The sequence below is a fragment of the Oncorhynchus keta genome, chromosome 34, assembly GCF_023373465.1.
Source record: "Oncorhynchus keta strain PuntledgeMale-10-30-2019 chromosome 34, Oket_V2, whole genome shotgun sequence".
Taxonomy (NCBI): Eukaryota; Metazoa; Chordata; class Actinopteri; order Salmoniformes; family Salmonidae; genus Oncorhynchus; species Oncorhynchus keta.
This window is the reverse complement of record NC_068454.1, coordinates 47414285-47538516: the sequence shown is the minus strand read 5'-3', so window position 1 is coordinate 47538516 and position 124232 is coordinate 47414285. Positions and strand designations below refer to the sequence as shown.

At 41.9% G+C, this 124232-nt stretch overlaps 4 protein-coding genes across 16 annotated transcripts; all 4 read left to right on the top strand.

Moving 5' to 3' along the window:
- The first annotated feature begins 27884 nt into the window (after positions 1 to 27884).
- On the top strand, positions 27885 to 31073 carry LOC118367209 (sperm axonemal maintenance protein CFAP97D1-like). Of its 2 annotated transcripts, none has more exons than XM_035750374.2 (5): positions 27885 to 28296; positions 28512 to 28592; positions 28819 to 28931; positions 29976 to 30149; positions 30693 to 31073. In XM_035750374.2, the coding sequence occupies exons 1-5, from the start codon at positions 28201 to 28203 to the stop codon at positions 30808 to 30810; spliced, it is 582 nt and encodes a 193-aa protein (XP_035606267.1). In that variant the 5' UTR covers positions 27885 to 28200; the 3' UTR covers positions 30811 to 31073. The 2 variants fall into 2 exon arrangements, with proteins under 2 accessions (XP_035606267.1, XP_035606266.1); XM_035750373.2 differs by having other exon boundaries at positions 27886 to 28296; positions 28813 to 28931.
- Positions 31074 to 40043: 8970 nt separating this feature from the next.
- cdc16 (cell division cycle 16 homolog (S. cerevisiae)) lies at positions 40044 to 67691 on the top strand. 8 transcript variants are annotated; one of them, XM_052493965.1, is made up of 20 exons: positions 40072 to 40228; positions 40898 to 41019; positions 41094 to 41132; positions 42805 to 42859; positions 42981 to 43078; positions 44673 to 44711; positions 46227 to 46361; positions 46771 to 46930; positions 50914 to 51008; positions 51425 to 51558; positions 53649 to 53728; positions 53829 to 53878; positions 54059 to 54132; positions 54352 to 54477; positions 54739 to 54891; positions 55928 to 55991; positions 56162 to 56223; positions 65285 to 65420; positions 65567 to 65675; positions 66832 to 67691. In XM_052493965.1, exons 3-20 carry the CDS (start codon positions 41130 to 41132, stop codon positions 67089 to 67091), a joined length of 1833 nt encoding a protein of 610 aa, XP_052349925.1. In that variant the 5' UTR covers positions 40072 to 40228; positions 40898 to 41019; positions 41094 to 41129; the 3' UTR covers positions 67092 to 67691. The 8 variants fall into 8 exon arrangements, with proteins under 8 accessions (XP_052349922.1, XP_052349925.1, XP_052349927.1 ...); XM_052493967.1 differs by having other exon boundaries at positions 41094 to 41190; XM_052493962.1 differs by lacking the exons at positions 40898 to 41019; positions 41094 to 41132 and having other exon boundaries at positions 40044 to 40228.
- Positions 67692 to 74790: 7099 nt separating this feature from the next.
- Positions 74791 to 102438, top strand: upf3a (UPF3A regulator of nonsense mediated mRNA decay). 5 transcript variants are annotated; one of them, XM_035750363.2, is made up of 11 exons: positions 74791 to 75018; positions 78881 to 78987; positions 79381 to 79463; positions 82160 to 82258; positions 82723 to 82833; positions 82912 to 82967; positions 85370 to 85528; positions 87839 to 87972; positions 91566 to 91863; positions 97631 to 97723; positions 100702 to 102438. In XM_035750363.2, the coding sequence occupies exons 1-11, from the start codon at positions 74878 to 74880 to the stop codon at positions 100867 to 100869; spliced, it is 1449 nt and encodes a 482-aa protein (XP_035606256.1). In that variant the 5' UTR covers positions 74791 to 74877; the 3' UTR covers positions 100870 to 102438. The 5 variants fall into 5 exon arrangements, with proteins under 5 accessions (XP_035606256.1, XP_035606259.1, XP_035606257.1 ...); XM_035750366.2 differs by having other exon boundaries at positions 74792 to 75018; positions 79357 to 79463; positions 91566 to 91791; positions 97646 to 97723; XM_035750364.2 differs by having other exon boundaries at positions 74792 to 75018; positions 79357 to 79463; positions 91566 to 91851; positions 97646 to 97723.
- A 394-nt stretch (positions 102439 to 102832) lies between these two features.
- asmtl (acetylserotonin O-methyltransferase-like) lies at positions 102833 to 115340 on the top strand. Its single transcript, XM_035750360.2, has 15 exons — positions 102833 to 102952; positions 104044 to 104152; positions 104400 to 104531; positions 104662 to 104709; positions 104803 to 104867; positions 104963 to 105027; positions 105196 to 105304; positions 105873 to 106173; positions 106355 to 106594; positions 107367 to 107535; positions 107696 to 107877; positions 108727 to 108859; positions 109080 to 109220; positions 112951 to 113073; positions 113934 to 115340. The coding sequence occupies exons 1-15, from the start codon at positions 102888 to 102890 to the stop codon at positions 114137 to 114139; spliced, it is 2088 nt and encodes a 695-aa protein (XP_035606253.1). The 5' UTR covers positions 102833 to 102887; the 3' UTR covers positions 114140 to 115340.
- The last annotated feature ends 8892 nt before the right edge of the window (positions 115341 to 124232 follow it).

Sequence of the window (124232 nt, the reverse complement as noted above, 5' to 3'; positions counted from 1 at the left end):
GACTTGTTAATTGTTTACTCCATGTATAACTCTGGGTTGTTGTCTGTTCACACTGCTATGCTTTATCTTGGCCAGGTCGCAGTTGCAAATGAGAACTTGTTCTCTACTAGCCTACCTGGTTAAATAAAGGTGAAATAAAAAATAAAAATAGGTATGGTGTTCTTTGGATGCAACTCAGCATTATTTGTCTTCCAAACACGACGAGTTGAGTTTTTACCAAAACGTTATATTTTGGTTTCATCTGACCATATGACATTCTCCCGATCTTCTTCTGGATCATCCAAATGCTCTCTAGCAAACTTCAGACGGGCCTGGACATGTACTGGCCTAAGCAGGGGTACACGTCTGACACTGCAGGATTTGAGTCCCTGGCGGCGTAGTGTGTTACTGATGGTAGGCTTTGTTACTTTGGTCCCAGTTCTCTGCAGGTCATTCACTAGGTCCCCCCGTGTGGTTCTGGGATTTTTGCTCACCGTTCTTGTGATAATTTTGACCCCACGGGGTGAGATCTTGCATGGAGCCCCAGATCAAGGGAGATTATCAGTGGTCTTGTATGTCTTCCATTTCCTAATTGCTCCCACAGTTGATTTCTTCAAACCAAGCTGCTTACCTATTGCAGATTCAGTCTTCCCAGCCTGGTACAGGTCTACAATTTTGTTTCTGGTGTCCTTTGACAGTTCTTTGGTCTTGGCCATAGTGGAGATTTGAGTGTGAATGTTTGAGGTTGTGGACAGGTGTCTTTTATACTGATAACAAGTTCAAACAGGTGCCATTAATACAGGTAACGAGTGGAGAAGAAGAAGTTACAGGTCTGTGAGAGCCAGAAATCTTGCTTGTTTGTAGGTGACCAAATACTTATTTTGCACCATCATTTGCAAATAAATTAATAAAAAATCCTACAATGTGATTTTCTGGATTTTTTTTTCTCATTTTGTCTGTTATAGTTGAAGTGTACCTATGATGAAAATTGCAGGCCTCTCTCATCTTTTTAAGTGGGAGAACTTGCAGAATTGGTGGCTGACTAAATACTTTTTTGCCCCACTGTATATATATGCACATTATCGAACAAAACACACAATACATGTATAACATGATGTCCTATGAGTGTCATCTGATGGAGATAATCAAAGGTTAGTGATTCATTTTATCTATATTTATGCTTTTGTGACTGTGAAAAATCACTGTGTTTGTTTTTGAATTTGGTGGTCATCTAACAGAAATATATGTTGCGTTTTCACTGTAAAACATTTAAAACAATCGGACACGATGGGTAGATTAATTAACAAGATGTTTATCTTTCATTTGCTGTATTGGACTTGTTATTGTGTGAAAGTTAAATATTTCTAAAGAAGATTTTTTTCCAGCTGAATGGGAGGGGGTGTTCCCTTTAGGGAACTCCTTGTGCCCCCTAGCCCCAACAGGTTTTAAAGCAAGGTGTAATTACTTTGATTCAATGGACATGGGTGGGGGAATATTTGTGTGACGACCTAAAATGTCGTCCAACCACCCCTGAATGTCAGACTCTATTGAAGCACATACAGTGGTGTAAAGTACTTAAGTAAAAATACTTTAAAGTACTACTTAAGTAGTTTTGGGGGGTATCTGTACTTTACTATGTTTAGTTTTGACCACTTTTACTTTACTACATTTCTAAGGAAAATAATGCACTTATTACCACATACATTTTCCCTGACACCCAAATGTAATCGTTACATTTTGAATGGCTAGCAGGACAGGAAAATTGTCGGTTGGATATACTGCCAAATTCACTAAAAATACGTTGGAGACGACTTATGGTAGAGAAATGAACATTCAAAATCAATATATTAGATACATACTATTTATCAGCATATTGACAGATTATTGCTATCAACTGCTGGTTGCAAGTTAAATTACCCTGTTTGTATCTTTTGGAACAATGGCAATTAAGTTGATTAAAATGATGTAGAATAGATAGATGGGCTACCACTGGTGTCACAGGCATCCACAGGTCTTGACCACCATGTTGCGATGCTTCTTTAGGATCACGTTGTTGTTGTCACCGTAGAAGAGTACAGAGATGGGACCGAGCTTGGTGGGTGCGCAGCACGCTTTGGGAACCTCATCCGGCTTCAGAAGGTGAACCTGCCATTGAAAACGGTAAATCAGACTCATTCATACATGCACTTTCATATAGTCAATGATAATATCCTGTTATAAAAGAGATATGGGTTATTTAAGCAATAAGGCCCAAGGAGGGCTGGTATATTGGCCATATACCACAAACCTCAGAGGTGCCGTATTGCTATTAGAACACCTACTCATTCAATGGTTTTTCTTTATTTTTACTATTTTCTACATTGTTGAATAATAGTGAAGACATCAAAACTATGAAACAACACAAATGGAATCATCTAGTAACCAAAAAAACATATAATATATTTGAGATTCTTCAAATAGCCACCCTTTGCCTTGATGACAGCTTTGCACACTTTTGGAATTCTCTCAACCAACTTCCCCTGGAATGATTTTCCAACAGTCTTGAAGGAGTTCCCACATATACTGAGCACTTGTTGGCTGTTTTTCCTTTACTCTGCTGTCCTAATCATCTCAAAACATCCCAATTTGGTTGAGGTCAGGGGATTGTGGAGGCCAGGTCATCTGATGCAGCACTTCATCACTCTCCTTCTTGGTAAAATAGCCCTTACACAGCCTGGAGGTGTGATGGGTCATTGTCCTGTTGAAAAACAAATTAATTCTCCTGAGTGGCACAGTGGTATAAGGCAAGCTGTGCAGTTAGAGATCCTGGTTGGAGTCCAGGCTCTGTCGCAGCCGGCTGCGCTCGGGAGACCCATGATGCGGCACACAATTGGCCTAGCACCGTCCGGGTGAGGGGAGGGTTTGGGCTGCAGGGACGTTCTTGTCCCATCGCGCTCAAGCGCCACCTGTGGCGGGCCGGGCGCAATGCACGTTGTCAGGGTTGCCAGGTGTATGGTGTTTCCTCCGACACATTGGTGCGGCTGGCTTCCGGGTTAAGCAGGCATTGTGTCAAGAAGCAGTATGGCTTGGTGTCACGTTCTGACCTTAGTTCCTTTGTTTTGTCTTAGTTTTAGTATGGTCAGGGCGTGAGTTTGGGTGGGTAGTCTATGTTCTTTTTTCTATGATTTGGGATTTCTGTGTTTGGCCTGGTATGGTTCCCAATCAGAGTCAGCTGTCAATCGTTGTCCCTGATTGAGAACCATACTTAGGTAACCTGTTTTCACCCTTGAGTTGTGGGTGATTATTTTCTGTTCTGTGTTTTGTGTCTGCGCCAGACAGAACTGTTTCGGTTGTTCTTTTGTTTACTTTGTGTTTCAGTGTTCAGTTATAGAATAAATCTAACATGGACACTTACCACGCTGCATCTTGGTCCTCTCCTTCCAACAACCGTTACACTTGGCTGGGTTGTGTTTTGGAGGACACACGGCTCTCGACCTTCGCCTCTCCTGAGTCCATACGGGAGTTGCAGCGCTGAGACAAGACTGTAACTACCAATTGGATACCACAAAAAAGGTGTAAAAGTAACAAACAATTGTTTTTATTTTTTTATCAAAACAAATGATAGTCCCACTAAGCCCAAACCAGATGGGATGACGTATAGCTGCAGAATCATGTTGTAGCCATGCTGGTTAAGTGTGAATTCTAAATAAATCACAGACTGTGTCAACAGCAAAGCACCCCCACACCATAACACCTCCTCCTCCATGCTTTATGGTAGGAAATACACATGCAGAGATCATCTGTTTATCCACACCGTATTCACAAAGACATGGCAGTTGGAACCAAAAATCTCAAATTTGGACTCCAGACCAAAGGACAAATTCATCATGTTTCTTGGCCCAAGTAAGTCTCTTCTTATTATTGGTGTCCTTTAATAGTGGTTTCTTTGCAGCAATTCAACCATGATGGCCTGATTCACAAAGTTTCCTCTGAACAGTTGATGTTGTGATGTGTCAGTTACTGGAACTCTGTGAAGCATTTATTTAGGCAGCAATATCTGAGGCTGTTAACTCTAATGAACTTATCCTTTCTCCTTCTCTCTCTCTTTTGAAGGAATTGAGGACTTGAAGTGCTTTGTTGAACCCTGATTAGTTAACACCCATTAATTTAATGTATTCTCTTGTTTTCTCTCCCCACAGGATTCTTATGACACTTTGCCACCCAAGAGGGATCTAGACACCAATGCACTACATTACATGTCAATTAAAAATGTGGTTATTGTGTTATCCTGTTGTGCGCCTTGAGTGTCAGTCCCCTTAAGCACATTATTCCAATATGTCTGAGCTCTGAATTGACACAATGAACACTTTTGCAAAGATGTTCAGTTAAAAATAAGAGTATGAATGACAATAAACGTATGACTTGGATTGTATGCATAAGTGTAGTAAACAATATCGCTCAGCGTGGGGACTTTTGGTGTTAGGAAAGTATCCGTTATAAGTCTCCATGGCACGTATCACTTCATTGTCTTGTTGGTAATAGTGAAAATGCATGACAGTCTGCATTGTAATGGTCTAACAGATGTTCTTCATTTTGTTTCTCACATTAAACAGACATTTGAGAACGGAATTGCTTACAGTTGTACCTATGACGCACAGACACACTAAAGCTGTACAGTGAGTTATAAAGTCAGTTTCAATTATACATATATATATATATACAATCTCGGCTATTTGCATATGTATGACCGTCCAAACTTGACCCCACACACATACACACACATTAATGCTAATCTCTCACACACAAGACACTGAATGAGCATTTTATTCCAAGGGAGTTTGAATTAAGACCCAAAGAATGAAATCAATGTGTGGATGTTGATTGGACAATGTATATGTGCTTTGCAGAAACCATTTTTTTGCATTCCCTGTAGCGTGTATTTTACTGGAGTATGATCAGATTGCATTGTTTATAACAGAATGAAGTTTTGGACTGAGAAACTATGCCGATTATGGCTTCTTTAAAAAAAAAAATGTTTTAATAAGGCAATGTTTATATGACCCCCTTTCAAGGAGTCGCTCATTTATCACTTTCTTGCAGATATACAATGCCTTCAGAATGTACCCCTTAACTTATTCCTCATTTTGTTTTCTTACAGCCTGAATTCCAAATGGGTTAAATTATGGTTTCGTCATCTCACCCAGCTACAGACAATACCTCATAATGACAAAGTGAAAATACGTTTTTAAATTGTTTCTCAAATTTATTGAAAATGAAATACAGAAACATCTAATTTACATAATACAATTAAAGCTATGAGTCTTTCTGGGTAAGTCTCCAAGAGCTTTGCACCCCTGGATTGTACCATATTTGCAATATTACAATATATACAGTACCAGTCAAAAGTCTGGATACACCTACTCATTTATAGGTTTTTCTTTATTTTACAATTTTTTTACATTTTAGAATAATAGTGAAGAGATCAAAACTATGAAATAGCACAATTGGAATCATGTCGTAAGCAAAAAAGTGTCAAAATATATTTGACATTCTTTGAAGTTACCATCCTTTTCCTTGATGACCGCTTTGCACACTCTTTCTCTCAAACCTTTTCATTAGGTAGTCACCTGGAATGCATTTCAATTAATAACCTCTTTGGGATAGGCGGGATGCAAATGTCTCAACTGGCCAATTGCCAGGGAAAATGCAGAGCGCCAGATTCAAATAAAATACTATAAAATTCAAACTTTCATTAAATCACACATGTAAGATACTCAAAGTTACACTCGTTGTGAATCCAGCCAACATATCAGATAGCACCAGCAGTAAACAAAGGGGTTAGCATATTTCAACCCTGCAGGCGCTACACAAAACACTCAAATAAAATATAAAACATGCATTACCTTTGACGAGCTTCTTTTGTTGGCACTCCAATATGTCCCATAAACATCACAATTGGTCCTTTAGTTCGATTAATTCCGTCCATATATATCCAAAATGTCCATTTATAAAGCGCGTTTGATCCAGAAAAAAATAGCTTACAAAGAACGCAACGTCACTACAAAATATTTCAAAAGTTGCCTATAACTTTGCCATTTTCCACCCAAGGAGAGGTGTCACAAAAGTCAGAAATAGCGTTAAAATTAATCACTTACCTTTGATGATCTTCATCTGATGGCACTCCCAGGTCTCCATGTTAGACAATAAATGTTTGTTTTGTTCGATAAAGTTCATTTTTATGTCCAAAAACCTCCTTTTTGTTCGCGCGTTTAGTCCAGTAATCCAAATGCAAAAAAAGTTCAATTTGAAAATAATCATGGTCTCTAAACCCTCAAGCTGCATACTGGACCCTACAACTAAACTACTGAAAGAGCTGCTTCCTGTGCTTGCCCCTCCTATGTTGAACATAATAAATGGCTCTCTATCCACCGGATGTGTACCAAACTCACTAAAAGTGGCAGTAATAAAGCCTCTCTTGAAAAAGCCAAACCTTGACCCAGAAAATATGTTAAAAACTATCGGCCTATATCTAATGACATTTTACATACATTTAAGTCATTTAGCAGACGCTCTTATCCAGAGCGACTTACAAATTGGTGCATTCACCTTATGACATCCAGTGGAACAGCCACTTTACAATAGTGCATCTAAATCTTTTAAGGGGGGGGGTGAGAAAGATTACTTTATCCTATCTTAGGTATTCCTTAAAGAGGTGGGGTTTCAGGTGTCTCCGGAAGGTGGTGATTGACTCCGCTGTCCTGGCGTCGTGAGGGAGTTTGTTCCACCATTGGGGAGCCAGAGCAGCGAACAGTTTTGACTGGGCTGAGCGGGAACTGTACTTCCTCAGTGGTAGGGAGGCGAGCAGGCCAGAGGTGGATGAACGCAGTGCCCTTGTTTGGGTGTAGGGCCTGATCAGAGCCTGGAGGTACTGAGGTGCCGTTCCCCTCACAGCTCCGTAGGCAAGCACCATGGTCTTGTAGCGGATGCGAGCTTCAACTGGAAGCCAGTGGAGAGAGCGGAGGAGCGGGGTGACGTGAGAGAACTTGGGAAGGTTGAACACCAGACGGGCTGCGGCGTTCTGGATGAGTTGTAGGGGTTTAATGGCACAGGCAGGGAGCCCAGCCAACAGCGAGTTGCAGTAATCCAGACGGGAGATGACAAGTGCCTGGATTAGGACCTGCGCCGCTTCCTGTGTGAGGCAGGGTCGTACTCTGCGGATGTTGTAGAGCATGAACCTACAGGAACGGGCCACCGCCTTGATGTTAGTTGAGAACGACAGGGTGTTGTCCAGGATCACGCCAAGGTTCTTAGCGCTCTGGGAGGAGGACACAATGGAGTTGTCAACCGTGATGGCGAGATCATGGAACGGGCAGTCCTTCCCCGGGAGGAAGAGCAGCTCCGTCTTGCCGAAGTTCAGCTTGAGGTGGTGATCCGTCATCCACACTGATATGTCTGCCAGACATGCAGAGATGCGATTCGCCACCTGGTCATCAGAAGGGGGAAAGGAGAAGATTAATTGTGTGTCGTCTGCATAGCAATGATAGGAGAGACCATGTGAGGTTATGACAGAGCCAAGTGACTTGGCTAATCTAATCTAATCTCCCGTTCCTCACAACATTTTTTATAAAAAGTTGTTGCGCTGCAACTCACTGTCTTCCTGAAGACAAACAATGTATACGAAATGATTCAGTCTGGTTTTAGACCCCATCATAGCACTGAGACTGCACTTGTGAAGGTGGTAAAATGAACTTTTAATGGCGTCAGACCGAGGCTCTGCATCTGTCCTCGTGCTCCTTGAGCTTAGTGCTGCTTTTGATACCATCGATCACCACATTCTTTTGGAGAGATTGGAAACCCAAATAGGTCTACACTGACACGTTCTGGCCTGGTTTAGATGGTATCTGTCGGAAAGATATGGTTTGTCCTCTGACAAATCAACTGTACATTTCGGTGTTTCTCAAGGTTCCGTTTTAGGACCACTATTGTTTTCACTATATATTTTACCTCTTGGGAATGTCATTACAAAACATAATGTTAACTTTCACTGCTATGCAGATGACACACAGCTGTACATTTCAAGGAAACATGGTGAAGCCCCAAAATTGCCCTCGCTGGAAGCCTGTGTTACAGACAGAAGGAAGTGGATGGCTGTAAACTTTCTACTTTTAAACTTGGACAAAACAGAGTTGCTTGTTCAAGGTCCCAAGAAACAAATCTTCTGTTGAATCTGACAATTAATCTTGATGGTTGTACAGTCGTCTCAAATAAAACTGTGAAGGAACACAACGTGATCACATTTTCACGTGTAGTTTAATGTAATCACATGTTGCTTTAAATGTTATCACATAATCTTCACATAAGATTACATGAAAACATGTTTTTGGAACACTTCCCGTGTTCACGTGAAATGTATCTGTTTTTTGCATATCTGACTGGATAGGATGGGTGATTCAGCAGAGGACAGAGCGAAGCTGACAGGCCAACAGGAGATGTGTGTCCCTGACAAGCAGGCCACCAAACACCCCTGCAGTTCAACACTCAAGGATCTTAATAATGCTTTAAAATGCACATGTACGATTGTGCATGTGTAATGGGTTGAAAACAATGTCACTTAAAATGGACATGTATGTATTTGTCTTAATGAATCTAAATGGTATTTTCTACATACTTTCACGTTAGCAGTCCATCAGGCCAATAGATGGCGCTGTTGCACTGTTGTAGCAGGAGAAACATTTCTGGTCAAGCGCTCTGGTGAGAATCAGAATCAGGACCAGAACTTTACAGAGGTGAACTGTGTCTGTTCTTTTTACTATTACAGGTATGTAACAGAACTTCCAAACGTTCAAATATATACACAATATGTAATAACATGCTATTTAACAACTTTGTCCAGATATTATCACGTTAGGAAAGGTTTTGTGTTGGCTTTGTGTCGAACTGAGTGAGAGAAGAACGCGATTTACATTGAGTGAGAGTATATGTTAGCTTGATGCTAGCTGAGGTTAAAAAAAAAAGTATGAGTCACAAAGACTATGTTTACTGAGTAGCTTACTTGTACTGGATTTTGTCTAGGAGATTTTTTTTGTAAAGAATCCATTTGTTAGAGATTTCTGAGTTGGTTTTACATGTTATTGGTTGTTTTGTGTAAAATTGTGCTCATTAGCTGGTAAACTGGCCGAGCACACTCATAATGATGGTCCAAGATGGCGTAGCAGGAAGTCGTCCTGTCGTTTCGTCTCTCTGTATATATCGTCGCTTTTTCGTTTTAGATATTTTTCTTCGCATACCTTTAAAAACATTTTGCTAAACCTAAGCTTCCAAATACTCTCCTGCAACCCGTCTCACCCAATGTAGCTACTTTTCCTAAAGTATTTATATTTACTTCGGTACCGGAACCCCTCAACTGAAGCTAGCCAGCTAACCACCAGCTATGCTAGCGGTCTTCAGCTAACCGGTCATCAGCTGACCTTTAGCTCAGAAAGCTCTCGCCAGTTCGAACAACGCGACGCTAACCAGAGCATAACGGACCTATTAATTTTTTCATCCCCGGATTCCCACCGCAAACGGAACATTTTTCAGTTGGATCTTCACAACTAGCTATCGAGCTAAACCGCAACCCTGGTTGATTACTCCTGGCTAGCGTTTCTACCCACGTAGCTTGAAGCTAGCCCGGCCAGAGCTCCTGTGCTGCCACCGTAGCATACTCCTGGGCTACAATACCCGGACCCACGACCGGTCTATCGATGCCACCGCATGAAGAGGAATAAACAGACTCACCCCATCGCGACGTCCCCCAAAGGCTAACTCTCTAGCCCTCGCTATCTCCTTGCTTGCTAATTCGGCATGCTAACTGCTAGCTTGTTTAGCCCAGGTCCGCTAACTACTACCTTGTTCACCCCGGCCTGCTAATCTGTTAGCTTGTTAGCACAGCCCTGCTAACCGTCTGCATCGCCGCGTCCCAAACACACAGTGGCCCATATGTACTTTCTGTCTCTTCACGATTAATTTTTTTTTGTTTGTTTATACCTTCCGAAAACCTGCCTCACCCAATGTGATACAGAATCGCTATTATTTTTAGTTTTTTAGAACACACTCAAGAACCTCCAGAAGCTAACCAGCTAACTAGCTACAAGCTATTTAGTCATTGTTAGTTTTTATAACCTGGATAACACTCGCCAGTCCAGCCCCCCTGCCCCATCCACCGCTGCCTGGACTCTGATCACTTGGCTACATAGCTGATGCACGCTGGACTGTCCATTAATCACGGTACTCCATTCTGCTTGTTTGTTTTATCTGTCGGCCCCGTTGCCTAGTCAATGCCATTTTACCTGCTGTTGTTGTGCCAGCTGATTAGCTGTTGTCTCACCCACTGCTTTAGCTAGCTTTCCCAATTCAACACCTGTGATTACTGTATGCCTCGCTGTATGTCTCTCTCAAATGTCAATATGCCTTGTATACTGTTGCTCAGGTAAGTCATCATTGTTTTAGTTCACAATGGAGCCCCTAGTCCCACTCCTCATACCCCTGATACCTCCTTTGTCCCACCTCCCACATATGCGGTGACCTCACCCATTACAACCAGCATGTCCAGAGATAAAACCTCTCTCATCATCACCCAGTGCCTGGGCTTACCTCCGCCGTACCCGCACCCCACCATACCCCTGTCTGCGCATTATGCCCTGAATATATTCTACCATGCCCAGAAACCTGCTCCTCTTATTCTCTGTCCCCAACGCTCTCGGCGACCAGTTTTGATAGCCTTTAGCCGCACCCTCATACTACTCCTTCTCTGTTCCGCGGGTGATGTGGAGGTAAACCCAGGCCCTGCATGTCCCCAGGCACCCTCATTTGTTGACTTCTGTGATCGAAAAAGCCTTGGTTTCATGCATGTCAACATCAGAAGCCTCCTCCCTAAGTTTGTTTTACTCACTGCTTTAGCACACTCTGCTAACCCTGATGTCCTTGCCGTGTCTGAATCCTGGCTCAGGAAGGCCACCAAAAATTCAGAGATTTCCATACCCAACTATAACATCTTCCGTCAAGATAGAACTGCCAAAGGGGGAGGAGTTGCAGTCTACTGCAGAGATAGCCTGCAAAGTAATGTCATACTTTCCAGGTCCATACCCAAACAGTTCGAACGACTAATTCTGAAAATTACTCTCTCCAGAAATAAGTCTCTCACTGTTGCCGCCTGCTACCGACCCCCCCTCAGCTCCCAGCTGTGCCCTGGACACCATTTGTGAATTGATTGCCCCCCCATCTAGCTTCAGAGTTTGTTCTGTTAGGTGACCTAAACTGGGATATGCTTAACACCCCGGCAGTCCTACAATCTAAGCTAGATGCCCTCAATCTCACACAAATCATCAAGGAACCCACCAGGTACAACCCTAACTCTGTAAGCAAGGGCACCCTCATAGACGTCATCCTGACCAACTGGCCCTCCAAATACACCTCCGCTGTCTTCAACCAGGATCTCAGCGACCACTGCCTCATTGCCTGTATCCGCTACGGTGCCGCAGTCAAACGACCACCCCTCATCACTGTCAAACGCTCCCTAAAACACTTCTGTGAGCAGGCCTTTCTAATCGACCTGGCCCGGGTATCCTGGAAGGACATTGACCTCATCCCGTCAGTTGAGGATGCCTGGTCATTCTATAATATATATATCCTGTTAAGGAAGCTGCGAATTTTCTTGGTCAAACGAAGAAGAGACAGACCTTTTCTTCAGGTATCCGACCGGATATTTTGGTTGAGATTTACCCGGACATTATATCCAGACGGACACCAATAGAATATACATCGCCTCGTGATCAATTTTATCGCTTATTAACGTGTACTAATACCTAAAGTTGCATTACAAAAGTATTTCGAAGTGTTTTGTGAAAGTTTATCGTCGACTTTTTTAATTTTAAAAAATGACGTTACGTTAGAAAACACTATTTTTTTCGTTGTTCACACAGTCATCATAGATCGATATCTAGGCTATATATGGACCGATTTAATCGAAAAAAGACCCAAAATTATGTTTATGGGACATCTAGGAGTGCCAAGAAAGAAGCTCATCAAAGGTAATGAATGTTTTATATTTTATTTCTGCGTTTTGGTTAGGACCGGCTATCGCAAAATCTGTCGTTAGGTGACGTTGCAGTATTTTGGGGGATACATGCTATCAGATAATAGCTTCTCATGCTTTCGCCGAAAAGCATTTTACAAATCTGACTTGGTGGATAGATTCACAACGAGTGTAGCTTTAATTCAGTACATTGTATGTGCATTTTAATGAAAGTTTGAGTTTTATCAAAAACTATACGTGGCGCACTTGAAATTTCCGCTGATTGATGTTCCCACAGCAGGAGCACTTCTCTATCAAGTTTTAAGAGTAACTTCCTCACCATTTTAGATAAGCATGCTCCGTTCAAAAAATGCAGAACTAAGAACAGATACAGCCCTTGGTTCACTCCAGACCTGACTGCCCTCGACCAGCACAAAAACATCCTGTGGCGGACTGCAATAGCATTGAACAGTCCCCGCGATATGCAACTGTTCAGGGAAGTCAGGAACTAATACACGCAGTCAGTCAGGAAAGCTGAGGCCAGCTTCTTCAGGCAGAAGTTTGCATCCTGTAGCTCCAACTCCAAAAAATTCTGGGACACTGTGAAGTCCATGGAGAACAAGAGCACCTCCTCCCAGCTGCCCACTGCACTGAGGCTAGGGAACACGGTCACCACCGACAAATCCATGATTATCGAAAACTTCAACAAGCATTTCTCAACGGCTGGCCATGCCTTCCGCCTGGCTACTCCTACCTCGGCCAACAGCTCTGCCCCCCCCGCAGCTCCTCGCCCAAGCCTCTCCAGGTTCTCCTTTACCCAAATCCAGATAGCAGATGTTCTGAAAGAGCTGCAAAACCTGGACCCGTATAAATCAGCTGGGCTTGACAATCTGGACCCTCTATTTCTGAAACTATCCGCCGCCATTGTCACAACCCCTATTACCAGCCTGTTCAACCTCTCTTTCATATCATCTGAGATCCCCAAGGATTGAAAAGCTGCCGCAGTCATCCCCCTCTTCAAAGGGGGAGACACCCTGGACCCAAACTGTTACAGACCTATATCCATTCTGCCCTGCCTATCTAAGGTCTTCGAAAGCCAAGTCAACAAACAGGTCACTGACCATCTCGAATCCCACCGTACCTTCTCCGCTATGCAATCTGGTTTCCGAGCCGGTCACGGGTGCACCTCAGCCACACTCAAGGTACTAAACGACATCATAACCGCCATTGATAAAAGACAGTACTGTGCAGCCGTCTTCATCGACCTTGCCAAGGCTTTCGACTCTGTCAATCACCATATTCTTATCGGCAGACTCAGTAGCCTCGGTTTTTCGGATGACTGCCTTGCCTGGTTCACCAATTACTTTGCAGACAGAGTTCAGTGTATCAAATCGGAGGTCATGCTGTCCGGTCCTCTGGCAGTCTCTATGGGGGTGCCACAGGGTTCAATTCTCCACCTTTACGCAGACGACACCATTCTATATACTTTCGGCCCGTCATTGGACACTGTGCTATCTAACCTCCAAACGAGCTTCAATGCCATACAACACTCCTTCCGTGGCCTCCAACTGCTCTTAAATGCTAGTAAAACCAAATGCATGCTTTTCAACCGATCGCTGCCTGCACCCGCATGCCCGACTAGCATCACCACACTGGATGGTTCCGACCTTGAATATGTGGACACCTATAAGTACCTAGGTGTCTGGCTAGACTGCAAACTCTCCTTCCAGACCCATATCAAACATCTCCAATCGAAAATAAAATCAAGAGTCGGCTTTCTATTCCGCAACAAAGCCTCCTTTACTCACACCGCCAAACCCTAGTAAAACTGACTATCCTACCGATCCTCGACTTCGGCGATGTCATCTACAAAATTGCTTCCAACACTCTACTCAGCAAATTGGATGCAGTTTATCACAGTGCCATCCGGTTTGTCACTAAAGCACCTTATACTACCCACCACTGCGACTTGATACAATGGTCTAGTCGGCTGGCCCTCGCTACATATTCGTCGCCAGACCCACTGGCTCCAGGTCATCTACAAGGCCATGCTAGGTAAAGCTCCGCCTCATCTCAGTTCACTGGTCACGATGGCAACACCCATCCGTAGCACGCGCTCCAGCAGGTGTATTGTTCAACCTTCCCAAGTTCTCTCACGTCACCCCGCTCCTCCGCTCTCTCCACTGGCTTCCAGTTGAAGCTCGCATCCGCTACAAGACCATGGTGCTTGCCTACGGAGCTGTGAGGGGAACGGCACCTCAGTACCTCCAGGCTCTGATCAGGCCCTACACCCAAACAAGGGCACTGCGTTCATCCACCTCTGGCCTGCTCGCCTCCCTACCACTGAGGAAGTACAGTTCCCGCTCAGCCCAGTCAAAACTGTTCGCTGCTCTGGCTCCCCAATGGTGGAACAAACTCCCTCACGACGCCAGGACAGCGGAGTCAATCACCACCTTCCGGAGACACCTGAAACCCCACCTCTTTAAGGAATACCTAGGATAGGATAAAGTAATCTTTCTCACCCCCCCCCCCCCTTAAAAGATTTAGATGCACTATTGTAAAGTGGCTGTTCCACTGGATGTCATAAGGTGAATGCACCAATTTGTAAGTCGCTCTGGATAAGAGCGTCTGCTAAATGACTTAAATGTAAATGTAAATGTGTATCTCACTGATCATCCCTAAAGCCAACACCTCATTCGGTCGCCTTTAGTTCCAGTACTCTGCTGCCTGTGACTGGAACGAATTGCAAAAATCGCTGAAGTTGGAGACTTTTATCTACCTCACCAACTTCAAACATCAGCTATCTGAGCAGCTAACCGATCGCTGCAGCTGTACATAATCTATTGGAAAATAGCCCACCCATTTTCACCTACCTCATCCCCACAGTTTTTATTTATTTACTTTTCTGCTCTTTTGCACACCAATATCTCTACCTGTACATGATCATCTGATCATTTATCACTCCAGTGTTAATCTGCAATACTGTAATTAATCGCCTATCTCCTCATGCCTTTTGCACACATTGTATATAGACTCCCCTTTTTTTTCTTTTTTTTCCTACTGTGTTATTGACTTGTTAATTGTTTACTCCATGTGTAACTCTGTGGTGTCTGTTCACACTGCTATGCTTTATCTTGGCCAGGTCGCAGTTGCAAATGAGAACTTGTTCTCAACTAGCCTACCTGATTAAATAAAGGTGAAATTAAAAAATAAATAAAAGTCTGGTGGACTTTTAGTGCATACAGTGAGAGAGAGACAATTTTCTGGAGGTGCCACTATCTTAAAGCTGAATGTAATTGTTGTCACTTTTCTATAGAGGTAGCGGTATATAGAAAAACATTCAGCTATTTATCTTTTCATATATAGGTGTTTCTATTGTATGAATGTGAAATACATTGTGGTTTTCACATGTGAAACCATACACTAAGACAGGGTTTTTTGTGGAACATTTTTTAATTCTGCTTAGGTAAAGTGCATTTATGTTGTGTAATTTAAAGTGTACATTTGTTTGATGTGAACGATTTTAAAAGTACTAACAAGAAAATAGACAATTTTCAAAAAGACATTTTTTGGAGGGCCGCACAGCCCTCCATGTGCTCGCCAGAGGTAGCCTGACTGCCATTAGGTACCGAGATGAGATTCTCAGACCCCTTGTGAGACCATATGCTGGTGCGGTTGGCCCTGGGTTCCTCCTAATGCAAGACAATGCTTGACCTCATGTGGCTGGAGTGTGTCAGCAGTTCCTGCAAGAGGAAGGCATTGATGCTATGGACTGGCACGCCCGTTCCCCAGACCTGAATCCAATTAAGCACATCTGGGACATCATGTTTCGCTCCATCCACCAACGCCACGTTGCACCACAGACTGTCCAGGAGTTGGCGGATGCTTTAGTCCAGCTCTGGGAGGAGATCTCTCAGGAGACCATCCGCCACCTTATCAGGAGCATGCCCAGGCTTTGTAGGGAGGTCAAACAGGCACGTGGAGGCCACACACACTATTGAGCCTCATTTAGACTTGTTTTAAGGACATTACATGAAAGTTGGATCAGCCTGTAGTGTGGTTTTCCACTTTAATTTTGAGTGTGACTCCAAATCCAGACCTCCATGGGTTGATAAATTTGATTTCCATTGATAATTTTACTGTGATTTTGTTGTCAGCACATTCAACTATGTAAAGAAAAAAGTATTTAATAAAAATTTCATTCATTCAGATCTAGGATGTGCATTCGCAAAAAAAGGACTCGTTGCTTCAAACGTGTACCTAACCATAAACATCAATGCCTTTCTTAAAATCAATACACAATTATATATTTTTAAACCTGCATATTTAGTTAGTATTGCCTTCTAACATTAATTTCTTTTAACTAGGTAAATTGCGTCACTTCTCTTGCAACAGAGTCAGGGTATATGCAGCAGTTTGGGCCACCTGGCTCGTTGCGAACTGTGTGAAGACTATTTCTTCCTAACAAAGACAGCCAACTTCGCCAAATGGGGGATGATTTAACAAAGCGCATTTGCAAAAAAATCACAATCGTTGCATGAATGTACCTAACCATAAACGTCAATGCCTTTCTTAAAATCAATACACAGAAGTACATATTTTTAAACCTGCATATTTAGCTAAAAGAAATCCAGGTTAGCAGGCAATATTAACCAGGTGAAATTGTGTCACTTCTCTTGCGTTGCACGTAGAGTCAGGGTATGTGCAACAGTTTGGGCCGCCTGGCTTGTTGCCAGCATTCTTTGCCAGAATTTTACGTAATTATGACATAACATTGAAGGTTGTGCAATGTAACAGCAATATTTAGACTAAGGGATGCCTCCCGTTAGATAAAATACGGAATGGTTCCGCATTTCACTGAAAGAATAAATGTTTTGTTTTCGAAATGATAGTTTCCGGATTCGACCATGTTAATGACCAAAGGCTCGTATTTCGGTGTGTTATTATGTCATAATTAAGTTTATGATTGGATATTTGATAGAGCAGTCTGACTAAGCGATGGTAGGCAGCAGCAGGCACGTAAGCATTCATTTAAACAGCACTTTTGTGCATTTTGCCAGCAGCTCTTCGCAATGCTTCAAGCATTGAGCTGTGTATGACTTCAAGCCTATCCACTCCTGAGATTAGGCTGGTGTAACGGATGTGAAATGGCTAGCTAGTTTGCGGGGTGCGCGCTAATAGGGTTTCAAACATCACTCGCTCTGAGACTTGGAGTAGCTGTTCCCCTTGCTCTGCAAGGGCCATGGCTTTTGTGGAGCGATGGGTAACGATGCTTCGAGGGTGGCTGTTGTCAATGTGTTCCTGGTTCGATCCCAGGTAGGGGCGAGGAGAGGGACGGAAGCTATACTGTTACTCTGGCAATAGTAAAGTGCCTATAAGAACATCCAATAGTCAAAGGTATATGCAATACAAATGGTAGAGAGAGAAATAGTCCTATAATAACTTCAACCTAAAACGTCTTACCTGGGAATATTTTGACGACTTGTGTTAAAAGGAACCACCAGCTTTCATATGTTCTCATGTTCTGAGCAAGGAACTTAAACGTTAGCTTTTTTACATGGCACATATTGCACTTTTACTTTCTTCTCCAACACTTTGCTTTTGCATTATTTAAACCAAATTGAACATGTTTCATTATTTATTTGAGGCTAAATGGATTTTATTGATGTATTATATTAAGTTAAAATAAAAGTGTTAATTCAGTATTGTTGTAATTGTCATTTTTACAAATAGATAAAAAATTAAAAAATAAGTAAATCGGCCGATTCATCGGTATCGGCTTTTTTTGGTCCTGCAATAATCGGTATCTGCGTTGAAAAATCATAATCGTTCGACCTCGACAAGATGCCATTGAACAACACAAACCTCTTGCTTTTTGACTGAACTAAACTCCATCTTCTCCCTGTATGAAGAGTATTTTGTATAGTCACCACCAGGGCTGGGGTCAATTCAGTGAATGATTTACTTAAAATCTGCCATCATTTATTCTGAAGACTTTTCATTTTACTGAACTAACTGAATTAAAGTCAACCCTGATCACCATAACAGCTGTACAGTGGTAATTTGACAGGATTGTGAGAGAAAGCAAAACATACATGTAAGTTAGATAGTAACAACAATAAATCCAGTACTGTATAGCTATTGCTGTATAAAAACTAAATCTATGCCTTATAGATCCCAATGTTGTGCAACTGACTGGCTGTGGAAACGTTGCAAAAATATTTTTACATTGTTTCCACCTTTCTCAGGTAATTAACCTACCCGTTCTACCTCCAATGTTTTGACAGTGTATCTCCAATAGTTTTCCTTTCGATTTTTCAGCTCAACTCAGCTTCCTTGCATGACATCATGATACACGATGGAATCTCTTCAAACAATATCCCGTTTGCTTTAGAGATCACATTCACTTTAATTTTAAAGTGCTGTACACGGAATCCCTCATTGTATTCATGCTATTCCATATCATAACGCTCGGCCCATTCTCATTACAAGCCATGCCAGGCAGTGTTGCCCTCTCGTGATTGTTTGGAGATACAGCATGTATTATTTTATCATTAGTCATCATGGGTTGTGGTTAATTCCATTTCAATGCCAGTCAATTCAGAAACTAAACCAGATTCAAATTACACATATTCCTCATTGAAAAACATTTTAAATAATTTTCCTAATAAAAATATAATTCATGTGTGAGTACGTGTGTATATACAATATATATAATTCACTGAACAAAAATATAAACGCAACATGCAACCATTTCTAAGATTTTACTGAGTTACAGTTTATATGAGAAAACCAGTCAATTGAAATAAATTCCTTAGGCCCTAATCTATGGATTTCACATGACTGGGAATACAGATATGCATCTGTTGGTCACAGATACTTTCAAAAGGGTATAGGCATGGATCAGGACACCAGTCAGTATCTGGTGTGACCACCATTTTCCTCATGCAGTGCGACACATCTCCTTCACATAGAGTTAATCAGGCGGTCGATTGTGGAATGTTGTCCCACCCTCTTCAATGGTTGCGTGAAGTTGCTGGATATTGCCAGGAACTGGAATGCGCTGTCGTTAATGTCAATCCAGAGCATCCCTAACATGCTCAATGGGTAACATGTTTGGTTAGTATGCAGGCCATGGAAGAACTGGGACATTTTCAGCTTCTAGGAATTGTGTACAGATCCGATAACATGGGGCCATGCATCACATCATGCTGAAACATGAGGTGATGGCGGTGGATGAATGGCACAACAATGGGCCTCAGGGTCTCGTCACGGTATCTCTGTGCATTCAAATTGCCAAAGATAAAATGCAATTGTATTTGTTGTCTGTAGCTTATGCCTGCCCATACCATAACCCCACCGCCACCATGGGGCACTTGCTGTTTACAGCGGTGACATCACCAAACCGCTCGCTGTCTGCCATCTGCCCAGTACAGTTGAAACCGGGATTCATCCGTGAAGAGCAAACTTCTCCAGTGTGCCAGCGGCCATCGAAGGTGAGCATTTTCCCACTGAAGTCGGTTACGACCCAAAATGCAGTCAGGTCAAGACCATGGTGAGGATGGCGAGTTTGCAGATGAGCTTCCTTGAGATGGTTTCTGACAGTTTGTGCAGAAATTCTTCAGTTGTGCAAATCCACACTATCATCAGCTGTCTGGGTGGCTGGTCTCAGATGATCCCGCTGCTGAAGAAACTGGATGTCGAGGTCCTGGGCTGGCGTGGTTACACGTGGTCTGCGGTTGTGAGGCTTATTGGACATACTGCCAAATTCTCTAAAACAACGTTGGAGGCGGTTTATGGTGGAGAAATTAACATTATATTCTCTGGCAACAGCTTTGGTAGACACTATATATAAACTCAGCAAAAGAAGAAATGTCCTCTCATTGTCAACTGCGTTTATTTTCAGCAAACTTAACATGTGTAAATATTTGTATGAACATAACAAGATTCAACAACTGAGACATAACCTGAACCAGTTCCACAGAAATTTGACTAACAGAAGTGGAATAATCAAAATCAATAGTCAAAATCAAAAGTAACAGTCAGTATCTGGTGTGGCCACCAATTGCATTAAGTACTGCAGTGCATCTCCTCCTCATGGACTGTACCAGATGTGCTAGTTCTTGCTGTGAGATGTTACCCCACTCTTCCACCAAGGCACCTGCAAGTTCCCAGACATTTCTGGGGGGAATGGCCCTAACTCTCACCCTCCGATTCAACAGGTCCCAGATGTGCTCAATGGGATTGCGATCCGGGCTCTTCGCTGACCATGGCAGAACACTGACATTCCTGTCTTGCAGGAAATCACGCATAGAACGAGCAGTATGGCTGGTGGCATTGTCATGCTGGAGGGTCATGTCAGGATGAGTCTGCAGGAAGGGTACCACATGAGGGAGGAGAATGTCTTCCCTGTAACGCACAGCATTGAGATTGCCTGCAATGACAACAAGCTCAGTCCGATTGTGCTGTGACACACCGCCCAGACCATGAAGGACCCTCCACCTCCAAATTGATCCCGCTCCAGAGTACAGGACTCGGTGTAATGCTCATTCCTTTGACAATGAACGTGAATCTGACCATTACCCCCGGTGAGACAATTCCGCGACTCGTCAGTGAATAGCACTTTTTGCCAGTCCTGTCTGGTCCGGCGACGGTGGGTTAGAGCCCATAGGCGACATTGTTGCCGGTGATGTCTGGTGAGAACAGGCCCTCAGTCCAGCCTCTCTCAGCCTATTGCGGTCAGTTTGAGGGATTGTGTGTTCTTGGTGTAACTCGGGCAGTTGTTGTTGACATCCTGTACCTGTCCCGCAGGTGTGATGTTCGGATGTACCGATCCTGTGCAGGTGTTGTTACATGTGGTCTACCACTGCGAGGACAATCAGCTGTCCGTTTTGTCTCCTTGTAGTACTGTCTTAGGCATCTCACAGTATGGACATGGCAATTTATTGCCCTGGCCACATCTGCAGTCCTCATGCCTCCTTGCAGCATGCCTAAAGCATGTTCACGCAGATGAGCAGGGACCCTGGGCATGTTTCTTTTGGTGTTTTCAGAGTCAGTAGAAAGCCCTCTTTTAGTGTCATCTAAGTTTTCATAACTGTGACCGTAATTTTTTTTATTTTACCGTTATTTTACCAGGTAAGTTGACTGAGAACACATTCTCATTTACAGCAACTTCCTGGGGAATAGCTTCAGGGGAAAGGAGGGGGATGAATGAGCCAATTGTAAGCTTGCCTACCGTCTGTAAGCTGTTAGTGTCTTAATGACTGTTCCACAGGTGCATGTTCATTAATTGTTAATGGTTCATTGAACAAGCATGGGAAACCGTGTATAAACCCTTTACAATGAAGATCTGTGAAGATATTTGGATTTTTACGAAGAATCTTAGAAAAACAGGGTCCTGAAAAAGGGACGTTTATTTTTTTGCTGAGTTTTCATTTCTCCGAACGTCAAATTTTGAAGTGCTTTTTAAATCTCTGGGTTGACTTCTCCAAAAGTAACATTTTGATGTTAATGGTTAAGGTTTTGGATAGGGTTAAAACATTACGTTTCTGCATTCAGTCTGAATGGTTAAATTAAGGGTTAAGATTTAGGATAACAGTTTAAACCAAAAAAGAAAAACTGGGTGTCTACAACTAAGATTGAACATTGGACATTCACATCTGGAGTCATGGGATTACACCTATCTGCCACCCCAATCCACAGTGTTTTTTAACAAAACCCAAGTCTACATGATGGTAATAGAGCTCACTGTTACCACTAGTGGCTGGTTTTGAAGGCATTTCCCATCATCCTCAGGACATGGACATGAAAACATGCAAAATAATCAAACTAATTACTTTATCTAACCTCTTATACAAAGACTCAATTTGTGTAAGAAAAACATACGGTTTCAATAAGTAACCAGGCTGACATGACAATCAGATTCTAGCTGCTTGTCTTAAGGACCTGTATACCTAATACTGTAGATGGCTGTCTGGGTGTAATCATATTTAACTGCTGTGTTGTTAAGTTGCTATGGAGAAGAATCTCTGTGTCGGGGCCAAGAAAACAAACAACTGCTGTGTGATTTGTGCTGCTGATGGAAATATCTTCATCAAAGAGCACATAGAACTCTACTGTGTATAATAGGTCTTTAAAGAAATAATGAGAGGGAAGGACAGAGCAAGATAAAGAGGGAGACCCACAAACAGATAACTGCCCACCTGTATTATACAAGGTTGTGAATTGGCTTTTCATGGTCTGGAATATGTTGACTTATTGTGCAGAGGTTACTGGACTTTGTGTCCCACGTTGGGAAGAAAGAGACAGAACCCACTCTGTTGTGGTGCAGAAACGCATGTCTCCCCTTACACAACTAAGCAACAAATTAGATGGGAAACATTTTACTGCGCATAATTCATTCATGAGGGGTCCTTCAGCAGTGTAATGCTGCGTGGGGGGGTAATTAATTGGCCCTGGTGGGTGTCCTAGACTTCTAATAAGAAATGTAAATGTTCGCTTCCTGTTGTAAAAATGTTCCTTGGCGTGCCCAAATGTTTAGCTGTGGAGGAGAATCTCAAGGGATATCCCTCATCTTTTTGATATGTTCACTGAGCATCTACAAAGTGACCTGGTGAAACTTCTGACATGACAATGTCATATCACTAGTATTTTATGGTCCTTCTGTGGCTCAGTTGGTAGAGCATGGCGCTTGTAACGCCAGGGTAGTGGGTTCGATTCCCGGGACCACCCATACGTAGAATGTATGCACACATGACTGTAAGTCGCTTTGGATAAAAGCGTCAGCTAAATGGCATATATTATTATATTATTATACATCCACTATTTAAATTATACATCTGATACACACTTGTGGTTGACTTTTATATTTCTAATGCTCAAGTATATTTTCACTTTCATGATATTTTAAAATAACTTTTATGCCATGCCAGTGAACTGAAGTTGTTTTAAACAGCCATATGGAAAAGCCAATTTATACTTCCAGCGCCGACAGAGATGGCGCCTCGCTTCGCGTTCCTAGGAAACTATGCAGTTTTTTGTTTTTTTACGTGTTATTTCTTACATTAGTACCCCAGGTCATCTTAGGTTTCATTACATACAGTCGAGAAGAACTACTGAATATAAGATCAGCGTCAACTCACCATCAGTACGACAAAGAATATGTTTTTCGCGACGCGGATCCTGTGTTTTGTCTTGCAAACAGGACAACGGAATGGATCCCATGCAGCGACCCAAAAAAACGACTCCGAAAAAGAGGGAAACGAGGCGGTCTTCTGGTCAGACTCCGGAGACGGGCACACCGTGCACCACTCCCTAGCATTCTTCTTGCCAATGTCCAGTCTCTTGACAACAAGGTTGATGAAATCCGAGCAAGGGTAGCATTCCAGAGGGACATCAGAGACTGTAACTTTCTTTGCTTCACGGAAACATGGCTCACTGGAGAGACGCTATCCGAGGCGGTGCAGCCAACGGGTTTCTCCACGCATCGCGCCGACAGAAAAAACATATTTCTGGTAAGAAGAGGGGCGGGGGCGTATGCCTTATGGCTAACGAGACATGGTGTGATGAAAGAAACACACAGGAACTCAAATCCTTCTGTTCACCTGATTTAGAATTCCTCACAATCAAATGTAGACCGCATTATCTACCAAGAGAATTCTCTTCGATTATAATCACAGCCGTATATATCATCCCCCAAGCAGACACATCGATGGCTCTGAAAGAACTTTATTTAATTCTTTGCAAACTGGAAACCATTTATCCGGAGGCTGCATTCATTGTATCTGGGGATTTTAACAAGGCTAATCTGAAAACAAGACTCCCTAAATTTTATCAGCATAGCGCAACCAGGGGTGGAAAAACCTTGGATCATTGTTACTCTAATTTCCGCGACGCATATAAGGCCCTGCCCCGCCCCCCTTTCGGAAAAGCTGACCACGACTCCATTTTGTTGATCCCTGCCTACAGACAGAAACTAAAACAAGAGGCTCCCACGCTGAGGTCTGTCCAACGCTGGTCCGACCAAGCTGACTCCACACTCCAAGACTGCTTCCATCACGTGGACTGGGATATGTTTCGTATTGCGTCAGATAACAATATTGACGAATACCCTGATTCGGTGTGCGTGTTCATTAGAACGTGCTTTGAAGATGTCGTTCCCATAGCAACGATTAAAACATTCCCTAACCAGAAACCGTGGATTGATGGCAGCATTCGCGTGAAACTGAAAGCGCGAACCACTGCTTTTAATCAGGGCAAGGTGTCTGGTAACATGACCGAATACAAACAGTGCAGCTATTCCCTCCGCAAGGCTATCAAACAAGCTAAGCGTCAGTACAGAGACAAAGTAGAATCTCAATTCAACGGCTCAGACACAAGAGGCATGTGGCAGGGTCTACAGTCAATCACGGACTACAAGAAGAAATCCACCCCAGTCATGGACCAGGATGTCTTACTCCCAGGCAGACGAAATAACTTTTTTGCCCGCTTTGAGGACAATACAGTGCCACTGACACGGCCTGCAACGAAAACATGTGGTCTCTCCTTCACTGCAGCCGAGGTGAGTAAGACATTTAAACGTGTTAACCCTCGCAAGGCTGCAGGCCCAGACGGCATCCCCAGCCGCGCCGTCAGAGCATGCGCAGACCAGCTGGCCGGTGTGTTTACGGACATATTCAATCAATCCCTATACCAGTCTGCTGTTCCCACATGCTTCAAGAGGGCCACCATTGTTCCTGTTCCCAAGAAAGCTAAGGTAACTGAGCTAAACGACTACCGCCCCGTAGCACTCACTTCCGTCATCATGAAGTGCTTTGAGAGACTAGTCAAGGACCATATCACCTCCACCCTACCTGACACCCTAGACCCACTCCAATATGCTTACCGCCCAAATAGGTCCACAGACGATGCAATCTCAACCACACTGCACACTGCCCTAACCCATCTGGACAAGAGGAATACCTATGTGAGAATGCTGTTCATCGACTACAGCTCGGCATTCAACACCATAGTACCCTCCAAGCTCGTCATCAAGCTCGAGACCCTGGGTCTCGACCCCGCCCTGTGCAACTGGGTACTGGACTTCCTGAAGGGCCGCCCCCAGGTGGTGAGGGTAGGCAACAACATCTCCTCCCCGCTGATCCTCAACACTGGGGCCCCACAAGGGTGCGTTCTGAGCCCTCTCCTGTACTCCCTGTTCACCCACGACTGCATGGCCACGCACGCCTCCAACTCAATCATCAAGTTTGTGGACGACACAACAGTGGTAGGCTTGATTACCAACAACGACGAAACGGCCTACAGGGAGGAGGTGAGGGCCCTCGGAGTGTGGTATCAGGAAAATAACCTCACACTCAACGTCAACAAAACTAAGGAGATGATTGTGGACTTCAGGAAACAGCAGAGGGAACACCCCCCTATCCACATCGATGGAACAGTAGTGGAGAGGGTAGCAAGTTTTAAGTTCCTCGGCATACACATCACAGACAAACTGAATTGGTCCACTCACACAGACAGCATTGTGAAGAAGGCGCAGCAGCGCCTCTTCAACCTCAGGAGGCTGAAGAAATTCGGCTTGTCACCAAAAGCACTCACAAACTTCTACAGATGCACAATCGAGAGCATCCTGGCGGGCTGTATCACCGCCTGGTACGGCAACTGCTCCGCCCTCAACCGTAAGGCTCTCCAGAGGGTAGTGAGGTCTGCACAACGCATCACCGGGGGCAAACTACCTGCCCTCCAGGACACCTACACCACCCGATGTTACAGGAAGGCCATAAAGATCATCAAGGACATCAACCACCTGAGCCACTGCCTGTTCACCCCGCTATCATCTAGAAGGCGAGGTCAGTACAGGTGCATCAAAGCTGGGACCGAGAGACTGAAAAACAGCTTCTATCTCAAGGCCATCAGACTGTTAAACAGCCACCACTAACATTGAGTGGCTCCTGCCAACACACTGACACTGACTCAACTCCAGCCACTTTAATAATGGGAATTGATGGGAAATTATGTAAATATATCACTCGCCACTTTAAACAATGTTACCTTATATAATGTTACTTACCCTACATTATTAATCTCATATGCATACGTATATACTGTGCTCTATATCATCGACTGCATCCTTATTTAATACATGTATCAATAGCCACTTTGTTTACATACTCATCTCATATGTATATACTGTATTCGATACCATCTACTGTATCTTACCTATGCTGCTCTGTACCATCACTCATTCATATATCCTTATGTACATATTCTTTTTCCCCTTACACTGTGTATAAGACAGTAGTTTTGGAATTGTTAGTTTGATTACTTGTTGGTTATTACTGCATTGTCGGAACTAGAAGCACAAGCATTTCGCTACACTCGCATTAACATCTACTAACCATGTGTATATGACAAATAGAATTTGATTTGATTTGAAGTCTGTTGACTTTGTGTTTTGAATGTGTGTATTGTTGTATTCGGCTGAGACAACTCTCTGTATTTTAAATTTGTCAAATAAATAAATGTATTCATATTTGGCTCTGGTTTCACAGATTTTCATCTAATGAACTGTACAAACCCAAGTTCCACGTTTGACAGGCAGGTGGAGGTGCTGTGCTGTAAAAGTCCATTCATGACAGCTCATTTCTGAGCCTTAATGAAAAGTTTTTGCAATGTCAACATTCAGAAATCAGAGCATCAGCCCATTTACCATTTCGGTAAAACTTTCTGAAGCCTATATGCATAATACATTATACATGTACTCATAATGCACTTTGATAGAGTAATAATGCAGTAAAAGCAGAGCTATAAAGATGCACGTAAAGACTTATAATTCTGCATACAAATCATAATCACTTATAATATACAGCAACATAGTGCTTCATAATTTCTGGCATTATGCATATGGCCTTCATAGAAAGGGTTTCCATAAATGCACCACAATTATTTTATTTTAAAATAATGCCATGTGTTTTGGCCGGATATTGCCCCTTAATTAGAAGCCTAAAGCAGTAAAGTTAAGTTTAAAATCAAGATTTGATCTGTGATTTATGACATCAATATCTCCCTGGGAGGCTTTTGTAAATTGGCTTTGTTTACTGGGGAGTGTTGGTGCAATGTTAGTTTCCAGGTAACTGTTACTAAGGGTATTAATTGTTGCTCTTCAGTAGAAAACTACATGAAAACGATGCAGTCTTGTTTTGATTTATAAGAGTGAGTGTAAAAATGGGTCAGTAACAATAACTTCAAAGTGAACATTCTGAAAAGTCAAATTTTGGTGTTGAAAGATGTTATGACCTTAAACTGGTAATATCTTGGCCTTGCTGGCAGTCCACTTGCTGCATACTTGCACGACACAGAAAAGCCAAGCAGAAATTGGTTGAATAATATATATAATATATAGATCTCCAATATTTGAAATACTTGAGTATTAATGCAGTTTTTGCACTATTCCATTGGTTCCATTGTACCTGATAAGCAAAGTCAAGCGCACTTCAAGTATTTCAAACGATAGATATGTTGGCTTTTCGGGTCTGAATCCAAGGTCATAACACTAAAAAGGACCGTCTCTATATTAGGGAGAAATATAGATAGACCACGATGCATTTCTGCCCACAGACAGAGTAGGATTTTTATACTTTCTGTATTATATCATAACCATGTAATAGAAGATTTGCAATTAACATTTTTGTGGAGAATCACTTCTCAAGGCTCAAGAAGACGTTTATATTCTCACTCTTTCAACAGGTTCTCGCCACACCATTTATCTCATCCTCTAATGCCTCGCCCTCCCTTTGTGGAACTTGTTAAGCAAGCAGAGTGTTTGAAGACATTTATTAATCTCCACTCTATGCCGTTGCTGTCATGGAAACCTGGGTATGACTGAAAACAGACTGCAGTCTTTCTGAGCTGTGTATGCAGTGGCTAGACATTAGCAAAGCAGAGAAGGCTGTGTGTGGGGCATCTGGCAGTGCTGTGCTGGAGGTAGGTTACAGTAAGTTGACAGTACTTGGCAGTTGACAGTGGTTCTACTAGCTAACAGAAGTTGTAGGAAACAGACTAAAAACAGACTCCAACTCTCCGAGCGAGCTCCATATGCAGTAGATAGAGAAGGCCACAGGGCAGGGGTAACAGTGTAGGACAATTCTTAGGTTGACTGGAGGTAGACTGGGACCGATAGTGCAAGTACTGCAGCCATGCAACACCTGTTGTACCAGCCACTGCTTCTCAATGGAAACAAATACCTGCAGCAGAAGTGGGACAAGGCCTCCTATGAAATGCATCTGAGAAAGGTAAGCGAAAGCTGCTTTGATGCTAAAATCAAAGGCTATCAACAATGTTGGAGATATCCTTAACATATTGACAATATTAATTTAACATTGTCATTAGCTGTTGTTTTTCAAAGTATTGTCATATTCCTGAGTCATCAATTGTCCTTTTTTGTGCTTCCACAAAACAAGTAAAAATGTCCAGTGTTGTTGACCTTTACTGTCATTTTTTTGTCAAGGTCAAATCAGCGAAACCCACCATCGACACAACTGCACCTAAAACCTATCGTCACCTTGACCTCAAAATGAAGAAACAAAAGGTGATAAAGGATCTCTAAGTCGTGTCATTTCACCATGTATCCATCAAAGAGTCCCTTTTCTGAACTTTTGAGCTGGTAAATGTGTCTTTTGAGAAAGCTTACCAATACGTCTGTCCCAGGCTTTCCTTGAACATCCTTAGTAGTTGTTACCTTGTATTTTGTTGTTGCTGTTTTGGTTGGCTTTACTTGTTTTTGTCTTTCTTAATGTTTCCTCAATAAGTTTCAGGAGCAAAGCATGTCCAAAATTCAGAGGGAAAACAATATGCTGCTTGAGAAAATATCTCACATCATGAGTACTACTGGTCGCATCGACAACAGGAACGACTATGAAAACAAAAGGTATAGTGTTTACCTCCAGTCTCTTCAGGGGTGTGGCTTTAAATCCCACTGCTGACACCAATATTAATTGGTAACAGCTAAACAGTGGTGGAAAAGATAACCAATTGTCATACTTGGGAAAAGTAAAGATGCCGTAATAGAAAATGACTGTAAAAGTGAAAGTCACCCAGTAAAATACTACTTGAGTAAAAATCTAAAGATATTTGGTTTTAAATATACTTAAGTATCGGAAGTAAAAGTATAAATTATTTCAAATTCCTTATGTTAAAGGAAAACTCCACCCAAAAATGATTTTGGTATTTGTTTCATTAGTTTATTGTTGACATAGTCAAAAAATGTTTTGCTAGTCAAAATGCATCATACGGGGATGATATCTGTATTTTGAAAGTAACATATTTAGGAAATATGTTAACAATGGACTAATGAAATGAAACAAATCCCAAAATATTGTTTTGGGGTGGAACTGTCCTTTAAGCAACCCAGATGGCACCATTTTCTTTTTTTTATGTATGGAAAGCTAGGGGTACCCTCCAATAACCAAACATCATTCATAAATGAAGCTTGTGTGTTTAGTGTGTCAGAGAATCAGAGGCAGTAGGGATGACTAGCGATGTTCTCTTGATAAGTGTTTGAATTGGTGATAAGTGCATTTTTCTGTCCTGCTAAGCATTCAAAATGTAACGAGTACATGTGGGTGTCAGGGAAAATGTATGGAGTAAAAAGTACATTATTTTCTTTAGGAATGTAGTCAAGTAAAAGCTGTCATATATAAATAGTAAAGTACAGATACCGCAACAAAAATACATAAGTACAGTACACCACTGCAGCTAAAGCAGGTGTGGACCCACTCAGCTTGCACAGGGCAAGCACATTAATTGTGCCACAATGGTCTAGACCTTTTGGTAGAGGCAGTAGTATGCTTAAATTCAGGGAGGCTTCACCAGGTCCGAAAATGTCCATGTTCATAAACTTACTAGCATCCTATTGTACCTCAACTCAATGGCCTACACACAATAGAAAACCTTTTTTCCCTTGGAATGGTAGTCTCTGCAGAGAGATGCAACAGCAGGAGTTGCTCCGTATCACCAAAGATAACCAGTTGATCCTTCTTCGTCTGACCCAGTGCCAGCCTCACTACAGCATAAAGGACTGGCATGAGGACTGGCTCAAGACAATCAAGCTCATGGAGAGCATTGCACGATATCCACGAAGAGTGAGGTGAGTTCTGTGCATCACATACAGGCGAGTGGCAGATCTTACTCAAAACATAACACATTATTGAAATGTATATTAAAGCCCCAGTGCAGTCAAACATGTGATGTTCCTATGTTTTATATGTAGTTCCACACTATGAGATTGGAATAATACTGTACAATTGTGAAATTATGATAATGCCCTTTTAGTGTAAGAGCTGTTTGAAAAGACTGAAATTTTGGTGGGATGGAGTTTTTGCAGGCCTGGTGGCACAACCAGGCGATACATTTGTAAATAGATCAATAAGAAAGAGTTCCAAACCTCTCTGTCAATAACAGATATTTTTCAGTTTTACCCATCCGCACTCAGACTACGCCCAGACAGTCCTAGCAAAAATCTTGCTTTAGAAATTGCTTTTTGCTAAGAAGCTATTTTGTTTATTTTTGAGAGAAAGAAATATAGAAAAAAGGTACTTAATTGTTACCCATAAATTATTTGATATTCAGATAAAAACGACTGCATTGGACCTTTTTAAAATATGCATATAATTTGATGCCAATCCTATAGGGACAACGCCAGGCCAGTAATGAAGAGCAGCAACACTGAGACTGAAGAAAAGGACAGTCTTCATGCGGAACAGAGCTCACACAGCAGCATCACTCACAATGGCAAAAGGGGAGTGTGAGGAAGAACCTGATCAACAGGAAGAGGATGCGGGCCTGTAGGAAACACCAAACAAAGGTCCCACATCTGAAAGTCCCCCAATACCTGAACCCCCTCACACACCTGACACACCAGTCAAAGACTGAGAATAGGTGTAAGCACAAGGACATTAAGAAGGGGTGAAGTAATTTGTCTATTTGGTAGATTATTTACATTTTCAATGTCTCCAGATGTTCTTTGAAAATATATTACTGGCTTGTAGTATTAAAGGAATTTATAACTTCTCGTCTTGGGATCAGATGCCTTTGCCACCTTTATGCGAAATCAATGCATAATGCATGTTAGCTACACAATAAATAGTTGTCAAAACAAAGGTTCAATCAGAGGAAAGCGTCAGTGATTATATCATAAGACGGTTCGTTGCCTGTGAACGAGCTGGGCTAGAACAAAATTGACCTTTTTTTAAAGACATTAGCCTTCCATAACTTCACATGGCGATTAAATTAGGCTACCACATGTGCACAACTAAAACCACAGTATTTGTTCATCTTTTGGTTTAGGTTTTATGGTCAAGTCAAATGCAGCCTGTTATCACCAGGTAGAATACAAAACATATGTTTCATCGACACCAATGTACAGCTGTATAACAACTTTAATTGTAAACGGTATTAATATGTCAAACTAGCTACTGTTTTAATATCAACACCAATGTATAACAACCTGAAATTGGTTAAGACATTGTCAAAGGGGAACATTTTGGAAATTTGTCAAAGTACCTAAAGCTGTCTCACAGTAAGCACCTCTCTGTGTCATGAGGTTATGCAGCCCCCTGATGATTCTGACAGGTTTTTGGGCACATTCTTACCAAAGTTCTGTGAATAATTTAACATATTTTTACAGTACCATTCCAAAGTTTGGACACACTTACTAATTCTAATTTACTATTTTCTACATTGTAGAATAGTAGTGAAGACATAAACTCTGTAATAACAGATATGGAATCAAGTAGTTAACAAATCAAAATATGTTTTAGATTCTTCAAAGTAGCCACCCTTTGCCTTGTTGACAGCTTTGCACACTTGGCATTCTCTCAACCAACTTCACCTGGAATGCTGAGCACTTGTTGGCTACTTTTCCTTGACTTTGCAGGCCAACTCATTCCAAACTATCTCAATTGGGTTGAGGTTGGGTGATTGTGGAGGCCAGGTCATTTGATGCAGCACTCCATCACTCTCCTTCTTGGTCAAATAGCCCTTAAACCACCTGGAGGTGTGTTGGGTCATTGTCCTGTTGAAAAACAAATGATAGTGGGACTAAGTGCAAACCAGATAGGATGGCGTATCGCTGCAGAATGCTGTGGCAACCATGCTGGTTAAGTGTGCCTTGAATTCTAAATAAATCACTGACAGTCACCAGCAAAACATCATCACACCTTCTCCATGTTTTACGGTGGGACCCACACACACAGAGTTTATCTGTTCACCTACTCTGCGTCTCACTAAGACACGGCAGTTAGAACCAAAAATTGTAAATTAGATCAAAGGACAGATTTCCACTGGTCTAATGTCCATTGCTAGTGTTTCTTCACCCAAACAAGTCTCTTCTTCTTATGGGTGTCCTTTAGTAGTGGTTTCTTTGCAGCAGTTTGACCATGAAGGCCTGATTCACGCAGTCTCCTCTGAACAGTTGATGTTGAGATGTGCCTGTGAAGCATTTATTTGGGCTGCAATCTGAGGTGCAGTTAACTCTAATGAACTTATCCTCTGCAGCAGAGGTAAGTCTGGCTGATTATTTCCTGTGGCGGTCCTCATGAGAGCCAGTTTCAACATAGTGCTTGATGGTTTTTGCACCTGCACCTGAAGAAACTTTCAAAGTTCTTCATATTTTCCGAATTGACAGACCTTCATGTCTTAAAGTAATGATGGACTTTCATTTTTCTTTGCTTATTTGAGCTGTTCTTGCCATAATATGGACTTGGTATTTTACCAAATCTATCTAGCTATCTTCTGTATACCACCCTGACCTCGTCACAACACAACTGATTGGCTCAAACGGATTAAGATGGAAAGAAATTACACAGATTAACTTTTAAACGTGGCACACCTGTTAATTGAATCTCTTGCTGCTGGTGAGTCTCTGATCCACCTCTACGCAGACGACACCATTCTGTATACTTCTGGCCCTTCTTTGGACACTGTGTTAACAACCCTCCAGGCAAGCTTCAATGCCATACAACTCTCCTTCCGTGGCCTCCAATTGCTCTTAAATACCAGTAAAACTAAATGCATGCTCTTCAACCGATCGCTACCTGCACCTGCCCCCCTGTCCAACATCACTACTCTGGACGGCTCTGACTTAGAATACGTGGACAACTACAAATACTTAGGTGTCTGGTTAGACTGTAAACTCTCCTTCCAGACCCATATCAAACATCTCCAATCCAAAGTTAAATCTAGAATTGGCTTCCTATTTCACAACAAAGCATCCTTCACTCATGCTGCCATACATACCCTTGTAAAACTGACCATCCTACCAATCCTCGACTTTGGCGATGTCATTTACAAAATAGCCTCCAATACCCTACTCAACAAATTGGATGCAGTCTATCACAGTGCAATCCGTTTTGTCACCAAAGCCCCATATACTACCCACCATTGCGACCTGTACGCTCTCGTTGGCTGGCCCTCGCTTCATACTCGTCGACAAACCCACTGGCTCCAGGTCATCTACAAGAACCTGCTAGGTTAAGTCCCCCCTTATCTCAGCTCGCTGGTCACCATAGCATCTCCCACCTGTAACACACACTCCAGCAGGTTTATCTCTCTGGTCACCCCCAAAACCAATTCTTTCTTTGGCCGCCTCTCCTTCCAGTTCTCTGCTGCCAATGACTGGAACGAACTACAAAAATCTCTGAAACTGGAAACACTTATCTTCCTCACTAGCTTCAAGCACCAACTGTCAGAGCAGCTCACAGATTACTGCACCTGTACATAGCCCACCTATAATTTAGCCCAAACAACTACCTCTTTCCCTACTGTATTTAATTTATTTATTTATTTTGCTCCTTTGCACCCCATTATTTTTATTTCTACTTTGCACATTCTTCCATTGCAAATCTACCATTCCAGTGTTTTACTTGCTATTTTGTATTTACTTTGCCACCATGGAGTTTTTTTGCCTTTACTTCCCTTATCTCACCTCATTTGCTCACATCGTATATAGACTTGTTTATACTGTATTATTGACTGTATGTTTGTTTTACTCCATGTGTAACTCTGTGTCGTTGTATGTGTCGAACTGCTTTGCTTTATCTTGGCCAGGTCACAATTGTAAATGAGAACTTGTTCTCAACTTGCCTACCTGGTTATATAAAGGTGAAAATTTAAAAAATAAAAATAAATGGGGGTACAACTCCCACCAGCTGCACCCGAAGCGCCATCGTCACCGCTAGCTGCGGGTGACCGCACAGTGCCTCAGGGCATTGTTGAGGTGGCGCTGTCACTCCTTTCTCTCAGGTGGGGTGGAGATGCTGAGGATGTGCTACCAGGAGGTGGTCAGCACAGACGCCTCCCAGATCGGCAGGGGGAGGTGTAACCAAGGGCAGGTCGGCCAGCGGCTGTTGGCTACCCACTTGGAGCGGCAGGCCACATCGATACACTAGAGCTCTGAGCTGTACTGCTGGGCCTGCATCTGAATGGAAGACATGTCCTGGTGAGAATGGACAACACCACAGTGGTGGATTACATCAACCATCAGGGTGGACTGAGTTCCCACCGCCTCTATCTTATGGCACGGGTACTCCTTCTCTGGGCTCAGCGACGTCTAGCCTCTACTCGCAGCACATGCACCTGGCATCCTGAATGTGGCAGCAGATATGCTCTTGAGGGAGGGCCACCACCTTGGGACTGGAGCCTACATCCCCAAGTGGTGCAGCACCTGTGGAACAAGTTCAGGAGGGTGCAGGTGGACCTGTTTGCCTCCCTAGACAATGCACACTGCCCCCTGTGGTACTCCATGTCGAAGCCACCAGGGCCTCTGATCTGCTCTGGATCACGATTGGTCAGTGCTGGAGCTTTATGCATTTCCCCCTTTTCCACGGATCCAGGCTGTGCTGGACAGGACCAGGATGGCAGGGCATCATCTGCTTCTGGTGGCCCCATACTGGCTCCGACAACCCTGGTTCAGCCTTCCCCTGACCCTGTTGTCTGGGACAACTTGGCAACTTTCCCTGAGACCGGACCTGCTGTCTCAGGCCGGGGGAACTCTGTGGCATCCGAGACCGCACCGCCTCAGTCTGTGGGCTTGGCCACTGAACAGCACCAATGGTCCATGTTAGGTCTACACAAGGGTGTAATGAACACCATGCAGAGCGCAAAGGCACCGGCAACAACCGCGGCATAGCAGTTGCGCTGGCGGTTGTTCTGCTCTTGGTGTACTGGTATTGAGGTTGTGCCTGAGTCATGTGGGGTGCAGTATGTCATGCAATACCTGTAGTCTCGCTTGGATGAGGGTTTGATAGCCTCTACACTGAGAGTGTATTTGGCCGCTTTATTTTCCTGCCATATGGGGTGGATGGACAGGCCAGTCGGGTGCCATCCCTTGGTCTCCAGGTTTATGAAGGGGGTTCATCGCCTGCATCCAGCTAGGACCCGCTGAATGGCGAGCTGGGATCTGGATGTGGTCTTGGCAGCTTTGGCAAAACCGCCTTTTGAACCTTTGGAGTCTGCCTCCCATCTCTATGAAGGTAGCTTTCTTGGTAGCAATTACTTCCATGAAGAGGGTGGGTGAGCTCTATGCTCTTTCGCTAAGTTCTGAGTACCACCGGATGGACCCCGGGAGGAGTATATCTCTCCGCCCCAACCCTTCATTCCTCCCCAAGGTTCTGTCAGATAGGCATGTGAACATCCCTTTTATCCTGCCTGCTTACGACCCCCCGGCAGTGGTGGGGGAGTCTGGGCCTCCCTCCGGCATGCTGTTCCCTGTGAGGGCACTGGCTGCCAATGTGGAGTGAACATGGTCAGTGAGAACAACAGACCAGCTCTTTGTCTGCTATGGTGGGAGAGTCCTGGGGACTGGACTATCAAAGCAGAGGCTCTCGAACTGGATCGTGGACATGATTACAACAGTATACTGCCTGGCTGGCAGGCCAGTGCTGGGATCTGTGGTGGCACATTCAACACAAGGTGTGGCTGCGTCCTGGGCTCTACTGAGAGGAGTGCCCCTCACTGATATCTGTGCTGTGGCCAGCTGGGCTTCCTCTTGCACCTTTGCTAGGTACTATCGGGTAAATGTGGCACCTCCCCTTGCTGTTGGTTCAGTGGTCCTGGGCGTCGCCTCCCCTTCCGGGGACTGTGCCGGAATGCCGCCTTTAACATTGACGGTCCCGCACTGGGACTTCACCGTGGCTGGCCAGGTCCCTCTAGCACCGACTAAATCTGGTAGGGTATACCAATATATTGGAGTGATCCAATATAGTGAAACAAAACGAAGGTTACGTATGTAACCACGGTTATGTGAGCTACAGTGCCTTGTGAAAGTATTCGGCCCCCTTGAACTTTGCGACCTTTTGCCACATTTCAGGCTTCAAACATAAAGATATAAAACTGTATTTTTTGGTGAAGAATCAACAACAAGTGGGACACAATCATGAAGTGGAACGACATTTATTGGATATTTCAAACTTTTTTAACAAATCAAAAACTGAAAAATTGGGCGTGCAAAATTATTCAGCCCCCTTAAGTTAATACTTTGTAGCGCCACCTTTTGCTGCGATTACAGCTGTAAGTCGCTTGGGGTATGTCTCTATCAGTTTTGCACATCGAGAGACTGAAATTTTTTCCCATTCCTCCTTGCAAAACAGCTCGAGCTCAGTGAGGTTGGATGGAGAGCATTTGTGAACAGCAGTTTTCAGTTCTTTCCACAGATTCTCGATTGGATTCAGGTCTGGACTTTGACTTGGCCATTCTAACACCTGGATATGTTTATTTTTGAACCATTCCATTGTAGATTTTTCTTTATGTTTTGGATCATTGTCTTGTTGGAAGACAAATCTCCGTCCCAGTCTCAGGTCTTTTACAGACTCCATCAGGTTTTCTTCCAGAATGGTCCTGTATTTGGCTCCATCCATCTTCCCATCAATTTTAACCATCTTCCCCGTCCCTGCTGAAGAAAATCAACGCTAGTTTCTTGTTATTGTTGCTAACTATCTGGCCACACAAAAGTGACATAGTAATCAAACATTGTAAATATATAACATACTAAATAAAGTACAAGAAGCATGCAGATAAAAGAAAACAGATTAAATTCAAATACTACTTTTTTATAGCCTGTAGAGACATTGTTTGCCCATGTGCAAAGTGAGTGCAGTAGCAGCATTGGAATATATGAAAGTATATACACATTAGTAGTGCAGTAAGGTGACAACTATTGGTCTGGTAGACATAAGTCATTTCAGAGTGCAGAACATTAATAAATAGTAAGTGTGTGGTAGGGTACAGTAGTCAGCCCAGGGTTCAGCTTTTGGAACAGTCTTGTGACTTGAAGTTAAGGGCTGGCTTTGAGACAGCTGCTCCGAGTCTGTCGACCCTCACTGAAGCGATCTCTTTCCCCCGTGCGCTGCCAACTCCCGCTTTCACAATCGGAGACCCCTTTCAGGTAACGGGTGATCTAAGTCTGACCAACTCATATACGTGGCATCCCGGGTTGCAGGTTCTTCCGAATGGCTCCTATACACAAAGAAATAACATTCAGATGCATTTGAATCGCACATTTAAAAATATCAAAACTTATTGTGAAGAATGGTCTTCAGAAGCAAGTCCCTGAAACCGGCCTTATACCCTGCCCCAGTCCAAGTTGTGGCGATGGCGAGACGGTTTGACAGAAAGGAAGGTAGCACATCAGCTTTGCACATCTGGTTTTTGGCATTTTATTCCATTCTTTCTTGCAGACTTTCTCAAGCTCTGTTCAGTCTTTCCACAGATTCAAGTGTGGGCTTTGGCTGAGCCACTCAAGGACCTAAACATTCTTGTTCAAAAGCCATTCCAGCATTGCTTTGGCTATATGCTTGGGGTCATTGTCCTATTAAAATGTAAATCTTCACCCCAGTCTAAGGTCTTTTGCACTCTGAAACAAGTTCTCATCAAGGATTTACCTGTATTTTGCTCCATTCATTGTTCCCTCTATCCTTAAGTTTCTCAGTCCCTGCTGCTGAAAAGCATCCCCTTAGCATGATGCTGCCACCACCACTATTCATGGTAGGGATGGTTTTCGACAGGTGATTGACCTGTGCCTATTTTTTTCCTGACATATCGTTTTGCGTTTAGTCCAAAGAGTTTTTTGTCTTATCAGTCAACAGTCTTTCACGTGACTTTTTGCAAACTCCAGTTCTGCTGTCATGTGCCTTTTTCTCAGGAGTGGTGTCCGTCTGGCCACTCTCTGTGCACAATATTTTAGAGAAATACGTTTTTTGTGCATATGGAAAATGTCTTTAATCTTTTATTTCAGCTCACGAAAAATGGGACCAACACTTTACATATTGTATTTATATTTTTGTTCAGTGTTCATAGTGTATTTTGTAGTGTTACAGCCTGAATTAAAAATGAGATGTTGTGTCACTGGCAATATACCCTATAATGTCAGTGGAATTATGTAAAAATATATATATATATTTTTTTTTTTACAAATTTAAAGCTGAAATGTTTTGAATCAATAGGTATTCTACCCCTTTGCTATGGCAAGCCTAAATAAGTTCAGGAGTAAAAATGTGCTTAACAAGTCACATAAGTTGCATAGTCTCATTCTGTGTGCAATAATAGTGTTTAACAGGATTTTTGAATGACTACCTCATCCCTCTACCCCACACATACAATTATCTGTAAGTGCCCTCAGTCGAGCAGTGAATGTTAAACACAGATTCAACCACGAAGACCAGGGAGGTTTTCCAATGCCTCGCAAAGAAGGGCGCCTATTGATCGATGGGTAAAAATAAAAAAACGCTGATTTTGAATATCCCTTTGAGCATGGTGAAGTTCTGCATTACACTTTGTATGGTGTATCAATACACCCAGTCACTACAAAAAGACATGCAGCCTTCCTAACTCAGTTGACGGAGAGGATGGAAACCGCTCAGGGATTCCCCCAATAGTGACTTTAAAACAGTTATGGAGTTTAATGGCTGTGATAGGAAAAAACTGAGGCAGGATCAACAACATTGTAGTTACTCCACAATACTAATCTAAATGACAGAGTGAAAAGAAGGAAGCCTTTACAGAATAAAAATATCCAAAACATACATCCTATTTTTAACAAGGCACTATAGTGAAACTGCAGAAAATGTGGAAAATAAATTAACTTTGTCCTGAATACAAAGCATTATGTTTGGGGCAAATCCAACATTACACATCACTAAGTACAACTCTTCAAATTTAAGCATGGTGGTGGCTGCATCATGTGATGGGTATGCTTGTCATTGGCAAGTACTAGAGAGTATTTTTTAGGATAAAAATAAACTGAATAGACCTAAGCTCTGGCTAAATCTTAGAGCAAACCTGGTTCTGGCTGCTTTCCAATGGACACTGGGAAACAAATTCACCTTTCAGCCAGACAAAAACCCAATGCACAAGACCAAATGTATACACTGGAGTTGCTTACCAAGACGATATTGAATGTTCCTGAGTGGCCTAGTTAACATATTTTATTAAATCGTCTTGAAAATCTATGGTAAGACTTAAATGGCTGTCTAGCAATGATAAACAGCCAACTTGATAGAGCTTGAATAATTTTTTAAAGAATAAATGTGTAAATATTGTACAATCCAGTAGCACTAAGCTCTGTAATCGCTGCTCAAGGTGATTCTAATATGTGTTGACTCAGGGGTGTGAACACTTATGTAAATGAGATATTTCAGTATTTCATTTTCAATACATTTGGAAAATTGAAAACAATTATGTTTTCACTTTGTCATTAAGGGGTATTGTGTGTCGATGGGTGAGATTATTATTATTTTTTTGCACATATCTGCACATGTGACATAGTATGCAATTTTCGTGTACCACTTCTGGTCATGAGTGCTACTTTCAGAAGTACTGCATGGCTAAAAAGTATACAACATTTCCAGAGAATCTCTTTAAACAAAATGGACCCCATTTAATTTTTTTCTCTCAAATCTGGTCACCTTATCAAGGTGTGTCACCACCAAAACCAAAAATGTTTACAATAAAAAAAAAATGTTGCTAAAAATGAGCCCCACCTGTGGGTGTGTGCATTTGCAACATTTTGCCAATCCGGACTCGCGCGTCTAAAGTGCTGAAGGTTGATGTGAGGAGGTTTTTTGCAATTGCAAAAGACTTGGCTCTACTTTTTCGATGATAGCAGTCTTGAACAAATATTTGCTATTTGAAAACAGTACCTGGGAACATCTGCTGAAGGAAACGATCGACTATGTAAGTGCTAACTTTCTATCTTCCTCACTCACAAGTAATCACACGCTAACGTTATTTCTCCCATATCGCGGGAATTCAGTGTTTACAGCGTAACACAATCACATCAAGCAGTTGAAATAACAGCAAACTGCATTCATTTCATTAGTTTACCATTGTTTCTATTGCCAATTCTCAGAATATATCCACTATAATAATGATTCCTGATTAAATTATTTTGCCGGGTTCAGAGAAGCTGTCAGTCTCGTGACGTTCATATCTGCATGGCACTGTGGAGATGACGAACAAAAAACAGCAACGTTTTGCATAGGTTGGATAGGCACACAGCAAGGTTTATATTAACCGCTGCTGTACCAAACCAAATGCTAGGCTGGTAGCATGTGGAAGAAATATTTTCTAGACACCTTTTTTTTTTTCAGGGGATATTAACTTTATACATTGACTGCATGGGCTGTGGGACACTGGCTGCAAATTGATAAACTTAATTTAATTGTTAACAGGCATTACCCACGGAATATATGGGGATTGTGGCGCTATAACTCCCTACTATCAACCAATCAGCATCCAGGACCCAAACAACCATTTAAAAAAACTGTGCTATTGCAGTTATTATAAATTAAGATTAATGTTTGACTTTTATATCTAATGTACCATGTTTTCACATTCTATAAGGTCGATACATGAAACATGAAAACGCGGGCATCCTATCGAAGTTACAGGCATGAAAAGAGAACCGCGACGAACAAGCTGGCAACCAATTTGCCCTAACCATGACTGACCTCTTCAGCTAATGGGTAATTGCCGAACCCTGGAGGGCAAATCGGGAATGGCTTCAATAATCACCAACAAACTTCTTGATTTTGGACAGCATCATCACTGAACGTGGAGCGGAGTGAATTGTTACATGGTGAATTGAGAAACATACCGATTGTCTGGTTAATGCTTGAAGAAGTTAGTTTGAAAAGGTTTACAACTTGAATTCATATTAACAGGTGTTATGCTGAAAAAAAGATTGCACTTATATGTCAGGAAAAAGTTATTTAAAAAAAAAATTTCCTTTACATCCTGAGCACTTTAAATGTAATTTTACTGTATATCTATTTCTCATGTACCTTCGATCGAACATCACTCAGAGATGCACAAAAACAATATAACATTACAAGTGGGTGAACATTTTCTTTACCTGAAGTTATAACACAGATAAAAGGGTTTCGCCTCATTTTCTACAAATATAAATACACTTTAATTGGCTATATCATGTAATTAACTGTATTGTCAAATGTTCTCCGCCGCAATTAAATAAACTATTCATAGCATTTTATTTTCTGTGAAATGACCGGAACCCTTAATCAAAGACCCGAGTTTCCTTGCGGAGTTTAAGTGACACTACTACTGCTGCAGAAGAAGCCGCGTAGCTTGCTACTACTAGGGAGTACATTTTCACATGATAATGATACGCTTTGATTTGTAAAAAGCATTCGGACAATTACAATGAATCTCGACAGACTTCGAAAACGTGTACGACACTACATTGATCAGGTAAGAAATGTAGCTACCTAGACTAGGTCTTGATAAGAATCGAGGTAGCTAACGTTAGATAGCCAAATTAGGTTACCGCTGTCAGATTGGAAAAATGTATTGCTCCTGCTAGCTAAGTAAATGGGCTAGGTACTGTTCAGAATGACAAGTCTACAGGAACGTTATCCAGCTGTGTAAGGTTATATTTGCGATAGCATAATGTAAATAGAACTTCCCAACTTGTTGTCGATAGAAAAAGGAAGAAAAAGTAACCCATTATTTACCTGGGTTTCCAACGGGGGTAAATTGATCATAGCGAGGTCCTACTGGCGCTTTCTAGCATTTATTTGCCTATTTCCGTTATGGACCGCCAAGCGAGAGTGTGCAATAACTCAATTCGCCATAGTACTCCTAAACAACGCAGTTTAAAAATGTTTTTGGTAAAGTCTGCAAAACGTAGTCCACACTCTTTGTAACATTCTAGTTTGGAGAACAGGAAACTGTACTGAGATCAAATGTTTAATCAATGAGAAAATGTGCAGAATGTTGGACAAAATTTATCTCGCTCTATTTTCACCCAACTGCCAGCCACTGGGCTTTCCTGCTATCACCATATTTGGTGGTGAGTGGAAATGCCAACCGGATGCTTCAGATTTATGCGGCTCATTGTTCGATCTGTGTTGTCCTACAAAACGGAAATGAGTAACCTCTGGTTCGTTTGGCTATTCCTATGGGGGTTTGGGATAAATGCTGAAAATAAGGTCTGAGCTTAACACAGGTTTAGGAGATCTAATATGTTTTGTTCTGAGATATCAGTCAATTAACATGACCTTTTTATGAATTAGCTAGTAACTAGTTAACTACCCTGCTTGTGCTTGCTACTAAGTCAGTGGCCTGAGCTAGCTACTATGTACTTGGAGGTTAGCCACATTTATATCAGGGCTAGCTAACGTGTATCAGTGAGTGTTGACAGCCCCTGACTGTGTCAGTTTCATACTTGTAGTAAACACATTCAGAATGTTTGGTTTCATGCTGCCTTTCCTGTCTGTTTTTTTTTGCAGCAACAGTATCAAAGTGCTCTATTTTGGGCAGATAAGATTGCATCCCTGTCACATGGTGAGTGATCTTCCTGATTGATGAGATATAACAAATGTTTTGTGTTCATCTGGCTAGTTAGTATAAAATGGGAGTTGGTAGGGTATCTAACGGAGGTGATGCCTTTTTCCTGTCCTTGCAGAAGACCCCCAGGATATCTACTGGCTAGCACAGTGCCTTTACCTCACCTCTCAGTACCATAGAGCCTCCCATGCCCTCCGCTCACGTAAACTAGATAAGGTAAGACCACCTGGTTGGCTTCCCCCAATTTGCAATGGGGCATGCAGGTAGTTTGGGTGCCTCCCTGTTCTACACATCTCACTGAGGGGCCCTCATGCACTAGCATGCAGAAGGACTAATGACATGTTGGATACTCTGCATATTCTGACTTGTCATTATGAGTCTGTCCAGTCTATACGTTACTCTTCTATGTAGCTTTCATTATTTTGTGCCATCCAGAGTATGCCTCTGATATTTTTGATAGAAGAAGCATTGTACTGGGTGTGTGCTGCATGTCCTTGGTGATCTGAACTAGAGGTCGACCGAATAATCGGAATGGCCGATTAATTAGGGCCAATTTTCAAGTTTTCAATCGGAAATCGGTATTTTTGGGCGCATATATATATTTATTTATTATTATTTTTACTTTATTTTTTTATACCTTTATTTAACTAGTCAAGTCAGTTAAGAACACATTCTTATTTTCAATAACGGCCTCGGAACAGTCGGTTAACTGCCTTGTTCAGTGGCAGAACGACAGATTTTCACCTTGTCAGCTCGGGGGCGCTCCAATCTTGCAACCTTATAGTTAACTAGTCCAACGCAATAACGACATGCCTCTCTCTCGTTGCACTCCACAAGGAGACTGCCTGTTACGCGAATGCAGTAAGCCAAGGTAAGTTGCTAGTTAGCATTAAACTTATCTTATAAAAAACAATCGATCATAATCACTAGTTAACTACACATGGTTGATGATATTACTAGATATTATCTAGCGTGTCCTGCGTTTCATATAATCTGACTGAGCATACAAGTATCTGACTGAGCGGTGGTAGGCAGAAGCAGGCGCGTAAACATTCATTCGAACAGCACTTTAGTGCGTTTTGTCAGCAGCTCTTCGTTGTGCGTCAAGCATTGCGCTGTTTATGACTTCAAGCCTATCAACTCCCGAGATGAGGCTGGTGTAACCGAAGTGAAATGGCTATCTAGTTAGCGCGCGCTAATAGCGTTTCAAACGTCACTCACTCTGAGCCTTCTAGTAGTTGTTCCCCTTGCTCTGCATGGGTAACGCTGCTTCGATGGTGGCTGTTGTCGTTGTGTTGCTGGTTCGGGCCCAGGGAGGAGCGAGGAGAGGGACAGAAGCTATACTGTTACACTGACAATACTAAAGTGCCTATAAGAACATCCAATAGTCAAAGGTTAATGAAATACAAATGGTATAGAGGGAAATAGTCCTATAATTCCTATAATAACTACAACCTAAAACTTGGGAATATTGAAGACTCATGTTAAAAGGAACCACCAGCTTTCATATGTTCTCATGTTCTGAGCAAGTAACGTTTACTTTCTTCTCCAACACTTTGTTTTTGCATTATTTAAACCAAAATGAACATGTTTCATTATTTACTTGAGGCTAAATTTATTTTATTGATGTATTATATTAAGTTAAAATAAGTGTTAATTCAGTATTGTAGCAATTGTCCTTATTTTGAGTTTTTTGGTCCTCCAATAATCAATATCGGTATCGGCGTTGAAAAAAATCACAATCGGTCGACCTCTAATCTGAAAAATTGTTGTCAGTCAGCTTGTTCCTAATATCTATCTTTCATTTCAGTTGTATGGCGCTTGTCAATATCTTGCTGCTAGGTGCCACGTGAGTATTAATCTTAGGCTACTTCTTGTGATGAAATATACCTGTTCAAACTCTCCACGATCCCATGGGTCAATCCACTTAAATTCAATTACTTTTCTACAGTATCCCTTTTGATTTAAACATATCTTTTCAAATATGTTTGCCAATGAAATGAGTGGTCAGAACGTGACTTCTTGGACCTGTATGCCAAAACATTTAGAAGATAAAGGTGTTCAAAGTTGACGCATTTTGCATACCCCACCATATTGTGAGACATGTCTTCATTGCTGAAAAATTTAAAATTTTGACTTTGATATTTGAAACCTTACACACAGTTGTCTAACTATTTTCTAATTTATTAAAAAAGTGTATTTTAACAATTACCGCAAAGGATCTAAAATTGCGTGAACTACGATTTTATTTTTTCATATTCTCATATGTTATAGCTTAGACCCTATTTTACATCTGAGGTTTTTATGTTGTGCCGCCATTGGTTGAGACACAACATGCTCATGTAAACAGTGGATGTTATTTTTATCATAGAAATATAATGAATGGAACTATCCCTTCAGATCAATGCAATTTTACTGAACTTGAATAGAACAAAAATAGGTTGATGCTGGATAGTAAATAATGCCGGAAAAGCCTTTGTGCAAACAAACTTCCAGAAGTAATCAAGGCACTCTCATGTAGTGGCTAAATGAGGACGCCTTTATTGTTTTTACAGCTTATTAAGCATAGCAGGAATAAAAAATAATATACAGCATCAACTTTGTTCTGTAGTATTTCATCCCATGATCAAAGAGCACCTCATGGATTAACTATCAACCAAATGCGCATTCCTTTCCTGTGTCTCTTATTGAAAAATGTACATTTTAAGTGACATTTTAAATTCTGGCCACTGGTCCACTTTCCGTCCAATGTCAACTTAAATGGTTATGTCTATTCTATTATCTATTTCTATGATTTCAATAGGTTTCCAATGAACAGTAATTTAAAACAACAGATTCCTATTCAAGTCAACATTCTCTGTGTGGACCTCCAAGCGTCTTTGTGGTATCGTTTGAAAGTTGAAATGGTTGTACATTTATCAGCCAAAACATGACACCCCACCCTGTATTCAATAGCATGTTATGTTTCAACCGATGGCGACCACCCATACGTAGAATGTATGCACACATGACTGTAAGTCGCTTTGGATAAAAGCGTCTGCTAAATGGCATTTATTATTATTATTATAATCTAAGCTACAACATGCATTGGGGTTTACACATGTTTGGATAATCAAAAATGTATAGAAAAATTCAAGAAAGAAAATGGTTTCACATTCCCTGTTTTGTAAGCTTTTAAATGGTATCAATCTCAACCGTTAATGTCTCATGGTATGCAAAATGGGTGAACTTTAAAGCACTTTTTATCTCTTGAATATTGTTTACATTCAGGTACAAAAACCCACAACCCTAAATTTCCCAACACCATACGCTTAACTGAGCTGCGCCATTGGAAGCACTAACCTATTGTTTGTGGTTTGTACAGTATGCTGCCAAAGAGTTCCAGCAGGCTTTAGACATCCTGGACATGGAGGAGCCAACCAGCAAGAAGCTGCTGGACCGGAGTGTCAAAGAGGAGAACAGGATACAAGAGTCAGACTGGGAGATGACCCCTGCCTCTGTGAGTCTCAGCATTGACATAATAGGGTCCCATGTATTTTTGTGGCCCTGTAATACCACGTTTGTGGTCTTTCAATGGGATTTTCCAGTCTCTTCACATTTATGGTGTTGTGATTACAGGTTAACTAGTTAGATACTGTACTGTATGTGACTGAGGCAGAGATTGAATACCATGTTGCCATGTCAAAGACCCTTTGGCTATAATAATGTCCTTTCGTCATTCTCACCCTCATATTATTAAGGGGGTCCTGTCATTCACCCGGTAGCCACTTCACCTGCCATATTCATAAACTAATGTGTGGGTCTTTTTTTGAATGTCAGAGTCCTCTCGAGTTTTCTGACTGATGGTGCTTTAGTGGTTCTGACCCCTTGTGGTCCCTTTAACGTCTTTCTTTCCCTCTTTTTTTCAGATCAACAGTTCCATCTGCCTGTTGCGGGGGAAGATCTATGATGCCATGGACAACCGGCCTCTGGCCACGTCCAGCTACAAAGAGGCCTTGAAACTGGATGTGTACTGTTTTGAAGCCTTCGACCTTCTAACGTCCCACCACATGCTGACCGCTCAGGAAGGTGAGGCCAGAGCAAGACTTGGAACAGAAACAGACTTAAGGGGACTGTCGAATCAAAAAATAAGAGTAACGTTTTGTGCACGTGTGCATCAGAAGTAATGTACAGGGATGCGAACTTGTCACTTTTTGGAGATATTTGCAGTTTTGATCTCAAAATGTAGGTCCTCCACTGGAATCGTGTAGATCTCTCAGGGGAAAAAACGCTAGCTCGATGGGGTTTAAATCTGGAGACTGTGCTGGCTATTCCATGATTTGAAGCCTACCATCTTGTTATTTTCTTCTAAGGTAGTTCTGACATTGCCTGGAGGTATGTTTTGGTGCATTATCTTGCTGTAGGATGAACCCCTTGACAACTAGGCATACACCAGAGGGTATTGCATGGTGCTGCAAAATGATGTGGTAGCCATTTTGGTTCTATGTGCCACCCACTCTGTGCAAGTCACCGACTCTGGATCCACGCTTCCTCCTCCATGTGGAACCATCCTTTCGCCCACAATATGGCGTACAAAAACCCTGCATGATGAACCAAAGATTTTGATTCATTGTTCCAGAAGACCGTCCAGTCTTCAGTAGTCCACTGGCGGTGCTTCATGGCCCAGGCAAGCCTCTTTTTCTTATTTTGCCATCTTAGCAATGGCTTCCTTACTGCCACTTGACCTGTCAAACTTGCAGCTCGAAGTCTTCTCTTCACAGTTGAGACTAAGACGGCTGCGCCACTCGGGAGCCCTAAGGCACTGCATCTCAGTGCTAGAGGTGTCACTACAGACCCTGGTTCGATGCCAGGCTGTATCAAAACCGGACATGATTGGAGTCCCATAGTGCTTTGCACAATTGGCCCAGCGTAGTTGGGGTTTGGCTGGGGTTGAATTTGTTCTTAAAACTTCTTCGGGATTGGTGTCCCGTCCCAGGGACGGTTGAGCAAATGTAGGCTAATGCGATTAGCATGAAGTTGTAAGTAACAAGAGAATTTCCCAGTGCATAGGCATATCTGATATTGGCAGAAAGCTTAAATTCTACTTAATCTAACTGCACTGTCCAATTTACAGTAGCTATTACAGTGAACGAATACCATGCTATTGTTTGAGGAGAGTGCACAATTTTGAACATGAAAAGTTATTAATAAACAAAGTAGGAACATTTGGGCAGTCTTGAGACACAAATTAACAGAAATGCAATGGTTCATTGGATCAGTCTTAAACGTTACACATACTGCCATCTAGTAGCCAAAATCTAAATTGCACCTGGGCTGGAATAATACATTATGGCCTTTCTCTTGCATTTCAAAGATGATGGTACAAAAAGAAATACAAAATAATGTGGGTTTTTTTCTTATCTTTTGCCAGATCTATTGTTATATTCTCCTACATTCCTTTCACATTTCCACAAACTTCAGTTTTTTCTTTCAAATGGTACCATGAATATGCATATCATTATTTCAGGGCCTTAGCTATAGGCAGTTAGATTTCGGTATGTCATTTTAAGCAAAAAATTGGGGGAAATGGGGCGGATCCTTAAGAGGTTCTGTAACCGACTTGCCTAGTTAAATAAATTTAAATACATTTGCTTACTTCGACCAGTGTTAAGCTGTGCTTGAAGCTGTTGCACTGTGAGCCAGCTATCATGCAAGTTGTTAAATCTCAAACAATACTGTCCAAATAATGCTTAAGAGGGTGTATGTAGTAACTAGAGGTCGACCGATTTAATCGGAATGGCCGATTTTAATTAGGGCCGATTTTCAAGCTTTCATAACAATCGGAAATCAGTATTTTTGGATGCCAATTTTGCATTTTTTTAATTAGATTTTTTACAACTTTATTTAACGACGCAAGTCCGTTAAGAACACATTCTTATTTTCAATGAGGAACGGTGGGTTTAATTGCCTTGTTCAGGGGCAAAACGACAGATTTTTACCTTGTCAGCTCAGGGATTCAATCTTGTAACCTTACAGTTAACTAGTCCAATGCTCGAACCACCTGCCTAACGAGGAGCCTGCCTGTTACTCGAATGTAGTAAGAAGCCAGGGTAAGTTGCCAGCTAGCATTGAACTTAACTTATAAAAAACAATCAATCAATCATAATCACTAGTTATAACTACACATGGTTGATGATATTACTAGTTTATCTAGCGTGTCCTGCGTTGCATATAATCGATGTGGTGTGCATTCGCGAAAAAGGACTGTCGTTGCTCCAATGTGTACCTAACCATAAACATCAATGCCTTTCTTAAAATCAATACACGGAAGTATATATTTTTAAACCTGCATATTTAGCTTAAAGAAAGGTTAGCAGGCAATATTAACCAGGTGAAATTGTCACTTCTCTTGCGTTCATTGCATGCAGAGTCAGGGTATATGCAACCGTTTGGGCTGCCTGGCTCATTGCGAACTAGTTTGCCAGAATTGTACGTAATTATGACATAACATTGAAGGTTGTGCAATGTAACAGCAATATTTAGACTAAGGGATGCCATCCGTTAGATAAAATACGGACCGGTTCTGTATTTCACTGAAAGAATAAACTTTTTGTTTTCGAAATTATAGTTTCCGGATTCGACCCATGTTAATGACCTACGGCTTGTATTTCTGTGTGTTATAATTAAGTATGATTTGATAGAGCAGTCTGACTGAGCGATGGTAGGCACCAGCAAGCTCATAAGCACTCATTCAAACAGCACTTTCGTGCGTTTTGCCAGCAGCTCTTCGCAATGCTTCAAATGTCACTTGCTCTGAGACTTGGAGTAGTTGTTCCCCTCTGCATGGGTAACGCTGCTTCCAGGGTGGCTGTTGTTGATGTGTTCCTGGTTCGAGCCCAGGTAGTGGCGAGGTGAGGGACGGAAGCTATACTGTTACACTTGCAATACTAAAGTGCCTATAAGAACATCCAATATTCAAAGGTTAATGAAATACAAATCGTATAGAGAAATATTCGTATAATAACTACAACCTAAAACTTCTAACCTGGGAATATTGAAGACTCATTTTCAAAGGAACCACCAGCTTTCATATGTTCTCATGTTCTGAGCAAGGAACTTAAACGTTAGCTTTCTTACATGACACATATTACACTTTTACTTTCTTCTCCAACACTATGTTTTTGCATTATTTAAACAAAATTGAACATGTTTCATTATTTATTTGAGGCTAAATAGATTTTTTTGATGTATTATATTAAGTTAAAATAAAAGTTCATTCAGTATTCTTGTAATTTTCATTATTACAAATAAATTAAAAAAAATTGGCAGATTAATCGGCATCTGCTTTTTTGGTCCTCCAATAATCGGTATCGGCGTTGAAAAATCATATTCGGTCGACGACTAGTAGGAACAGAGTCTGTTCCAACACTGCTTTTAAACAGACAGAGGTTTTGTAAGTAGTCAACAAAAGTTGTGACACCGGTAGGAATTGTTAGCATCAACTTTCAAGGCTTAATTTACTTCAATTGCTGCAGAACAGCTGTAATTTGTTCCCTGAAAATGACTTTTTTGTAACTCTGAAATGTACATTGTTTTTCTGTAACCTAAACTTTTTTAATTTTATTAACCTCTGGCAGTTTACTGCTTATCTTTGTACCGTTTCAGGTTATTCATTGGACTTGAGCTGCTTAAATAAAAAAATGGGGGTGTTCTAAAACTTTTGGGCGTTTGTGTGTGTGATTATATATATTTTTTTTCCTTTTTTATTGCCAACTTTTTTTTTTGCTTCTTGGGCCCCCATGGGTCTTGGACTGGTATCACATCATTACTAAAATGTTGGTATTGTGACAACCCCACTCTGATAATATATATATATATATACAGATTTTTTGTGTGTTTCTGTACCCCTTTTTGGGCCCTTACCAGTTTGCATCCCTGAAATATTGGTATGTATGTTGCTTTGTTTTATGCCATTAACGGTTTATAGATGTGTCTGTAGGGGTAAATGTATTACATTTTTTTTCCCCCAAACCCCTTATTTTGAAGACCTTTTGTCATTTTTGTGTTTGTAGAAAAGGACTTCCTGGACTTGCTTCCTTTGAGCCAACAGTGCACAGAGGAAGAAGACAAATTACTTCACTTCCTGTTTGAGAATAAATTGAAGAAGGTACGTCCACTGTTATCCTCCATGTCAGGACATCAGTTGCGTTCAGATTCCCATGTTAAGTTTCAGTATTTTACATTTGTCATATGCAATGTTGATCACTATGTTGTGTTTCTTTGTTGGAATACACAGGTCATCGTGTCACTTTGGATTTTGCCCTATAGTTCAGATTGAACCATATGATTATTTTCTAAATATTACAATCACTCATATTTGGTTAATATTGGTTGTCTACAGTTGCCCCTAACAATAACGATAACAACAACCCAGAAATGTTCTCTCTGATTTTACTAAAGTTAAGTGGTCATTTGTCTCAAATTAGTGTTGATGGTGCTTTTGTTCCAATTCCACATTTGTTTCCCCCTCCCTTTATCCACTTTTTTTTTCTCCATCCATCCTTTCTTCTTTCCTTCCCTCAGTATAACAAACCCAGTGATATGGTGGTCCCAGAGATGGTCAATGGTCTCCAGGACAATTTGGACGTGGTGGTCTCCCTTGCTGAGAGGCATTATTACAACTGTGACTTCAAAATGTGCTACAAACTCACTTCCATGTAAGTTTGGTAACTCAAATCAAATCGAATTTTATTTGTCACATACACATGGTTAGCAGATGTTAGTGCGAGTGTAGCGAAATGCTTGTGCTTCTAGTCCCGACAATGCAGTAATAACCAACGAGTAATCTAGCTAACAATTCCAAAACTACTACCTTATAGACACAAGTGTAAGGGGATAAAGAATATGTACATAAAGATATATGAATGAGTGATGGTACAGAGCGGCATAGGCAAGATACAGTAGATGGTATTGAGTGCAGTATATACATATGAGACGAGTATGTAAACAAAGTGGCATAGTTAAAGTGGCTAGTGATACATGTATTACATAAGGATGCAGTAGATGATATAGAATACAGTATATACATATACATATGAGATGAATAATGTAGGGTATGTAAACATTATATTAGGTAGCACTGTTTAAAGTGGCTAGTGATATATTTTACATTTCCCATTATTAAAGTGGCTGGAGTTGAGTCAGTGTGTTGGCAGCAGCCACTCAATGTTAGTGGTGGCTGTTTAACAGTCTGATGGCCTTGAGATAGAAGCTGATTTTCAGTCTCTCGGCCCCAGCTTTGATGCACCTGTACTGACCTCGCCTTCTGGATGGTAGCGGGGTGAACAGGCAGTGGCTCAGGTGGATGCTGTCCTTGATGATCTTTATGGCCTTCCTGTGACATCGGGTGGTGTAGGTGTCCTGGAGGGCAGGTAGTTTGCCCCCGGTGATGCGTTGTGCAGACCTCACTACCCTCTGGAGAGCCTTACGGTTGAGGGCGGAGCAGTTGCCGTACCAGGCGGTGATACAGCCCGCCAGGATGCTCTCGATTGTGCATCTGTAGAAGTTTGTGAGTGCTTTTGGTGACAAGCCGAATTTCTTCAGCCTCCTGAGGTTGAAGAGGCGCTGCTGCGCCTTCTTCACGATGCTGTCTGTGTGGGTGGACCAATTCAGTTTGTCTGTGATGTGGAACTTAAACTTACTACCCTCTCCACTACTGTTCCATCGATGTGGATAGGGGGGTGTTCCCTCTGCTGTTTCCTAAAGTCCACAATCATCTCCTTAGTTTTGTTGATGTTGAGTGTGAGGTTATTTTCCTGACACCACACTCCAAGGGCCCTCACCTCCTCCCTGTAGGCCGTCTCGTCGTTGTTGGTAATCAAGCCTACCACTGTTGTGTCGTCCGGAAACTTGATGATTGAGTTGGAGGCGTGCGTGGCCATGCAGTCGTGGGTGAACAGGGAGTATAGGAGAGGGCTCAGAACGCACCCTTGTGGGGCCCCAGTGTTGAGGATCAGCGGGGTGGAGATGTTGTTGCCTACCCTCACCACCTGGGGGCGGCCCGTCAGGAAGTCCAGTACCCAGTTGCACAGGGCGGGGTTGAGACCCTGGGTCTCGAGCTTGATGATGAGCTTGGAGGGCACTATGGTGTTAAATGCCGAGCTGTAGTCGATGAACAGCATTCTCACATAGGTATTCCTCCTGTCCAGATGGGTTAGGGCAGTGTGCAGTGTGGTTGAGATTGCATCGTCTGTGGACCTATTTGGGCGGTAAGCAAATTGGAGTGGGTCTAGGGTGTCAGGTAGGGTGGAGGTGATATGGTCCTTGACTAGTCTCTCAAAGCACTTCATGATGACGGAAGTGAGTGCTACGGGGCGGTAGTCGTTTAGCTCAGTTACCTTAGCTTTCTTGGGAACAGGAACAATGGTGGCCCTCTTGAAGCATGTGGGAACAACAGACTGGGATAGGGATTGATTGAATATGTCCGTAAACACACCAGCCAGCTGGTCTGCGCATGCTCTGAGGGCGCGGCTGGGGATGCCGTCTGGGCCTGCAGCCTTGCGAGGGTTGACACCTTAACCTGGCCCACCTTAACCTTTTAACTACAAATTGATGTTTGTTGGCAGTCTGCAAGCGTTAACTGGCCAATCTTAACATTATTATTTTTTTTAATAAGAACTGTTGTGATATTCGTATGGTTTGTTAGTGGAATATTATTCTCGCTCGGCTCAGTTGTGTAAAAAGGATATACATTTCACACATCATTTGGTCCTGTCTGTAAAACCTGAATGTTTTGTGTTTCTTCAAGGGTGATGGTGAAAGACCCATTCCATGCCAACTGTTTACCTGTTCATATAGGAACACTGGTGGAACTCAGCAAAGCAAATGGTAAGACCGTTGAAGCTCTTAAGTTTGGTTATTCATACATGTGAAAGATACATTTAACATCTGAATGTGTACCATGATTCTCCTCTTTTTACTACCACAGAACTGTTTTACCTTTCGCACAGGCTTGTGGACTTGTATCCCAACAACCCAGTAAGTATAGTCCTTGCCCTATATAGCTATATAGTGCAAAGTGTTGCCTGCTCTGCTATGAATACACCCCCCCAAATCTAGCCATTCCACATATCCAAGCTCTGATTGGTACGGTATGTTTTCTTTTGTGTTTTTTATTTTTTGACCACTAGACAAATGGTAAATGTTGTTTTCATCCAGGTCTCTTGGTTTGCTGTGGGATGCTACTATCTAATGGTTGGTCACAAAAATGAACACGCGCGTAGATATCTCAGGTACCAGATATCATGTTCTTCTTATCACCAAGTGTATTTTATATTCAGCAATCAGACATTGATATTCTATATATTGTAAATTCAAATATTTTGATTCACTTGCTGCTGAATCAAATCTACAAATTTCAAAGTATTATAAAAAAAAACATAATTGATTATCATTCACTCAGACTAGAATATCTCTTATTTACACTATGTTCCTTATGCTGTCTCCCACAGCAAGGCGACCACTCTGGAGCGGACGTACGGTCCGGCATGGATCGCCTACGGTCACTCGTTTGCAGTGGAGAGTGAACACGACCAGGCCATGGCTGCCTACTTCACTGCTGCTCAACTGATGAAGGGGTATGTACTGTTATTGTTCCCAGACACAACACCACACATCCACAGAACAGGGCTGTCACGTGCTGAAAAGCAATATTGAACATTAACACATTTGTTAGCGTCTGTTCAAAGATGTATCTTGCTAAAAGCAGGTGTGCCTTAGTCATTGAAAACATGTAATGTACAGTATCATAACAAATATATATATATAATAGCATGTACCTTCACAACCTTGCCCATTAGACTTGACCCCTAACCCATGCTCTCATCTCTCTTGTCCAGATGTCATCTCCCCATGTTGTACATAGGGCTGGAGTACGGTCTTACAAACAACTCTAAACTGGCCGAGCGCTTCTTCAGCCAGGCCCTGAGCATAGCACCAGAAGACCCCTTTGTCATGCATGAGGTGGCCGTTGTGGCCTTTCAGAATGGAGAGTGAGTCACACACACAAATACATACAGAGATAATGTGTATGCAAACGCCCACACATTGGGAAAACGTACATATGTGCATACTCGCACACGTACACCCAAGAGGATATATAGCATACACTGTAATACCCTCACGTGCTCACATACTACACTGAGTGTACAAAGCATTAGGAACACCTCCCTAATATTCAGTTTCTATCCCTGTTACCCTCAGAACAGCCTCAATTTGTTGGGCATGGACTCTACATGGTGTCGAAAGCAGTCCACAGGGATGCTGGCCCTTGTTGACTCCAATGCTTTCCACATTTGTGTCAAGTTGGCTGGATGTCCTTTGGGTGGTGGACCATTCTTGGGACACACAGGAATCTGTTGAGCGTGAAAACACAGCTGTGTTGCAGTTCTTGACACACTCAAACCGGTGCACCTGGGCACCTACTACCATACCGTGTTCAAAGACACCTTAAATATTTTGTCTTGCCCATTCACCCTCTGAAGGGCACACGCACGTAATCCGTGTCTCAATTGTTTCAAGGCTTAAAAATCTGTCTCCTCCCCTTCATCTACACTGATTATGAAGTGGATTTAACAAGTGACATTAAAAGGATCAAAGCTTTCACCTGGTCAGTCTATGTCATGGAAATACACTGAGTGTTTTGTGTTTAACAAACTCTGCAATACCCCCACATGCACACATAAACGCTTGAGGGCTCTCATCATAGCCATTAGCAAATGGGTTAGAAGAGTGTTCTCCTAACGATGGGTTTAAATCCACAGGTAGGGCCACGAATGATTCGGTTTGGGTCATGACGATAAACATGGATTCTGTCTATTTATTGAGGTTTAGCTGCACCTGGCCACGCCTCCATCATAGTTGCTGGAACCGTGCCGGAAAGGACCATTTGTAAAGAAAAAATCTGTGCTGGCACCGTATGGTTCGGGTTGACACGATAGTGTGTGTGAAAGGGTACTTATGCCTTTTTTATTTGTTCATGTGTTGGCTTTGATTGTGCTGAAATGTGCTCAATTCTGCCATTTTCAGCTGGAAAACAGCTGAGAAGTTGTTCCTGGACGCAATGGACAAGATCAAAGCCATTGGGAATGAGGTAGCTGATCATTTGACTCGACGAACTCTAGCCCCACATGTACTGTGTCATATGCCATTCTTACATTTTTTTAAAACTTCTTTAAGAAGAACTGGCAGCCAGTGTAGTAGCTGTGTGTTTATTTTCAATGCAAAAATTCCTCTTTTAGTAAATGTTGTGTTTTCTTCCAGGTAACAGTGGACAAGTGGGAGCCACTCCTGAACAACCTGGGTCACGTATGTCGAAAACTGAAGTGAGTATAAAGATCCTCCGCAAGTATTTACTCATCAGGACACCAGAAGGGTATGTCACGAAGCAGGATGGAGTTGCGAGCTCACTTTGGTTTATTCTGAATTTAACTTGGGATAACTATTGTCACGTAGGGGTCAACTCTTTTTAGCCAGGTAAATTACTAGGGTAACTGTTGGACTCTGGGTTTTCCATGTACGACATGCACACGCAGTTACAAGCCTGGTTTGAATTAGTGGAAGCTGTTGGATAAATATCCACCTTTGTGAGCTAGTTAGCCTAAACTAATCCAGAATATTTCTAGTTGGCTTGTGACACACCCCTTTTGAGGGGATGGAACTGAACAGAATGGAAGTTCTGACTGGCATATGCAGTATCTCTGTATCTCCTATGACATCGTTGTTGTTGTCCTCTCCTTGTTCTCATCTCACTTATAAGTTCAGGATTGGGTAGTTAGACAGGCAGGCATTTCTCTGTTGTCTCCCAGGTACCTGATAAAGCATTGTTAAAGGACAGGGATCCAAACATTTTCCTGAGTGGTATTTCAGGAGGAGAGTCTGAGGTGATGAAAGGGGGAAAAAAAAGAAAGAAGAAATGTGTCTTTGTTGGACATGGAATACTGTAGAATCACCAGGAAATCCTTTCCAACTGATTTTAATTTAAGAAATATTTTCCCATTCATAATGGAGAGAAATGTGATTGTGTACAAATGTAAGCAAGGCTTGAAATTATTGATTTATTCAAACACATCTGTTTAGGCTTCTTACAGTCAATTGGCAGTCTACAAATGATTTGTAATTATGTTATGGCCCCCAGACCACCTGCTGAACATAAAATCGGCCTGCGGCTGAATCCAGTTGATGATCCCTAACCTACTGTATTTCTCTCTTTTTCTTTCTCCTCGCAATATTTTCAAAGACTCATTTGCTCTTCTCCAGTCCTTCTGTATAAGTAGGACTCATTTGAGTATTAATGTACAGATCTGTTAATGAATAATGCATAGTAGCCACTAAGCAGATCTAGAGAGGCTTTGCAGTGCAAGTGGCTGTTTTGAAACTGTTTGGGTACTTCATATCTAAAGGGGCATCTTTGGAAATCCACACCTTGCAGTTAATGCGTGTTTTTATTTTAATGAAGGCTTCTTAACAGGATTGCAGTGTTCACTGATCTATTGAATTAATCAGTTGGTAAAGCCCTGCAAACAACATGCACATGGTTCCGTAATTGATTTGTTCGTTTAAGAGATGATGGGATGTTTTCCTATGTGGTGAATTTGATTATGGTAAACTATTGAGCCATTAATTGAACCTGAGTGGAGTGAGAGGCAGGGTTTGCAGTTTTAGGACTATTCAATTGGTTCCATTGTGCCAATCTCAATCAAGTACTGCTAATAATTGTAATATTAATAATTCATTTCATTTGTAAAATCACTTCTCACACCCAAGGTGCAAATTATTCTTTGTACTTCTGTTCAAAAGTTTGGGGTCACTTAGAAATTTCCAGGTTTTGAAAGAAAAAGAAATTGATCAGAAATACAGTGTAGACATTGTTAATGTCCTAAATGTCTATTGTAGCTGGAAACGGCAGATTTTTTATGGAATATGTGTTGGCTAATCCAAGTTTATCATTTTAAAAGGCTAATTGATCACTAGAAAACCCCTTTGCAATTATATTAGCACAGCTGAAAACTGTTCTGATTTTCAATGATCAATTAGCCTTTTAAAATTATAAACTTGATAAACAGCCTGGAGGTGTGTGTTGGGTCATTTTCCCGTTGATAAACAAATGATAGTCTCACGAAGCGCAAACCAGATGGGATGGTGTATCGCTGCAAAATGCTGTGGTAGCCATGCTGGCTATGCATGCCTTGAATTCTAAATAAATCACTGACTGTGTCACCAGCAAGGCACCATCACACCTCCATGCTTCACGGTGGGAACCACCCGTTCGGAGATCATCTACTCTGCGTCTCACAAAGACATGGCGGTTGGAATCAAAAATCTCAAATTTGGACTCAGATTTTGACCGGTCTAATGTCCATTGACCTTGTTGCTTGGCCTAAGCAAGTCTCTTCTCATTATTGGTGTTATTTTAGTAGTGGGTTCTTTGCAGTCATTTGACCTTGAATGCCTGATTCACACAGTCTACTCTGAACAGTTGTTGAGATGTCTGTTACTTTGTGAAGAATTTATTTGGGCTGCAATTACTGAGGCTGGTAACTCTAATGAACTTATCCTCTGCAGCAGAGGTAACTCTGGGTAATCCTTTCCTGTGGCGGTCCTCATGAGAGCCAGTTTCATCGTAGCGCTTGATGGTTTTTGCGACTGAACTTGGAAGAAACTTGCAATGTTCTGGATTGACTGACCTTCGTGTCTTTTAAATTAAAGACGGGCTGTCATTTATCTTTGCCTATTTGAGCTGTTCTTGCCATAATATGGACTTGGTATTTTACCAAATCTTCTGTATACCCCTACCTTGTCAAAACACAACTGATGGGCTCAACCGCATTAAGAAGGAAAGAAATTCCACAAATGTACTTTTAACAAGGGGCACCTGTTAATTTAATTGCTTTTTTCCACCTTTTATTTAACCAGGTAGGCTAGTTGAGAACAAGTTCTCATTTGCAACTGCGACCTGGCCAAGATAAAGCAAAGCAGTTCGACACACAGCAACACACATGGAATAAACAAACATACAATCAATAATACAGTAGAAAAAAAAGTATATACAGCATGTGCAAATGAGGTAGGATAAGAGCGGTAAAGGCAATAAATAGGCCATGGTGGCGAAGTAATTACAATATAGCAATTAAACACTGGAATGGTAGAATGTGCAAGTAGAGATACTGGGATGCAAAGGAGCAAGTTGAATGATTAAATACAGTATGGGGATGAGGTAGCTTGGATAGCTCATCTCTAAATAGCCTATGTACAGGAGCAGTGATCTGTGAGCTGCTCTGACAGCTTGTGCTTAAAGCTAGTGAGGGACTTAAAGTCTCCAGATTTAGTGTTTTTTTTTTTTTTTTTTTTTTTTTTTTTTGCAGTTTGTTCCAGTCATTGGAAACAGAGGCGGCCAAAGGAAGAATTGGCTTTGGGGGTGACCAGTGAGATATACCCCCTGGAGCGCGAGCTACGGATGGGTGCTGCTATGGTGACTAGTGAGCTGAGATAAGGCGGGGCTTTACCTAGCAGAGACTTGTAGATGACCAGGATCCAGTGGGTTTGGCGACGAGTATGAAGCGAGGGCCAGCCAATGAGAACGTACAGGTCGCAGTGGTGGGTAGTATATGGGGCTTGGGTGATAAAATGGATGGCACTGTGATCGACTGCATCCAATTTGTTGAGTAGAGTGTTGGAGGCTATTTTGGAAATGACATCGCTGAAGTCGAGGATCGGTAGGATGGTATGTTTGGCAGCATGAGTGAAGAATGCTTTGTTGCGAAATAAGAAGCCAATTCTAGATTTAATTTTGGATTGGAGATGTTTAATGTGAGTCTGGAAGGAGAGTTTCCAGTCTAACCAGACACCTAGGTATTTTAAGTTGTCCACATATTCTAAGTCAGAACCGTCCAGAGTAGGTGCGGGCAGCGATCAGTTGCGAAGAGCTTGCGTTTAAGAGCAGTTGGAGGCCACGGAAGGAGTGTTGTCTGGCATTGAAGCTCATCTGGAGGTTAGTTAACAGTGTCCAAATAATGGCCAGATGTATACAGAATGGTGTCGTCTGCGTAGAGGTGGATCAGAGAATCACCAGCAGCAAGAGTAACATCATTGATATATACAGAGAAGAGTCAGCCCGAGATTTGAACCCTGTGGCACCCCCATAGAGACTGCCAGAGGTCCGGACAACAGGCCCTCCAATTTGACACACTGAACTCTGTCAGAGAAGTAGTTGGTGAACCAGGCGAGGCAATCAATTGAGAAACCAAGGCTGTTGAGTCTGCCAATAAGAATGTTGTGATTGACAGTCATGAAGCTGGTTGAGAGAATGCCAGAGTGTGCAAGGCTGTCATCAAGGCGAAGGGTGGCAACTTAAGTCGCTCTGGACAAGAGCGTCTGCTAAATGACTTAAATGTATATAAAATATATTTTTTGGTTACAACGTGATTCCATATGTGCTATTGTATAGTTTTGACATCTTAAATATTATTTTACAATGAGTAAAAAATAAAGAAAAACCCTTGAATGACTTGGTGTGCCAACCTTTGACTGGTACTTATAAACTTGTCCCTTTTTCAGGACCCTGTCTTTAAAAGATAATTCGTAAAAATCCAAATAACTTCACAGATCTTTATTGTAATAAACGGTTTTAACACTGTTTCTCATGCTTGTTCGATAAACAATTAATGAACATGCACCTGTGGAAAGGTTGTTGAGACAGTTATGAAAACTTAGGACACTTTAGAGGCCTTTCTACTGACTGCTCATCTGCGTGAATGTGCCTTAGGCATGCTGCAAAGAGGCAGGAGGACTGCAGATGTGACCAGGGCAATAAATTGCAATGTCCGTACTGTGAGGCGCCTAAGACGGTGCTACAGGGCGTCAGGACGGACAGCTGATCATCCTCTTAGTGGCAGACCATGTGTAACAACACCTGCACGGGATTGGTACATCCGAACATCACAACTGCGGGACAGGTACAGGATGGCAACAACTGCCTGAGTTACACCAGGAATGCACAATCCCTCCATCACTGCTCATACTGCCCGCAATTGGCTGAAAGAGGCTGGACTGAGGGCTTGTAGGCCCGTTGTAAAGGCAGGTCCTCAACCAGACATCACCAGCAAAAACGACATGTTTAGACATGTTTGCAAATGTATTGAAAATGAGAGAGAAATATCTGATTTACATAAGTATTCCCCTGAGCCAATACATGGTAGAATCATCTTTTGCAGCGATTACAGCTGAGAGTCTTTCTGGGTAATTCTCTAATAGCCTTGAACGCCTAGTTTGTACAATATTTGCACTTTCTTAAAAAAAAATCTTCAAGCCATGTCAAGTTGGTTGTTGATCATTGCTAGACAGAAATGTAAGTTTTGCTGTAGATTTTTAAATAAAAACTGTAGCTAGGCCACTCAGGAGCATTCAGTCTTCTTGGTAAGCAACTCCAGTGTATAGTTGGCCTTGTGTTTTAGGTTATTTTGCTGAAAGATGAATTTCTCGCAGTGTCTGTTGGAATGCAGCCTGAACCAGGTTTTCCTCTTTCTTTTTAGCTTATAAAACTCCCTTGCAGATGACAAGCATATCCATAACACGATGCAGCCACAACCATGTTTGAAAATATGAAGAGTGGTACTCGGTGATGTTAGATTTGCCCCAAACATAACACTTTGTATTCAGGAAATTGTTAATTTATTTGACCACATATTTAGCAATTTTATTTTAGTGCCTTATTGCAAACAGAATGCATGTTTTGCAATAAATAAATAAAAATATGTCATTTGGGTTAGTATTGTGGAGTAACTACAATGTTATTGATCCGTCCTCAGTTTCCTCCTGTCACAGCCGTTCAACTCTAACTGTTCTAAAGTCACCATTGGCCTCATGGTGAAATCCCCTGATGGTTTCCTTCCTCTCCTGCAGCTGAGTTAGGAAAGATGCCTGTATCTTTGTAGTGAATGGCTTTAGGATACACTATCCAAAGTGTAATTAATACCATGCTCAAAGTGATATTCAGTGTCTGCTTAAAAAAATTGGAAAACCTCCCTGATCTTTGTGGTTGAGTCTTTGTTAGAAATTCACTGCTCGACTGGGGGACCTTACAGTTATCTGTACGAGGTAGTCATTCAAAAATCATGTTAAACACTTGCACACACCGTGAGTCCATTCAAAATAACTTTATTTAGGCTTGTCATAACAAAGGTGTTGAATACTTGACTCAAAACATTTCAGTTTGACATTTTATAATCATTTGTAAAAATGTCAAAAAAACAATTCCACTTTTACATTATGGGTGCGCCAGTGACACTCAATTTAATAATTGTTTAATTCAGGTTGTAACACAAAATTTTGTAAAAGTCAAAGGAGTATGAATACTTTCTGAAGGCACCATGCTCATTGGGCTGATGCCAAGTCTGTGAGACCGAGACCAAGACCTCTATCAGCAATGATGTCATTCAGTAGTAAGCCTTTGTTTATGGGATCTTCCATTTAAAAGCCCCAGTTGACTTACATTGGAAGTTGCCTGAGACACAGCATGCAGAACTGTCCAGTGTCCTTCATCATCCACCGCCGGTGTGCATGATTTACTTTGTTGTATTGAACTGGACAGTGTATACAATAGACTTACAATAGGTTTGTTCTTTAGTCTACCACCCCATTTTTTTCTGGAGGATTCCGTATAGGCTTTTCTTCAGTTTCCTGCACAGGTTTTCTTTTCAAATGTTCCAAAACATCTGAGGAATCCTTGGGTGTAGTGAACGACAGTTCCAGCCTTTGGTCCCATTTCTGTATCTTTTGGTCCAGCCTTTGGTCCTGTAGATGGGAGACAAGATGATGATAAACCTTTTTTTAAATATATATAATAGCACTCTGGATTTGTGCAGTGAAATGTGTTGTGTTACAAGGTCAGCTATAGTAGTACAGAGCCCCTGGAGCAACAAAAAAAATCCTTGTCAGCATGGATATTTAAAGCTTTCAGTTACTAGCCCAATACTCTAACAGCTAGACTATTTGTCACCCTAGGATCCTAGGAGGATTGGAGCTGATATACATCTTAGCCAAATCCATGTAGAAATTCCCTGTCTTAGGTCAGTTACGATCACCACTTTTATTTTAAGAATGTGAAATGTCAGAATAATAGTAGAGGGAATGGTTTATTTCAGCTTTTATTTCTTACATCACATTCCCAGTGGGTCAGAAGTTTACATACACTCAATTAGTATTTGGTAGCATTGCCTTTAAATAGTTTAACTTGGGTCAAATGTTTCGGGTAGCCTTCCACAAGCTTCCCACAATAAGTTTGGTGAATTTTGGCCCATTCCTCCTGACAGAGCTGGTGTAACTGAGTCAGGTTTGTAGGCCTCCTTGCTCGCACACACTTTTTCGGTTCTTCCCACAAATGTTCTATAGGATTGAGGTCACGGCTTTGGGATGGTCACTCCAATACCTTCAGTCAATCAAATGTATTTATAAAGCCCTTCTTACATCAGCTGATATCTCAAAGTGCTGTACAGAAACTCAGCCTAAAACCCCAAACAAACAAGCAATGCAGGTGTAGAAGCACGGTGGCTAGGAAAAACTCCCTAGGAAGGCCAGAACCTAGAGAGGAACCCGGCTATGAGGGGTGGCCAGTCCTCTTCTGGCTGTGCCGGGTGGAGATTATAACAGAACATGGCCAAGATGTTCAAATGTTCATAGATGACCAACAGGGTCTAATAATAATAATAATAATAATCAGTGGTTGTCGAGGGTGCAACAGGTCAGCACCTCAGGAGTAAATGTCAGTTGGCTTTTCATAGCCGATCATTCTAGAGACAGCAGGAGCGGTAGAGAAAATCTGAGAGTTGAAAACCGCAGGTCTGGGACAGGTAACGCGTCCGGTGAACAGATCAGGTTTCCACAGCCGCAGGCAGAACAGTTGAAACTGAAACAGCAGCACGGCCAGGTGGACTGGGGACAGCAGGGAGTCCAGGCCAGGTAGTCCTGAGGCATGGTCCTTGTGCTCAGGTCCTCCGAGAGCGAGCAAGAAAGAAAGAAAGAAAGAGAGAGAAAGAGAAAGAAAGAAAGAAAGAAAGAAAGAAAGAAAGAAAGAAAGAAAGAAAGAAGAAAGAAAGAAAGAAAGAAAGAAAGAAAGAAAGAAAGAAGAAAGAAAGAAAGAAAGAAAGAAAGAAAAAGAAAGAAAGAAAGAAAGAAAGAAAGAAAGAAAAGAAAGAAAGAAAGAAAGAAAGAAAGAAAGAAAGAAAGAAAAGAAAGAAAGAAAGAAAGAAAGAAAGAAAGAAAGAAAGAAAGAAAGAAAAGAAAGAAAGAAAGAAAGAAAGAAAGAAAGAAAGAAAGAAAGAAAGAAAGAAAGAAAGAAAGAAAGAAAGAAAGAAAGAAAGAAAGAAAGAAAGAAAGAAAGAAAGAAAGAAAGAAAGAAAGAAAGAAAGAAAGAAAGAAAGAAAGAAAGAAAGAAAAAGAAAGAAAGAAAGAAAGAAAGAAAGAAAGAAAGAAAGAAAGAAAGAAAGAAAGAAAGAAAGAAAGAAAGAAAGAAAGAAAGAAAGAAAGAAAGAAAGAAAGAAAGAAAGAAAGAAAGAAAGAAAGAAAGAAAGAAAGAAAGAAAGAGAAAGAAAGAAAGAAAGAAAGAAAGAAAATACTTACATTCACACAGGACACCAGATAAGACAGGAGAAATACTCCAGATATAACAGACTGATCCTAGCACCCCGACACAAACTACTGCAGCATAAATACTGGAGGCTGAGACAGGAGGGCCAAACAGGCAGGATATAACCCCACCCACTTTGCCAAAGCACAGCCCCCACACCACTAGAGGGATATCTTCAACCACCACCTTGACTTTGTTGTCCTTAAGCCATTTTGCCACAACTTTGGAAGTATGCTTGGAGTCATTATCCATTTGGAAGATCAATTTGCTACCAAGCTGTCAGCTGTTGTACCCCATCAGAACCCAAAATACAAGCTTGTTTCACTCCATTGTTTGTGAATAAATGTAAAACTAAACAAGCAACACTATAAAGCCTCAACATGGTTTAAACTATAACTTGTAAAACATTATTGGTCAGTCCTTCCATTATTGGTATCCATCGCTCTGTCTATGAATTTGAGTGCTTACATTTCTCCAGCTCTATCGCTCAGCATATTTATTATTTTGACTTCTAATTGCTGTTCTAAGGATTAAGTTTGCAAGAGTAAATTACCAAGGCTGCCACTAGGCGCCATGGCAACTATGGAACAATATAAAAAATAAAACAAATACTTTTTTTTACCTAGTTCTGATAGGGAAGGTATTGTTTGATTACATCCTTTTTTTCTCTCTCTGAACCCACCCAGCCGAGGCAGAACTCTTTTTATTTGGCTCTGGTCATTAGAGAACTGTCCAAATGGTTGTTTTGTTCTGTCCTCCAATAGGAAGTATGTCCAGGCGTTGGAGTACCACCGTCAGGCCCTGGTTCTCATCCCCCAGCACGCGTCAACCTACTCCGCCATCGGATATGTGCACAGCCTCATGGGAGACTTCGAGAGCGCCATCGACTACTTCCACACGGTACTGTATATTTTTTTTTTTGTCCATTTTATTTACATTTTAAATCCATAGACATAGAACCTGTGTGACACGTTGAATAAATATTGCTGTGCATTTCAATGTTACTACAGCAATTGATGTGAGTTTTTCCCTTGTTTTTCTGACAGGCACTCGGTCTTAAGCGAGATGACACGTTTTCTGTGACAATGCTCGGCCACTGCATTGAGATGTACATTGGCGATACGGATGCCTACATAGGTAAAACTTCCTACATAGGTAAAATGACTTCCTTTGCAACCCACGCTAAAACAGATTTGCGACAATCATTTGTGGATGCATTTGTTATATTTTTGCTTGTAAACATCAATGACTTATAAGACATTTTAAGTACTGTTGATTTTGCGTTTCTTTTTTGCTTTTTCCGAGTCTTGTTGCCAGTGTGTGCCTTGCCGGCGAATTGTGTTAAGAAATAATGTCGCTTTTTCTGAGGGACACTTTTGGATACTATGTGCATTATGTGCTGGGATTGTGACCCGAGCCCCTGTGTCATTTGTTAGAAAGACCCTGCAAGTCAGTGATCCACTGTCAAAGGTTTAATTCTAACAAACAAGAAGAAGAATGAATAGTAGTTGGATGAGTGTATTTTCTATAAAAATGTATCATAAAATATTTGTAATTTTAAAATGAGTCAACACCATAATGACAGATGTACAATGGGAATATGCATAATAATTTCAGTCTGGAAGGTATACGTTGTTTTAATGTTAAACAATATGGGTGGATTGCAGCGAACAGGCAGAACTTAATGTGCACCTGCAGGTTAGCGCTGGATTTCTTATTTCTTAACATGCTCAAAGAACAGCGGAAAACTAGTAGACCACCAGTCCTGATGTTGTTACGGTGTCAAGCCAGTTTGATACTTTTGTGTGTGTGTATATGTCTTGTATGTGGAAACCCCTTCAAATTGGTGGATTCGGCTATTTCAGCCACACCCGTTGCTGATAGGTGTATAAAATCGAGCACAAAGCCTTGCAATTGCCATAGACAAACATTGGCAGTAGAATGGCCTTACTGAAGAGCTCAGTGACTTTCAATGTGGCACTGTCATAGTTGTTGTCATATGCCAACAAATCAGTTTCTGCCCTGCTAGAGCTGCCCCGGTCAACTGTAAGTTATGATATTGTGTAGTGGAAACGTCTAGGAGCAACAACGGCTCAGCCACAAAGATGTAGGCCACACAAGCTCACAGAACGGGACAACCGAGTGCTGAAGTGTGTAGCGCGTACAAACGGGGGGGACCAACTTCATGTTAATGCTCATAATTTTGTAATGAGCAGGTGTCCACATACATACGTGTGTGTGTGTGTGTGTGTGTGTGTGTGTGTGTGTGTGTGTGTGTGTAAAGCATTTTAATGGTGTATGTGTCTTTCAGGAACGGACATAAAAGACAAAGTCCGTGGGACGCTGAGCACCCCGGGGTTGATGACGATGCTGAACACGTCGACGGAACCCAGTAACGCTCGAACCACGGTTCTTCTGGAGGAGAGCGGCATCATGGCCCTGGAGACGCCGCAGTCCAATCAGGACAAGGCCTCGTTGGACACGCCCCTGCGGAGCTCGCTGCCCCTGGAATGCAACATGTACGAGAGTGACATGATGCTCGAGACCTCGATGTCCGACACCAGCGCGTGATGTCACTGATGATATCATAGTAGTGGCAGGTTGCCTGGTCCCAGCCTCGGGACCCATTACCAACCAGACAGTTGGCACTTATCTATAGGTTTCTCGTCGTGTTCCCCTCTTGGGGATTTGAAATGATGGGATTGGAATAGACTAAGCGATGGGGAAGAGGTTAAGGCAGAGCTTTTTAGCATGAATTTGACCTTCTGTCCAATTGGTTTTGTTGGAAAAAGATGTCACGCTCAGTACCGTATTGTAAAATATATATTTTTTGGCTGAATGAATATTGCTCACACTATTTCAATCCTTTCATATTCCCAAGGGAGGTTGAAAGGGACCTGGGGATGTGAGGTGTGGGCTTGGTTTGGATTTGTGCCTCAGGCGGGTAGTCTGAAGACAGTGGGGAAAGCAAAGACATGGTACTCTGATGCTTAACAGAATGGAATGAATGCAGCAGTAACTGACTGCCCCCTACTCCTGCCCACTAGCAGGAACGTGTGTTGCTACCTGTGGATTTTTACTTTGAATAAACAAACAAAAAATGCTGAATGCAAGAGCGTTTTGATGAAAATACTGGTAATACTTACAATAAACCATACGTTTATCTTTTAATATTCTGTTTTTTTTGTGATCATTGCAGTCTTGGTCAGGTTGCTTTAAAAAAAAAAGATGTTTACACTAATACTTTTCACACTACCAACCATATTTGTATACATCCCAATGCATTTCAATTGCTATAGACATGAATGAAAAATTCTGGTCGTAACTAGTCTTCCACCGTTTAAGCTAGAAACGGCATTCAAACTTTAAGATGTGGTCTGGAATAGGTTGCTTGTATACAGTCGCGGTCAAACGTTTTGAGTGACACAAATATTAATTTTCACAAAGACTGCTGCCTCAGTGTGTGTGATGGCAATTTGCATATACTCCAGAATGATATGAAGAGTGATCAGATGAATTGCAAAGTCCCTCTTTGCCATGCAAATAAACTGAATCCTAAAAAAACTAAAACATTTTCACTGCATTTCAGGCCTGCCACAAAAGGACCAGCTGACATCATGTCACAAGTGTGAGTGTTGATGAGGACAAGGCTGGAGATCACTCTGTCATGCTGATTGAGTTTGAATAAAAGACTGGAAGCTTCAAAAGGAAGGTGGTGCTTAGAATCATTGTTCTTCCTCTGCCAACCATGGTTACCTGCAAGGAAACACATGCCGTCATCATTGTTTTGCACAAAAAGGGCTTCCCAGGCAAGGATATTGCTGCCAGTAAGATTGCACCTAAATCAACCATTTATCGGATCTTCAAGGAGAGCGGTTAAATTGTTGTGAAGAAGGCTTTGGGGCGCCCAAGAAAGTCCAGCAAGCGCCAGGACCGTCTCCTAAAGTTGATTCAGCTGCGGGATCGGGGCACCACCAGTACAGAGCTTGCTCAGGAATGGCAGCAGGCGGGTATGAGTGCATCTGCACGCACAGTGAGGCGAAGACTTTGAGGATGGCCTGGTGTCAAGAAGGGCAGCAATGAAGCCACTTCTCTCCAGGAAAAACATCAGGGACAGACTGCTGAGGACTGAGGTAAAGTAATTCTCTCTGATGAATCCCCTTTCCGATTGTTTGGGGCATCCGGGAAAAAGGCTTGTCTGGAGAAGACAAGGTGAGCGCGACCATCAGCCTGTCATGCCAACAGTAAAGCATCCTGAGATCATTCATGTGTGTGGTAGCTTCTCTGCCAAGGGAGTGGACTCACTCACAATTTTGCCTAAGAACACAGCCATGAATAAAGAATGGTTCTCGAGAGAAACTTCTCCCAACCATCCAGGAACAGTTTGGTGACAAACAATGCCTTTTCCAGCATGATGGAGCACCTTGCCATAAGGCAAAAGTGATGACTGAGTGGCTCGGGGAACAAAACATCAATATTTTGGGTCCATGGCCAAGAAACTCCCCAGACCTTAATCCCATTGAGAACTTGTGGTCAATCCTCAAGAGGAGGGTGGACAAACAAACACCCACCAATTTTGACAAACTCCATGCATTGATTATGCAAGAATGGGCTGCCATCAGTCAGGATGTGGCCCAGAAGTTAATTGATAGTACGCCAGGGCGGATTGCAGAGGTCTTGAAGAAGGGTCAACACTGAAAATATTGACTCTTCGCATCAACTTCATGTAATTGTCAATAAAAACCCTTTGACACTTATGAAATGCTTGTAATTATACTTCAGTATTCCATTGTAACATCTGTCAAAAATATCTAAAGACACTGAAGCAGCAAACTTTGTGAAAATTAATATTTGTGTCATTCTCAAAACTTTTGGCCAACAACAGTACAGCTTTTTGATACCATTTATACTTTTGGAACTCCATAGACTCCAATGGAAAATATTTGGATAATGCCACTCCTCATAAACTGTTAAAGCTACCAACACAAAAACAACTTAAAAATTGGTACTGGTACTGTTGATTGTAAAAAAAAAAAAAATGTTATACTACTACACCATATTTGCATGAATCCCAATGTATTTCAGGTGCCTTAGAAACGCCATTCAAACTTTAAAATGTGCAGACCAGTCTGGAGTAGTGTGCTTGTATACTGACCACAACTACTGAATGAATACAACTACTAACCACAACCACACACCTATTGACCACAACTACTGCACATCACTTCTGACCACAACCACACAACTATTGACCACAACCACATAACTGACCACTACTACTGAACACAACCACATAGCTGACCACAACTACTAACCACAGAACTACTGAGAAACACAACTACTGATCACAACCACTGACCACAACCACTGACCACTACTAACCACACAACTACTGACCACAGCTACAACGTTGACATGTGCTGACTGGCTCAATTTAGATGGCTTCAACACAGGATTTTACTATCATTCCCACTTCATAGACTATATAGCTTGTTGTATCCCCATTCATTTAAATGGCGGAATGCAGGCTTCAACATTCAAAACTGAAATCACTGCCACAAAAAAATGTTGAATGTTCAAACAAACATTTTGAGCTTAAAACACATATGGTACTCACGTTAGCCTACTATACTAGCCCACTATAATAACTCCACATCTACAAACCACCCCCAAATAGTTTTTGTGACCTAACACACAGCCTTTGAAAACCCTACTACTGCCGTCACTACCCCTACTACTTCAAAACAATAAATACTTGTGTGCCATTCTCAAGCCTACTTACACAGCCATGTAATAGAAAAGAGCAACTCTCAGGTTGTCTGTCTGTTTGTGTTACACCATATCTTAGGAGAGCAGAGACAAGACGTCACACACACACTTCAAAGGTCTGATGCTGAGATGGAAGGGATGGTTATTCTAAACTCAGCAAAAAAAGAAATTTCCCTTTTTCAGGACCCTGTCTTTAAAAATCCAAATAACTTCACAGATCTTCATTCTAAAAGGTTTAAAACACTGTTTCCCATGCTTGTTCAATGAACCATAAACAATTAATGAACATGCACCTGTGGAAAGGTCGTTAAGACACTAACAGCTTACAGACGGTAGGCAATTATGGTCACAGTTATGAAAACTTAGGACACTAAACAGCCTTTCTACTGACTGAAAAACACCAAAAGAAAGATGCCCAGGGTCCCTGTTCATCTGCGTGAACATGCCTTAGGCATGCTGCAAGGAGGCATGAGGACTGCCGATGTCGCCAGGACAATAAATTGCAATGTCCGCACTGTGAGATGCCTAAGAAAGTGCTACAGGGAGACAGGACGGACAGCTGATCATCCTCGTAGTGGCAGACCACGTGTAACAACACTTGCACAGGATCGGTACATCCGAACATCACACTTGCAGGACAGGTACAGGATGGCAACAACAACTGCCTGAGTTACACCAGGAACGCACAATCCCCCCATCAGTGCTCAGACTGTCCGCAATAGGCTGAGAGAGAGGCTGGACTGAGGGCTTGTAGGCCTGTCCTCACCAGACATTACCGGCAACAACGTCGCCTAGGGGCACAAACCCACCGTTGCTGGACCGGACAAGACTGGCAAAAAGTGCTCTTCACTGACGGGTCGCGGTTTTGCCTCACCAGGGGTGATGGTTGGATTCACACTTATCGTTGAAGGAATGAGCATTACACCGAGGCCTGTACTCTGGAGCAGGGTCGATTTGGAGGTGGAGGGTTCGTCATGGTCTGGGGCGGTGTGTCACAGCACCATCGGACTGAGCTTGTTGTCTTTTCAGGTAATCTCAAATCTGTGCGTTACAAGGAGGGCATCCCCTTCCCTCATGTGGTACCCTTCCTGCAGGCTCATCCTGACATGACCCTTCAACTTGACAATGCCACCAGCCATACTGCTTGTTCTGTGCATGATTTCCTGCAAAACAGGAATGTCAGTGTTCTGCCATGGCCAGCGAAGAGCCCGGATCTCAATCCCATTGAGCATGTCTGGGACCTGTTGGATCGGAGGGTGAGGGCTAGGTCCATTCCCCACAGAAATGTCCGGGAACTTTCAGGTGCCTTGGTAGAAGAGTGGGGTAACATCTCACAGCAAGAACTCGCAAATTCGGTGTAGTCCATGAGGAGGAGATGCACTGCAATACTTAATGCAGCTGGTGGCCACACCAGATACTGACTGTTACTTTTGAAGACCACCATCGTGTTTGTGAGTCATTGGAGTCATTAAAACTAATTTTTCAACCACTCCACAAATTTCTTGTTTAACAAACTATAATTTTGTCAAGTTGGTTAGGACATCCACTTTGTGCATGACATTTTTCCAACAATTGTTTACAGGCAGATTATTTCACGTATAATTCACCGTATCACAATTCCAGTGGGTCAGAAGTTTACATACACTAAGTTAACAGTGCCTTTAAAACAGCTTGGAAAATTCCAGAAAATTATGTCATGGCTTTAGAAGCTTCTGATAAGTTAAATGACATCAATTGAGTCAATTGGAGGTGTACCTGTGGATGTATTTCAAGGCCTAGCTTCAAACTCAGTGCCTCTTTGCTTGACATCATGGGAAAATCAAAATAACTGCCAAGACCTCAGAAAAAACTGTAGACCTTCACAAGTCTGGTTCATCCTTGGGAGCAATTTTCAAACACCTGTGGGTACCACGTTCAACTGTACAAACAATAGTACGTAAGTATAAACACCATGGGACCACGCAGCTGTCGTACAGCTCAGGAAAGAAACGCGTTCTGTCTCCTAGAGATGAATGCACTTTAGTGCAAAAAGTGCAAATCAGTCCTAGAACAACAGCAAAGGACCTTGTCAAGATGCTGGAGGAAACAAAATTATCTATATTCACAGTAAAATGAGTCCTATATCGACATAACCTGAAAGGCCGCTGAGCAAGGAAGAAGCCACTGCTCCAAAACCACCATAAAAAGGCCTACTACGGTTTGCAACTGCACATGGGGACAAAGATCATACTTTTTGGAGAAATGTCCTCTGGTCTGATGAAACAAAAATGAACTGTTTGGCCATAATGACCATCGTTATGTTTGGAGGAAAAAGGGGGACGCTTGCAAGCCGAAGAACACCATCCCAACCTTGAAGCACGGGGGTGGCAGCATCATGTTGTGGGGGTGCTATGCTGCAGGAGGGACTGGTGCACTTCACAAAATAGATGACATCATGAGGAAAATGATGTGGACATACAGTGCCTTGCGAAAGTATTCGGCCCCCTTGAACTTTGAGACCTTTTGCCACATTTCAGGCTTCAAACATAAAGATATAAAACTTTATTATTTTGTGAAGAATCAAGAACAAGTGGGACACAATCATGAAGTGGAACGACATTTATTGGATATTTCAAACGTTGGTGGTGGCAGTATCATGGTTTGGGCCTGCTTTTTTTGGGCCACGCCCAATTTTTCAGTTTTTGATTTGTTAAAAAAGTTTGGAATATCCAATAAATGTTGTTCCACTTCATGATTGTGTCCCACTTGTTGTTGATTCTTCACAAAAAAATACAGTTTTATATCTTTATGTTTGAAGCCTGAAATGTGGCAAAAGGTCGCAAAGTTCAAGGGGGCCGAATACTTTCGCAAGGCACTGTATTGAAGCAACATCTCAAGACATCAGTCAGGAAGTTAAAGCTTGGTCACAAATGCATCTTCCAAATGAACAATGACAACCATACTTCCAAAGTTCTGGCAAAAAGGCTTAAGGACAACAAAATCAAGGCATTGGAGTGGCCATCACAAATCCCTGATCTCAATCCTATAGAACATTTGTGGGCAGAACTGAAAAAGCATGTGCGAGCAAGGAGGACTACTAACCTGACTCAGTTACACCAGCTCTGTCAGGAGGAATGGGCCAACATTCACCCAACGTATTGTGGGAAGCTTGTGGAAGGCTACCCGAAACATTTGACCCAAGTTAAACAATTTAAAGGCAATGCTACCAAATACTAATTAAGTATATGTAAACTTCTGACGCACTGGGAATGTGATGAAATAAATAAAAGCTGAAATAAATCACTCTCTACTATTATTCGGACATTTCACATTCTTAAAATAAAGTGGTGATTCTAACTGACCTAAGACAGTACATTTTTACTAGGATTAAATGTCAGGAATTGTGAAAAACTGAGTTTAAATGTATTTGGCTAAGGTGTATGTAAACTTCCGACTTCAGCTGTACATTGGATTTATCGAAACTGTATGAATAGATTGACTATGCGTAGATAATAATATGGCTTGATAGAAATGGTAGCAGAAGGTGAATGTTTAACTTTTGTTGCACACATATCCAGATAATGCTGCATACCATTTTGCGCTAAACGCTATCTGTGTGATGGAGTTGTTTGATAAATCCAACACATTGCCCCTGCAATGCAATGCTGCAAGGCAAACGTTCCACTGAAAATAAATGTACTTCTGGTGTACCAAAACGCAAGGAGCTGTAGGTGTGATGAGACTAAATGCCTTGATCATACAGACAGTGTTTGGCATCAATGCTGAGTAATAAATTCTGCAGTCAAACTTTTTCATCATGTAAACATTTTTGTGGATATGTGTGCGACAAAGTTCAACATCCACTATTTCTGTCAAGGCAGGTAGCCTAGTGGTTCGAGCGTTGGGCCAGTAATCTGAAAGGTTGCATAATCGAATCCCTGAGCTGACAAGGTCAAAATAACTAGACCGTCACTGTAAATAAGAATTTGTTCTTAACTGACTTACCTAGTGAAACAAAAATGCAGGGCTCCATTGTAAATTAATGTAACCTACTTCTGGAGTACCAAACGCACTCACTTTCGGGTCTGATTGAGGCATAACTGTAGGCTCTCCCTGCAACATCAGACGCGCACTAAGGTCCACAAGGAATCAAAATTATATATTTGTTGTTATGTTGATTTCCCTTATGGATGTCACTGATGTTATCGTCTATTGACAATAATCTCCCGGGAATGAACACAGTATTTCTTAAAACATCTTATTAAGATGCAGTAGACCTACTTCCTCACACATCCTACCAGCGACCAGCCTACTAACATACTATTGTCCTATTCGCAGCTCAGACCTGTAAAGACTGTTTATAACATGTGAATACTAAATAAATCAATAAACTATAGAAGTCGCACGTATTGTATATTAACAACGTATTTTTTAATAGATATTTTCTCAAACTGATAAATGAGAAGTGCGCACGACATAAACAACACAGCAGCACAAGCTCTTGCGGACTGCGTCGTTGCTGAGGCATTGAATAATCGCGGTACTTGGTTTAGAACTCTCGCGAGGGGACATAGTGACTTCCACAGGAGAGGAAGAGAGATGGAGAGAGATGAGGTCTGAAAAGGACCAAATGCCCGGAGGCAGGGAGAAAAGTGTCGTCGAGATACAATTTAGAGACATTCCGAGGGAACAGGACGCCGTCTTTGTCAACTCAAAGCAGAAAGAAGAGAAGAAGGAGGTATTTACTAAGGTAGGCAGACCGCTGTGATGGCGTGCTTGTTATTGCAGTCGGCCGCAGATATGGACGAGGCAACATAATCGGCACCACAGGCAGCGAACGCGAGAGGTATGCTAAGATACAATTTATGCTTGATCCGAAACTGTTGTCGGTTCTCCTTATGGAGGGTGTGACGCATTTATGGAGCCTCTGGAAGGCACGCAGAGGCCGAATTGAGCTCTCTGTACTGCATCGCCATGCGCCTACCAAATTTTCTAACGATCTGCATTAGGTGCATGCAATATATGTCAACAACAACATACACTACATGACCAAAAGTATGTTGACACCTGCTGTTGAACAGTTCTTTCCAAAATCATTCAAATGGAGTTGTTTCTCCCCCTTTGCTGCTATAACGTCCTCCACTCTTCTGGGAAGGCTTTCCACTAGATGTTGGAACATTGCTGTGGGGACTTGCTTCCATTTAGCCACAAGAGCATTAGTGAGGTCGGGCACTGATGTTGGGCGATTAGGCCTGGCTCGCAGTCGGCTTACCAATTTAATCACAAAAGTGTTGGATGGGGTTGAGGTCAGGGCTCTGTGCAGGCCAGTCAAGTTCTTCCTCGCCAATCTCGACACACCATTTCTGTATGGACCTCACTTTGTGCATGGTAGCATGCTGAACCAGGAAAGGGTCTTCCACAAACTGTTGCCACAAAGTTGAAGCACAGAATCATCTAGAATGTAACTGGAAGTAAGGGGCCTAGCTCAACCATGAAATACAGCCTCAGACCATTTTTCCTCCTCCACCAGACTTTACAGTTGGCACTATGTGTTCGGGCAGGTAGCGTTCTCCTGGTATCTGCCCCCCAAAAAATACTAACTGATTTACTGGAAAGGTGCCATCTGATGACAGTGCCACGTTAAAAGTCACTGAGCTCTTTAGTAAGGCCATAATCCTGCCAATGTTTTTCTATGGAGATTGCATGGCTGTGTGCTTTATTTTATACACCTGTCAGCAACGAGTGTGGCTGAAATTTATTTTATTTTTTATTTCACCTTTATTTAACCAGGTAGGCTAGTTGAGAACAAGTTCTCATTTACAACTGCAACCTGGCCAAGATAAAGCATAGCAGTGTGAACAGACAACAACACAGAGTTACACATGGAGTAAATAATAAACAAGTCAATAACACAGTAGAAAAAAAGTGTCTATATACATTGTGTGCAAAAGGCATGAGGAGGTAGGCAAATAATTACAATTTAGCAGATTAACACTGGAGTGATAAATTATCAGATGGTCATGTGCAGGTAGAGATACTGTTGTGCAAAAGAGCAGAAAAGTAAATAAATAAAAACAGTGTGGGGATGAGGTAGGTCAATTGGGTGGGCTATTTACCGATGGACTATGTACAGCTGCAGCGATCGGTTAGCTGCTCAGATAGCAGATGTTTAAAGTTGGTGAGGGAGATAAAAGTCTCCAACTTCAGCGATTTTTGCAATTCGTTCCAGTCACAGGCAGCAGAGAACTGGAAGGAAAGGCCGCCAAATTAGGTGTTGGCTTTAGGGATGATCAGTGAGATACACCTGTAGGAGCGCGTGCTACGGGTGGGTGTTGCCATCGTGACCAGTGAACTGAGATAAGGCGGAGCTTTACCTAGCATGGACTTGTAGATGACCTGGAGTCAGTGGGTCTGGCGACGACTATGTAGCGAGGGCCAGCCGACTAGAGAATACAGGTCGCAGTGGTGGGTGGTATAAGGTGCTTTAGTAACAAAACGGATGGCACTGTGGTAAACTGCATCCAGTTTGCTGAGTAGAGTATTGGACGCTATTTTGTAGATGACATCGCCAAAGTGGAGGATCGGTAGGATAGTCAGTTTTACTAGACGGCGTGAGTGAAGGAGGCTTTGTTGCGGAATAGAAAGCCAACTCTAGATTTGATTTAAGATTAGAGATGTTTTATATGAGTCTGGAAGGAGAGTTTACAGTCTAGCCAGACACCTAGGTACTTATAGATGTCCACATATTATAGGTCAGAACCATCCGAAATAACCGATTCCACTAATTTGAAGAGGTGTCCACATACTTTTGTATATATAGTGTATCTGAAGTAGTAGGCCTATGTTTGAACAAAGTAATATGTATGTTTGCTGTACTATTGTATGCATGTAACGCTATTGTAGCTTATGCTATGTTGATAAAGTTGCAAAGGTATAGGCGGTGCACTTCTGCCCCAAAGAATGCCTACATCACATTGCTCAATTCAATGAACATACAGTGGGGCAAAACAAGTATTTAGTCAGCCACCAATTGTGCAAGTTCTCCCACTTAAAAATATGAGGCCTGTAATTTTCATCATAGGTACACTTCAACTATGACAGACAAAATGAGAAAAAAAAATCACATTTATTTGCAAATTATGGTGGAAAATAAGTATTTGGTCACCTACAAACAAGCAAGATTTCTGGCTCTCACAGACCTGTAACTTCTTCTTTGAGAGGCTCCTCTGTCCTCCAGTCGTTACCTGTATTAATGGCACCTGTTTGAACTTGTTATCAGTAGAAAAGACACCTGTCCACAACCTCAAACAGTCACACTCCAAACTCTACTATGGCCAAGACCAAGGAGCTGTCAAAGGACACCAGAAAGAAAATTGTAGACCTGCACCAGGCTGGGAAGACGGAATCTGCAATAGGTAAGCAGCTTGGTTGGAAGAAATCAACTGTGGGAGCAATTATTAGGAAATGGAAGACATACAAGACCACTGATAATCTCCCTCGATCTGGATTTCCACGCAAGATCTCACCCCGTGGGGTCAAAATGATCACAAGTACGGTGAGCAAAAATCCAAGAAGCACACGGGGGGACCTAGTGAATGACCTGCAGAGAGCTGGGACCAAAGTAACAAAGCCTAACACACTATGCCGCCAGGGACTCCAATCCTGCAGTGCCAGACGTGTCTCCCTGCTTAAGCCAGTACAGGCCATCTCCAGGCCTGTCTGAAGTTTGCTAGAAGAAGATTGGGAGAATGTCATATGGTCAGATGAAACCAAAATATTACTTTTTGGGAAAAACTGAACTCGTCGTGTTTGGAGGACAAAGAATGCTGAGTTTCATCCAAAGAACACCATACCTACTGTGAAGCATGGGGGTGGAAACATCATGCTTTGGGGCTGTTTTTTCTGCAAAGGGACCAGGACGACTGATCCGTGTAAAGAATTAATGGGGCCATGTATCGTGAGATTTTGAGTGAAAACCTCCTTCCATCAGCAAGGGCATTGAAGATGAAACGTGGCTGGGTCTTTCAGCATGACAAGGATCCCAATCACACCGCACTGGCAACGAAGGAGTGGCTTCGTAAGAAGCATATCAAGGTCCTGGAGTGGCCTAGCCAGTCTCCAGATCTCAACCCCATAGAAAATCTTTGGAAGGAGTTGAAAGTCCGTGTTGCCCAGCAACAGTCCCAAAACATTTCTGCTCTAGAGGAGATCTGCATGGAGGAATGGGCCAAAATACCAGCAACAGTGTGTGAAAACCTTGTGAAGACTTACAGAAAACGTTTGACCACTGTCATTGCTAACAAAGGGTATATAACAAAGTATTGAGAGAAACTTTTGATATTGACCAAATACTTATTTTCCACCATAATTTGCAAATAAATCCATTACAAATCCTACAATGTGATTTTCTGTATTTGTTTTCTCATTTTGTCTGTCATAGTTGAAATGTATGTATTCAAACAACCAAGCCACACAGTACAAATTCATTGATTTAAGAGTAAATTCCATCCAACTATTAACGTGACCATGAATGTCTTTGGTGTCTTGCCAATTTTAGTGTAATTTCAACCCACTATTTTGTGTTTGTGCATGTATGTCCTTCTCGGTTCCAGGTAGTAATAAGGCGACTTCCACCCAACCTTTCCAAGGACCAGCTGGAAGAACAGCTCAGTCCTCTTCCATCCTTTGACTACTTTGAGTTCTTCCCTGCAGATCAAAGGTGAATATTTAGTAGGATACTCCATGTGTTGGGACAGGGTGCCTGCACAGATAATTGTTTTTCTCAGATCTGCATCGGGTGACGCCAACATCGTGATGTTGACATTACCCACAGATATTAAACAATTGGCTTCACCAAACCTTGGTTTGTGAAGTCCATACCGCCTTTGCTGTTAATGCCGATTCAGCCTGACTGAATGATTTCTAAATGATCTTGCTAAAACACTAGCACAGTAATCTAATCATTAGGTTACCACCTAAAATCAGGGTGTAACAGAGAATATGTCATCATCACTCTTTTAACTCCACATTTTAGATAGGCTGCTCTTGATGGAATGGCTTTCTAAAACAACCTGTTAATTCCATGCAGCCTCTACCCACACTTGTTCTCCAGAGCTTACATCAACTTCAAAAACCCAGAGGACATCCTGCTCTTCAGAGACCGCTTTGATGGCTATGTTTTCATTGATAACAAAGGTATATTTTTTATGTACACTACCATTCAAAAGTTTGGGGTCACTTAGAAATGTCCTTGTTTATGAAAGAAAAGCAAAACATTTTTGCCCATTAAAATAACAACAATTTGATCAGAAATACAGTGTAGACATTATAAATGTTGTAAATTACTATTGTAGCTGAAAATCTACATAGGCTTACAGAGGCCCATTATCAGCAACCTTCACTCCTGTGTTACAATGGCACGTTGTGTTAGCTAATCCAAGTTTATAATTTTAAAAGGCTAATTGATCATTAGAAAACCCTTTTGCAATTATGTTAGCACAGCTGAAAAATGGTGTCCTGATTTAAAGAAGCAATAAAACTGTCCTTCTTTAGACTGGAGCATCAGCATTTGTGGGTTTGATTACAGGCTCAAAATGTCCAGAAACAAAGACCTTTGCAAAGAAAAAGCCATATCTCAGATTGGCCAATAAAAAGAAAAGGTTAAGATGGGCAAAAGAACACCGACACTGGACAGAAGAACTCTGCCTAGAAGGCCAGCATCCCAGGGGACGCCTCTTCACTGTTGACGTTGAGACGGGTGTTTTGCGGGTACTATTTAATGAAGCTGCCAGTTGAGGACTTGTGAGGCGTCTGTTTCTCAAACTAGACACGCTAATGTACTAGTCCTTTTGCTCAGTTGTGCACCAGGGCCTGCCACTCTTCTTCCTATTCTGGAGATTCTCCATCGATCTTGCTTTTTAGTGCAGGACTAGGCTTAATCTATGTCTGGGAAACCTATCCTAAATATTTCCTATTACCAATGTGTTAATAGTGCTTAGTAGTGTTTGCACAATGTTTTTGAGCAGATAGTCCTGTAGGTAGAAGTACTGTGCCTTTGGAAAGTATTCAGAACCCTTGACTTTTCCACATTTTGTTATGTTTACAGCCTTATTCTAAAATGTATTACATACAAATAATTCCTCAGCAATCTACGCACCATAACCCATAATGACAAAGTGAAAACACGTTTTTAGAATGTTTTGCTAATTTATATAAAATAAAAAACAGATACCTTATTTACATTATTCAGACCATTCGCTGTAAGACTCGAAATTGAGCTCAGGTCAATCATGTTTCCTTTCATCATCCTTTAGATGTTTCTATGACTTTATTGGACTTCACCTGTGGTAAATTCAATTGATTGGACATGATTTGAAAAAGGCACACACCTGTCTATGTAAGGTCCCACAGTTGACAGTGCATGTCAGAGAAAAAACCAAGCCATGAGGTCGAAGGAATTGTTCGTAGAGCTCAGAGATAGGATTGTGTCGAGGCACAGATCTGAGAATGGGTACCACAACATTTCTCCAGCATTGAAGGTCCCCAAGAACACAGTGGCCTCCAACATTCTTAAAAGGAAGAAGTTTGGAACCACCAGGACTGGTTGCCCCAAACTGAGCAATCAGGGGAGAAGGGCCTTGGTCAAGGTGTACAAGAACCTGATGACAGAGCTCTCGAGTTGATCTGTGGAGATGGGAGAACCTTCCAGAAGGACAGCCATCTCTGCAGGACTCCACAAATCAGGCCTTTATGGTAGAGTGGCCAGACAGAAGCCAAACCTCAGTAAAAGGCACATGAGTTGGAGTTTGCCAAAAAAGCACCTAAAGACTCTCAGACCATGAGAAACAAGATTCTCTGGTCTGATGAAACCAAACGTGAACTCTTTGGCCTGATTGCCAAGCATTACGTCTGGAGGAAACCTGGCACCATCCCTATGGTGAAGCATGGCGGTGGCAGCATCATGCTACGGGGATGTTTTTCAGAGGCAGGGACTGGGAGACAAGTCAGGATCGAGGCAAAGATGAACAGAGCAGAGTACAGAGATCCTTGATGAAAACCTACTCCAGAGCGCTCATGTCATCAGACTGGGGTGAAGGTTCACCTTCCAACAGGACAACGCCCCTAAGTACACAGCCAAGACAAGGCAGGACAAGTCTCTGAATGTCCTTGAGTGGCCCAGCCAGAGCCCGGACTTGAACCTGATCGAACATCTCTGGAGAGACCTGAAAATAGCTGTGCAGCAACACTTCCCAGCCAACCTGACAGAGCTTGAGAGGTTCTGCAGAGAAGAATGGGAGAAACTCTCCAAATACAGGTGTGCCAAGCTTATAGTGTCATACCCAAGAAGACTCAAGGCTGTAGTCACTGCCAAAGGTGCTTCAATAAAGTGCTGAGTAAAGGGTCTGAATACTTATGTAAATGTGATATTTCAGTTTTTTTGTTTTACAAATTGGCAAACATTTCTAAACCTGGTTTTACTTTGTCGTTATGGGGTTTTGTGTGTAGATTTAGAGGGGGAAAAACTATTTTATCAATTTTAGAATAAGGCTGTAACTTAACAAATTCTGGAAAAAGTAAAGCGGTCTGAATACTTTCCGAAAGCACTGTAAATAGTGGGTAGAAGTATAGTGCTGCTGGATATATATAATGCAATTAAACACATCCTCAATGGTCAACGCTCAGTGTTTTCTTGTGATGCCTCTTTTTTGTGGTGCTTTATTGTGTGTGTGTGTGTGTGTGTGTGTGTGTGTGTGTGTGTGTGTGTGTGTGTGTGGGCTCTAATCTGTCATGAGACAGGAGGGTTTCACAACCCCAGATGCCATGGTAATGGTTTGATCATTGTGTCAGGTGTTGTCTAATGATGATCTGTCTCCATGTCAATATTTGCTCAGGCCAGGAGTACCCAGCTGTGGTAGAGTTTGCACCCTTTCAGAAAGTATCCAAGAAGAAACTCAAAAAGAAAGATGCCAAAGCCGGAAGCATTGAAGAAGGTGGGTGCTGGACCTGTCTTTTTTTTTTTAGAAACTATTCAGCCATATAGCCTGGATGCCTGATTGTTTCTGCATTCAATGTCAAAACATGTCGGGACTGGCAAACACAGACTGGAACCCATGCCACCCTTTACATTTATAGTATATGGGGTTTTAGCCCTCTCATTGTACTTTATGGATTTATTTTAGCATCTGATAAATAACGCAAATAAAAAAAATCTGGGATGTAGTGAAGGATAAACGCACACAAATGCAGATAACAAACCTTTCTATTTTCTGAATAGAGATACATACCTATTACACCAAATGAACGTATTTAGCTATGATAACATCCCCTCCTGTCATCTGAGGCTTTAACCCTATATTTTACCCCCCTTATTCTTTACCACCACATCCTTGGTAACAATGTGACTGATGGACCTCATCCCTCTTCTTGACTCATCCTAATCCTTCTCCCCTCGCAGACCCAGAGTACTGTCGGTTTCTGGAGAACTACTCCTGTGATGAGGAGAAGTCCATGGCCAACCCTGAAACCCTGCTGGGAGAGATAGAGGCCAAGACAAGGGAACTCATAGGTACTAGGATCAATCAGTCAACCAATAAGTCAGGCATTCAATCAATCTGACTTTGCATTATATGTGATTTAATTTCAGCCAAAAGAACAACACCTCTTCTGGAGTACATCAAGAATAAGAAACTTGAGAAGCAGGTAAGCGCAATGTAACAGTGAAAAATAATGTGTTTATAGTTGTCCATTGTGGACTCTTATCCAGACATACAGTGGTTCCTCAATTAAAAGTTGCGTTATACCACGGTAAAGCCAAATTATGCTTGATCTGAAAATGTGGTCGGAGGTGCCGTATGGATGGTGTAACGCAATTACGGAGTCTCCGGAGTCATAGAGAGACCAAATTGAGCTCCGTACCACATCGCTGTGCACCTCTCAAATTTTGTAACAATACGGAGTGCTCTGTATAGCTCCGCATTGACATAATTGGTTGACGGTGGGAGGTCCTGTACAAACTCACTTCCTTGACAATTAATAATGTTCTGTACTATGTATTATGTTATGTTTCATGTGGACCTCAGGAAGAGTAGCTGATGCTTTTGCAGCAGCTAATGGGGATCCTAATAAATACCAAAACTTCCAAAAGTATGTTTGCTCTGACTTCTGCGGAGGCCACATCACCAGTAAATGCTGTGGCCAATGCAGACGTCGGATTGACCATGCAGCGCCTTTTATAGGCCGAAATCTGATTGTTTCTATTCATTTGTGATCATTATATCCTGGCCTTTATTTACGATAATTTTAGTTGTAGAAGGTTCTCTTATTCACAGCACTGTATGGGTTTTGACTGACAGCCATTCTAAACTTCAGCACTGTGTGACAAGATGCCCCTATCTCTCCCGCTAATTGGGATACTTTTGTATATTTGTTGTGTAAATGAGGGAGGGATATTCTGTAAATCGAGATGCCACTAGATGTTTATTTCTATTGTTGTTATCTTTTCGGTAACATTCCATAAATCTATTCATTCAGAAGGTCAAAATCAATAGGCACACTGCGCTCGCTCCTATCCTCGTTCAGATGACTGCATTTAGCGGTAGCCTAAACTGTGGCACAAATTGGGGTTTTAACATCTTGCCGAGTTATTGGTGGTGTGAATGTTTCTGTCCGAGAGTCTCTCCTCTCACACTATAGAGGTTTGCAAAAATACAGCTTCGTAGTGAATTACCATGAATAAAAATAAAGAGCTATCTCATCAGCCCAAAAATCAGTTGGCGGGTGGTCCTGGAGTTGAGCAAGAGAGGGGAAAAAAAGTATACTTGTGCCTTATAGCCCATTATATAAACAAAGAGTGGGTCCTTGTGGAGAGGGAGCTATTGATCACGGAGTGGGACAGTTCCCAGCACAAAACTGCAGATAACAGCTATTGTGGAAGAGGGATGTTGTTGATTTCCTATCGCTTCAAAGAGGCCACACTCGCTGTTGAGGCAGGCAAACGGTAAAGTGTCATCTACAGCTGGATAGGCCTACAGTATATCTAACTCTTAAAAAAACAAACATTTTTATCAACTGAAAACGTTCATGACATAATTCTACCAATCCTACAAGCGTTTTGGCTCGAAGACGTTTTGGCTCGAGAAACTTACAATACAACAATGCAGTAAATACATTGATCATCTCGGCAACATTTTACCCATGATCATGGAGTGGAAGTGCAACTTAAATTTAGTTCAAATGCAGTTGAAATAAACATCTGCATTTTAAAACATACTTTTTTTAAATCATTATTTTATTGACATTAAGATGTTGATGAACAAATACTGTAGATCAGGGGTGTTAAACTCATTCCATGGAGGGCCTAGTGTCTGCAGGTTTTGGGTTTTTCCTTTCAAATAAGACCTAGACAACCATGTGAGGGGAATTATTTACTAATTAGTGACCTTAATTCATCAAATCAAAGGGAGCCTTGAATAAGTAAACAATAAATAAACCGCAACATGTTGGCTAAAGGAATTGCATTCACGAATAAATGCAAATGTTTTTCATCTTAGAACAAATAAAACATTCTTTATAAATTATTTTTGTGTTTGTGTTGTATGGTAAAAAATATTGTTCACCTGTTTGATACAAGTCTAAAAATAGAAATCAACTCGGCGTCAAGGGTCTATTGATATTATACTATGACAATGTTTCAAAATAACAGAATAGCATGTTTTGAGTATTATTTACCCCTGCTTAGTAGCCGAGGCTATATGGCTGTACCATCAATTTATTAATTTGGGGGTCCACACATATATATTTTAAGACTATAATGGAATATAACATTACATTTTTTGTTTGTCTTTCAAGAGGCAATTATCAGTTTCTATCACCCATTCATCAATGCAAATCATTCAGTGAGAAGAGAGACAAATTAGCACCTGGGTACCAGGGCTTTACTCCGAACCCAAATGCATAATCAGTGTTCTAGCTCCCCCTTGCAGTGACGCAAAGTACCACACTATACCACAATCTAGCTCTGTGCTCTACAGCATAAACTCAAAACTTTTAATTTAGGAACCACTGTAGATTAACTCTCACTATGAGATGCCATTTTTCTGCAGAGGATAAGAGAGGAGAAGAGAGAGGAGCGTCGACGCAGGGAGATGGAGAAGAAACGCCAGAGGGAGGAGGAGAAAAGGAAGCGGAGGGAGGAGGAGAGACGCAAACGCAAGGAGGCGGATAAACTGAAGAAGCTGTCGGAGAAGGAGATCAAGATAAAGGTGGTCACTGGTTCATTTTGAGTGGTATATGCACATTCACTAAATTCAAGAGTTTAGGAAGCCCTTTGTGTGCTGGGTTTTGTTAGTTTTAAGTATTAGTTAGTTAGTTAGTAAACTTGGGACCGAGAGTTAAAGCTGCAATCAGTAGTAAAAATAATAACAAATCGCCCTCCCAGCCGGTTTCGGTAAAAAACTGAGGGATGGGGCTGGAGAAATGTAATCGCTCTCAAATTCATAGTTCTAAGGATGACCAAAATGTGAGTTTAGTCATATTTTGATGCTATATACTGTTTGTGTACATTTACTTTGTTTACAAACATTGGAATAAAACAAACATATACAGTTGAAGTCAGAGGTTTACATACACTTAGGTTGGAGTCATTGAAACTTGTTTTTCAACCACTCCACACATTTTTATTTTACCTTTATTTTACTAGGCAAGTCAGTTAAGCACAAATTCTTATTTTCAATGACGGCCCAGGAACAGTGGGTTAACTGCCTGTTCAGGGGCAGAACGACAAATTTGTACCTTGTCAGCTCGGGGATTCGAACTTGCAACCTTTCGGTTACCTTTCGGTTACTAGTGCAACGCTCTAACCACCTAGGCTACCTTGCCGCCCTTGTTAACAAACTATAGTTTTGGCAAGTGAATTAGGACATCTACTTTGCATAACACAAGTAATTTTTCCAACAATTGTTTACAGACAGATTATTTCACTTATAATTCACAGTATCACAATTCCAGTGGGTCAGAAGTTTAAATACACTAAATTGACTGTGCCTTTAAACAGCTTGGAAAATTCCAGAAAATGATGTAATGGCTTTAGAAGCTTCTGATAAGCTAATTGACATCATTTGAGTCAATTTGAGGTGTACCTGTGGATGTATTTCAAGGCCTACCTTCAAACTCAGTGCCTCTTTGCTTGACATCATGGGAAAATCAAAAGAAATCAGCCAAGACCTCAGAAAAAAGACTGTAGACCTCCATAGGTCTGGTTCATCCTTGGGAGCAATTTCCAAACACCTGAAGGTACCACGTTCATCTGTACAAACAATAGTACGCAAGTATAAACACCATGGAACCACGCAGCCGTCGTACCGCTCAGAAAGGAGACACGTTCTGTCTCCTAGAAATAAATGTACTTTGGTGCGAAAAGTTCAAATCAGTCCTAGAACAGCAGCAAAAGACCTTGTGAAGATGCTGGAGGAAACGGGTACAAAAGTATCTATAAGGAAGAAGCCACTGCTCCAAAACTGCCATAGAAAAGGCAGACTACGGTTTGCAACTGCACATGGGGACAAAGATCATACCTTTTGGAGAAATGTCCTCTGGTCTAATGAAACAAAAATAGAACTGTTTGGCCATAATGACCATCGTTATGTTTGGAGGAAAAAGGGGGACGCTTGCAAGCCGAAGAACACCATCCCAACCTTGAAGCACGGGGGTGGCAGCATCATGTTGTGGGGGTGCTTTGCTGCAGGAGGGACTGGTGCACTTCACAAAATAGATGGCATCATGAGGGAGGATAATTATGTGAATATATTGAGGCAACATCTCAAGACATCGTTCAGGAAGTTAAAGCTTGGTCGGAAATGGGTCTTCCAAATCAACAATGACCCCAAGCATACTTCCTAAGTTGTGGCAAAATGGCTTAAGGACAACCCGGTCACGGTATTGGAGTGGCCATCACAAAACCCTGATCTCAATCCTATAGAACAGTTGTGGGCAGAACTGAAAAAGCTTGTGCGAACAAACTTGACTCATCCACACAAGCTCTGTCAGGTGGACTGGGCCAAAAAGCTTGTGGAAGGCCCCCCCAAAACGTTTGACCCAAGTTAAACAATTTAAAGGCAATGCTACCAAATACTAATTGAGTGTATGTAAACTTTTGACCCACTGGGAATGTGATGAAAGAAATAATAGCTGCAATAAATCCTTCTCTCTACTATTATTCTAACGTTTCACATTCTTAAAATAAAGTGGTGATCATAACTGATGTAAAACAGGGAATTTCTACTAGGATTAAATGTCAGGAATTGTGAAGCTGCGTTTAAATGTATTTGGCTTAGGTGTATGTAAACTTCTGACTTCAACTGTATTTTGGATTCTGATTGGGTAGAAGAGTTGAATTCAGCTCATGAGGCATTTTTTATGGATTTTTCAAGAATCAAATATCACTTATAAGTCAAAAAATGTATGTAGCAACTGGCCATTTAAGGCTTAAAGAAAGAACAGATAGTTAGTTACTGTGTTGTGCAAATAAGTGTTCGTAGTTTTTGGGTAGTAAGTGTGTTTTGGGCTTGCCTCAGCTCCTAAAGAAGAGTGACCGGGACGATGACATGGACTCTGACAGGCTCAAGGACAAAGGGGACAGTGGGGATACGGAGAGGGCCAAGTGGGACAAACCCAGTGGACAAATGAAGTTCAAGGAAGCCAAGGACAAGTAAGTACATTTTTTAAGTGAACTATTCATGTAGATAACTCTGTTTTTTTTCCCTTTTTTTCTCAGTTATAACAAACCAAAATTGGAGTTAGCTTGTGGTGGGATGTTTTCTATGCCTTTAAGCCATTTTCTCACCAACTGCATAGCAATCTTTTCATCCGAATTCACAAAAAATACAGATTCAGATTTTGACGCACTAAACCATTCACATAAAATCTGATGCATATTTCCTTCCACTTTTCCAAACAATTTGTATATCACCAATGCTGCCGTGGTCATTCTCAGTACTAATATGCTGTTCATAGTAGCTGGAGAGGATGAAGTAATGAGAAAAATAATACACTACTGGAAAAACAATATGCAACTGAAAATATTAGGATAGGCTATTCATCTATAGGATGGATCATGACCCAATATGTTATTATTGGCTATGTTTCATTCAGTGGCACATTTAATTAGAGAGGAAAAGTAAAACTGGCACCTGTCATCATTTCTCACACATACAATATGCTGACCATCATGATGCTTGCTAACTACAGTTTTCTTTCTATCTGATTAAAGAGATGAAGTCCAGACAGGCTAGGTCTATTTTATTAAACTATATGAATGGACATAAAGAATGAATGAACTCATAGCCTACACATATACCCACCTGCCCACAGACCGAAAAGGACCCATCAATCAAAGCCTCCTGCAGCGCATCTTACTCAGACACATAAGCAAATCACATTTATCCATTAACTTCGAAGTAATTTCTGTTGGATATCAAAAACTAGTCTACGTTATAGAGTAGTGCTCAATCAATGAAGCCTATCATTAAAATTGATTAGGAAAGTTTTAAGTGGGCGATATAGAGACAGCGTTGATATAGGCTATATGAAGATGAAATTGACAACCATTAGAAAATAACACATGCATTCAACCTTTCCATAGCCTAATGATCAGCCATTTTTTTTAAGCAGTGTGGTTATTTTGACACTTCATTTTAACTTGAGTGTTTTATCTAAATCTGTGCAACCACTTATTGATTAGGGTAAACGCCGACGGATTTTGTCTGTCTTTTAGGGTTGCTTATAGAACAGGTGATCGCCTAGATTCACTTTAGTAGGTCTATCAAAAAAAAGAAATATATGCTATACGAATGATTCATTAATATATTATTATGCCCCTGCACAGACTCTGTACTGGTACCCCATATATATATATACTTGGCTATATATATATATATATATATATATATAGCCAAGTTATCATTACTCATTGCTCACATGTTACTCATTACTCACATGTTATTACTTTTTTATTATTTCTCTTTTCTCTCTATTTTCTCTCTGAATTGTTGGGGCCTGTAATTAAGCATTTAATTAATGTCTAACTTACATGCTGACCAAACTGGTCACGTTGATTTTGTTCACTCACAGGTTGAAATATCAAAACAAACTCTGAAACAATTATATTTATTTGGGGACAGGTCAAAAATCATTCAACTTTTACTTGCTGTTGCTAGCTAATTTGTCCTGGTATGAAAGGGGGATACCTAGTCAGTTTGTCCAACTGAATGTATTCAACTGAAATGTTCTGCATTTAACCCAACCCCTTTATAAACATTGAGTTGTTATTTGACCTGAAATGCACCAGGTCCTCAACTCTGACAATTAATCCACAGATAAAACTGTAAACATAATTTGTTTCTAGTCATCTCTCCTCCTTCCTTAAGGCTTATTTTTCTTCGTTAGACTTTATATGGCGGTTGGCAATCAACTTTACAGCAACCTACTGGAGTGTGCACCTAAGTTCATCTTTCAATCACCCACGTGGGTATATGCTCCTAAAAACCAGTGAGGAGATGGGAGAGGCCGGACTTGCAGCACGTTGAGCGTCACAAATATAACCCATTTCTATTTTAGCGCCTGACCATGCAGACGCTCGCTGACGCCCGCGAGCGGTATGGGTGCAATGATTGAATAACGTGTGTGTAAATGTATTTTGCGACGCGAGCGGTGTAGTCAGCATGTTACACAGCTCTCTGTCTTCCCTTCATGCGCAATTCATGCATCTCTGCTGGCAACTCGACTTTCTCTTCCCCCTCTCTCTAGCTCTTGAATAAGCAACCTATATTGACAATGAACAGCAATATAGTTTGAAACGTATTTCATGCTTAGGCCTATTCGAGGAGACGAGCATAGATCGATCCTCTTGGCTACAGCGTTGGTAATGAACTGGCAGGGACGTTTGAATGGCGAGAGCGACGTGTAGCTAGTGTGATGTGATCAGATTGGCTATTGATACATTGCTGCACTGATGTAATGTTAATGTAAAAAAAGGCAGAGAAATGTATTAATTCATTCATTCACACAACGAAACCCACAGACCTGTCAGTGGCAGTGCGCGACCTGTCAGTGTCAGTGTCCCAGATAACAATTTCAGCTTATAGACGGTTGGCTGACAAGTTCATGCAAATTATTTGCGCGCATCAATGTGGCCGGAAGCCGTGCTTTGTTATGATTCTGAACAGTCAGATAGCTAGCAAAAATAACAAGGTCTGCCATGTGGGGAATCGATGGTGGCTCATTTCAGCTAGTTTTATCTTGTTCTTGACACCATGTCTTGTTTTGAGGTGTTTTGACTGATTTCATGTCAATGCTAATGCTAATATAGCTAGCTAACCAACAACTGTAAAGATCTGTTTGAGAGAGTGCTCATTGTGCAAATGTATTTGTTTTCAATAAACATTTGGAGATTAATTATAGTTGACATATTGTCAACAATCTCAGCCAACTGTCTGTTTTGCCCCATAGTTGTCAGCGCAGTGGTTGTTGCTAAACAACCAACCCCTATTTTCACATGTGAAAGCAAAAATCTATCCAGTGCTGAATAAATATTTGACGGATTGCAGCAGGACAATATTTTTGTTTTATTGTTCTTGTTTTATTTAATTGCACCAAAGAAAACAAGTGATAGACAACAATACAGATTTTAAAAAATGAGACATGGGCCTCCTGAGTGGCGCAGTGGTGCCAATAGAGATTCTGGGTTCGAGTCCAGGCTCTGTCGCAGCCGGAATATTCTTGTCTCATCGCCCACTAGCGACTCCTGTGGCGGGCCGGGCGCAGTGCACACTGACACGGTCGCCAGGTGTACGGTGTTTCCTCCAACACATTGGTGCGGCTGGCTTCCGGGTTGGATGGGCATTGTGTCAAGAATCAGTGCGGCTTGGTTGGGTTGTGTTTCGGAGGACGCATGGCTCTCGACCTTCGCCTCTCCCGAGTCCGTACGGGAGTTGCAGCGATGAGACAGGACTGTAACAACTACCAATTAGATACCACGAAATTGGGAAGAGAAAAGGGGTGGGGAAAAAACCACGAGGTGCGCGTATACATTTTTTTCGTCCAAATCACGGACTTGGTGAGAAAGAGCCTTTCACTTTGAGCGAAACTTCCTTTTCACAGTGGGATGCCAACTTTGGCCATGACCCACCTACAACCTTACCTTTACAAAACAAATGTTTCTATTCAGGGCCAAGGTCTTAAACTGATACCACAACCCTCCAGTGTGATAACCATTCTAACTGTTCTTCCCTTTCCTGCCACTAGGGGTCAGATGGAGAGCGATAAGGGAGAACACGGCCGCAGGCAGAGAGACAAAGACCACAGAGGAAGAGACGAGGAGAGGAAACGACAGCGCCACCACTATGAGTTTGACAAGTTCATACGGCGCAAGGAGGAGACCAAGTGGGGCAAAGGGTACTGCCAGGACCGGGCCAAGAAAGATGGCCACCACCACGGCTCCTACTCCTACTGCCCCAGTACGGGTGACAAGGTGGGTAAGGAGGACAGGGAAGGCATTGGCGCTAGCAGGAAGGACCGCACCCGGAACAAGGTGAGCGACAAGGTGAGCAAGAGAGGTTCTAGTGTTGGGGTAGGTTGTTCTTTTTGCGGTTAATTGTTATTGAAATAACATTGGTAATGTACAGTAGGTTACGTTTTACATTACAGTGCCTTTATTACTGTGTAATTATTCCTGTGCGTACACTGTAAAAAGTATTGTTGGGGTGGCAGGGTAGCCTAGTGGTTAGAGCGTTGGACTAGTAACCAGAAGGTTACAAGTTCAAACCCCCTAGCTGACAAGGTACAAATCTGTCGTTCTGCCCCTGAACAGGCAGTTAACCCACTGTTCCCAGGCCGTCATTGAAAATAAGAATTTGTTCTTAACTGACTTGCCTAGGTAAATAAAGGTAAAAAAAAAAACCTTTGTTGTTGTTGCAAGGTTGGATTCGTTTGTACTTTTAAGTATTTTTAAGTTAACAAAGGTTGTTTTACATTCTTGTAATATATTCAGTTTTTTTTAGAATATAACCCCACCATACAGTGGTTTCTCCTTTAAAAGTTTTGAGCTTACACTGCGGGACTTAGAGGTACTCAGCGTCACAGCTTCATTGCTCCTGACCACCACAAGGGGGAGTTAGAGAACTCATTATGCATTTGGGTTCAAAGGTTTTTATATGACCAATCATATTGAATGGTTCCAATGACGAATTTGACGCGGGCCACCCGTCCCTGGTGACTTCAGCAAAGATGGCTGACAAAACATTACTGGAAGCAAAGTGTATGCAGTTATAACATCAAAACGAGTCAAGCAAAACAATTACAATTGAGAGGAATATGTTAGTTAATGTAAAGACTAACGATTGTGAATACTTTTTTGTTATAAAGTTTAATTTACCAAAATCTCTATTTAGCAAGTTTTTCCCCCCCAGCCATATCCAATACCAGGTGTATCAAACTCATTCATTTTTAGCAAGCAGGGAGCAGATTTTCAAACCCTCAACATTCTTGCCTGAAGTTCAGCATGCTATTGACTGTGCCAAATGTATTCATTTGGGTTGGGGTCGATTGTGGCTAAAGACACTGGGTCAATTGGAATCTTTAACGTGGAAAGGGGGAAAAGTATTATTATTAGTTTTTCACAAGCATAGCAGGATGGGCTATTAGCTGAACAATAGACTATTCAACCTTTACTAAAGAACTGTCTAATTGCCGAGCTTGGTGTGAAACCCCCTCCTCCCCAGCTTGCAACAAATCATTTTCAGGACTATCTAGAAAAAGCAGCGGAGATGCGCAATAGGTTTCTAAGAGGAGGCTGTTCTCCACAATGTGTGGATGAAGCTCTTAATTTGGCATTGGGGAAACCACGACAATGAACTGCTACAAAAAAGACCCGCTAAAGAACAGTCTAATGTTCACAACCATATATACTTTGAACACGCGAAAAGTGGGTGATGCGGTCAAGAAACACTGGCATGTTTTATTTACGCGATAAATTGGTCCATGCCAACTGCCAGTCACAAAAGAAAATCAGCCAGAATGTTTTTGGATTTTCACCCTCCAGACATTATTTCCCAAAGGTCTTAATTATGAAATGCCTATGTATGTTACGTTGTAAATTTGAACATGAATTATGCCCCTATTTCAGATTACTCTGTTTTACTTACACGGGACCCAATGATTTATGAAAACTTGCTTGTTAGGTCGATGTCCTCATTGTGGTTTTACAGACGTGTTTAATACGTTTTATGTGAACACTTTATTTGAATATTTATGAAATGGATATTGTTTTATTTGGTAACACTTATTTGTTTTTCCTTTGCCTCCAACCCCTTTCAATTTGTGGAACGGATGTGGGTGTGGCTAGGTCTACATAAGGGTGCTAATTTTAAAAAAAACTCAAAAGATCTGACGAAGGCTGTGAGGCCAATACGTAAATCTTATTAAAGATCAGTGATACGATCAAGAGCAGTGTGCGGGTTCCTTCTTCTTTTTCCTCATCTTTATCCCGCTGTTGCCATGCACCTGCAAAAAAGATAGCTCAGATGTGCGAGTGCCTTTTTGAATTTTGAATTTTACTTTACAAACAACAAGAGGGCTTTAATTGGAGTCTATTTTTTCTGAGCCTAGACCTATATAAAATAACTTAACTGGCTGAGGTAGGCTATGAGGCTTTATTAGGCCTACTTACAATTGCAACCGGTCAAAAATGTAGCATCCTACATCAATCATTTAAAGAAAAAAAGGCTGCACGTTCGAACTAAAACAATTTAACTAAAAATAAAGTGCACATTTGTAATTCCCAAAATCTAAAAGTAATTGAAAAGGTAGATACAAATTATGTGTGACATTGTGGTTACAATAAAGAATGTAGCCCATCATGCAAATGATTCCTATTAGCAGGACAATATACTTTTTATAGCCCGGCTACTGTTGTTAAAATCCCTCAACTTGCAATGTATTCGATGCTGAAGTACTCTAAAGTGTTACATTTCTAACTAAAAAAAGCATTTATTTATCAACATCTTTATGCTTTCGTTAATCTTCTTGATCTTCTTCCTTTTTCTGTAGCAATTTTGAGCAAATTGCTCAAGGGCCACGGTTGATTCGTCTGTGAAGATGACATTATTGAATGTCTCGCCAGCTTTGATCTGGGCCTGCAGGACGCAAAGTTCTTTGTTTGTCAGACGAATCATTGGGTCGAAACTACAGAAAAGTACAAAACAAGAAAACACACATAGTTAATGTTCTGAGAATTAAAAATAGATTTCTTACCGAGCCGTGATGCCTGCAGATTACAGATTGCCTTTGCCGATCGCTCATCATCTTCATTCATCAGTGAGTCAATCGCTTGAATCGTCATTGACTCACTCACGCGTTGAAAAGGAACGAGATGGCGTCACAATCCATGCCAGGCACACCTGTGAGCTCTGGAACTCCACCTCTGACAGACAGAGTCAACATACAGAACGTGGCAGGTTCGTCAGGTCGTCGGTTCACCCTGACATTTCCATTCCTCTTCTGACAACAGAACTTGACCAACTGCTCACCAGGCACAGCAAGGGTCGCCCGAACCGTTATGCTGTTTTACATATTCCAAGGATATGTAACCGAAGAGATACCACGAGTAGGCACAGAATACATAGCCGTTGTGGTTACAACTTTGTTCCAATACTTCTGTAAATCAGTGATATTTTTTTCCCATAGTAATTCATTATGGATCCATAACAAAATCAACATCTGCATTTTGAAATATTTTTTAAATAATTATTTTATTAACGAAATGTGTTAGTTTATTAGGCACTTTGCAGTCTACAATACATACTGTAGTTAACATGGGACTCTTTCAAAATGCAGATGTTGGTTTAGTTATGGATCCATAATGAATTACTATGGGAATAAATATCACTGATTTACAGAAATATTGGAACAAAGTTGTAACCACAGCGGCTATGCATTCTGTGCCCACTCGTGGTATCTCTCTTCGGTTACACATCCTTGGAATAGCAGAACAGCATAACGGTCCGGGCGGCCCTTGCTGTGCCTGGTGAGCAGTTGGTCAAGTTCTGTTGACAGAAGAGGAATCTAATGAAGGCAAACAATTTAGAATCCTCCAGTCCTGTAGCCTACTCCCAACCGTCATGGTGTACATCGCCGTATTTTCCATTCCATCCTAACGGAAACCCTGAGGGTTTTGTTTTTCGTTTTTCTCTGAATAGAAACACCATAACATTAATAAAATGAATTAAGCCAAATTTCTTAAAATCATTCCCATATTCTATGTTATTACAAAAAGGTTTTAAATTCTCTGGTAATGCCAATACGGAACACGATAAAATGCTTCTCAAAGATGCCCTCTGGTGGTCAAACTAACAATAACTTGCAGTAACAAAAAATGGTTGAGAATTAAATGCAGTGCCACAGAATGCTGTGGCAGCACACAAGGTGTGCCACAGTAAGATGCAACTTTTAAAGGAGGAACCACTGAAAACATTTCCAGTTGCTTGTCACGCAGCATGTATACCCAAGTCTGTGTTTCGTCAGCTGTGCAGACAGTGTTATACTGTTGCAGTGGAGACATTTTTATTTGAATACAACTTTATTGTGCGCGAGAAGATGATTTACAGCATAAGTTGATCGTATGTACTGTCATCCTACATCATGTTGAAAACAGTGAAAATTACAGTACATACAGTGGGGCAAAAAAGTATTTAATCAGCCACCAATTGTGCAAGTTCTCCCACTTAAAAAGATGAGAGAGGCCTGTAATTTTCATCATAGGTACACTTCAACTATGACAGACAAAATGAGAAGAAAAAAATCCAGAAAATCACATTGTAGGATTTGTAATGAATTTATTTACAAATGATGGTGGAAAATAAGTATTTGGTCACCTACAAACAAGCAAGATTTCTGTCTCTCACAGACCTGTAACTTCTTATTTAAGAGGCTCCTCTGTCCTCCACTTGTTACCTGTATTAATGGCACCTGTTTGAACTTGTTATCAGTAGAAAAGACACCTGTCCACAACCTCAAACAGTCACTCTCCAAACTCCACTATGGCCAAGACCCAAGAGCTGTCAATGGACACCAGAAACAAAATGGTAGACCTGCACCAGGCTGGGAAGACTGAATCTGCAATAGGTAAGCAGCTTGGTTTGAAGAAATCAACTGTGGGAGCAATTATTAGGAAATGGAAGACATACAAGACCACTGATAATCTCCCTCGATCCTGGGCTCCACGCAAGATCTCACCCCGTGGGGTCAAAATGATCACAAGAACGGTGAGCAAAAATCCCAGGACCAAGTGAATGACCTGCAGAGAGCTGGGACCGAAGTAACAAAGCATACCATCAGTAACACACTACACCGCCAGGGACTCAAATCCTGCAGTGCCAGACGTGTCCCCCTGCTTAAGCTAGTACATGTCCAGGCCTGTCTGAAGTTTGCTAGAGAGCATTTGGATGATCCAGAAGAAGATTGGGAGAATGTCATATGGTCAGATGAAACCAAAATGGAACTTTTTGGTAAAAACTCAACTCGTTGTGTTTGGAGGACAAAGAATGCTGAGTTGCATCCAAAGAACACCATACCTACTGTGAAGCATGGGGGTGGAAACATCATGCTTTGGGGCTGTTTTTCTGCAAAGGAACCAGGGCGACTTATCCGTGTAAAGGAAAGAATGAATGGGGCCATGTATTGTGAGATTGAGTGAAAGCCTCCTTCCATCATCAAGGGCATTGAAGATGAAACGTGGCTGGGTCTTTCAGCATGACAATGATCCCAAACACACCGCCCGGGCAACGGAGTGGCTTCATAAGAAGCATTTCAAGGTCCTGGAGTGGCCTAGCCAGTCTCCAGATCTCAACCCCATAGAAAATCTTTGGAGGGAGTTGAAAGTCTGTGTTGCCCAGCAACAGCCCCAAAACATCACTGCTCTAGAGGAGATCTGCATGGAGGAATGGGAAAAAATACCAGCGACAGTGCGTGAAAACCTTGGGAAGACTTACAGAAAACGTTTGACCTCTGTCATTGCCAACAAAGGGTATATAACAAAGTATTGAGAAACTTTTGTTATTGACCAAATACTTATTTTCCACCATAATTTGCAAATAAATTCATAATAAATCCTACAATGTGATGTTCTGGATTTTTTTTCTTCTCATTTTGTCTGTCATACTTGAAGTGTACCTATGATGAAAATTACAGGCCTCTCTCATCTTTTTAAGTAGGAGAACTTGCACAATTGGTGGCTGACTAAATACTGTTTTGCCCCACTGTATGCACCACACATAAGAACATTACATATCTACATGTTACTCCTATTAATCCAGGCTTGTGTCTCTCAGTCTGTGTTAGCCCATCAGGACAGAGGGACGTCCCAGTCAGAGGGGCCACACCAGATAGGAGGGGCTCTGCCAAACAAGGTACAGTCAGCTATCCTTTCCACAACCAGCTACGGTACAGCTAGGCTTTCTACATGGGTGATGAGGGGGGGGGGTTGCACTTTTGGGAGTAATTTATTGTGCCAGGCAAGCTCAATTAAAAGCAGATAAAGAAAGACAAAATACTTTTTAAACCCAGGTCTGATCGGTGGGGGCCGGAGGTTGGGGCATCTGCTAGTACAGCAACATATCAACATCTAACAATGTGCTTTTGATGTAATTTGGAGAAAAAAAATATTAAACATCTTCTCCAGAATCACTGGAGCAATCCGCACCAAATTCGTTATATAGCATCTATGGATACGCATCTTCAATATTTCCAAGACTGTAGCTGAAACAATATGGCCGCTATAAGCCAATGAGCTTGCATGAATATTTTTTTCCTGTCCAACAGTACCACCATGCTGCCGAACTGAACCATACTTTACAGGTTAGCTAGATTCATATCCCTAAGCATTTATGACAAATTGTATCACTCTGACGCAAACAGAACAAGACATATAAACGTCCCCATTATAGCACCACTGTGTCAATCTCAATGTGATTGCATATTTTGAGTCTTGACAGTGTTTAGAATATAAATGTGTATTGGTCACTAACGACCATGTGGTTTGAGATGCTAACCTGGAACATATTGTGTTGAGAGACATTGATCCATAGATGCTATATATTACATTTATTCTAGATCTGTCCAGGGTACCAGAGTAGATGTCATTTAAGTGTTTTTCACAAAATTCAAAATGGCAGAAAATCCATTATGGTGGACCTTAAGGGTTCATGAGGCAAATGTGTTCCTTGTGAGGAGAGGGACCAATGTATCGAATTATGAGCTGAGGGGCGTGACCTTTTAAAGGTTGCATTTTCAATCGCTTGTTGTAGCGCGACCATGTGGCTAATGGCATTGCATCAGTGGGTGTGGCCCATGGCCATTTTACCATCATGCAACTTTACTTCCTCATAGGCCTTATTATCTCACGGGAATATATATATTTTTTTCTCACCAAATTTGCAGAATTGGTATAATAATAATGACGAGAAATACAAAAATGGTTTCACCAGCTTCACTGCTTGAACCACTAATAATCAACGGCAACAAATACAATAGGATTTCACCAGCTTAGGTGCTGAAGCCCTAATAATAATAAACTCAGCAAAAAAGGAAATGTCCCCTTTTCAGGACCCTGTCTTTCAAAGATAAATCCAAATAACTTCACAGATCTTCATTGTAAAGGGTTTAAACACTGTCTCCATGCTGTTCAATGAACCATCAACAATGAATGAACATGCACCTATGGAACAGTCGTTAAGTCAATAGCAGTTTACAGACGGTAGGCAATTAAGGTCACAGTTATGAGGCCTTTGTACTGACTCTGAAAAACATCAAACAAAAGATGTCCAGGCTCCCTGCTCATCTGTGTGAATGTGCCTTAGGCATGCTGCAAGGAGGCATGAGGACTGCAGATGTGGCCAGGGCAATACATTTCAATTTCCGTACTGTGAGACGCCTAAGACAGTGCTACAGGGAGACAGGACGGACAGCTGATCGTCCTCGCAGTGTGTAACAACACCTGCACAGGATCGGTACATCCGAACATCACACCTGCGGGACAGGTACAGGATGGCAACAACAGCCTAAGTTACACCAGGAATGCACAATCCCTCCATCAGTGCTCAGACTGTCCGCAATAGGCTGAGAGAGGCTGGACTGAGGGCTTGTAGGCCTGTTGTAAGGCAGGTCCTCACCAGACATCACGGCAACAACGTTGTCTATGGGCGCAAACCCACCATCGCTGGACCAGACAGGACTGACAAAAAAGTGTTCTTCACTGACGAGTCAAGGTTTTGTCTCACCAGGGGTGATGGTCGGATTCGCGTTTATTGTTGAAGGAATGAGCATTACACCGAGGCCTGTACTCTGTAGCCGGATCGAGGTGGAGGGTTTGTCATGGTCTGGGGCGGTGTGTCGCAGCATCATCGGACTGAGCTTGTTGTTATTGCAGGCAATCTCAACTCTGTGCGTTACAGGAAAGACATCCTCCTCCCTCATGTGGTACCCTTTCTGCTGGCTCATCCTGACATGACCCTCCAGCATGACAATGCTACCAGCCATACTGCTCGTTCTGTGCGTGATTTCCTTTCCCCTCCAAGACAGTAATGTCAGTGTTCTGGCATGGCCAGCGAAGAGCCCGGATCTCAATCCAATTGAGCATGTCTGGGACCTGTTGGATCAGAGGATGAGGGCTAGGGCCATTCCCCCCCAGAAATGTCCGGGAACTTGCAGGTGCCTTGGTGGAAGAGTGGGGTAACATCTCACAGCAAGAACGGGCAAATCTGGTGCAGTCCATGAGGACGAGATGCACTGCAGTACTTAATGCAGTTGGTGGACACACCAGATACTGACTGTTACTTTTAAATTTGCACATTATTCCATTTCTGTTAGTCACATGTCTGTGAAATTGTTCAGTTTATGTATCAGTTGTTGAATGTTAAGTTTGCTGAAAATAAACGCAGTTGACAGTGAGTGTTTATTTTTTTGTTGTTTATATGGGACTTATATAGAGCTTTTCAATTACCCAAAGTCGTTTAATTAATTAATTAATATAGACACTCCCATTCTCAATGAAAAAAATGTAGATAGTACAGAATAGGCACAAAACTCTGACAATATCAGAATCTTACAGTAAACTTAGACAGGTTTCATTTTCTTTCTGTCCTGAACGTTATTCACTTACTGTAAATAGCCCTCTTATGGATGATTTCCCAGACAAAGATTAAGCCTAGTCCTGGATTAAAAGCACTCCCAATGTAGAATCTCCATTGAAATAGTTTTTTTTGTCCAGAACTAGGCTCAATGTGTGTCAAGGAAAACAACTCTGATAGTTTAGCAGCCATTTTGCTTGTTGTTGTGAACCAGATTGTGTCGCTTTTTTCTCCCATGTTCCTGCCTCCTCTCCATACAGGACAGACCGGCCATGCAGCTCTACCAGCCTGGCACTCGCAAATGCATGGGCTCAGCGAGCAAAGGTTACGAGCTCCCCATCGGCCAGTCGCCAGAACACGTTGCGGTAGATCACTGCTATGAGGCCATTGCCATGGGAACAGGCTCGGAAAAGAGTAGTGAAGATTAGTCCAGTCCGTAGTCCGCTCTGATAGGCCTTTCACATTCTTTATGCGTATTGGGCTGCCAGATTGTAGGCTTGTGCATTACTAAACAACACGCATGTGCAAGGCTTTGGGGTTGATGGAGCTGCACTCACAGGTCACATCATTTGAACTTTCCGACACTTCTGCATCAAAACCTTTGTGCAAATAATGTGAAAGGCTTGTAAGATTGGCCTGCCCTGACAGGAGGAGGAGGGTAACAACAATCAAACATTCCCAGGACATAATGGGAACATTTTCATTGTGTTCCCATTTGGTTGTATACTGTGCATCACAAGAGAATGTTCTCTAAGCATGATGGGACCGAGGTTATAGGAAGTTGTTTGTTTCTTGCCTGTGTGTTATTCCCATCTTGGTTCACCCTTGGGTACAATAGCACAATAATGACCTTCATTCATTATGTTTTTTTATTTTTTTTACCCTATATGTACAGTTGTTTCATGACAGGATAGTTAATCCGTGGTGTTTACACGTCTGGTACATTCACTCATTTCAGAAACCACTGCCTGATAACAGTTATTTATATATATGTTATAGTTATATTTTGTATATTCCACATGAGACATTGTGTCATTGTTTTAATGAGAGCGTACCTGAGGCAGCACATTACAAGCCAGTTTCCCAGACACAGATTACGCCTGGAATAAAAAAGCATGGTCAACGGAGAAGCTTTTTAGTCCAGGGCTAAAATGTATCTGTGTCCTGTAAATTTCCCCTATGTGTCTGTCTACTAAGGAATATCTCAGCAAGTGAGATCATATTTATAAGCCTTTTTAGTGATTCCATTTGACTGGGATGTTTTTCAAAGAAAGTCTATAGATTTTATCACAACGAAAATATATGAAGTAGTGAGAATTATATTTAAGATATTCAAAATGTATTTGCAGTGTTGGATGTAGAACCTTTTAGAATATATTAAGCAAATAATTGTGTGTGCATATGTGCGTGTGTGTGTTTCAGTGTTTTGAGTGTGTGATAGGAGACAGAGAATAAAATGTTTAGGTTGTCAACAATATGCTTTGTCAATTGTTCCCTTGTATAATGTGACTTATGACAATTCTTACATCATCGAGTTTCTAGTTGTCATAGACAGTAGCTATTTGTGTTAGGAAACAAGGTGACGTGAACTGTCTTATAAAACAGTATTTCACACTTGAGCCAAGAAGAACAACATTATTCATCATGGATTGAGAGCCCAGAGTTTTTCCTGGTCAGGTTACACAATCAACAAAAACTTCTGCCACTTAAATGTCATGATGAAAAGGAGGCAAAATAACATTAAAGGTGCTGAGTTTGATGCTGTTCAAAGTCTACATTTTCTAAACTGTTTGCACGGTTTTCTACCAAATTGTGAACTGTTGATTCAGCTGATTCCTGAACTGCAGTATGTTATGTTATAGATATGTGTAACATGCCTTAGATATTTTTTGCACATGACAGTAAAATCACATTCTGGTTAAGACACTTTCCTTCTGTTTGTTGTTTGTTTTCATGCAGAGATTTGAAAAAAAGTTAAATAAAATTATCCAATAGAGGTTTTCCTGTTCCTCGATTTAATTAATAATTTTTCTGTTTGGAAAAAACAAGGATGTCCACTTCTTTTATGACTAGGAGTACATGTATAATATCCACTCAGTAATATCTTAATATTTCCATTACACTTTCTATGAATACACTCTTCATGATGAGTACATTGTAATGCCTCATGGGCTATGCATACTGGCATTATGGTGCTCAACATAGGTGCATGGCTGTTCTATTAATAAAGCATTACAAGCCGACAAAGACAGCACAATGTTTTGGAAAGCTAAATGATATAATCCATATTCTGACGCATTGTTGTGCAATGACAATTGATTTCCAGGAATATCCATTGAACTCCATTCATTCTACTCTTACTTGATGTACGCCCTCTGTTACGTTTTATGATGACACGCAAAAAGATGTCATAGGATTGGCTGAATCTCTCGATTATTCTTCCGCTATGCTTGCGCATGCGTTGTCTCTTGTAAGCGCAACAAGGAATTCATTCGCATGGAAGATCTGCAGGTAATGTTTTTTCATTTAGCGGCCGTAGATTTCAAAGTGTAATTTATTGAATTACACTTCAAAGCAGCTTTGCTCAAGGTTGTATGCTGCATGTTGTAAACATTTCTTGAGGATTGAGATGTCGTAACTGAATAGCTGAACTTGCATGATCTGAGGAAGAGTTTCTCAAGCTAAGCAGTGAAATGTGCAACATGGTAACGTTACTTGTTTCCATGTCAATAATTATCACTGATCCATACAAACACTAACCAGACCTTTCCCTTTTAAGTTGTCAACTAACTTCTAACTCAGCTAACATAATAATTCGGTCTATTCATGGCATATTCTAGGATAGCCCAATAAAGGACTAAATGGAGCCTAACGTTACTCCGACCTTATTGTCCAGTGACCTTACATTTTCTTTTTAAATGGGAAATGGCTCTGGCAGATAAAACACTCAATCTAAACGTGAATGGATTCTTAATTGCGGGATGCTTCTATAAACATAAAACGCTCTGCATGATTTCACAAATGCAATAAAATAATTTCACAAATGTTAAATATACAGATACTGTACACTGTTTTAACACAGTTGCAGTATTTTTTGTAAACAAGTGCAGTAACATGGACAAATGGTCGTGTGGGAACCTTAAACATAACCCTATAAAGATGTGAAGTAATGTAACCTTTAGTTAAAAAACAAAATGTATAGCTGATATCAAAGGTATGTTCCTTGTGTTTCCAAAACCGTACCGCGTGCAATGTGTTTTAACGTTCAGAACGATCTTCGGGGCTGTCAACAAAGCTACACCAGCCAGAAGATAATATTGCCAATATGTGCGAAAGGTATTTCGCATCAATGGATAGGTTCATTCTAGGATAGCCCTTTGATCCCTTGCCACAAATTCCACTTCAGTGTATTTTTGATACAAGAGAAAAATGGGGTGTAGCATACAAAAGCATATTGACCTGAATACGTGCATTGTATGTAGGCAGTAAAGTGTGACCGCAAATGGTATGTACCCTACTTTAAGGCAAAGTCACAGGCATCTGACACCAAACAGCTGACTGAGACAAACTAGTAGCCTAATGTTTAACTTTTATATGTGCAGTAAGGAGGTCACCATGGTGTTGATGAATCCTGTCATTTCCAAGCTGACCGGTAAGCTGGTCGTCCTGGCTAGTGCATCTCCAAGGAGGCTGGAGATACTCACCAATGTGGTAAGACCGAGGCCTCCTTCCTTACCCTCTTCCGCTTTGATAGGATAAATAAGTGAAAGCAAGGTTTCTACAATATTGGACATTTGCAATCACCTATCCATGTCATGAAAGTTCAATGATTACTTCGGTTAAGGGAGTAAGAAAGCTAACTTTTTTTAAAGCCTAATCAAACTGAGCCTCTAAGGTACAGTAATGACATGTAATTATCTGATGGTGATGATGCCTTGTTATTCCATTTATGTCACAGGGTTTACGATTTGAGGTTGTCCCATCCTGGTTCAAGGAAACGTTAGACAAGAGGCTGTTCAAAACACCCCATGAGTATGCTGTGGAGACTGCCAAGCAGAAGGCCCTGGAGGTGGCCAAGAGGATGCCGTTTGTCAGTGAAGCCTTTGCTTACTGTTATTATTATTACAATATCATTACCATATTTGTCTGTTGATATTCTTACCTCTCTGAAGAAACAAATATATAATTTTGAATGTCTGTGGTTTCTTAATTTGTTCTAGAAACACCTGAAAACTCCAGACATTGTGATCGGAGCAGACACTGTTGTTGTAAGCAAAGTCAGCTATATCAATGTCTTCTATCCTTCATATCATAGTGGTTATTATTTCCTTTACACTGTATTGGTTGTCTTCTTTTCTCAGACAGTGGATGGACTGATTCTTGAGAAGCCAGTGGACAAGCAAGATGCCTACCGAATGCTTTCAAGGTTTTGAGAGAATTCTGTGTACATTTAAAAAATAATAATAACAATAGGAAAATGTAGTTATCCCATTTTATCTTTGTTTTTGTGTTTCTGAACAGGTTGAGTGGTAAAGAACACAGTGTTTTTACCGGAGTGGCGATCATTCTCTGCCATGAGAAAGAAGGTATGCCTTAAACATAAAATAGGTAAAAGGGTAGGTTGGGAAGTTTCCTGCTTTAAAGCTGTACATGCTTATTTATTTCAATGGTTGGTTTGGATTGGGTTAAATGGGAAGACACATTTCAGTTGAATGCATTCAGTTTTACAACTGACTAGGTCCCGTTATTTCCAGATGAAGAGATTGATTATCAAGTTATTGACTTCTATGAGGAGACCAAGGTGAAGTTTGCAGATCTGTCTGATGATTTACTCTGGGAGTACATCAATAGCGGAGAACCCATGTGAGTTTCACCTCTCTTCTTCTGTTTGCATTACTGGCTATGGTGTAATGCCAATAGATTTTTCTAAGTTTAGAACCTCGCCTCACCTCTCGCAGAGGCAATTGGGGTCACTTCCCTGAATTCAAACCTTGTGAACCCATGGTTTTGTGGACTTTGATACAGCCAACCAGTCCATTTTGTGTCGCTTTATTGAGATAAGGTATGGATTTTGTTATCTAATTTCAGCCTGAAAGAAACAAGTGAGGGTCAATGAGCCTTAGTTCAATCATAGAAGCATGTTCTGCTGTGTGGTCTCGTGTACCGTGGCCAGTTCTGACACAGTATTGCCTGACACGTCACATGATTGTCACCTCTGTGTGTGTGTGTGTGTGTGTGTGTGTGTGTGTGTGTGTGTGTGTGTGTGTTCCCTGTGTCTTGGTGTCCTGTCTTTCTATGTGGCCCCTCTCTCTATCGCTCTCTGTCTCTGTGTGTCTCACTGTCTGTCAATTTATGTGAGACGTGTGTGTTTGTTGTGTCTCTGTTTGTGTATGCATGCGTCTGGGTCTCTCTGTATGTGTGTGTGTCACAGGGACAAGGCTGGTGGCTATGGTATCCAGGCTCTGGGTGGTATGCTGGTGGAGTATGTACACGGAGACTTCCTGAATGTGGTGGGCTTCCCGCTCAACCAGTTCTGCAAGAAGCTGGGTCTCATCTTCAGCCCCCCAGGCAGTCTGACACACAACAGCACCCAGACCAGCCCCCAAGGCAGCCCTGTCGACACGGTCCCACCAGCCGAGCCAGTCGCCAGCAGCCCCCCAGGCAGCCCAACCCATAACGGCCCTCCGGACAGCCAAGGACAAAACATCCCTTCAGCCAGTACAGCCCATAATGTCAGTACACATGTCAATGCATTGAAATATGTCTTTTGCCCTTAGCAATTATTGCACAACACTTAATTTGTCATATGTCAGTGTTGGTGTTTTCAATTAATTGTTTTAATGTGTTACATGGACAATACAGTTAATTGAATTGAATCCATTTATAATTTATCCCATTCATCCATCCATCTAGGTGAAACAGGAGGAGAGTAGGTGTGGAGAGGGCGAGGTGCCCTGGACTTTGGTCAACAACCTGTCTAAGTGCTCTGAGAACGGGGAGGCTGAGCCCCAGGGCATCAGCGACCCTGCAGCACCAGACTTGACCAGCAGGGGCACCATTCAGATGCAGAATGTGAGGGAGCACGAGACAGAAGACGGCAAGGAAAAGTTTAGCAAGATGATCGAGCTCATGGATGGATTTAAAGCCTCAAAGGTATCCTGTGGATGGATATGTATTTACAGTTGAAGTCGGATGTTTACATACACTTAGGTTGGAGTCATTAAAACTCATTTTTCTACCACTCCACAAATTTCTTGTTAACAAACTATAGTTTTGGCAAGTCGGTTAGGACATCTACTTTGTGCATGACACAAGTAATTTTTCTAACAATTGTTTACAAACAGATTATTTCACTTATAATTCACTGTACCACAATTCCAGTGGGTCAGAAGTTTACATACACTAAGTTGACTGTGCCTTTAAACAGCTTTTTGCAACTGCGACCTGGCCAAGATAAAGCATAGCAATTCGGCACATACAACAACAGGGTTACACATGGAATAAACAAAACATACAGTCAATAATAAAGTAGAAAAAAAGAAAACAAAAAAAGTCTATATACAGTAAGTGCAATCTCCTAGAGATGAACGTACTTTGGTGCGAAAAGTGTAAATCAGTCCCAGAACAACAGCAAAGGACCTTGTGAAGATGCTTGAGGATACAGGTACAAAACTTCCGTCTTCAACTGTATATACTATAACAAAACATTGAGTTCCTTGCTATTGTGTTTTAATTCTCCACACAGCTAGGTTTTATGTTGTTCATGTAGTCATGTTCAAGCTGAGGTTGCAGGAAGTTTAATTTTAGGCTTATTAATCAAACTACTTTTGCTTGAGGTAGGTTAAAACATGAATTGGAATTTTCTATTACTCCTCTTCTTTCTCTAGTCTTGCATTGAACGTTTTCCCTTTGTTTTGTATCCTAGGTGTTGTTCACAGCATCCAAGCTGCGTGTGTTTGACGTGTTAAGGAGCAGTAAGACAGGGGAGCTGCAGGCTGAGGATGTGGCCCAGGAGATCAAAGCATCTATTAAGGGGACCGAACGCCTGCTGGAGGCCTGCGTCTCTCTGGGACTCCTGCAAAGATCGGGAAAAGGTATACTGTCTCAATTTCTCACATTGTCTCCCTCTATAATTTGTTTCCTTCTGTTAGACATATTCTTTCTTTTTTTCCTAGACATTGTTCATGGCGTCTAAGCTGTGTGTGTCAAGGAGTGATTTATGACATGCCTTCTGACGTGCCAATTTCTCCCTAGAGTACACAAACACAGCGATGTCCAGGCATTTCCTGCTGTCGGACGGTCCCCTCTCTCTGCAGGGGTACATCCAGCACTGTAACGAACTGGTGTGGCCTCTATTCACCCACCTGGAGACTGCTGTGAGGGAGGGTACCAACCAGCACGAGAAGGCCTTCGGGAAAACCTCTAACCTTTTCCAGGTAATAACAATCTCAAGTTTCATGTCACATTCCAGTTACCTTGGTAATTATTCAACAGATCAGTCTTGTTCCTGGGGAGCCACAGTGCGGCAGCTTTTTGTTCAAGCTTAGCAGAATCAGCTAGTCAAGGTGTGGGAGACGTGTTGATTAGTTGTATCAGGTGTGAAGGCACTAAACTGGGATTAAAATGTACAGTCAAATGCAGCTCTCCAGTTAACACTAGATAGAATGGTTTTGTATTATTGTTTATAAGTAAACAATTGAACATACAAACATTAAGAACACCTACTCTTTCCATGACATAGACTGACCAGGTGAATCCAGGTGAAAGCTATGATCACTTATTGATGTCATTTGTTGAATCCACTTCATCCTTGTAGATGAAGGGGAGGAGACCGTTTAAAGAAGGATTCTCAAGCCTTGAGACAATTGAAACATGGATTGTGTATGTGTGCTATCAGATGGTGAATGGACATGACAAAATATTTAAGTGCCTTTTGAATGGGGTATGGTAGTAGGTGCCAGGTGCACCGGTTTGTGTCAAGAACTGTAACGCTGCTGGGATTTTCACGCTCAACAGTTTCCTGTGTGTATCAAGAAGGGTCCACCACCCAAAGGACATCCAGCCAACTGTGGGAAGCATTGTAGTCAACATGGGCCAGCATCCCTGTGGAATGCTTTCAACACCTTGTAGAGTCCATGCCCTGGCAAATTGAGGCTGTTATGAGGGCAAAAGGGGGTGCAACTCAATATTAGGAAAGTGTTTCTAATGTTTTGTTTTCTCACTGTAGAACTGAGTATTGGAGTGGTAACTGTTTTTGTTTTCGTCCTTGTTGTTCGTTGTTATAGGATTCCTACTACAGCAGACATGAAGTGAAGCTGCGATTCATGAAGGCCATGCACAGCATCGCAAAGGTTTCTGGTAGAGACGTGGCGACGGCCTTTGACCTCTCCAAATATAAGACGGCCTGCGACCTGGGAGGTGAGGTCATAGTAACCTGAACCTCAATTCCATTTAAAATGGCAATCACATTGTGTTGCTACAATATTGTAGAAAATCTCAAATGGCCCTTCCGTTATTATCTTCAATGTGATTTACATTAGAAAGCCTCTGGCTAGAAGTATGCCCTTAAATAGGGAATCGGGTGTAGCCTATCAGACTCAATCCATACCAATCATCAGTGTTTTTTTCCTTCACCTAGGATGCACTGGGGCCATGGCGTATGAGTTTGCCAAAGCACACCCGGGGTTGTCTGTGACCATGTTCGACTTACCCGAAGTCATTGAGATGAGCGGTCACTTCCGGCCACATGACGCAGATGACAGAGTATCGTTTGTAGCAGGTTTGTTTAATGACTTACAGCGGGTGGAATGGATTTTAGAGTACTGTTATCATCATGGGTAATGTGGTCTGTAGATACACAATAACATTTAGCGTTGGGCGCGCAAGACGGCGGTCAGTGCAGATAATTTGTTTTGGATTGTTTCTACGGTCATAAAACTCTATATGAATATGGTTTAGTTAATTTACCAAAGTAATTGATTACTTTCTGCAAGTTATTCACCTTTAAAACAAAGTTTGCAACAACACTAGATAGCCTGATAAGCTAGCTAGCTCAAAAACGAGCTTGTCGAACGTACATGGAAACTGCCACGACCAGAACCAAAAGGAAAGAAATGGAAAGATCGTCAAATGGACAATTAACCACAAAAGATGGTATGATTTTGGGTACTCCTCTTCAGAATGTAACTGGGGGGAAATACTGCAATGGGTGATGAAAATGTGGTGATGGGTGATGAAAATGTGGTGAGCAACAATGCTCACAACTTGCGCACCTCCAGTACCCAGCTCAGGCCTTTACCTTACGACCCCGGCACTCCAGTCAAGCCCCAGGGGAAAAAGATGAGGCCAAGAGGGTATGTCATTTCTTGATGCAAAACAATATTGTAATGCTGTTAACAGCAAAGATAGATGAAAGGGCAAATGGCTTGGAGCTCATGGTAAGGGAGAATATGATGAAAATTGAGGCCATTAAAAAATCTGACTTTCTTTGGAGAAGTGAAAACCCTCAAAAGTGACATGAAGAAAGTGGAAGTTATCTGCCAGGAAAATGAAAAGAAGGTGGCTGAACTCGAGAAAAAGGTGAATGAGGCTGAGAGATACCAGCGCAGGTGGAACCTGAGGCTCCATGGAATTCCAGAGCAGGTGGGTGAGGACATCAAATGCAGAGTTGTTGACATCTGTGGAGCTGTCATTCCTGAATCAAAAGCCAAACTTCAGGAATATGTAGACATCGTCCATCGTTTGGGAAGACTTAAGGATCAAGACAAGAGACCGAGGACAACCATCATCCGGTTCACCAACAGATCTAAGTCGCTCTCTAAGTCGCTCAGATGTAAGTCGCTCTGGATAAGAGCGTCTGCTAAATGACTTAAATGTAAATGTAGATCTACACGGGATCTTCTTTGGAGGCGAGCGAAGAATTGTGAATTCCTCATCAAGCAAAAATGTAGGTTCACGGAGGATCTGAACTCAGCAGACAAAGTGACAAGAGAGAAACTGTGGACGATGGTGGCTGCAGCTCGAAAGGCAGGGAAAACTTAATTTTTATCGGTGCAAGAGTGATCATCGATGGGAAAGAAATGCGGCCAAATCAGAACATTTGAGTGAGAGCCAGAGTCTAACTTGGACAGAACTGTCAGGTCATAAAACCGATTACCAGGTGGAAAGTAGCCTTTTATTATAAAAATGTACCCAAACACTTGAATGAGAATAGGCTGACCTGAGAACTGGTAAGCTAAACACTAACTATAGGTGAATAACTGCTTATTGTAAAATCTACACAATGTCTCCCCCTTGTGGGAGTAAGAATACTTTGGTAACTTTATGACCAATATTTGTTTTTTGTTGGAGAGGTTAAATAATGGGATGGAAATCCTTTTGAGTTACATATCCTTAGGAAAAGCTTATATTAGCATAACAAGGTTGTTGGTTGAAGTTTGTCTTTATCTCTTTGTTCAATTAATGTCAGGGGTATTCGAAATTTACTGAAATAAGACAAACAGCCATGAAGAGAGGTAAACAAATTGCTGAACTTAAAAGATTGAGGGAAGATAAACTTGTTAAGGAAATATTTTCTCTAATCTCTGTGGAGGACCTTGATGAAGAAGGAAAGGGTCATTTATTCTCTTTACAACTAGAAATGGACCAAATGTATTGATCACACATGTTATGGCACTTCATATAAATAAGGATAGTTTAAGGGGTATTCAGATACAAGACAAAGAGATAAAATGTTCACAATTGGCTCACGACACCACCATTTTTTTGAAAGATCATATTAGGAAATGTGAATTATTTGCGTTGAAAAGATGTGACTTAAACTCAGTATGTAATATCCCTGTAAAAGATGTGATCATTTATCTTGGTATTACAGTTAGCAAAGATCAGAAAGAAAGGGCCAACTTAAATGTCTCTCCTATTGTAGAGAAAATTGGAAAGAGATTTAACTCCTGGTTATTAAGAGATCTTTCTTTATCTGAATGTGTACTTTTATCACAATCTGAAGGTCTGTCCAGATTAGTTTATACCTCCCTTGCCTTGGATGTTCCTCTGTCAGTAACTAAAATGGCTGATACTAAATTATTTAACTTCATATGGTGGAATAAACCTCATTATTTAAGGAAAGCGGTAATATGTAGCACCCAAGGTGAGGGAGGGTTGAATGCTCTAGATTTTAAAACCTCTAATATAATATTTAAGATTAAATGGATACAAAACTATTTAAGAAATAAGGATTGCATCTGGAATATCATCCCTAATTTAATATTGCAACAAATTGGTGGCTTGAATTCTTACTCAAATGCAACTTTGATAGGGGTAAAATCCCTATTAAGCTTGCAGACTTTCATAAACGAGTACTTCTAACTTGGAACCTCATGTACAAACACCATTTTCCCCTCATAGGTATACAATCTGGAATAATAAAGACATAAAATACAAAACAAGTCTTTGTTTTTCCAGAACTGGTTTGACAACATTATTAGGTTAAACAATTATTGACATAGGTTAAACAATTATTGCATAATGATGGACAACTATATGATTATCCAGAATTTATTAGAACACACAATGATACATTCACCCCTGAGGAGTATCAAATTGTTGTTAGAGCTGTCCCTAAAGGTGCTATTCTTCTTTTAGGAGAATATAACAGTACTCCAATTGCAACTGTTGAGGATTTTGTAGCCTCAATACAACTAGAGTGAATTTACATTTTAAACTATAAACAGGTATATAAGCAAACTATGTCAATATGTTACTATTCCCTCTGCTAAAATGTACTGGAATGCAGCCCTCGGATAAGTGAACTGGGAAAAAAGTTCAGTTGTTATCTGGTAAATATTGTATATCTAATAAGGTGAAAGAGGTATCATACACACTCATTCATAGAATCTAAGCTGTAAAGATCTTTATTATACACAGATTTAAAATAACTATTGATTTCAAATGTGTATTTTGTGATTGTGACCCAGAGACTCTTGACCATTTATTTTGGGACTGCTCTTATGTCAGAAGATTTTAATTGAAAAGAAACAACTATTAATGTTAATTTTAAAGACTCAGATATTATGTTTTATTTGGAATCAAATGATATGGACCCTGATTCAACTTTTAGTGTTAATTTGTTTATCTTTCATGGAAGATTCTTTGTCCATAAAATGAAGTGGGCAGAGAACAAACACCTCTTCACATTATTTAAGATAGAATTTAAATATTATTTTGAAATGATGATCAGTAAATGTAAAAAACAAAAAGCAATACGCACCATAAAAGTATTTAACAAATTAAAAATGAATCTTGATATGTAATACCCCTGTCTGGTAGGTTTATGTATTCTTGTTTGTATATTTCTGTTTTTTTGTATTTGTTGTGTTCATAATAAAAATGTTTTTTTAAAATTTTATTTAAAAAACCATTTAGCAATAAGTGCCATTTTGATCATTAATTTGTTTTCTGTCAGGGTACATGTAAAATGTAATGAATGGTTTTTCTTTTTAATGTCCGAACAGGAGATTTCTTCAAAGATGAGCTTCCCAAGGCAGACGTATACATATTGGCAAGAATTCTCCACGACTGGTCGGATGAGAAAGTACACATTTTGCTGAGTAAAATTGCGAAAGCATGCAATCCTGGTAAGAGTGAAAAACAATATATTATTTTGGGATTCTGATTTCTGACCCTGATAAGAATAATGATTCACACATTGGCTAGACATTTTTTTGTGTATCACTTGTGCTTGTGTAAACAGTTAGTTAGCCTGGTCCCATGCTGTATGTGCCAAAGCCAACTCGTCTGTTTTTGTCATGCCATACATCACTCATACATTTAGCAACAGAATTAACATTTCCATCCAACAATTTTATGTGGATGAATTACCTGACCCATAAAAAAAACTCACGACAGGCCTGATAAAAACAGAAAACCTTTCGGTAAAATGTCCTAGTGTTGACATTTTAGTCGGTGAAATAGATTGTGACATTTGCGTTGTAAATGCTTTCATATACGCAAATATTGGTAATAACAACCATCATGTCAAAGTAAACTTTGAGTCACGTGATGATTTGTTCTGTTATGTTGCCCCCACCAAAGTGTGCAAAAAGCAAAAGTTTATTAGGCAGATTAAATAAGTTCTAATGAACTTGAATGAACACAAAGGAGTTGGCTCAAGCCAAAACGGAATGAACCACAAGGTTATAACAGCGTAGTGTTTTAACAGTGTGCAAGTTGCATGTTAAACTCTTCAAATCAAAAGTGAAAAGCACACATCATTGACTAGCCTAGGTACCTGACTGTTTCTGCTTTTAAGAAATACTACATTATTGCCTTTATTTAAAAAACGACCAATTGACTAGTCCAATTTATGTGTATCGTAGTTCAAAATGCCTTTATTGCATATTATGAATGTGACTTTCACATGCTAATGTAAATACTGATTGTATACACAACGTTGAATATGTATGCATACATCCTGTGTACGCCATCTCCGTCCCAGGCTGCTGCGTGCTGGTGAGTGAGATCTTTTTGGATGAGGACAGGAAGGGCCCGAGCAGAGGCCTACTTCAAGCCCTCAGTATGACTGAGGGGAGACAAAGGAGCGCCTCCGAATACAGCCTCCTACTGAAGAGCCACGGCTTCACCGCAGCACAAGTCAAACACACACACAACCTCCTGGATGCCATCCTGTGTGTCACTGAGTGACTTGGAGACAAACAACCTTGAAACCAATAAAGAATATAAATCAATGAAATGCCTCCCCAGTCTAGAATCAAACTCTTGCCCCAACCACTAGACACTGAGGCCCTGTTTAAATACTAAAGGTTCACTGATCGCAAACTGCTTACAGCCATCCTGTCATGTCAGATCAACGATTACTTCAAGAAAGGTAGGAAGGAAGGACTCTTTTTAGAACTGTTCAAACAGGGCCTCACTCCATATTACTTTTACCCATCAATTTCATGTTGATCTTCAAAGGGGTCGGGAAATGTTGGGGAAATGGGGCTAGGGATTTATTTTGGATGATAGATTCTGTGACTACGGAGCCGCCACCTCCCTTGGCTGTGAGACATGTTACTGTTCCCCACAATGACCAAGACAGTTTAATTTGACTTTTAATTCATTATAAAAATGGACCACAATGTTGTGAATTTCAATGGACCACATTGAAGGCATTTCTTTCAAACACTACAATATAGACTCTATCAGAGGTATGTCTATGCGGCTGACTCTGATCTCACAGTAACCCTTGAAGTCTATGTCATTAAGCCAGCCAGGTCACCTGTAATATAAGTCAGTATTCGATGTCTGTCCATTTCTGAGGACGCAGGGAGATGACGTGGAAACCGGCCACTGGTGGCAACAGTGAGTGCCTTTACCTTCAAGTAGTTTTTGGTAGGCCAGGGTTTCCCCAACTCGGTCCTCGGGACCCCAAAGGGGTGCATGTTTAGTTTTTTTGCCCTAGCACTACACAGCTGACTCAAATAATAAACTAATCATCAAGCATTGATCATTTTAATCTGCTGTCCCGAGGACTGAGTTTGGGAAACGCTGTACTAAGGGTGTTGGGGATGATGGATGAGCGTAAGCCTATCCCGAACCTTAACCATTTGGAGATAATGCCTGAACTTAACCATAACAATTTAGAGTTAATATCTAAACTTGACCTGAATCACTTCAAAAAGTTGGAACAACTTCTAAATTTGACGTTTGAGAAACATGGATGGACTTCTAATTCTGAGACTGTGAGAGCTGGTAGCATAAAACTGTCATGACAGCTGATGACAGCAAAGACAACCAACAATAATTAACTGACCGCTTTCCCAACATTTTGAGACCACCACAACACTTCGTTGTTTGCCGTTAATTGTTTCAATAATGAAATAAATATTTTGTCTGAAATTCAGCTGTTGTTTTTTTTTCTCTTCTGTGTACACTATTTGTAACCATGTGTTTGCAGTATTTCTGCTTTTGCGGGGCTTGTCTGAAATCTGATTTATCCCCGTGTTTTGAATAACAACGTTGTAATATTAACATTTCATTAAATGTTAATGCAACTGTGTAGAGCAGTGATCACCTAATCCTGGTCTCAGAAAGCTATGGTGTGCAGGATTTTACTCCAGCCCAGCACTCACACCTGATTAAACCTGATTACACCTGATTAAACTAAGACAAGCTAAACTCCTTCACCCGCATTGAGGAAAACCCAGTGCCACCAACGTGGCACGCTACCAAGGACTGTGGACTCTCCTCCGTGACCGAAGTAAGACATTTAAGCGTGTTAACCTTCGCAAGGCTACCGGCCCAGGCGGCACTCCTCACAGCATGGGCAGACCAGCTGGCTAGTGTGTTTAAGGACATGTTCAATCTTTCCCTATCACAGTCCGCTGTCCCCACGTGCTACAAGATGGCCAACATTGTTCCTATACCCAAGAAAGCAAAGCTAACTGAACTAAATGACTATCGCCCCCTAGAACTCACTTCTGTCATCATGAAGTGCTTTGAGAGACGAGTCAAGGATCATATCACCTCCACCTTACCTGTCACCCTAAACCCACTTCGATTTGCTTACCACCCCAATAGATCCACAGACGATGCAATCACCGTCACACTGCACATTGCCCCATCTCATCTGGACAAGAGGAATACCTGTATAAGAATGCTGTTCATTGACTATAGCTCAGCATTTAACACCTCCGCACTCAGCATTAAGCTCGAGGCCCTGGGTCTGAACCCTGCCCTGTGTAACTGGTTCTTGACTTCCTGACGGGCTGCCCCCAGGTGGTGAGGTAGGAAACAACACTTCCACTTCATTGAGCTTCAACACTGGGGCCCTGTGTGTGCTCAGTCCCACTGCTGTACTCATGACTGTGTTGCCACGCACGCCTCTAACTAAATCATCAATTTGCAGATGACAACAGTGGTAGGTTTGAAAGCTTGAAGTTCCTCAGCATACACATAACTGACAAACTGAAATGGTTCACACAGACAGTATGGTGAAGAAGGCACAATAGCTCCTCTTCCACCTCAGGAGGCTGAAAGAATTTAGCTTGGTACCTTAAAAACCCTCACAAACTTTTACAGATGCACAATTCAGAGTATCCTGTCGGGCTGTATCACTGCCAGGTATTGCAACTGCACTGCCCGCAACCGCAGGGCTTTCCAGAGGGTGGTGCGGTCTGCCCAACGTATCACCTGGGGTAAACTGCCTACCTTCCAGAACACCTAGAGCACCCGATGTCACAGGATGGCCAAAAAGATCAAGGACCACCCCAGCCACTGCCTGTTCACACCGCTATCATCCAGAAGGTGAGGTCATTACAGGTGCATAAAGATGGGGCTGAAAAACAGCTTCTATCTCAAGGCCATCATAGCCATCACTAGCACATTAGAGGCTGCTGCCTATCTACATAGACCCGAAATCACTGGCCACTTTAATAAATGGAATACTAGTCACTTTAATAATGTTTACATATTTTGCATTACTCATATATGTTTATACTGTATCTTAGTCTATGCTGCTCTGACATTGCTAATCCATATATTTAGATATTCTTAATTCCATTCCTTTCCTTTTTTTTGTGTGTATTGGGTATATGTGAAATTGTTAGATATTGCTGCACTGTCGGAGCTAGAAATTCAACCATTTCGCTACACACGCAATAACATCTGCTAAACACTTGTATGTGACCAAAACAATTTGATTTGATATGAGATAGGTCTTGATAGGTTTATTGATTGAAACTTTCATTTAAGTGTTGAGTTGGAAAGCCTGCACGATGAATGGGTTCGTTTCTGGATAAAGTGATAAGTACCCAGTCAAACTCTAAAAAACGGCCTTGTGTTTTGGACCAGGAGGTGCTTTGATCATAGCAGGGAGAGACCATGGTGGGTGGAACCTACACGAATCTCCAGTATCTCAACATGCTGTTCTAGACTGAAGGGGAGGAGAGGGACAGGATCCACCTTCTGTATGGACATGGGTTTAGGAGCGCATGCATGCAGAGCAGCAGAAACCAACCTTTCATGGAAGCTATGATACTGCTTAAATTGTGAAATCAAAATTTCTGGGGATTTTTTTTTGTTTCATCAAAACAGATATTTAAATACATGTACACTGAACAACAATATAGCTGCAACATGGAACAATTCTAAAGATTTGACTGAGTTACAGTTCCAATTGAAATTGAAATACATCAAGTAGGCCGTAATCTATGGATATCACATGAATGGGAATACAGATGGCTTCAAAAAATGTAGGGATCTGGATCAGTATCAGATGTGACCATCATTTGACTCATGCAGGGTGACTCACCTTTGCATAGAGTTGATCAGGCTGTTGATTGTGGCCTGTGGAATGTCGACCCACTCCTCTTCAATGGCAGTGCGAAGTTGCTGAATATTGGCAGGAACTGGAACCCACTGTCATACACGTCGATTCAGAGCATCCCAAACTTGGGTGACATGTCTGATGAGTGTGCAGGCTATGAAAGAACTGGGACTTTTTCAGCTTCCAGGAATTTTGTACAGATCCTTGCGATATTGGGCCGTGCATTATCATGCAAAAACATGAGGTTATGGTGGCAGATGAATAGCACAACAAAGGGCCACAGGATCTTGTCACGGTATCTCTGTGCATTTAAATTGCCATCGATAAAATGCAATTGTGCTCAGGCATAGCTTATGCCTGCCCATACCATAACCCCACCGCCACCATGGGGCATGCTGTTTACAACGTTGACATCAGCAAACCATTCGCCCACTCAATGCCATACATGCACGCGGTCTATCATCTGCCTGGTACAGTTCAAACTGGCATTCATCCGTGAAGAGCACACTTCTCCAGCGTGCCAGTGGCAATCGATGGTGAGCATTTGCCCACTGAAGTCGGTTACAATGCCGAACTGCACTCTGTTCAAAACAGAAATTGTTTGGTTGTACAAACCCACAGTTTATCAGCTGTCCGGGTGGTTGGTCGCAGACGATCCCGCAGGTAAGAAGTGTAGATCCTTGGCTGGCTTGGTTGCAGATGGTCTACGATTGTGAGGCCGGTTGGAAACGGCGGAGGCGGCTTATGATAGAGAAATTAACATTCAATTATCTGGCAACAGCTCTGATGGACATTCTTGCAGTCATCATGCCAACTGAGTTGTGCGACAAAACTGCACATTTTAGTGTTTCCTTTTATTGTCCCTTAATCAGCTTCTTGATATGCCACACCTGTCAGGTGGATGGATATCTTGGCAAAGGAGAAATGCTCACTAACAGGGTTGTAACCAAATTTGTGCACAACATTTGAGCGAAATAAGCGTTTTGTGCCCATAGAACATTTCTGGGATATTATATTTCAGCTCATGAAACATGGGACCCACACTTTAGATGTTGCGTTTATATTTTTGTTCAGTGTGTATGTGTATATACATACAGTACCAGTCAAAGGGTTTAGACACACCGACACGTTCCAAGGTTTTTCATTATTTTGACAATTGTAGAAAAGACATTAAACTATGAAATAACACACAAGGAATGCATTTCAATTTTAACAGGTGTGCCTTGTTAAAAGTGAATTTGTGGAATTTATTTCCTTATTGTGTCTGGTATATAGAAGCTAGCCCTATTTGGTAAAAGACAAAGACCATATTATGTCAAGAACAACTCAAATAAGCAAAGATAAATGACAGCCCATCATTACTTGAAGGTCAGTCAATCCAGAAAATGTCAAGAAAATGTCAAGAATTTTGAATGTGCAGTAGCAAAAACCATCAGGGGCTATGATGAAACTGGCTCTCATGAGGACCGCCACAAGAATGGAAGACCCAGAGTTACCTCTGCTGCATAGGATAAGTTCCAGCCTCAGAAATTGCAGCCCAAATAAATACTTCAGAGTTCAAGTAACAGACACATCTCAACATCTATCTATCTCTGCACAGACCATACAAACGCTCCACACCGCGTGGCCGCGGCCACCCTAATCTGGTGGTCCCAGCGCGCACGACCCACGTGGAGTTCCAGGTCTCCGGTAGCCTCTGGAACTGCCGATCTGCGGCCAACAAGGCAGAGTTCATCTCAGCCTATGCCTCCCTCCAGTCCCTCGACTTCTTGGCACTGACGGAAACATGGATCACCACAGATAACACTGCTACTCCTACTGCTCTCTCTTCGTCCGCCCACGTGTTCTCGCACACCCCGAGAGCTTCTGGTCAGTGGGGTGGTGGCACCGGGATCCTCATCTCTCCCAAGTGGTCATTCTCTCTTTCTCCCCTTACCCATCTGTCTATCGCCTCCTTTGAATTTCATGCTGTCACAGTTACCAGCCCTTTCAAGCTTAACATCCTTATCATTTATCGCCCTCCAGGTCCCCTCGGAGAGTTCATCAATGAGCTTGATGTCTTGATAAGCTCCTTTCCTGAGGACGGCTCACCTCTCACAGTTCTGGGCGACTTTAACCTCCCCACGTCTACCTTTGACTCATTCCTCTCTGCCTCCTTCTTTCCACTCCTCTCCTCTTTTGACCTCACCCTCTCACCTTCCCCCTACTCACAAGGCAGGCAATACGCTCGACCTCATCTTTACTAGATGCTGTTCTTCCACTAACCTCATTGCAACTCCCCTCCAAGTCTCCGACCACTACCTTGTATCCTTTTCCCTCTCGCTCTCATCCAACACTTCCCACACTGCCCCTACTCGGATGGTATCGCGCCGTCCCAACCTTCGCTCTCTCTCCCCGCTACTCTCTCCTCTTCCATCCTATCATCTCTTCCCTCTGCTCAAACCTTCTCCAACCTATCTCCTGATTCTGCCTCCTCAACCCTCCTCTCCTCCCTTTCTGCATCCTTTGACTCTCTATGTCCCCTATCCTCCAGGCCGGCTCGGTCCTCCCCTCCCGCTCCGTGGCTCGACGACTCATTGCGAGCTCACAGAACAGGGCTCCGGGCAGCCGAGCGGAAATGGAGGAAAACTCGCCTCCCTGCGGACCTGGCATCCTTTCACTCCCTCCTCTCTACATTTTCCTCCTCTGTCCCTGCTGCTAAAGCCACTTTCTACCACTCTAAATTCCAAGCATCTGCCTCTAACCCTAGGAAGCTCTTTGCCACCTTCTCCTCCCTCCTGAATCCTCCTCCCCCTCCCCCCCTCCTCCCTCTCTGCAGATGACTTCGTCAACCATTTTGAAAAGAAGGTCGATGACATCCGATCCTCGTTTGCTGAGTCAAACGACACCGCTGGTTCTGCTCACACTGCCCTACCCTGTGCTCTGACCTCTTTCTCCCCTCTCTCTCCAGATGAAATCTCGCGTCTTGTGATGGCCGGCCGCCCAACAACCTGCCCGTTTGACCCTATCCCCTCCTCTCTTCTCCAGACCATTTCCGGAGACCTTCTCCCCTACCTCACCTCGCTCATCAACTCATCCCTGACCGCTGGCTACGTCCCTTCCGTCCTCAAGAGAGCGAGAGTTGCACCACTCAATCCCTCCGATGTCAACAACTACAGACCAGTATCCCTTCTTTCTTTTCTCTCCAAAACTCTTGAACGTGCCGTCCTTGGCCAGCTCTCCCGCTATCTCTCTCAGAATGACCTTCTTGATCCAAATCAGTCAGGTTTCAAGACTAGTCATTCAACTGAGACTGCTCTTCTCTTTATCACGGAGGCGCTCCGCACTGCTAAAGCTAACTCTCTCTCCTCTGCTCTCATCCTTCTAGACCTATCGGCTGCCTTCGATACTGTGAACCATCAGATCCTCCTCTCCACCCTCTCCGAGTTGGGCATCTCCGGCGCGGCCCACGCTTGGATTGCGTCCTACCTGACAGGTCGCTCCTACCAGGTGGCGTGGCGAGAATCTGTCTCCTCACCACGCGCTCTCACCACTGGTGTCCCCCAGGGCTCTGTTCTAGGCCCTCTCCTATTCTCGCTGTACACCAAGTCACTTGGCTCTGTCATAACCTCACATGGTCTCTCCTATCATTGCTATGCAGACGACACACAATTAATCTTCTCCTTTCCCCCTTCTGATGACCAGGTGGCGAATCGCATCTCTGCATGTCTGGCAGTCATATCAGTGTGGATGACGGATCACCACCTCAAGCTGAACCTCGGCAAGACGGAGCTGCTCTTCCTCCCGGGGAAGGACTGCCCGTTCCATGATCTCGCCATCACGGTTGACAACTCCATTGTGTCCTCCTCCCAGAGCGCTAAGAACCTTGGCGTGATCCTGGACAACACCCTGTCGTTCTCAACTAACATCAAGGCGGTGGCCCGTTCCTGTAGGTTCATGCTCTACAACATCCGCAGAGTACGACCCTGCCTCACACAGGAAGCGGCGCAGGTCCTAATCCAGGCACTTGTCATCTCCCGTCTGGATTACTGCAACTCGCTGTTGGCTGGGCTCCCTGCCTGTGCCATTAAACCCCTACAACTCATCCAGAACGCCACAGCCCGTCTGGTGTTCAACCTTCCCAAGTTCTCTCACGTCACCCCGCTCCTCCGCTCTCTCCACTGGCTTCCAGTTGAAGCTCGCATCCGCTACAAGACCATGGTGCTTGCCTACGGAGCTGTGAGGGGAACGGCACCTCAGTACCTCCAGGCTCTGATCAGGCCCTACACCCAAACAAGGGCACTGCGTTCATCCACCTCTGGCCTGCTCGCCTCCCTACCACTGAGGAAGTACAGTTCCCGCTCAGCCCAGTCAAAACTGTTCGCTGCTCTGGCCCCCAATGGTTGAACAAACTCCCTCACGACGCCAGGACAGCGGAGTCAATCACCACCTTCCGGAGACACCTGAAACCCCACCTCTTTAAGGAATACCTAGGATAGGATAAAGTAATCCTTCTCACCCCCCCCCTTAAAAGATTTAGATGCACTATTGTAAAGTGGCTGTTCCACTGGATGTCATAAGGTGAATGCACCAATTTGTAAGTCGCTCTGGATAAGAGCGTCTGCTAAATGACTTAAATGTAAATGTAATGTAAATCTACTGTTCAGAGGAGACTGCACAAATCAAGCCTTCATGATCAAATTGCTGAAAAGAAACCACTACTAAAGGACACCAATAAGAAGGAGAGACTTGTTTGAGCCAAGAAACATGAACAATGGACATTAGACCGGTGGAAATCTGTCCTTTGGTCTGAAGAGTCCAAATTTGAGATTTTTGTTTCCAACCGCCATGTCTTTGTGAGACGCAGAGTCAGTGAACAAATAAGCATGGAGTAGGAGGTGTGATGATGTGGGGGTGCTTTGCTGGTGACACTGTCAGTGATTTATTTAGAATTCAAGGCACACTTTAACCAGCATGGCTACCACAGCATTCTGCAGTGATACTCAATCCCATCTGATTTGCACTTAGTGGGACTATCATTTGTTTTTTTTAACAGGACAATGACCCAAAACACACCTCCAGGCTGTGTAAAGGCTATTTGACCAAGAAGGAGAGTGATGGAGTGCTGCATCAGATGACCTGGCCTCCACAATCATCCGACCTCAACCCAATTGAGATCATTTGGGAAGAGTTGGACCACAGAGTGAAGGAAATGCAACCAACAAGTGACAGCATATGTGGGAACTCCTTCAAGACTGTTGGAAAAGCATTCCAGGTGAAGCTGGTTGAGAGTGTGCCAAGAGTGTGCAAAACTGCCATCAAGACAAAGGGTGGCTACTTTTGAAGAAAGTATATTTTGATTTGTTTAACACGTTTTGTTTACTACATGATACCATATGTGTTATTTCATAACGTTGATGTCTTCACTATTATTCCACAATGTATAAATAGTAATAAATAAAGAAAATCTCTTGAATGGGTAGGTGTGTCCAAACTTTTGACTGGTACTTACTTTTGTGTGGACTTTTATGACATTTCACACTTTATTTTCTGATATTTACTTGGTGTACTTATAGTACACCATATCAAGTATGGTATCCCTAAGGTATATACACTGCTCAAAAAGATAAAGGGAACACTTAAACAACACAATGTAACTCTAAGTCAATCACACTTCTGTGAACTCAAACTGTCCACTTAGGAAGCAACACTGATTGACAATACATTTCACATGCTGTTGTGCAAATGGAATAGACAACAGGTGGAAATTATAGGCAATTAGCAAGACACCCCCAATAAAGGAGTGGTTCTGCAGGTGGCAACCACAGACCACTTCTCAGTTCCTATGCTTCCTGGCTGATGTTTTGGTCACTTTTGAATGCTGGTGGTGCTTTCACTCTAGTGGTAGCATGAGACGGAGTCTACAACCCACACAAGTTGCTCAGGTGGTGCAGCTCATCCAGGATGGCACATCAATGTGAGCTGTGGCAAGTAGGTTTGCTGTGTCTGTCAGCGTAGTGTCCAGAGCATGGAGGCGCTACCAGGAGACAGGCCAGTACATCAGGAAACGTGGAGGAGGCCGTAGGAGGGCAACAACCCAGAAGCAGGACCGATACCTCCGCCTTTGTGCAAGGAGGAGCAGGAGGAGCACTGCCATAGCCCTGCAAAATGACCTCCAGCAGGCCACAAATGTGCATGTGTCTGCTCAAACGGTCAGAAACAGAATCCATGAGGGTGGTATGAGGGCCCGACGTCCACAGGTGGGGGTTGTGCTTACAGCCCAACACCGTACAGGACGTTTGGCATTTGCCAGAGAACACCAAGATTGCAAATTTGCCACTGGCGCCCTGTGCTCTTCACATATGAAAGCAGGTTCACACTGAGCACATGTGACAGACGTGACCGAGTCTGGAGAACGTGGAGAACGTTTTGCTGCCTGCAACATCCTCCAGCATGACCGGTTTGGCGGTGGGTTAGTCATGGTGTGGG

Coding starts and splice junctions, on each gene's coding strand:
- LOC118367209 (XM_035750373.2), top strand. CDS start 28,201: ATGCAACACCTGTTGTACCAGCCACTGCTTCTCAATGGAAACAAATAC. Junction 28,297..28,511: donor ATGAAATGCATCTGAGAAAG/GTAAGCGAAAGC, acceptor TTTTTTGTCAAG/GTCAAATCAGCGAAACCCAC. Junction 30,150..30,692: donor CGATATCCACGAAGAGTGAG/GTGAGTTCTGTG, acceptor CCAATCCTATAG/GGACAACGCCAGGCCAGTAA.
- cdc16 (XM_052493962.1), top strand. CDS start 40,151: ATGATAGCAGTCTTGAACAAATATTTGCTATTTGAAAACAGTACCTGG. Junction 40,229..42,804: donor TGAAGGAAACGATCGACTAT/GTAAGTGCTAAC, acceptor TTTTTTTTGCAG/CAACAGTATCAAAGTGCTCT. Junction 55,992..56,161: donor TCAAAGCCATTGGGAATGAG/GTAGCTGATCAT, acceptor GTTTTCTTCCAG/GTAACAGTGGACAAGTGGGA.
- upf3a (XM_035750361.2), top strand. CDS start 74,878: ATGAGGTCTGAAAAGGACCAAATGCCCGGAGGCAGGGAGAAAAGTGTC. Junction 82,259..82,722: donor AGCCGGAAGCATTGAAGAAG/GTGGGTGCTGGA, acceptor CTCCCCTCGCAG/ACCCAGAGTACTGTCGGTTT. Junction 82,834..82,911: donor CAAGACAAGGGAACTCATAG/GTACTAGGATCA, acceptor ATTTAATTTCAG/CCAAAAGAACAACACCTCTT.
- asmtl (XM_035750360.2), top strand. CDS start 102,888: ATGCTTGCGCATGCGTTGTCTCTTGTAAGCGCAACAAGGAATTCATTC. Junction 104,532..104,661: donor TGGCCAAGAGGATGCCGTTT/GTCAGTGAAGCC, acceptor AATTTGTTCTAG/AAACACCTGAAAACTCCAGA. Junction 106,174..106,354: donor CAGCCAGTACAGCCCATAAT/GTCAGTACACAT, acceptor CCATCCATCTAG/GTGAAACAGGAGGAGAGTAG.